Source organism: Anser brachyrhynchus (assembly GCF_964034855.1).
Source record: "Anser brachyrhynchus genome assembly, chromosome: 1".
NCBI lineage: Eukaryota > Metazoa > Chordata > Aves > Anseriformes > Anatidae > Anser > Anser brachyrhynchus.
The window spans coordinates 132,586,280-132,713,943 of NC_137694.1; the positions used below are offsets into that span (position 1 = coordinate 132,586,280).

A 127,664-nucleotide genomic window follows, 5' to 3' on the forward strand; every position below is an offset into this window, starting at 1 on the left:
TTGAAAACTAACAAGTTAAATGTGTTTTAAAGTTTTCTTTTTGTTCTTAATTATTCCCAAAACACTAATCACAGCAATATTTCAAATGTCCTTAAAAAGGGCTGTTTGACATGGCTGCTTGTTTTATGTTGACTTTCTGAATCTTAAAAGCTAATAGATAGAGAACTGGAGATGAAGGGTAACCCCGTTAATTGATTACATTTATCACTTTTACACATTTAAACTGCTTAATAAGCATATATTTACCAGTTTCTAGGTGTTTTCACTATATATATATTAGCTTGACTTCAATGTGAAACAATAAGAAGCACTGCAGTAAATGTGCATTTCCTTATTTGAATAATGTGGTCTCTGAATACTCTTGAGCAAAGATTCCTGAAATGTATCTAAATGCTTTGACAGTCAGTGCTTATCTGATGCTCAAAAACTATTTATGACATTCATTTCTGTAAGAAGCAAAGAGCTTCTAAGATGCCAGTGAAATGCATTTTTATGTGACATGAGTAATCTTTCATCTTTCTTTGGACTATAGAATTCCCACATAATGCCATAGTAAAAACATCTGCATCTCAGTGCAAAGCAAATGATCACAGTTTTTACAGCCTATGCATTTAGAGCCACTACCTCTTTCTTGTTAAGATTAAATTCCTTCATATGCCCACAAATAAAAAGTAATGCATATTTGGTTTGAAGTTATCTTTTCCTGAATTCAGGTTGCTGTTTTTCTTTCTCTCTCTTTTTCTCTCTGAAAAGAGAAAACAAGTATTTGAAAATACACCAGGGTTTCAGGCTGCTGTGATTCTGGTGGTTTAGATCTGCCTTCACTAATGAAAAAAATAATAATCCTCTTCCACATGTCCCACTTTTAAAACCATCATTTATTTTAAGCTTTTCAAGATGCTCATGGTTCTGTCAGTATCAGATACAATTCCTACAGCCATAAGTAAAATTTTGTGGAATGAATTAGAAGCTGAACAAAGCAAAACAAGAAAAGATTTATGATTGAGAAAGCACTACTTTCTGAAGAACAACGCTATTTTCATTTCCCTCAAAAAAGACAATGTTCAATACTTCCATAACAGTGCCTCTAGTGAACATGCTTTATTACTTATTGTAAAACTCAGAATTGAGTTATCACTGGTTCTTGCATTTTAGAGACAACCAGACAGCTTCTGAATACTGCAAACACACTTGTGCTAAAAGTTACATCTACAGTGTCCCTTAATGATGCTTATAGTCACTGTTGACATGAACTCCATTTTGAGCTACTTCAGGGCACTCACACAGTACTTCTTTGAGTCTGCATATCCAGTCTGTCCGGTCATTGTAACATCTGACATCTCTGTTAGACCTTTTTTTTTTTTTTAATCCAAGGATATTTAACTATATGTCCTTTCTGAAAAATCCAACCTAGCACCTCAACTTTTTACCTATCTGCATGCATTTTAGATCTGTCTCATGTACTTGTGCAGTGGTTATAGTAAAATTAATACTCACAGTTTTTCCAATGCGAATGGATTCTTTTAGTCTGCTGTTCACATCTCTGGCTGCCATTATTATAAAATCGTATCCAGGCAGGTTAGCCCTGGAAGATAAATCACATCAGTGCAAAGCTGGTTTGTGAGCTCTGATTTATTTGCTTTCTTAGGCCTGCAGGGCTTGTGAATCTCCACACATTGTAGTTTGCACTTTGAGACCAGCCTGCTCTGCTGTCTTGGATTCTTTTCCCCAATTAGAGCACAAGTAAGCTGTTACCAAAACATTTGTGACAACATGAGGTGAGTAATAAAAGACGAGAGGTCTGTCTCACAGGAACAATGCTACAATGAAGTTGCAATGGCATTATATGAGATGATTTGAGCTCAGGTAGCAGAAGTTTATACTTGGGGTCAGAGGGAATGCACCTTTCAGGGGGCTGGAGTGTCTTTGCTGCTGGTGTTTTGTAAATTTATTGCACTTCTGGTTTCAAAGCCGTGGAAAACCATTTTTGTTCACACAGTGTTCTTTCCTGTCACAGTGATTTTGCTAGTTTTTCCAGGTACCAATATTTTATTGATGAAATAATGACATCATAAAAAGCATTATTTAATTATTTAATTAGCAATTATATTATTATTATTTTGCATGCACTAGAATGTTTGCATTAGGAATAAGGGTTTATTGCACTTCATATAACACGAGAAAAGTATAATCCAAAAGCTGAAAATGTATGTTTATGGATAAGAAACCTACTCCTTGAATTCTGCTAGAAGTCCCCCATGACCATGTGAGTGGTGGCCAGCTTGTCAGATCCAAATAAACCCTCTCCAAAGCTTGAACATAGTTGAAAGTTATGCTTCCTTTCAAAACCAAATATCTTCTCAAACTTTGACCTTGCCCGCTACACCATTCTCTCACCCCACAGCGCTACTTCATGAAACCAATTCTGTCCCACCTGCCAAACCAGCCTCACAGTCTGCCTCCCAAGCTTGCTCTGCTCCTGCCTCCCTGCAAGTACATTGCATGCACCTTCAGGAGAAACTTTACCATACATCTGCCAGGCTTCTGGTGCTGTCATTCCTTGTGCTGTGCACCCACATTTGCTCAGCATGCAAAAACTCATGGCCAGGCCTTGCCAACCACAGCTCAAGGCTTAGCATATCTCAGATATTTCTTGGTTTACAGTCCCATGCAGGTGATGCAGCAGACTGAAATGACCTTGCTCCCCAGCAGTGCCAGTTCAGTGAGGCCCTGAGGTGCAAGAGGAGGAAAGTGCTACAACAAGGAGCAAGCAACAACTCAAATACCTGCAGGTGCCAGCACACCAAAATCCCTATTAGAAGATGCAATCCTGGTTCACCCTACACTTAGAATCCTTCCCTGCCATGTGGCCTGATTTAGTCTCTCTCCCAGATATCTCTAAGATAAAGCAGTTGGGAGACGGCTAGACATGTGCTTTTCATGACTGGGAGCAGCAGTTTGGAGACCCTGCTGCAGAGGAAAAATCACTTTGATCAGGTGAAGGTCTACCAGAATAGCCAGGGCTATTCTCTGCTTTCATGACTGCATTTGCTTGAGGCCAAGAACCAGCAGGTTATTCTCCCAACCAACTCTGGGTGCAAGTGTGCGTCCCTGAAGTCACAAGGAAGTATGCCACTGAATACAGTGGCTGCAGGAGTCTCCCTTTGGCTTTCTGCTCACATACACCATTTGCCAGGTATTCTTCTCTGTATGACTGAGTCCAAATCTTATTGCAGTTGGTTGAACTCTCTCCATTGCCTGGAGGGATGATTGAATGCAGGCCATAGCGAACACTGAATGTGTTTTGAGAGAAAGAGAAACAAAAGGTTACACAGGAAAGGAAAAAATTAGTTCACTGAGATTCCAATAAATACAACAAAAATCAATATGAATAGAAAAATGCACTGGATTTAATAGTGCAGCACAGTGAATTGTAAAGTGGGGTGATATTTTTCGCTGTGTTTATTCCTTTGAATTCAAGCAGGAAGGAAAGGATTTTTACAGCTCTGGAGCTGCGCCAGTCAGTTTGCCTTTCCTTAGCGCCCAGCTTTTGGGAATGGGAGCTGACTCCCAGCTCACTGCCTCTTCCCCCGCCTGCACACATGCAATCACGAGCTCCACTCTTCTGAAATGCTGCTGCCCCATTCCCTCCCCCAGACACAAACCCGGTGTTTTCTTCACCCATCGTTCATTGTCATGCAGAGCAATTTTCAGATAGACATCTCTGCTGCTGCTTTCACTGTACTGCACTCCCTCACAAAGAGTAAGCATTTTAAATAGCACATGGAGTACAGCAAAAGCCGCCTATTCTGGGTTGTCTGAGAAAACAGAGCATACATTTTTCCAAAGAAATGCTTAAAAAAGTTTGGACCCTGGACAGACCATCATCCAAGATAATTTACTGGACTCCAAAATCTCTCGTATTTTTAACTCCTCATTAGTAACTGAGATTTTATTTTTGCATTTGTAGTCCTTAAAAATGTCTATGCCTTGAGGTAGCCCTTTGAAGAAGTGTACATTTTGATTTCTGATAATTGCTAGAAAGTGACATTCCTGTTAATCCTTACTAGTACTATTCAAGGATTTAGGAACTGTTTTTAGATAGAAGTACAGCTCTGCAAATCCCCTAAGGAGGAGCCATGGGTAATGGGAATACAGAGGTCACTTGAGCCATGAATTGTGAACTCTGCATCCTGTCAGATGGTATTATGAAGGGGGGAGAAGGGAAGAAGATGGTTTTTCATTCTCTTGAAAAAACAGTGGGAGACTGGGAGACTGTACTGTTCCCTGAAAAGAAATAAAGGTTTTCCTGGTTTGGATGGATGACCTTTTTTAATTGGCAACCGTGTTGTGACCGGATGTGTTAAGAAATCCAAGCCAGGGTCATTTGGGATTAAACTGTGTTAATTCCTGAATGTAAAAAAAAAATCTGTCATTTAACAAGAAAAAATGGTAGCAGTGTTGTGAGTGTTGTGAGAGCAGTCAACAAACAGGCCATGGATGACTTCTGGTTACTCCATTGTTCACACAAAGAGTTTGAGACCTTGGAGCAGATCATCTAGTAGCCAAAATCTTGGCACTTGCCCCATGTAGCACTCCTACTTATTAGAGTCACACCAGTGGATCTACCTAAAGGGTGGGGTGTGTGTGTGTGCAGCCCTCCAATGTGTCCTGAAATAGGCTGGCTTGCACAAAGACACCATCAGGTCACTGAAGCCAAATTATACCACTTTTTTAGTCTGAGCGATACTCCTGGCTGAGTTTTTTGCTTCTTGATGCAGTCAGGTGAGTAACATATCTGCATGGTATTACCAAAAAAAGTAAAACTTTATTGTGGTGATGTCTCGGGTGGAGATGGCAGGGGATCCTCCTGGGATAAGGGTTGAAAGGCGTGAGGGGAGTTGGTGGCCACCGGGAAAAGGAGGCAAAGTAGGGGGGAAACAAAGCAAGGACAACAGCCAAGTGCAATACAAACAGTGATGGCTCTACCTCAGAAGTATGGCTGGGCTCAGACCATGACAGCAAGACTCTGATCCACATAACTTTGCTCTCAGGCACTGGCGCTGTGCAGAGCCACAGCCAGCTTGCCCCACGGGCTGCCCCATACATGCTCCGCCCCAGCCCAGGTGGCTGTACAGTAAGGTGAGACAGCAAGGACTGTGCTAAGAAACAGAATGTATGTTTTGTTTGTTTGGGTTATTTTTTATTTGCACCCAAAGTGAAAAAGATCACTGTCTAGTCAAAGATGCAGCCAGGAACAGATTAATGATACTTCAGCACACACTTCAAATACATATAAACTCATCCTGCTGCTTGTGCTGTACAGACTGAACAATAAATTCAATGTACAGGTCACTAAGCACACAAATATTGTTGTCCCCAGTGGGGTTGTGGGCCTCCACTGCTGTTTCTGTGGATATAAAGAATGAAAATGGCTGGATTTTCATTTTTTCCTGTTATGTCTCTATGAACATTTTGGCTATGGGTATAACACCTAGAACTTTTGTGAGTTCTTTATTAAAATGTTTTCTCTTCAACAGAGTGTAAAAGGGTTAATTTTTTCTTCCTGTGGAAACCAATAAAGTCTGCCACTTTGTCCAGCTAAGCAATTAACACTTCAAAGTTTCTACTGGTCAGAGCTAACTGATAACAACCTGAATATGCTGGTGCTTGGCTAGTTTATTATTCAAATTAAATATTTCAAAGGAATTCAGATTGGGACATCATGCCTTTGAAGCTATGGAAAGACCCCAGTTTAGGGTTACCATTTCAAAGAGATTTTTACAGCAACTTTTAGATGCAGTAATGTTGGTGGTGGCCAGAGAATTCATTTGCAAACTGGATAGACTGAAGGAACTGTCTGGCTCAGCTGAAACAACTCGAGATGTGTTCAGTGAACTGCACTGTAAGACACCTTTAGAAAGGTGGTTGTTAACTAGAAGGATGAGGCAGTATATCACTGGATTTTGAGATTCTGCATTTGTTCAGGCCATTTTGAAGCTGGTCCTGAGATCAGTTTGGGAAGATAGATGCATCAGGAAAACTTTTACAGACATGAAACCCCAAAGAAAAGCAGAATTGGTTCTTTTTATCTGAGTGTGATAAGAATGCACAGTTTGGTAGAGCTCTCACCTTGAATGGCCTCAGTCACTTAATGAACCTCAGCCTGATCATGGCAAAATGGGATTGCTAACCCTAAGCATTTAGAATTCAGAAACCAGACATCTAGAGTACGAAATCTGAATTTTAAGACCTCAAACATTAAAGATTAAATATCTCTGCATTAGATTTTGGTCTTTATTTATTTACAAACTTGAACCTCTGGGGTTTACATTTTAAAACTTTCCTCTTCCGTTACATAGGCTGTCAGTCCTTTTTAGTACTATCATAACAGCTGTAATCATAGAATAGGGTACCTTCTTAATGGTGCTGTATTAACACAAAACAAAATCAATGTCTCATTTCCAAAGGTTCTTAGAGCCACAAATCATAAATACATTGCATGGTCTGAGTGATTTTGACAACTGAATCCCATTTTCTCCATTTCTTAAACACTTCATCTCCTAGATCACATTGAAAGCTACTTAGTCTTGCAAAGCTAAATGGAAAAGGTTTAAGTAGCTTTAAAAATCCAAGTCTTGCAATCGGAGGTCACCTGAAATCAAAAATTGACATCTTGAGAAAAGAACTGAATAAGTCAAGGGTGGCAAATTAATTATAATAAATAAAACCAATAAATGATCTCTAGAGAGACTCCCAAAACTTCTTTTACTATCCACCAACACTGTCCAAGTGAAACTATAGGAGAATTTAAAACAGAAAGCATGAAATAATAAATTTCACCTGCCTCCCAGTATCTATCCCTTTGCTTCATAAGCCCTTTGACTGTCTTTGTTCAGTTCAGTTGTTCCATTCTTAGGGTGACAGGAATAAATCTTTAAGGGCATATTTTCTAACAATGTTATGCTTACTTTATTTTCTGCTAGAAAGCTGAAATTATCTTGCATTCCCTTGTGAAGCTACTGCAGGCTCATGTTTAAATATTTTATGACTTCATTTTAACATATTGTCAAATAATTTCATACGTGGGTCTGATCTTTAACCTGCTGAGTTGAATTATGTCAATTCATTTGATCATTTTATGAAAGATAGACTGCATTATAAAAAACAGGAAAAATTGTGATTGCAGGCTTGGTCTGCTGTTTATCCAACTCCAAACATGGGGGGCTGAACTGGTGTAGGTGAAGCATAATTCCCTTGAGTTAGGCCCTATTGAGAGAGCCCCATGGGAATGACTTACATGCACAAGGGATTTGGCCATAACATTATAAAATGCAGACTTACTCTCCTCATCAGGACACGAGGGTGCAGGTCAAAGAAGGACATGGAGGTTTGCTTCTGGTGTGATGGTGTGGCATGTTTCAGTAAGAGATCAAAGGAGAAGCACAGAAGACTAATGCAAAGTGGAAGCTGCAGCAGGCACCCTTTTACAGATGCTGGTGAAATTATAGTGACATGTGGCTTCATCAGTCAGAATGGAAATCCAAGTGTAGAGCGAAATGAAAGGTCAGCAGGCAACCTCCCTAATACTAATTGAACCCTCTGGGCAATGACTGACAGAGGCACAGCCAGCACAATGCTTTCTGGACCTAGGTATGCTGCTTGTAATGAAATAAATCATTTGATGGATGCAGCTTGTTTCTTGCCCCCTGTGTAGAGCTGCCCATGATGAAGATTTCAGTTCAAATGCATTTCAGAAGAAAGGGGCTACCTTCTCAAGGAATGTGAACCACTGCAAACCAAACAGGAGACTTCTAAAGACATGAACAGCTGCAAAGGCCATGTCAATCAACCCTTCTCTAACTTTGTGGAGAGTATGGTTTTCTTTCACTTATTTTTAAATAGAACAGGAAGTAACAGAAGACATTCTAAGCCTCTTCTGATATATCAGTACAAACAGAAAACCAACACAAGTATGACCTGACACCTATGTAAGGTTTTAGGCCCAGTTTCTGCATTGCTATAAACCAGTATAAATGCAGTTCTGGAGGAATACTGTTTTTTATGAGAAATTTTGACTTGCAGTGATACAACTCTGAAGACAGCTGCACATGCAATGGCAGGTGTTGCATCCTGGAAGCAGCTTCATTGATGCCCCCAGGACTTGGTACTTGGCCTCCAAATTGTTGCCAGTAGGCAGCAGCCCTTGGCCTTGTCCCGCTTGACTGCCATCCCAGCTGCTTCAGAGGCAGGAGAGGCCAGAGGGACCGTACCCATCTATTTTATCCGTTGCCATCATTGCAAGGGCAGCAGGATAATAGGAGGCTGTACAAAACACAGAACACTGTCAGTGCTGCAGATGTGTAAATGCACTTCCAGGGATGGTCTAATTCTCAGAGATATAATCATTTTTCACCAGAAATAACATGGCATGTGTGGTACCGGCCCAACAGGTGCTGCTATAGGCAAGCAATCACAGAATCACAGAATCATCTAGGTTGGAAGAGACCTCCAAGATCACTAAGTCCAACCTCAGACCTAACACTAACAAGTCCTCCACTAAACCATATCGCTAAGCTCTAAATCTAGACATCTTTTAAAGACCTCCAGGGATGGTCCACTTTGGTATTTGGGCTGTGCAAGAAACAAAATCAAATGGAGTCACACAAAGTTGCTCAAACTGTATAGGTCAATGCATTCTTTTTCATAGGTGAATGAGCTATGTCTGTATAACCAGATAACCTGATCCCCAATATGGGGTTGCACCATTAAAGTCTTTTACTAAAATTAGAGCGGCATACCATTTTGTGTCATATCAAAGCCCCAAAAGTCCTTTCATCAGGTCATAGAAGTTGGAGCTGGTTAGACTTTTTAATTCTTTTAAGCAAGAAAATTTCAATCACTGGTTATTTCCCATAAAGTGTTCCCTGTGACTAATCGTTCTAACACTTGCTGTTTGTTATTCATGGTAGGGGAGTGTCAGGCTCTCTACTCCAGGGACTTATTTTTCCCAAAGGGTTCATCTACATTGGCTTCCTTGGAAGTTAAAGCCAATGTAACAGCAGGGGAAATCTGCTCTCAGATTGTATGACTAGAATTTCTATAAATAGGTGTGACTGATGTAGTGCAATGAAAATAATTGATTTTTCAGTGTGGCAGCTGAACCAAAAAATTGAGGGGAAAAAATAATTTAGTCCATCTCAGCTCAATTTGTTGGTGGTTGTTTTGTGTGTGGGTGTGTGGGTGTGTGTGGGGGGGGTGCTGAGCAAAATATTTCATTCAGCTTCAGACATAACCATTCATTTCCCAACCTGGTTGTTTCTGATGAAAAGCTAGTTGTTGGAACAGACAGACCAGATTTAATAATCATCTACAGAGTGGATGGGGAAATGCAAATGTTCCTCCTACTGAAGTGCCTGCCGTGTAATGCACTCCTCTGGGGGTCCATGCTGCAGACCCTCTTCTGCTGGCAGGAACCCGTCTCTGCAGAGGCAGGTTCCTCATTCTCCATGTGCTGAAGAAAGAAGTGGGTGATGGACCCTCCAGAGAGGATACACAGGGGTGTAGCATCTGCTTCAATTCATCTTCAAACCTAATCAGTGAACGAGGCATGGAAGGGATTAACCCAGCTGCCCTGCCTGGCAGGGAGCGCTTCTTCCAGGGTGGCAGGCGGCTGCTGCCTTCTGTTTCACGGACTGGCCTAGGGTTAAGCCCAGGCTTCCCAGGAACGTGCCTTGGCATTTGATTTCAGCACAAATTATTCCCTGAATTTGACCCAAATGCAAGAACAACTTTGAGAAAGACAAAATAGCTTTTCTCACAAAGTGTCCATCAGTTCCATAATGAGCCATTTCCGAGCTGTTTCTCAAGTGTATTTGACAGCCCTTTGCTATCACAGGTACCTTTCCATGGATATTCTAGATATTCCTGTGAATGACCATGTATACATTTCTATAGATAAATAAATGAGAAGGGACAGAGATAGCATCAGATCAGTGTTTGTAAATGATTTCTCACAGGTTCTGAGAGTTTTTTGTTTTGTTTTAATTTGTTTTGTTTTTAGGATCTGATTGTAGGGGTTGTCATCTTTTCTGCTGGGATGATTTTGAGCTGGGTTAAACAGTGAAATGGTCCCTGAAGTGGATCAAGCAAGCACCTCTCTCTGTTCTTGGTTGGCAGGAAACGGGCTGGAGCTGCTCTGTGTTGGTGTGGCTGTGGCAGGACTCCGGTTTGCTTGCCAGACTTGGTCATTAGTTGCATTTTGTTATGTTGCATTAGTGCTTATCTTGTTGGTAGCAGAGTCCAGCTCTTAAACAATTGCTAAAGTTGCTGAGGTTCTTTCCAGACACTTCTGTGAAGCTAGATAAGCCTCCACAAGGGCAGTTTTCCATATTGCTCTGCCTGTGAATCATGCTGAGCTTAATGCGCAGTCATGCTCGTTTTGACAAAGCAGGAGATAATTCACTGCTAGATAGGTCTTCAAAATGAATGTGAGTAGTCTTATGATACTCTATATTATATATGATTATAGGCATGGCTGTACTTGTTCAGGAAAGGAATTTGTCCTGAAAGAGACAGATGCATAGGAAAATCTCTTTCTATTTTCCTGCCCTACATTTTGTTTAATAATAAGGGATGAATAGAGTTTAATAGATTCAATGGAAGCAGCTGTGTTGCAATTAGAAGGCTTAATTAGTATTTGCCCAGAAGTTTGAACATACGACTGTATGGGGTGTGGGGATGGCTCGAATGATCAAAAATGACTGGTTGTGTGGTTGATGCTTCAGAAATCTGTTTCCTCCTGTGCAGCTAATGTTCAGCTAGTACAGTACAGTGAAAATGTAATCCTTTGCAAATCACTTTCTGGATCTGAAAGTAATCAATTATCTGTGACTGATTACTGTCTTAGGGCCAGAAAAGTACCAGACACCTGCTATTTCCATTCAAGCCACTGAGAATCGTTGGTGCCCTTCTTACTGTCAGATCATGCTCTCAGCATATTCAAATTTGGTATTGTAATGTATTCTTAGTTAAAAAGAGGACAAGCACTGACTTCCCAGAAACAACTGTCCCTAACGATGTCCTTGTTTTAGGTCTGAGATAAGAGCAATTCAAATACTCTCCTGTTTGACTGCCACTTCTACACAGTTTCCTAATTTAGCTTGAGACCACAGGCTGTATAGCTTTATTTAGAATTGTGCTTTAAAATTATATCTCCAAAAGCTTTCCTGATTTAATTACTATTTTTGAGATAATGAATGTATGCCAAGAAAGGACAAAAAGATTAAAATGGCTAGCTGTGGAGCAAAGAGGTTTTCAGTTCAGATCTGAAAAGAGATGGAGAAATTTGAGATGGCTGTTGTTGCAAAAAACATCAGAGGGGAGCAGTCAATAGGGACACGGCTCTGTTACTGGGCTGCTAACAATGCCACGTTCTCGCTCTCCATAGCAATGTGTTTGCTTCCTGCTTCAGATAATCTCATGTGACTTTTGTTACTAAGCAAGGAGAATGTCAACATGCTAACTGTCAGCTGGAAAAATTAAGTAACCATTTTTGTAATCTGGTTAGTAAGGAAATTCTTAAAGAGTAGGCTAATTGGACAATAGAGTGTAAGTATTAAATAAAAGCATCACTATTGGTTTCTGGATAATATTAAATAATTGTCATAGCTATTAACAGTGCAATAACTGGAGAATTTCAAAATGGGGAAAATCTGGCCCACAGATGGATTTTCTTCTCTGTTCTGCCAAGCCTGGAAAAGCTGGCAGGATGGGCTGTGGACACAGACATAGAGTATTCCATTTAAGGCTATAAGAACACAGCATGTTTGAGCAGGAGTCAAACATGGGAAGGGAAGGCAGGTGAGCATACAGATGTGGAAATGATTAGAGAGCCCCAATGTCCAAAGTGGAATGGGCCCTCTTTGCTGCAAAACTCACTGTATTCATCTTATGATAACAACAAATAAAAGAGTTTCATTGCCTAAACTTCATTTGAAACTAAAATGCTTGAGCTTTCTTTCTGTAGCTCTGACACTGGTATACAGGTCGGTGAACAACTGCAGAAAGTCTGTGGAAAGATTAAGTGTGAGAGAAACCTGCAGTGAAGGTAAGGTCCCTGCTCTAAATCCAGGCAATGCTAGTACAGCATCCCTCGCTTGCCCAGAACACCTCCTGAAGCTCCAACAGCTTCCCAAAGCCACAAGAATACAGCTTCACATAAGCTATTTGCTACACACACACACAAAGCTATGAAAAAAAAATATATTTTCTTTTTCTATACCATAATCATTTTATAGGGTAGCAGTAAACACATTCACATGCATGGACTTTCCTTTTGGATGCTTCTTTCATTTGTACTTTATTTTGAGCTGGTTCTTTCCTTTCTAGGAAAAGTGAGTGAAATATCTTTTTTTTGCCAAAACTTTAGTACGACTAAGGAAAGCCATTTCCATCTCTTGAACTATTCACCAAACTGCTCAGATGACATGCTCCTCAGAAAAGTTCAACTGGAAAATCTTAGCTGTGTGGATCTGCTTCTGTTTCTTGTGTCTTCCTGTCCTTATCAAGTTTTCCCATTGCCTTCAACGTCAGAGGGATGCGAACAGTTATTTCCTTCTTCCCTTTCACCAAATACTCTTGGTGCAGGATAATAATGACAAAAAGGCTCCACAGACACAATGCAGGTAGCTTAATTTCCTTGGAGATCTGCTCTGATATTCATCCCCAAGTGGTCAAGCAACAGCTTTGAACCCTCTCCATCTCTACAGCTGTCAAGTGCAGAATACATTTTGTTCCCTATTATCGTATGAAGGGTAGGTATGAGTATATGTCTGCCTTACCTCTGATATAAACTACTGTAACCAAAGTTTCCGACAAATTGCACCTAAGGTGATAATTAGAAGGGTAGGAAATATTCTGTAGTACTGCCATCATGAAGAGACTGCCCTGCATGTAAGTAACAAATTTAAAAACCTAGTCTCTTATAAGGTCAATGTATGATCCCTGGAATACGTGGGCTTTATGCAGACTAGCACAACCCGAGCAAACTTCCACAGGCTGTCCAGAAAGTGCAGATGGGAGGTGGTACCTGCTAGGCTTTCAGCTCAGTGACCCCTGCACCTCCAGCACTCTCTCAGTGGGGTATGTAAAAAGCTACAGCAACCAGCTAAGCTGAAAAGGGAACACTGAAAGATCCACACCTGAAGATACAGTCATTTACAAAACCCTCTTTTACTTAATCAGGCTAGTCACTGAAGAGCCTCAATGTGCTTGTTTGTAACATGAGTTAGATGGTGGATATCCATCCAGAAGGTCCCCTCCAGCAACAGTAGATACTTGCAGTAGAGCAACTGAAATTTATGTGCTGCTGTGACAGTGGTGGAAGATGTAGGAGCATGCCATACCTCTTCAAAAAGAGATGTAAATTGGGTGCTGCTGTTTGAACTGGGAAGCAGTTACCAGAAAGTTAGCATGGACTGAGGATGAATGCTCCCAGTTTCATCACTGACATACTTGGCAACCTCACTTCTCTGCACACTAAAATGAATATAACATATGTCCTCAGTGGTATATTAGGTACTTCATTCTTTTAGTTCAGGGTAGAAAATAACTGCATCTCTCCAGCACAGAACAGTGCTGTGCATGAGTTACCCAGGTTACTAAAGCTGTATAGGGTGAGAACAAATGTACACCTGCAGGAATATTGACTGGTTTTTTGAAAAGGGGTAGTGATCTCTCAGTTCTTCAGTTTTACTCTGTTTAATCTAGAGTCTTCCAAGTTACATAAAATGTGGACTTTGGGGACTTCCGTATTCTTAAAATCATGACTTTTTAAAATTGAAGCACCAGAAATCACTAGACACTTGAAAGACTTCCACAGTCTCTTTACCACCAGTTTTCTGCTGCTTTATTATTTATCCCACACCAATGGTCAGTTCAGGAATTTCTGATGATAGCGGCATTTCAAACCTGGCATTTAACAATTTTTCCTGCAACAATTCATTTACTAATAAAAAGATATACCATGACTCTGCCATTAAAGCAATAGTATCAGATGGCCTAAAGGCTTAGCGGCAAGTCCCGCGAGGAAAGTTTAATGCTTTATTTTAGGCAAGCTCAAGCAGGGGGACCATGAAAGATTTGTGCACTCAGGTCAGGAATAGATGTAGCTATTTAGTCTGACTTCTTTTCCCTTCAAGTTGCACTGTGTGCCTTCCAAGTTCTGAGAGCTTCCACATTGCAGTAGTGCTCCGGTGTGTCTGGGTGGGCTGAGGAGCCCACCCGAGCACTGTGGGGTGGCCGCACTGTCTACACCTTCTCCATTCCCCCGCGCAGAGGCAGTGGGGTGTGCATCCCCTCACATGGGGGTAGACAGCCTTACAAGATCCATGTCATGCTGTATAACCTTGAATTTTCTGGAGGCCACATTTCTTACAAACTGATTGGCAAGATTTTTATTCAACATGTTTTTTATTATTTCAGTGCTAGCATCTGTTTTTAACTGCACATCTAGTGTCTGTATCTAACTCGGCTAGAGACCGTACTGTGTATAATTTCAACATGGGCCAAGTACATACATATACTGCACAGATTAGGGATTTACTTATTGTCTTCCCATGTCTGAGTTCCTTGATAACAATTTTTTCATATTGCAAAGACAATGATGACATTGGAATACTCTCCCAACCATCTCTGGTGAATCAGCAAGTAGGAGGCAGGAAAATAGAATAAAATAAATTTTGAATGATATTTCCTTTTCTTATCTTCTCCACCTAAATATGACTTGCTTGACAGATACCAAGTCCACTCTACCTAGTCTCCTTACTTGTTGATTAACAAAACAGTGGGTATGTAGGGTAAAACTGAGAGTATGACCTTGACTTCCACTGTGTCTGTTGCTCTGTAACACTTTCCGTGACAGCATTTCTGAGTGCAAATGAGTTTATCAAGACACAGAATTTTTCTCTCTCCTTTCCCAGTGATCATGCAAATATATTCTGAAACTAGCTAACTAACTAACTAAATAAAAATTGAGTGATGAAAAGCTGAGCCATATCATAGAAAGCATTTTCCTCCATCAGGAAACATGTGGCAAGCTCTGCTAACAGCTGCTTTGTTGTAATCTTCATAGAGGTGAAGAAATATGGATGCTGAAACTTACACAAGGAATTTTAAATAAGCTGAAACAAAGCAGTATTTATGGAGATGGTACTTCATCTTGCTTTCTCTTTAATTCTTGAGAGAAGAAAACTGCCTAGGATGACGTTATTTACAAGCAACGTTTATTCTCAATGGCCAGTGATTACATCTTCTATTCCTGAAGAGCTCCTCAAAACATTCAAATTTCCATTAAAACACAAAATAAAATTTAGTTGTATTGAATTGGCATATTTCAGGATAAAAAACAGCCCAACACGTTGACTCCTTTGACTCTTATAAACACCAGCAGATAAAAATATCTTGCACTGAACTCAGTTAGAGATTAAATGAATGGAAATGAATGGAAAGATTTGTAGCAAAATCAAGGGAGAAGTTTTGTCAGAGAGAAATACTTCAAAACCAGAACAGTTAGAATAAAATTGCTGGTAGAATGGAAACAAGTAATCAAGCAAGATCAAAAGTGTCAAAACCTAACAAGCTGCATGCTGTGAAAAAGCTGTTAGGAAATATCTGATAATTTCCAATTCAGCTTATTGCAAGATGGCGTAAACGTCTTGCTTTATGAAGAGAAATCCTTGCAGGGGTGCCTGAAGTGTGTGTTCTTGTTATATGCTGTGGCCACTCTTTCATAACAGGCTGCATGGCTCTTGCAGCACTCCTGTCCCTTGAGACCTGGGGAGGATCTCTTGTAAAGGACCAGCTTGCAGAGGGGACAGGAGAGGGGCTGAATGGGCTGAAGCTGGGGCACAGCATGGTAAAATTGCTGATGAGAGTGGATGAATCAGTGTCTTCTGCTCTCTACACTACCTTCCCTTGTGGTATTGGTGCAAATCTTTTGGGACAGGAGTTGACATATTCCCATGTGAAGTGCACATGGTGGTGCATTACTGGTTTAACCTGCAGGGTCTCTTGATGTTTCAGTGAAAAAGAAAAGCTCCCTGAAAGAAGGAGTGCTGGATATGGGTCATACTGGGTTTGGCAATGCCTTACACAGTGTAGTAATCCTATCAGATGATGCCCAGAGTGGAAGTTTTCCAGCTTCATGATCTGGAGTTTATAGGAATGTGTGTTTCTCTCAATGGTCAAAGCTTTTCCACTTTCACATCATCCATCCTAGCCTTTGCTATCACTTTCTTCTTCCTGAGTGTTTCTTCATTTTGATTCCTCTGAGTGCATTAACTGGCAAAGAGAGGCCTCCTCCTGCAGCCACTGTTGCTCCTGAGTCCTTGCTTTTCCCTCTGGTATCACCTCCACACACTCCTTGCCTTGCAAGGGCTGTGTATGAAGTGCCATTTGTCTTCATCTTCTCCACTCTTGAGACAAGGATCCTGCTCTGTGGTTGGGGTATCATCAAAAAGACTGTGTAGGAGTAGGGTGTCATTACACCTGCAGTGGCCTAGGGATACTCACAGCATGTAAGGCATGTAAGGAATGGCAATATATCTCCCTGAGCCAGCCAATGTAAATGGCAGAAATGGAGAAGTCCTTAAGTGCACAGGGCCTTCCCCCAAGGGATTATTTACAGTGACAGTAATTAGTTATTTGCACAGAGGACATCTCTCCCTTGCTACCTGCTGTGCTGTGTTACAGGACCCATTAGTAATCGCCTTGCTGACTTTGCACTTTCACATCACCTTTTGTTCATGGCTCCCAGGAATATTCATGTGCTCTCTGGACATCAAAACAAAGCTGTCTGGGCAGGTAAGGATTGGACATTTCACCCAATTAATAAACGCAGCCTTCTGTGCAGGGGAACACAAAATAGTACTATGGAAGCACCAGAGACTTAGCACTATTTAGATCAAGCTGAATAGACACAGCAAATTTTGGGAGCATAAACAAAATGCAAGAAGCATCATTAGAGTAGGTCAGAGATATCTGAGGTCTGCTGTCTCTGAGGCCTGGTTCCTTGGCAGAGGTACATTTCATACGACCTTAGGTAACCAGGGAGAGAAGTGCATCTCAAGGGTGTGATTAATCTCACCTATAGTCAGTATAAGAGTAGGTCAGACGAATCCTTTCCTAGAAGCATGTGTTCCTCTCCGTTTTCTGTAAAGAGGAGTTGAAGCTGTGATCTCAAGTTGCACCAGGGGAGGTTTAGATTGGACATAATAATTTCTTCATTGAGAGGGTGGTCAAGCATTGGAAGGAGCTGCCCAGGGCAGCCATAGAGTCCTCATCCCTGGAGGTATTTAAGAGGTGTGTGGACATGGCACTAAGGGAGATCGTTTACTGATGGGACTCAGCAGGTCAGGTTGTTGGCTGGATTTGATGATCTTGGAGGACTTTTCCAACCTAAATGATTCTATGAATCTGTGATTCTATACTGAGGCAGATACCAGTGCCTGCTCTGTAAACCTCTGCAGTTAGACAGAGCAATCCTGCCCTCTTTGCCCAGCTTGGTCCCTAGCCAAAGCACAGCTAAAATGCTGCCTGCACTTCAGAGTACTTTTGATGTTACTCTTGAATGTGTATCGTGGGTAAAGTGGTGTCACTGATTCTGGCAGGCAGAAAGGTGGGAAGAAGTGAGGATTTGTTTTATCCCTGTCCACAGGCAGAGTAAACATTTGAGAAGAAAAAGAAAAAAATCAGCACTGGACCAGTAATGATTGTATAAGTTTGGGAAGGTAAAATTGAAAGCACTTGTTTGGCTGGGGGCAGACTGAAAGAATTTTGGAAGCATCTTCTTTGTAAATAGATGCAGTTGCATTGAAGGATGTCTGACTTGCCCATCAAGTCTCCCTTCTCACAGAGGCAACCTTGGGGGGACCACCCAGATCACTCAACATGAGCAGCTGGCACACGTCTGCCTGCAGAGTGCACAATTTAAGCCCACAGAACTTCCTAGAGTCCCTATCATCAATCCCTGATTCGGCAGTCACATTGGCAATTTTTGTGTCAGCATCCCTCCAGATTAAAAATCTATCCCACTTACATTGTGTTTTCTCCTCCTTTCCAAAATAATAATAACTAAAAAAAAAAAAGACTGGTTTTTCCATGCAGTGGTTGTCCCTGGCTACCCCGCTGTCAAAACCCAGCAGTGCCAGGGTGCTGTAATATAACTGCAAGGTAAGGCAGACAAAAGGAACCAAAGGCAGAGCTTATGATAATGATTAACATGATGAACCTGATGTGAGGGGGCCAGTGGTGCCCTCTCAGGAGCTCTGAACAAAAGAACTAATTTGTGTTTGGTTTCATTACATGACAGAAAACACTTCAACTACTGAGAAGATCAAACCTTGGTGTAATTGAAGGCTGGGCTGCAGATGGATGACCTTGTCCTCATTTGGGGGCAAGCTATTTCCCTGGATGCTCATCCCTATTTACTGATACTCATCAACTATGCAGAGCAGGTAGATCTGGTGGCAGTGGGGCCTGTCCCCTGGCATAGGGGTCTTTGTGTTTGAGGCCCCCAGGACGGGACGTTGGTGGTGAGAAGCAGGGCTTGGCAAGCTCTACAGGGAGGATGGTGGCTCTGCCACGCTGGTGCCATGTAGGTGGCAGCAGCAACAGCGGGAGATCTTTCAGTGGCGGTTGAGCACTTGGTTTTCCTGTATGCTGAACACTATAACTCTCCTTTCAAATGTGACTTTTGAAGAGAAAGCCTCTTTCATTCTGTTTCTACAAATCTACTTCCAACTGTGAGGTAACACCACCCTCCCCTAGAGGATTAAAGAAGAAAACAGTATGCACCCTTGAAAGACAAAGTACACTAGTAAAAGCCACCTGTCCCTGCTGAACATGCTTGTTTTTCATCAAAAAACATGGGTAATTTTACAAGAAAAAAAAAAAGTGAATGAACCGATGAAGCTGTGGCAATTCTGCAGCCAACATGCTTTTCAAGTCAACAACAGATAAAGCACTGTCTTTTCCATCACAATGTCACTTTGCTAGAAATTAAGAGAACTGTACTTCAGTTTGCCTTGTTTTGAGCAAATCTCCAGATTGGGTTTCAGCCTTATCTGTTGGTAAGTGCAGCTTCATTCATGGGCCAGTCCCATCCATCCCAGAGGTGCAGATGTGTTTTGCCACCTGGGAGCAATTGCTGTTCTTCAGTTTCAGTTTTTCACATGAGTGATTGTGTCTTTCAAAAAGCATTTCTGTAGGGGAAAAAAAAATTAAAAAAAAAAATAAAAAAAAGGAAAACAAATAAAGAAAAAACAAACAAACAAACAAAAAAGCCCAAGGAAACACTTAGATCAACTGAGCACTGTGAGCTGTTTTTACCTGGCTTGTCATATAAATCCATTACTAATTTTCTGTAATTTCCCCACTTGGTTAAAAGAGTGCTATCCAAAAGCATACGTGTAAGGGCAGATGCTGGAATAAGAGACACAATGTGTATTAACTCCATATACATCTCTATGCTGTTTGAGTCCATTCAAGTCAAGGTGTCAAAAAAAAACAAAATGTAGCTTCATAAAATGAATGCAAAGATATTTTACTCTGCTCTACACGTGAGGAAAGTAGGAAAAGGCACCCTCCCATTTATTTGAGGTGTTAGGAATGATTTGCTCAATGAAAAGACACATCCATTTTGTTTATATTTGGGGTAAATGGAAAATGAGAGAGCGAGCATTCAGTCAGAAACCAGAACAGGAAGAAAGGTAGGAAAGAAAAGAGCAGACACAGAGGATGAACAGACTGATAGTCTGCTGTCTCCAATGCTCACATTTTTAGAATGAGTATTTGCAAATAGTTTTAGGAAAAGGAGAAGACATTGTCCAGTTTTCCTCCAGTATTGTCCTCCATCATTAGGAGAGAAAAAGAAAGGTACAGCATAATCTGTTAGAAAATATAAAGTAGGAAGTTATTTTCACAAAAGAGAAATGGAATTAGACTAGACTGCATGATATTTGCCTGGAAATATTTTTATGCATTGAATCAAATAATGGTGGGCCAGTGTTCTTCCTTTCAGCAGGAGAGATGCATCTTTCTTCTGGGATCTGTGCCTATTACATGCTACAAGCAGTACTCCAGCAGCTTTATTGATGTAATACATGAGGCACAGGAAAGATTAAGGGCTTTGAGCAAAAGTACCAGCCTGGGGACAACTGGCATTATCGCTAATTGTACTTTACTAATTCTGCCTACTCAAAAGGAAAGGAGGTAATCTGGAACAAAGTATGTGGTTACTGCAGGATGAAGAAATTCTGCTTGGAACTGTAGCTTGCAGTGAGTGACTCATATTGTACAAACAGCTGAGGTGTGGGTAGTGCTAGCAGACAATTGTCTGTAATGACTACCGCATGCAACATAATGAATGAAGCACTGAATAAAGAGCTCGCTGCAAAATGCTACCACGTGAATAGCAAGTCTCTGATTTTAAGTTAGAGTCCTGTATTACAAATATTAGGTTCAATATATTCATTTTAAAGATGTTTAAGAATATCTATGAATAACGTAGAGAACTGAGACAACAGATATCGCATGTGATTTCTGGAATTTCAATCTGCCTGTAGCATTTTGAGAGGCTCAAGACACTTATATAGGAACACTATATAATATGTATAGTATAATATAATATATAATATATGTCCTACTATAGGACACTATAAAGGAAAACAATCATTTCTGAAAGGGCTGTTCCGTTTCGGGTTAGATGCCATGCATAGAAAGGATGTGGCTATTATATGTTTTCTAGTTCAAGCTAGTATTTTCTAACACTCCACATATATCCTGTTGTTTGTAAATGTTCTTCCAAATGCAGTAGCACTGAACAGGTTGTGAATGAAAGGGTTATGTTCCCCTGGCACAAGTCAAAAATGCTATGATGGAGGACCAAGGGCCCCAGTTCCCAAAGTGTATCTGGCCTGTCCGCTGTCTGGGGTTGCCTGGCTTGTGCTGCAGTCAGTGAAAAGAAATGAATGGATACTTTATTCTGATCTCTATATAACCCTTAGCAATTCTGATTATATTTGACAGCTGAGCTGAACATCTACTAGATGTTATTTCGGATCCAAGAGCCAGGCTTTGCAAGACTGAATTTTCAAATAGTCCAAGCAATACTGATTTGTGAATTATTCCTAGTCTCCTGCTTAAAGAGGTATTTTAAATAGGGTAACAATTGTGTCTTGATAATCAAGTATATTTGTAAAGGCTCACGATGAGAACCTGTACTTACAAGGATGATAACAGATATAATGAATGTAGCACTGAAAAAGTGAAGACATCTCTGCAAGACATCTTTTATGTGAATGGGAATCTAGAGATTTGAAGTTAAGGCTTTACCTTTCATCTTGATCCTAAAGTGTCCTGAGTGCTGTACTGCAAGATACTTTTCACAGTGGGACCCTCCCTTTGTGCTGCCACCTTTGCTTAGTACCTAACATAGGTCAGATGCTGAAACTGCATTTACTGACTCCACAGTATGACCTATGGTCAAAACAGCAACCTGTGGATCCAAACAACAACAAAACCAGAATTATTAGCTTCCAGGAAAAGCATACTATGCAGCAACAGTTTTATTTAGCTGATTTCACTCTATTTTCCAGGTTCTGAGTATTTTGTTTCCAAACCAATTCTGGTCATGCTGAGTTTTAGCCCAATCTCAGTTGTTGCTCTTCTGCTATGCCCTGAACTCATTGTCAGTTCTCTGTGCCTGTGACAGGACCAAGCATCCTGTCCAAATAATGAATGTAGTTGATTGCCTTCCTCCCTCTTACTTAGCTGAGGCATAAAACTCTCAATCCTATGGAAACAAGCCAAGTCATAGATACAGTCACTTTTGCTATATACTCAAAGCAAAATCAGTTTAGGCTCCCTGATTTGTGTTTTTTTGTTCTGCAAGACTTGATAAAAAGATGCTGTAGTTTGGGTGAAGGTTTCACCAAGTCAGGTGGCCCTCCCAGGTATAGAAGAATATCTGTTATAGATAGATGCTTTTGTTGTTCCTGTGCCATTGCTGTTGATTTCTAACAGTCTTGTTTAAAGAAGCCCTTTCTTTTAGAGGGAAAGCTTATGCTTTCTCTGGCTTACTTGAGAGCTTTTCTTCTCTTAAGAGGCCTTCTGTTAGGATCCAAGATAATTCACTGACCTCTTCATTTGTTTTTACCATATGCGCAACCTTGCTGGTTTAACAATGTCTTCATTATATAATGAAGTTTGCACTACACCCAAGGAGAAAAATCCATTTCTGATATAATTCTTACTAGGGAATCAAAAAATGGAAGATCTTAAAGGAATCTAGGACACGTTCTCAGTGCAGGGTTAACTTAAGATCAATAGCGACAAACATATAGTCTTTAGACCTTGGGAAGCAATATTCAAAGCAGAAGTTTATACCATTTATAGCAAGGAAGATGTTATCATGTGGTTGAGAATCAGGGAAATGAGAAATTAAAAAAAACAACTACTTGCTCATCTTGTCTTTGGTCTAGGCAACACATTTTCTGGTGCCTTCTCCAAATTTCTTTTAAAGGTGACTAGAGATTTGTTGTTTGTTGCAGTCTTTGTCCATTCCTAGAGAATGGTTTTCACTCATAACTGAGAGGAGATCCTGAGCTCCCTTTGTCTTTTTAAGGTCATTTCTCCCATTTCCCTAGACAAAGACTGCTTGGCTCCTGGCATTAGTTGTACTGAAAGGATGGACAGCTTATCCCTCAGCAATGATGGTGCTACTTGATATAGTCAACATCACTATCAAGAAATATAAATGCCAAGGAATACTTGAATTAAAAATGCAAGAGTAAAATACTGATGGCTGGAGCCTGGTCATTGATGGGAAAGCTCAGAAAGAATAAGGAGTGGGCTGTCTGCTGTGCTGTTGCTTTGCCATGACTGTTTTCAGAGCTTGATTAAAAGGGGACAGAATAGAGAGGAAAAACAAGCCTATAAAAGCATCACCTTTTGAAAATCTCTCAATAAAAATGGTTAAGAGTCTAAAGGTAAGAAAATGAGTGGCTAAAAGAACAAAAGGTTTCAATGATGGTGTGTCCTATTTAAAACATTTCAGGGAACTTCACAGAGGTTTACTTATGTAGCTATTAGACTTCCTCCAGAACACATTTCCTCTATGTATCTGAAGTCCGGTTTCTCCATCCCAGACCATCTGCCTCCCATGAGACTGAAAGCACTCAAACTTCACTAGGGTATACAACTAGATCTCCCTCGTGTTTCAGGTCAAACTGTTTGTCTGTTTTCCTTAATCTAGAAGACAGTTTGCTTGACACAGAATCTCATTTGACCAGTTATAGTACCGATAACATAAGAATAAAATGAAAGAGGTAGAAATCATTTCTGTGAGAAGCTCGTCCAATATTTCATTTAAAAATGCTGTGAGTTGGAGAATGTCAAATGGATTTAGCTCTCTGTGGCTCCTCAGTGACCCCCACAGATGCTTCCTGCCTTGATTTGAGAGTGTTTGTAGTCTTTTGTAGGTTACTTGCATCCCACACAGACATCCCATTACCAACATCCTGTGAGCCTCTCGCTGTGTTTCCTTGCGAACACTCAGCTTCCTACAGCGACTGCTCTGTGTCGGGCTGCTATGCTGTAACCAAGCACATGGGGAGCCTGGCTTGCTTGTACAGTGATGCAAACTGCTAAACGAATGCTCTCTATTTGACCGAGGCAATTATATCTCCTGTAAATACAGTAACTTTTCTGTTTGATTTCTAATGTTGACTTTGCATTTCAAGGCAGTGAAGGCAAGTGGCTCAGGAGTGTAAAACCACAGCTAGGCTTGCTGTCCGCTGGAACCAGTCCACAAATAGTTTATGCAGACTTATTCCAGCCTTTATTCTGCTGGTGCATGACTTATCTCTGACAACACTGCTAACAGTGATTCACCGCTCAGGTGTGTGATTGGCCACCAGGCACCACCTGTTTTAGGATCAGTTCACTCCCAAGCCAAATACAAGCTTTCTGACTGGCAATGACACATTAACACACCTGGCACACTTCTCGCTAATAACTCCCCTGTAATTGTACAATATGAATCTTAGCATAAACTTTATAGGAAGTTTTCAGCCAAATGTATTTGCAAGCCTGAATTCTCCTCTCTTCTCTCCTCCTGAAATGTTCTTTAACTCCTCTGCTGGGAACAATGTTTGGCCGTTACACCTCCAGGTTCAGCCATTGAGGTGGAAATAGGCTTGGCACAAAGGGTTACCCAAAGCTTACACAAACCAGTTTTTCCAGGTTGGCGTGTGAGGATTGTGGCTTAAAAGAGTGGAAAGTTACTAGAAGCAGCACAAAGCCAGGCGTTAGTGGATAATCAAAAGGAAGGATCGCAGAAACAACTGGGAAGCTTTGGCCAGGAGGACGGGAGAGACAAGCTTGCCTTTAGAGGGAGTTGCAGCAGGGTTCCTGAATTCAGATAATTATTTAAAAATAAATAAATAAATAAAATTGTAAAGGTAAATCTGAGCCCATTGTAAGTCACATTGCCCTGAATAAGTGATGTCTGAATATAGGGAAGAAACTGAGGCAGAGAAACATATGCAGCATATATTATCTGTGTCATGAGCTGTTTATTTTTCATGCCACTACATAAGCGTGGGTTTTGGCTTTCTATGTACAGCACACGTATGCAATGCTATATGTATAGTTTGTGTATGTACATGCACTGTGTGCTTGCACACGTTGTATCTCATGCATGTGGTCTGCCACTGAAGGGTTAAGCATGAAAAGGAAAACTTTGCTTTCTGTGGTAACTTCTGCAAAGGGGGTTACTCAAAGCCTGAGGGAGAGGAGGCCAGCACTCCTGTGGGCTGGGAGGCAGACCGCCAGACAGCCTGCTAGATAAGGAATTTGCACCACAACAGTACAAATGAAAATTCATTAAGAGGTTACCCACTCTAATCTGGGAAACATACACTCTCTGTGACTTCTTACTTATACCAAATAGGCTTGTTTAGCTCCTTTTTTTTTTCTTTACCTTTGTACCATTAGTGCACCCCAGGAGCAGAGGCAGAGGCAGGGAAGCAAAGCAGTGCCTGCTGGCTTCCAAAATTTAGAGGATGCAAGGAGGGGAGTGAACGTGCAACACAGTGGTACCCTGAGTGGCCAGAGAGGGAGTCTGACCAAATCTGTCATTCTTAAGTCAGCCTCTCCCCTGCTTTCTGCTCCAGGGCAGTCCCAGTGCTGCCATTTAGCCCTGAAGTGGAGCTTTTACCTGGGAGGCCCCTTATTTTGCATCCTTCCCAGCCCAGGAGGACTGCAGCACTGCCACTGTGCGCAGGGCTGCCGGTGGCTGCAGGGGACATTTGGCAGAGGTGATACCACCAGGCTCTCCTTCCCATGCCTCAGAAGCCATTTAGAGTAACTCACTCAAGGGCGGTGGGGGATGAGGTGTGTCCTGCTGTATAGCTGGTAGCCAGTGCCCCACCGATGGCATTTACTGGTTTCCTGCTGGCTGTGAATCATGCCCAGCTCAGGCTTAGATGTCTGCATTGCAGACAGCCATGTTCAGTGAGGTGAATCCCTTCCTTTGGGAGCTGTCTTGTGATCTTTGCATAAAGGAGGCTAGAGCAGTGCAAGGTGTTACTAGTTGTGGTGACATATTTCTAGAGAAAAAAAAATCTGATAAGGAAGTTGTTGCAGGACTCGGTCACAAGACTGAGGAGATCTTGACTGTTTTGCAGATTCCTCCTACAGAGGACAGCCTTACCTCCCGCCTTCTTACCTGACTTCTCTTATCAGTTTGGATCACAAGTACTCTGAGGCAAGGTTACTGAGTGCCTGTGCAGCAGCAAAGGCAGCAGAATTTCTAGTTGTGGTCTTGCCATTAGGGCTAATGTAATGTGAATTGCATAAGGCAGAAGTCCGGTATAGATACCTCTGCCAGCCTTCCTCATTTGGAGCAGCCTCTTGCTCTCAGCAAGGCCCTTCTGTCATTATGCGACCTTTGCTTTTATATTGCAGATCATGGATCAGATTCTGACATGGCTAACCTGGTGTCTAATTCATGGAGTGAGCCATTACTTGATGTGAGGAAAGGATTACAATCTAGTTCATCAATGAATCGGCATTGTTAACCTTAATACTTGAGAGATTTTTTTGCATTCCCACCTTCCTGGTTCCTTCCTATCATGTGCTTTAACCACAACATTTAGTTGAGGACACTGAAACAAATACATGATTGTTTTGAATCACCTTCTACTGAGGCTTTGCAAGCAAAGGGAGATGGGAGGTCCATATAAATTTGGGACTTTATTTCCTTCCAAATCCCATGTGTTTTGTAAAATCACACACCAGTGAGAAGACACGAGGCAGCAGCTGCCTGGAGGTGCTGGCATTTTCCGCGCTGCCCCTCTGCAGTTACATGCCTCGTGTCTGAGCAAGTGATGCCCCCTGGGAGGGGTGCCCTGAGCCTGAAATGGCCACTGCTAAGGGGAACCAAACCCACAGGCGATGCCTGTGGCAGGGCCACCATCCATGCCACCAGCAGTGCACCGCAGTCCCCACCCTGGGGTGGCAGTGGCAGCAGCTTGGTGGGAGCGCAGCCACCCTTGGCCATCAAAACAGCATGACCCTGTCCCCGGGCACCAGGATGTGGAGCAATGGGGTCTGGAACTGGGGTGGTTGGCGGTGGGGGAAGGGGAACAAAAGGAAATTCATTGATGGCGAGCAGAGGAGTTTACGGTCTTGTTTATGTTTTTAACAACGGGCAGCTGTGAATTTTTATGCAGAGCTATTTTAGGTCTCGGGCCAGGCTGTTTCATGCTTCGCCGGTGTCTGAGTTTCCCTTCCAGCTATCTGAATCCAAGTGATATTATTTGCAATTACTTCGAGAAAGCAGAAGCTTAGCGGGAGTGTCCTCGGTGAATGGCTGTAATTTCTGTGCCGTGGCTGCCCAAAAGCTATTACGGCTCTGCTATCTCTGGCTGCCTGCCAGCAGGAAGGATTCCTTCCAGAATTAATTGCATCTCCCGCCTTCCCCCTTACAGGCACATCAGGGAGCAGGCTTGCAACAGGCACATCGCCTTGCAAGTCAATAGCAATGCCTTCTCATGCATGTTGCAGCAGAGCGGGGTGAACAAGAAGGCAGACATGTCTCTGATTTTCCTGTCTTTTCCAGTAACTGAAAATTAGCAGGGAGAGGTGGGGAATAGAAAATAATTGCAATGTTAGGCTCGTTCTTGTTTCCAGTATCAGGGAAGTGAGGGCTGCTTTCACAGAGCATTATTCACAGTGATGTGCAGAAGCTGTTCCCTCTTTGCTTTGCTGCATGAAGGGAAGATATGCAAGAAAAGTGCAAGCTCAGGATCTTTTGCTTCATTTTATTTAAATGCTATTTACACAGAGATACCCTGACTGCATCTGCATTGTACGGTGTGCGTGCACAGGTTTGAGCTTGCCCCTGGACAGCATTATATGGCCATGTTTGGATGCAGCTTTCCAGCAAGGCTTGAGGCGTGCTGCCTGAGCTCAGCCTGTCTTAGCACAGCCTGTAGCATGGGGCAGGACCACGGTGCTGCTCCCTACCTGGTCCAGCCCCATCTACCAGTCACGTGTGCTTCTGTGACACCAGCAGTAACTGGTAGGAGGGACAGCCTAGGCAGGGTGCCAGCACACACGTCACAAGAGCAGATGGGGATTTTTAAGCATTTGTAGCCCATCCTGCCCATGCAGCTCCACGGATGCACGATGCAGAGCTTGTAGCTCCTCTGGCGATCAGCATGGCCCAGGGTCAAGGAGCACAACAAGCCTCAGTACCTGGCCCACTACCAAAGATCTGGCAGAGCGTGGGTTTGGCAGAGCTGTAAGGTCTGTTTATGACCAACAGCCTGTAAAGCCCAGCAGTGTCTCGGCTGCCCTGTCCCTTATCACGCTGGCGAGGCTGGGAGCTGTGCTGGGAGCTGCGCGAGCAGCCGCTCCTTTCCCCTTCCCCCTCCACAGGAAGAGAAGGAGGCACCCGCCTGAGAAAGCTCCCTCCCTCCCTGCCTTCATCCCTGCCTCGCTTGTAATGAGCTTACAGGGTGAACTGCAATCTGGCCCTATATGTTTTGATTTGGTAACTTCGGTATTTTTAAGAGAGGCATGTTGAGACATTAGGTATCAGTAACATTTGCATTAGATGCATTCAGAAGACCTGAAGTGGTGGTTAGATAGCAAGAACCAGGAGAGGGGAAGATAATTAAACAAGGAAGCAAAGGAGAAAAAAAAAATGACAAAATCCCTTTTCTTTTTCTCTCTCTTTTAGCACGAGGATGCCACAGAGCCCAGAGCTGAGACCTTTTGTAAACTGCCACAAGAATGGTCATGTTAAAAAAACACTGATTTGTTAAAGTACTGGGGTCACTTTATGTGCCTTTTTTATCTGTCTTTTGATCCCTTCCTCTACAAGGAACAAAGAAAATTAGAAAATAATCTAGATGTTCATGTAACCTAAATGGAAAAAGCTTATACTGCATGGCTGTAGATAGCCAGCTGCTATTATTCTTTTGTTCATCTTTATTCTGGTTCTGCTGTGCCTTAATGATGAAGCATAATATTATTGATAATATTTGTATATGACAGCCTAGATGAATTAGTTTAGTGTTGTTTGAGAAAAGGCCACATTTCTCTTTCTTCACCTGTCAAGCAAAGCCTAATTCATTCAACACCCCTAATGAGTTTGGGTAGCTACTCATGGTACAGGGCCCATGCTGAAATCATACTCTGGAATCAGCATCTGAGCAGTGCCATGAATCATGGGCCAGATTCCCAGGGGGATTCAGAGGTTTTACATCCCCACATTGCTACTCTGCCGCACAAAACCACAGAGACAAGTCCTTCCTCTCAAGGTCCGTGTGTCTGTCCACGGAGTAATGAGCAACCACATTGTGACCACTGTACTTGAGTGCAAGAGGTGAAGACCTTGACTGCTTCACCTCTGGGACACAATCCAATGGGCAGTACAGAAACCTGACACCTTAGATCCAGCAGCAGTGGGGATGCACACACATGCAATGTGACCACTCTTTCCTTACAGAAGCAGAGACAGGACTGTTTAGACTTCCCACTCCCAAGGGGTGCTTTGGGAACTCATGGTGGGCACGCTATTGCAATCTCTCCTAGGTTTGGCATAAATAATTAAGTGCTGCTGGGTCACGCAAGGAGAAAGTGAAGTTAGTTTGGGAAAGCATTTTCTTGGGAGGCAGAACAGCCAGTCTCAAATCCATGTTTGGATATTTAATTATTTATGCCAAGCTGAACATATTTGCCAGAAGAGATTAAGAGCAACCTGCCCAATTTAGCAGTCTACTTATCATTAAGTTTAGCAATAGTCAGAACATCAGGATGACTACTAGTACATATATTTCTTTAACCAGAATCTGGTCTTTTGTTTGCTATTCTTAAGTTGATAAAAATGCACAATGCTTGCTTTGTGCACAGCCTCAACATCAGTAACGCAATCAGTATTGTTTTAATATGACATTAGTATTTTCCTAGTAAGAAATCATCTGACTTTCCAGTCATAGGCACTGAATTAGTAAAAAGTATGCAGATACCAAGGAATGATTGAGTGCTGCTGCAGAGAAGTGAAATTTTTAATCAATGTTGTTACATGTGAGATGCAGTGAAAGAGGCAGCTTAGAATTGAGATAGGTCGGTCATCCACAGAAAAAGAAAATCACAAATTTGATGATTTTGTTAGAGATGCTTTAAATATGAACTGCATAAACAATGAATGTTTATTTAGAATTTGGAATTTGCTTCCTTTAGCTTCTGTCAATGAAATGACCTTGGTGTTAAAATATTAGTGGAAAATTTGACTTAGCTGGTGAGTGCTGCAAGTGGAAATAACTGTTGTTGGCTGTTTGTATGAAAATGGAGAGCTGATGTGACAGCTGATCTGGTTGAACATGATATCGTTGTATTAACCCACAGCAGCCAAGTGTGATGAAGTCTGGTCACTGAAAAAGCATTGAGAACATGCAGGGCCTGGGGTCCTGTACATGCTTGGACAGCGTGAGCAGCATTTTTTGAGGATATTTCTGGAGCAGTACAGCTCACTCAAACCAATGATCTGCAATAGGCTTATATAAGATTCCCCGATATTTATCGATCTGCAGACTCCCACTGAGGTTAGTGGGCAGCCAAGAGGCATGGCTGGCCAGGGAGCATCCTGAGGCAGAAGTGTACAGCTGTGTCCTTCACATCTGCCCTGCACCTCTTACCTAAGGTTGCGTAGCCCCATGGTGCCCCACCGCTGATCTCACAGCCCAGCTGTCTGAAACCAGCACATTAGCATCACCATCACAGCCATACAGACTGCAGGCTCTCAGGCCTTTTTTTGCCTCCAGGGCCAAAAGGACTGCTCGCATTTCTCAGGTGTGACTAGAGCTTCATAGGGACTGTAATGAATAATTGCAGAGTGACTGCTCTTTTATGTCATGAACTGCACTGAAATGTTGCTAAAATACAAAGGAGTAGCGTTGGTGTTGTTAAGCAGAAGTTAAGCTGCCAAAGCCATGAAAGCCATTTATGTCAAGGTTTTCAAACTCCCAGATAATCTGGAAACTGCTTAAAGCAGACACTCACTCTGCTCATATAATTTATTTTGCCTATGAGGGGCTCTCTGATTTCACTCCTGTGCTATTAGCACTTCTCATCAACTATTTCCTTGTTAGAGCATCAGCTGGAGAGTTTTTATGTGGCTGTTATTGCTAAGAAAACTTTTTTGCCTACCTACCACATTTGATATCCCTTATCTCTGTTCTTCAGACAACATCTTGGCCGGAATATACCACAGGGCAGTATTAGTGTTCCCAATGTCTGATTAAGTCACTAGTCACATCGGTGTGCAAAACTACAACAGCAGGGTGCTGTATTTTATGCTTGTATTAGACAAACAAGCTGTTCAGGGTTTTCTTTTTCTCAGAGGACAAAAAGGCAAAGCTGAGGACAAGGGTCACTGTCCCAGTTTGGACTGCATTCACAGCATAAAGGGCCAGAAATTTGTAAAGGGATCCTAGCACTCCCTGATTTTAACAGCAGAAAGAATAAACATGAAAACCTTCTGAGAACTCTTCTTGTAAACAGGGATCCAGGTGAGTAAAATTGGCCCTAGGTTACAAAAACCTTAAGGACTCCCTTCAGATTCTGGTCTGCATCTCCTAAAGATGGGGTGCAGGATCACATGCATAGTATTTAGGTCTCCTTACATCTATCATTACTCTTTAAAGCTACTCACACCTTCTTACATCTACTAACTGGGTCTGATGAAAGGTGGGCATAGAGGAGAAAGCAGAAGGAAGTCTTCCTTCTAGGAGCTTCTGAGCTTTGCTGCAATTTTCTCTCCTGCTCCAATTGTCTCTCCTGCTCCCTCCTCAACATACAGGTTATATAAAGTTCTCTCAGTTTCATGGCAGTCTGAAAAAAAGGATTTAGCTTTCTCAGAGTGAAAATGGGGCTGATGTGATGCTCAGAAATGAGGGGACAATTGCAGTGTAAAATTGGCTTGCATGTGCGCAACAGACTGGATGGTGATGTGAAAGGAAGATTGTAAGGGCTGATTGTATTAAATGGCTGTGAAAGCTGTGTCTGAATGGGCATGTCTAGAATGAAAGGACATCTGGGAGGACCGCTTTCCAGCAGGGTGGGGCTCTTGGTGCTTGGCTCTGCAGATGCTGTCTACAGAAATGCTAGGATTTAAGAGTACAAACTTGGCCTAAAGTCTGAGAGAGGCCATATTTTCAAGTATATGCATGGATACATCAACGATTTCAAATATTTTTATCTTATTTTCTGAACAGAGGGGAAAATCTGTTTTTCTTTTCAGATGTAGAATGGTATTCTAGGAATTCTGTACAAGAGCTTTTCAGTATCATGTAGAATTTGCCTGCAACAGGGCCTCTTTTCTCTATCATACTATTATTTAATAAAATATTATCTGTATAATGAAGACAGTCCAGAATGGGAGAAATCCACGAAGTTTACAGGATCGTGTCAATGTGTTTCACATTTAGACATCATGGTGGGTTCCAACCCAAAGTGAGACTCTCAGGTGTGGTCAAACCAGCTATTATGTTTATCGTTGATTGCAAAAGGAGTTTTGGGTTGACATCTAGACAATAAAGAAGAAAATTTTGCTCTTCTATAATAGCTACGTAGTGAAACTCTATCTGCCAGTCACACATAGCAAGCTGTACATTTATACAAGATGTGCTCCAAAACCCTGCAGAAACAATCTGCTGACAGCAGCACTGTGCATTGGCAACTTGCCACCGGCAGGTGCCTATGGTTAAGATTTGACCCAAATTTTACATGTTGCTATAGATATTTAAAGAAGGGAAACTGAAGTGCACGCTTGCATGCTGATTCATAAAATGTTCTGGTCTTTCCTTTTTTTTTTTTTCCTTAATAATCTCTAATCAAGTTGAAATTGTTTTTCTAATGAGTTATTTGCTCCCCCAAACCCCAGTGCTTTATTCATGAACGCTGTTGAGGTGCCTAGGCAAAACAGTCATAAATCATTACTCACATAGCTGAAATTTTTGTCAACATCTTTCATTTCCAATTTGTATCAGGACAGGGCTTGCACTCACTTCAGCACACAGAGTGACAGGTTGAAACCCGAGCTGGGCTTAAAGTGATTTCCATGCACACTAGAGCTCCTCTCCTTTGGTGGGAAATACATGGAGAGATTCTTTTTGCATGTGACACTTTGCAAGTGTTCATAATATTTATTAAGAATAAAGTTGCCTTCATTAGATGAATTTGTATCAGAGGAGTTATTATTCATACTTGAGAGACATAAATAACAGAGCTGGAAGATCCCAGACTACTGCAGTCTCAAAGTCCCACGATACATAGGGATTTGAGTGGTGAGCATTAATATTATGCAAGTGATTTGTTAAAGAAAACTTGTAATTTAAGGAACACTTATTTCTAAGGATGGAGAAAAGGGTCTTTAAGTAGGGATCTTCTATCAAGTGCAAGTGGTGCAGACTGACTTTAAGGGTCTCTGATTTATACTTAATAAGAAAGCAGGAGGGCAAAGGGAAGCCTTTCAAAAGCTAGAAAGGCAACTCTGTCTCTCACCCAAGCCTCAGGAAACAGGGTCAGGCTCCAGGGGAAAGAAAAGGAATTTATGTAAATATACAGACTCCAGCCGGAGGCTTAGCTGAAATATTTGGTCCTTTAAAATCTGAAACAAAAACCTTCTGCAGCGCTGGCTGTCAAGGTTCTGGATTTTGGTAGAGTAATATTTTCCCTTTTATTTTTATTCATGTCAACATAATGGAAGCTGACTTGCTTTTTGAATAATATATACTTTATCTACATGGTGAGCGGAACTGAGATGAACATCATTTACTGCAGGTTTATTTAAAGGGTACTTCACACTAAACAGAGTGCCCTTTATAGCTGTAAGGGTGTTTCAACACAAGGAATGGAAAAACTAACGTAAAGTAAAATTTCACTGTAAGCAAAACACCTTTGAAAAACTCATGTCTCCTGTCTTGTAAACAGATAAAGGAGCCATCACACTGGCAAAGTATGTGTTAGCTTTGGGACATCACAAGGCCAAAGACCAGGGCCCAGGAATCTTGAGCCTTTTTATGACAAAATTTGTCTGTGTATACAGAGCACAACAGACTTCACTTTGGCATTTCCCTCAGCAAAGTCTTGATGCAAAAGGAACAAGATGTGGGGTATGCCTTGTCACACCACCCCTGCCACATAGATGCTGGAGGAGCTTCTAGCCCATTGGACACCTCTTTCAGCAAGGTGTGCAAGGGAGAGCCATCACCTGCCACTGGCAAACAATTTATCCCCATAACAAAAGACTATAAACTGTAGCTCATCTGGAGGACAACTGGGGAGAAACACTGGAGTGAATGGAATGAAACTGTAGAAATGTCCCTGGTAAACTCTTACTTGTCACATAAACTTTATTTTTCCTCTGTCACCTTGTTCTAAGATGGATTCAAATGATCTCAGCAACCACTGCTGCTACAAGTTTTAAATCTTGTACAGCGAAGCACCCAGCCCTCAGCTGGTCAGGGTAGTCAATACCTCCCTGGTTATACAAGTAGGTCCTGGCCTTGCAGTTCTGCTAAAATATCAGGAAGCCACAAAGCATTTAGAGGCACAGTTTGCTCTCTTCCTGTGTGTCCCAGTTAATGTAGCCCCTTCACAGTGTTCACAGTATTTTAGGATGAAGATGTAATTGCAATAGAAAGCCAGTGATCTAGCATTTACTTGCCTTTCCACACATGCCCTCAGCTTAGCAAAGCTCAGAAGCAAGGGACACCACAAGAAGTAGCAGTGTATTTTTCATGCCTCAACTATTGTAACTCCCTCTGCTACAGGCTGCTCATGTCCCAGCCCTCCAGACGAGTGCAGGTGCAGATTTCAGCTGTCCAATTTACTTTACCAGTGCAAGGAAGAATTAACCACATCTATACCACTACCAAGTGGTCACATCACCTTAACATTCCTATTTAGGTCCAGTGCAAGAACAGTCTTCCAGTGATTTTTTGTTTACTGTTATTAAAGTTGTTTCATTGAATAAGAAAAAAAAAAAAGTAAAATGACTATATATATATATTACTATAATAGTAAAACTTTCCAACAGCTTTTGCATTAGAAATAAGTCCTGGGTATGAGGAGGAATACTATGAAGTTTGGAGGTCTGAAGGGTGATATCCGTACACACTCTTCCCATTGTAATGGAAGAGCAGATTAAAACTCTTCTCTAGGCACTTGCATTTCTCCTGACTGATGGGAAACACAACCTTCAAATGTGAACAGTTCTATGAAATGAATAAGAAAAGGTGGGCCCACTTTGATGTATTATCATTATACTAGAACAAAACCCATTCCAGAAAAAAAATGAATGCCAGCAGCCTTATGAGCATGTAACTGGACCAAACATCTGTGTCTCAGGAATGCAGTGGGAAGTGGCCATATGTGCAAGGAATCCCAATTCCTTTGTTCAAAGCTGAAAACGAAACTATCACAGGAAGCCTTCCTGGTGATTGAAACCAGAGCCTCACCACAATATGTAAAAACCAAACAGGTATGAGGTATTAGATGTGGCTAGACACTGAATTAATGGAAGATCACTACATCTGAATTGGTTTTCTTGGAATTTCAAGGAGTTCTCTTTTTGAGAGTGTCTGTGCACAAGCTGGTGTGAAGCAATGGAGTTGAGAAACAAACTGAGGACAGAGAGGTTCAGTGCACCATAGGTATGTGTAAGAGTGGAGACAGCACACGTCCTCGTGGTTTCACAGGAGTCTGTGGGTATCAGGAATCCCTGTCACCTGCTGAGCTGTGATTTCGGTTGCAGGTATTTGTAGCCCAGAGCAATAATACAGTTTTTGTTATTGTTGTTGTTTGTTTGTTTGTTTGTTTACTGAGGAATGTGAGCCAGGAGCCCATTAATAATTAGCTGGAGCTCTAAAAGCAGAAATGCACAGCAATGATCAAATATGGACTTGCTTTTGCTAGCAAAAAAAAACTTCTTGCCAATACTTGCAAATAAAGCAGAGCAGGAAGTATTTTCTCGTATCTGTGGAGTTCTCTGCCAAGAAGGATCTGACTCTCTCAAGAACTGTAAATAGTCCCAATACCTAACTTAACTAATTGTGCAATAGGCCAGGTGTTACTCCATGATTAGTTTGTGCACAGGATTTTTAACCAGCACAGTAAAAAGAAACAGAGCCCCAGCAAGATGCAGAGTTCCCTTCATTCCCACTTGTGTGCCTGTAAGGAATCTGGGCAGGATCCAGTCCTCAGCGCTAACCACAAAAACACATGTATCTTTAAGGGAAAGGATTTATTTTACTTAATTCAAGTTGTTTGATATGTAGGTGTCCAGCCCAAGATAGCTGCACAGGTATTTTTCTTGTAGTTAGTGGAGAGATACAAGCATTTCCATGAGCATTTTGTCTCACTCATCTCAGTAACAACCAATCTGATGTGAAATTTCTGCAGCTCTCTTCCTATACTTGGTTGCACATCCAGACATTTCCCCTTGCACTCTCTCCTTGATGCTTGACAAAGTGCATGCTCAAGGATGCTGTTTCACCAAAAATGTTTTCTTCCTTCCTTCCTCCTTCCCTCCCTCCCTTCTTTCCTTCCTTTTTTTTTTTTTTTTTTTTTTTTTCCCTGGGTTAGCTTTTGGCTGCATAAATTCTCAGACAGGGTTCACAGTGTAGTTTTAGGATGGGAATCTAAACAACATAGCCTACATAGACTAAATGCAAAATTTTGAGAAGATGAGAGCTGTGGTTAACACCAAGTTCTCTGTCAAGGCTATGGCTGGGGTTCTGGGAAAAGAATAGGAAAGAGGAAGGGGAAACCATTTAAATTCACACAGTTGTTGCAGGAAGCTTCAGTCCTGAGAAGCAAGTGCATTTTGAGGTAGTCTATCCACCCCTTCTGCCTGGTGACCTCCGTCTCCCCTCTTAGACTCAGGGTTGTTTTCTGGAGCAATGTGACCCTGATAGCAGTGGAGGGAGTCAAGCACAATCTCTCTGACCCTGAATAGACTAGGAGGAGACAGGGAGTGGGGAAGGGCTGAAAGGCAGGCAATGTGAGAAGGGACAGTTGCAAAACTGTACAGGCAGGTCACACACATTGTGCTTGAAGTACTGAATGCACCTTTTGTCTGACTGGTGCCCCAGTGTCTCAACAATAACTCAAGAAAAGCAATGTTCTTGCTACAAAAAGCAAATAATTGCTATGAAGGAATTTCCTTAATATTGGAACTATTTGTTAGTTTTTATCTTCGTGTCTTAAATCTATTTATGTTTCACTCTGATTAGTGGGTTGCAGTCCTTAATTCAGGCACTTAACTGTTTAATCTATACCTAAAACCAGATGGATTTTAGAGATAATTTAATTTTGACCCTGTTACTAAAAACAAAAAACAAACAAACAAACAAACAAAAATGAACACAGAAAGAAAACCTTAATGTTCCACCCATTCCCTGAGCAAAAGCAGCATTCACTGAGACAATTCTTCCTCTTAAATTCCTGCCGCCAGACTTTGACTACCATCAATCATTATTTAACATCTCCCTCCATTTCAGTGGGACCAAGCATGGGTAAAGGTGTGCCTCAGTGAGAATAAGTGATGGGGGGGAAGGGGTGTTGAAAGAAATTACTCTTTTGGTAACTCAGCTCAGACTCTTCTCTCATTAGTTTTATTACCACTTGAGCCCCTCAAAGGTGTTACTGTGCCCAATAAGCTTATTAAACAGGATGCTACTCTCATGCACATTGGTGGGATTCTAGTTCTGCTGAAGCTTCTGTCACTGCTTTATTCACTCGAATAGGTGATTTTTATTCACATGAACACATCTAGAACACATTACTCACATGAATAGCTCCAGTTTTTTCTTCTAGGCTGGTGCATCAGCACCAGATTCAGAGACCTGCATTTAGGGGATTACAGCACAGGTGCTGTGCGCCTACTCTTCAAGCTCCTGCCGTAGGCAATAGAGAGCTAGGGATTAATTACTTGTCTCTGCATCAATATCTAGCAGGGCCAAAGGCATCTCCATCTGATTACCCTTGACTGCCTAATGGCACTGAATGGTTAAATTTAGGCAACAGATGCAAGCCAGTAGAGCCTAGAGAGGGATAGAACTGGCTGATGACTGCCTGAAAATGCTAAGTATGCTTTTTCTAGGAATAAGGTACCTTTTGCCTCTTTCCCTTTCAGAAACTCTACTTGACTATTGTTATTTAAATAAGTTGTGTTTTCCATGTAACCCAATGTAAGTATGAACCATTTATTTTCCTTAGCATTCAGTCATTTGGATGGGCTCAGTCCGTTTAACAGCAGTTTGTGGAATGGTGTTCATTACCGTTGCTTGTTTTTCCTAGCGTGCTCTTTTCGTCTGTGAGGTTTGATACTTTGGAGCCTTATTTGATCTGCAATGAATCCTTGAAGAACTCAAACCAACCTCTAAAAAAAAAAAACATCTACCACCTAATGTCCCAATGAACACCTAAGTTTCTTGAAAGTAATGGGACTTTCAGTTCTAAATTCTTTCTTCAGAGAATACAAGTGCTGAATTTCCTATTTTGTCTCAAAAAAGAACAAAGAAATCCACAAAAAGAAATACTCTGAAACATTTTGATTCCAAAATATCCACATATGTCATTCTGGTCTGTTTAATTGACTTGAGCTCCATTCTAGGTCACATCAGGGTTTCTCTGTTGGGATCCGCTGCCCTGTGATGTTGTGGTTTTGGAGTCTGATGTGCTTATTTTTTCCCTGGAAAACAGTTTGACCAGACTGCACTTTGCTGAATAATAAGACCTTCTAATAGATGTTGTTTGGAAAGTGTTGGCCTTCAGGAAGTCCAGCCCAAACCAAAATATAAATGCTTGTTCCCATGAATCCAAGTAACACAGTAAGAAACTTTAAAATTAGTCAGATTTGAAATTAAATCTATTAAGCACAGTCTTCTGAATTAAGCTTATTTTTTTTTTCCTAAAAAACACAATTGAAAAATAAATAAAATCTTCTCCTGACCATCTCTCACTAAAATTTACTGCTGTAACTGTTGTAAGTTGTAGCACAACAGGTGACTAGATCTAAGTCATACACAAAGCATGGAGCCACATTTATCATTGAGGATATAAAGGTTCATTTCCAACCCCTTATAAATGTCACTAAACCATTTATATGTTCTAACAAGCAATGTCAAGCTACATTTTAATCAAAGCATAAATATCCTTGATGGCACTACAGTAAGTAGCTCATATGATGTTTTTGAAACCCAAGGTACTTGTAGACTTGAGGTCTTCAAATCAGTTTGATAAACTTTAACATATTTTATGCTGTTTTTCCTTATTAAAAAAAAAAAAAACTTAAAGCTACACTTTCATTGAGTGATTAGATGAATCAGTTCAGAAGTGTGCAGTTTTTGAAGTATCGAGAATATTACATTAATACGACAGTATAAGGAAATATTGCTGCTTGTCCAGACAGAGTGGTACCTCGTATTTGTCACGCACAGTTTTTTATCCTGAGCAACAAGCATCCAATTTAGCTCTCCCCGTGCACTGAGAAGACATATTCATGGTAATTATCACTTTGGAAATTGTCACTCATAGCTGTCTTTTTAAAAGATAGTATAATTACAGAATCATATTACAGATAATGTTGCTTATTGGATACTCTTTCCGTGACATTTGTCTGTGAATAGCTCTTCTTTAGGCTTTTTCTCTGTGGATACATCTCATAAATATCTCTTCATAAAATACTGTACATCAGATCTGATTTTCTACCTCCAGATTTTAGTGGTCTTCTGACTCTGACCACTTCATTATTCCATTCTGTTGGGAGGATGGTTAGAAATAAAGGTGGGTTTCAGGAAACCTTTGAAAATCTCATTGTCATAAAAAGAAGCTTAAGCAAAAAAAAAAAAAAAAAAAAGTTACCATATTTCTTAAAATCTGATACTTCATTCTAGACTCTGAAATAATATTCTAGATTTTCTCTTGATCTAAGGAAGCTGCTCAGTTGAAAAAGTGTCACAAAAGTGCGTATGTTAGCCTACAATTTTCCCATATGAGAAAGGAATAAGCTTCTGTTCTGTAGATCATGCTTTGTGTTTCCGAATTCTCATTTGCACTGGATTATATTAAATCTGTAAAAAATAATCCTCCTAACCAGCATAGTGATTTGGGCATTCAAGCTGTATAGACGCAGCTATATATATATTAATTTGTTAGAGAGCAGAGAAAATAGATGATACTGCTCATACTGCATCAGTTTCTTTTCTCAGGTGCCAAGTGATAGGATGCAAGGCAATGGACTCATGTTGCACCAGGGGAAGTTTAGGTTGGATATCAAAAGAATTTCTTTGCTAAAAGGGTGGTTAAGCATTGGAACAGGCTGCCCAGGGAAGTGGTTAAGTTGCCATCCCTGGAGGTTTTTAAGAGAGCTGTGGATGTAGTGTTTAGGGACATGGTTTAGCAGTGGGAATCTTATAGACCACTGTCTAGGGCAGACTGGCTCCACAAAGGACAAATATCCTCAGGAAAAATGTTTTTAACTCTAGTAGAAAGACAACCTGCTCCTTTCCTCCCCTGCTCTCCCATCCTGATCCAGAGGGTATTTTGTCTGTTGAAATCAGGGCATTAACCTGACAAACTACTTTGCACACAAAGGAATGTAGTTTGGGGTCTGGAAGATGTCTTGTACCTGAGGAGCATGAAGACTGGAACGAGTGCAGTCGTGTCTGCCACTGCTTGCATAGGCAGAAGCATCTGTTCTTTGCTTCATATCTCTCCCACAGAAGTTTTCTGCTCCCAAAACATCCAAAGAAAAGCTGTTATTGCATGTTATGAGGACCTTAGATACCAAAACTCTGTCTGTGAGGCACTGGAACAGGCTGCCCAGGGAAGTAGAGTCACTGTCCCTGGAGGTCTGCAAAAAACATGTAGAGGTAGAGCTGAGGGATGTGGTTTAGTGGTAGACTTGGCAGTGTTTGTTAATGGTTGGACTTGATGATCTTAGAGGTCTTTTCCAACCTAAATGATTCTACGTACTGGGGAGCTACAAGGATGCTGGAGCACCTTCCCTTTAGCCTCAGGCACTGTGACTATTCCTGGTTGCTTGATGTGGCTACATATCTTCCCCGCTTGGCTTCTGCCAGCCTGCCCCTGTGAGATGGGTATCTACACCAAGATAAAGAGTATTATATTGGATATGAAGCAGGTATGGAGGAGCTACAAAGAAGAAGGTCACAGATATTGAGTCCTCTCTGGCTTCACTGTACTGCAGAGTTACTAGTTACCAGTGCTTTGAGCCTCAAAGCACTTCTGGCCAGAGTGTATCTTTGCTTAGTTTGAAGGCCAAAGTGAGAATCCACCTTTCTCCTTTTACATTTGTTCCAGTGGCTAATCTCCTTCTCTGTAAAAGCTGTTTTTCCTACATCAGAATAACCCCTGCCTTGGGAAAAGAAAAAAAAATAAAATAAAATAAGAAAGTATTAGTTGGAAACAGTTAAATATGATCTAAGTAAAATTCAAAAATGAATGAACTGTCCCTGCTCCAAGACCATGTTGTTGCCCAGAACTTATCAAGTATTACTGCTTCTGGCGTTGTCTGTCCCTGAAATAAAAGGACCTCAATTTAAAGAACCACTTAGTTTCTCATATAAACAATAATGAGATATTAAAACATATATGAGAACTGAAGGCTCCATCTGTCTTGTAAAAATAAGTCCCACACAGCCACATGTTACTGCAAAGACTTCCTGGTGGGAAAGCCCATGTTCAGCTGGGCAGGATCACTTGTCATTGCTAGAGAGGGGAAAGAGACAGTCTGTCCTGCTGCCTTTCCGAATCTGCCTGCATTGCTGAACAGAACAGCTTTATGGTGATAGGGGTCACAGCTATCAAAATTTGCAGAGGAATTGAGATTACATCATTGAACTGCTGGCCTTGGGGCAGAGAACAACAACATGCACAAGGCTACAATTACTTTGAGTCTTTGAAGCACAGGTAATGTCATTAAGAAGAATGGGTGCTGAGTGAGGAGCATGCGATCTCTCACTAACTTGTCCTTCTGTGTGTTCTCTGTCCTTCCCCCCCCTCTTGGGAGCTATTCCCCACTGTATTTGTTCAGCACATAGTGGAACAAGGCTTGCCCGTGCTATACAAATAATTGCACATTGTAAAATATAGTCTTTATCTTCTGTTACACCATTGCCCACTGGAAAGAGCACGTCACTGTCTTGAAACTGTGATACGGCATTGGAAGGACTAAATAGTTAAATTCTCATGGAAGTTGGACATTTTGCTCAAACACTTCTCTTTTCCTTTGTTTATAACCTTGCCTTCCTGTTGTATGTTATCCTGTCCCCTCCATCCCCGACTGCTGGCTGCCAAGATGATGCTAGCATATGTGTGGAAGTGCAGCTGCTTGCCTACAGGAACAACCCTGCTCTCCGTAGCAAGGTTTGAGGATGCTGAGGTTCATGTGCTCCTCCTAGGAAGGAGGACAGTGTGTAGGTTCAACATCCTTGGCCTGTAATCCGAAAATCTGTACCTGTACCTCCTGCTGCTGGGTTCTTCCACAGTCACAGTGAGGAGCCAGCTACAACCCTCTGCTCATGCAGCAGGCGCGGTAGTGGGTGCATGCTTCCAGCCCAAGTGCCTGCATGCAACATGTTAGACCAGATACATCAGGACAGCGTTTATTGAACTTGGCCAGCTGCAAACAGTAGAGAGAGCAAATTGCTGTTAGCAGGCAGTCTTTCCATCCAGGCAGTTATAACGCCAAAATAAAAAGGGGGATGCAGAGACATGCCAGAAATGTGGGAATCATCCAAAATGTTGGTGGAGGCAGCAGTGAGAGCGGAGCCCAAGCTGGAAGCATATTTCAGAATGGCTTGGCAGGAGAGGACGGCAGGTGGTGCCGGACCTGCTGCCACCCAGGGCACGGAGGGAGAGCAGGGACCCTTTCCAGGGAGGAGGAGCTCGCGGAACTGTTCCAAAAATGAAATGAGAACTGAAAAAGAGCAGGCTCCCTGATTGGGAAGCCAAGTAATAAAGCACAGGGGTAGCTTAAGCAATAAATGGCTATTGCTCATTAGTTTCCTGTTCATTATTTGTTGGCTAAAAACAAATGGAGGTTATGGGAAGAAAAGTGGATTTTCTTGAAAGCTCTGTGAAATAGGTGGATGCAGAAAGGGGGACGGAGTACAGGGGAAGGTTCAGATGCCCAGCAGCTGCTTTCCCGAAGAAGTCAGCTGCAGGCATGTATGCTGGGCTGTGGCAGTCTCCTAGCAGGCTGGCTCCATTGCCTAGGGGCAAATGACTTGTATGACACCAAAGAGGTGGAGTGAAGGATTGGACTCCTCAACTTGGGTGCAGAAAACTTTAGTGGCGTGTTTCTTAGCTCAACATCAGGAAACTGGCTGAGGAAAAAAGCTGCCTAAGTCCTATGGCTTCTTGACCTGTTTCATCAACTCCCCTTGGAATACAATGAGTGTCACCTTTCATAGCAGATCTGTTTAAAAAGTTGCCTGGGGGAGCTCAGTGTCACAACAAAACCTCAAGCTCAGTAACCGGCACCAACATACTGTGCAATAGGTCTTTTTTTCTTTACTCCTGTGACTATATTCGGGGCACATTGTAAATTTCAAGATTGCCTTGAAATAGCAAGGCAATACAGCATTTCCAGCCAGATAAATCTGACTGGGGAAAAAAATCTGCCCATATTTGGCAGCAGAGTTAATTCATTCCCCAAACTTAGTATCAACCTGACTAATCAACTTGCACATTCTTGACTACAGGCTCTCACTTGCTTTTAAGGACAGCCTTATCTCTGCAAATTGGGAGATTCTTTGAGGTTCTGTATCTAAAAAGAAGAAAATGAACAAGAAAAGATTTACTCCCCTCTTTATTTACTTGCTAGATATGAGAAACAAATAATCATTTCTCTTTCTTTCTGGCAGCTTCTTCCTTTCTTCCAAATAATTGACATTATTACACGGACATATCTGTCTATGTAAATATAGACAGAGAGCTTGCAGGACAATGGCTCAACAATGCTGATAAAGAGAAACAGTGACAACAGAGCCAAGGCCTTGGTTTTATGACTTTCCTGTCAATTCTCTTTAGCAATGTATATGCAGGTAGTTACTTGTCAGTTACATTGCCTGTTTTCATAGCTGAGACTTATTTTAATGTAATATAATTTCTGCAAAGTAAAAATGAAAGCATTTCTTTTCACATCTAGGATGAAGAATGTTTATTTAGGAAGATGAGGAATTAGGCAAAGGAATGAATCAGACAAAAAGTTGAAATTCCCAGCTGGGTCCCCCTGTCTCTTCTCAAATATGGGAATCAGCAGAGATGATGATATTTCCTTTAATGAAAGAAAAAGAGTTAATGTTCAGATCAAAAGTATGCCTGTGGTTAGTCAGCGTGATTTAAGGTTTCTGGAATGAGGCAAGTTTGTTGCCAAATATGGGGAATTTCTTCCTAAATTGCATCACAGTTTCTCAGAGAGGTTATTTTCAGTTAGAATGAAAGGGTTAGGTGTTGACTCCAGTTTCTTAAACTGTGAAGGCTGAGCTGTGTCAGCGTTAGCCAGTGAGATTTGATGTTTTGCTGTCTTTTAGGTGAAGCCTGGTAGTCCAGGCAGGAAGATGTGTATGTGCCAACTGGCGCGCAGCTCCACGTGCTGACGGAGGTGCAGAGCAGTGTGGGTGATACATGGGACACGTTCCCTCACCCTGCACAGTTACCCAGGTTAGACTTTTCCCTCTTTCTCTTGGGACCCAGCTTCTCAGTAATTATCCAGAGGAAGAAGTGCCATCTGTGGGAAGTAACAGAAGCGTTCAGTGGTACTGATAGAGAAGCATCGCTTGAAAAGAGAACTCGGGGAACAAGAGCAAGGCTTGAGTGTGCCAGTGCAATGTGAAAGCATGCATCAAAGACGTGCCATCGTGTTCTTGCATGTATTTAAAAGTTGGATTGAGCAATATTGTCTCACTTAAGAGTTTGCTCCTCTACTTTCCTGTTGCTGGAGGTGGACTCATACACCGGGAATTGTTTCTTGCAGAAGCAGGAAGGCAATTGCAGGGGGGCAAGGGAGGAGGCACCTCCTGGGGGAGCTCTGCCAGGTGGAGAACTTGCTGCTGTTAAGGTGTGGAGAAAAAGAGGGTCTTTCCACCTAACAGAAAAAGCCATTTTAAACCAAACTCTGTTTTTGTAATGAAGATGATCAGAGCACTGTGGACAGGTGGAAGCCATGCCAAACAAATGGTAGGTCACCATCCTTGGGAGTAGACATGAATGACATACAAACCTGGAGAGCCCAACAGGATTTTGATTGGAAATCAAAAGCAGTAGTCATCTGGCAACCTTTTATGGGAGTGGTTTGACAACCTTCTGCACCCTGTTCTGTCATCCCTGTGCTTAGGTATCTTGTACAGACATGAATGGGAATTTTATGAACGTGGTTGACAGACAATGAAGTCAGAGGAAATTCTTTCCATCGACTTTATTGGGCTTTAAATCAGGCACCATTACAGCCAGGATTTGCCAAAGTGATTAGTGACTTTGGATTGCCCTTAGCATTTGGGAAATCTCTTTGTGTCAGGGCTCATGTCAAGCACAGTTAAGTTTGAACTACAAGTAAACAAAACACAAATGCACAAAGTGTTTCTTGCAGAGTTAAAAAGCCCATTTACATGCACCAGAGATGAATCCACTCTTAGCAGAGGAAATTCTGCTGCAGTACAAACTATATCCTAATCATTAAAATGGCATTTGGAAAAACAAAACAAAACCAAAACAAAAACACTACACTTGACTACAGGGAGTAGAACAGTGCAGCCAAGAAATGAGGTACGTGGACCGAGTACGTTTGCTTTCCTCTGTATCTCTGCATTCCACTGGGTTTAACAGGGACATGTCAGAGTGCAGGCCACCCCAGAACAGGATCTATTTTTTGTCCCAGATTTTCTTATGGGTGCAGTATTTTTCTGCTTTCTCCACTTTAACTGCATAGGCCTATGTCTCCAGATTTCTTGAGCCAGATTATGCAGCCTGGTGGAAGGGTTTGGTCCCTGCTCTGTAAGAGGACAAACACCTCTGTGTCAAGAGAAACCCAAGCTGACCACTCTCCTCTGCAGAGCACAGTGTAGAAATCAGGCCAAGGAAGGGTACATCGATCTCTCTGCAGATCCCACCCTCTACCTACAGAGAAATGTCTGCTGCTGTAGTGATTTGAGTGCCCGTGAGACATTAGCTCCATCAAGACCTCTTGAAAGGAGCTCACATGGGAGCCTTGGAGCCTGGAGGGTTATGGTAGGAGATCACTGAGTAAATATCCCTGGCTGTTTAAAATGTGCCTGCCTTACTGGCAAAGAATACTTTCCCATAACAGTCTTGGCAGAAGGAAAGGTGTACCTGAGGCTCAGCTGCTGCCTTTCCTTACCTGGGCCCCTGAGGCTGTGGGTTTGCATTACACATCAGCTCATAGGAGGCCCTTCCAAATGATTTTCTTTCCAAAGACTTCTTGGCTTTTCTCTCTGCCTTGAATTGGTAATTGTCTGGCTAGAGGATGAGAGGATGCAGTGGCTGATCTAATGATATTTTTTCTTTTTTTCCTATGTTTTGCAGGGTTGTTTTTTGCCAGCTCCTCCAGCTGAACTGACTCACCCTATGGCAGTTGCAGGTGGGACAAGGGAGGAGTGGGATAGCTGCTTTCCACGGTAGTGCTCTCTTTTATCAGGCTAGGTGCAACCTGAAACCAAAAACTTACTTCAAAGAGACTTTTATCAACCATCTAAACTACTACATCCTGGGTGAGATGCTTCATTTTACAAAAGTTTAACGCCCAGCGCACCTTGGGTCAGGCTTAATTTGCTGAGATCCCCTGAGGCCTGTCCAGCTGACAGCTGCACGCTTTGCCAGGGGGTTCTCAAAGTGATCACAGAGCAGGACATTGGTCAGGTGAAGTGCTCTCAGTCCTGCTGCCTGCTCCCTGTGCTTGCTGCCAGGCTGCAGCCTCAGCCCAGGAGCAGGATGTGATATGGGCCCATGCTGTGTCCCATACACAAGTATCCTGCATCTGACTCGATAGCAGCAGTACCTGCAAATTGGAGTGTGGTGCTGCCCCATCCCCCATGTATTTTAAATAATTGGTGGTTTGGCTACTTGTGTGTTGTATAAGGCAGACAGACTCGGTTCTGTTCCTTTGCTTTCCCTCTGTGGCCACGTGTCTTCTGCATTTCAGTCACTGCAGGGATCTTGCTTCATCAGTAGGAGCTAGGACTAGTCCCATCCTGACTAACCTGTGGTCTGGAAAATGTGGGTGGGTAACCCTTCAGGCTACGGAGCAACCTGGAAATGAGGAAAGGCTGCCATGAATGTCTCAGTGTGCTCACAAGGTGCAGAGCAGGGTGAGCTGCCAATGTGTGTCAGATGGCAGATATCCCTTACAGTCCTCTGCATGTCTTTAATGGAAGGACTTACCGTGTGTGCACAGACACTTGAGGCAGACATGCCCAAATTGTCATCAAGAGTAAAGAAATCTAAGATAAAAACAGAACCGTCTGAAAATACATCAGGATGAGCTGAAAGGGAAATGTTTTGGACAAGTAAGCAGAAATTAGCCCAGAGTGTGGGGAAAGCACATAAGGTTATTACAAAAGGAAGCTGTAGCTGCTGTGTAAGTGCTTTAAATGAATGAAGCAACTGAACTCTGTGAAGATCCTGCTGGTGAGTATTAAGCATATTCAAGGTAAATCTACCCAGCCTGGCTTTCTCAGGGGAGGAAATAGGAGGAACACATTGGCTTTAACTATAAAATGGGCTTAAAGATGAGGGAGTATCCTGTTGCCTGGTCTGATCAGGACTAGAATACTTCTGGACAGAAAGGGAACTGTGAGAATTTCATAAAGCAAAGTGTCTATGAAATTTAACAGCCACTAAGCTAGGGGGCAGCTGAGCAAGAGTTTCTGCACTTTGTTTTAAGATTTAAAAGAAAGAGCTGGTGAAGTGTATATACACTTTCAGGTGAAATTCAGTGGTGAAAGTCCAATGCAAACACTAGGTCTTACTTGAGGATTTCATGCCACGGAGGTTAAAGTAACCAACAGACCCGCTGCTTAACGCTTCTGCATAGTGGTGTCTTAGTGAATGTGTTTGCCCTCCACCCAAGCAGGGATGAGCATTTCCTAGTTCCATGATCAATGCTGTCTTGAGCTGATAATGGGTCCAAATGAAGCTTACTCTCAGCTTCAGTTCAAGGGCTTCAGTATCAGGGCTAGAAAAACTAGATGTAAGTGTGGTTCCCCTGTGAGATGAGCTAAATAATGCTTCACACAGCAGCTCATGCTAACTTCCTTTTCACCAGCAGTCTGGGGGTTGTTCAAGCATCAGCCTTTGGAAACTGACTTTTTTTTTTTTTTTGTCAGGTGCGGTACTGCCGTTCTGTCACATGGTGGAAAAAAGCAGAGAAGCTTGTGGTGAGACAAGTTTGAGTGATCCAGTCCCAGACTTGTTTGTTGCTTTCTGCCTGGGAGAGGTGCTGGGGGTGTTGCAGCCTTACCGAGGGACAGCAGCCGTCTCCTTCAGCGCCTCTGCACACAGCTTCTTAGAAGCAGCACCAGTTCCTGCCTTCCTTTTAAGAAGGATGCCTGGTCTGTCAGCTGAAGGGAGATGCTGAAACTGTGTACACCAGCACAAGTCCCTCGCATTTCTCTGTGCCCTACCTGAAGCTCTGCCAAGCACAAACCTCAAAGCCGTGTCAGCAGCATCCCCAGTGGGACCTGGTACGAGAGGAGATGAGGTGATTTTTATCTCCAAGTCGGTTCGCATCACTGCAACACCCTTGTCTTCAGCTCAGGCTATGAGCTTACGTAGCTGCATCACTAGAGCAAGCTGAGGTTCAGCTCTCGGCACATGCTGTGCTTGTGCAGGGTCCCCAGAGCGTGCACACTGCTCCTCTGCTCTCCCCAGCCCACGCTGTCTCTGCGTTGCCAAAGCTGCTCCTCCTCGCCGGCACTGGGAGCGTGCTCCAGGGCTGCTCAGATACATCTACGCACACGGCAGCAGGGCGACCGCTGCAGTACCGTGCACACTGACTCACTGCTTCTCTCGCATTGCTCAAGCCCCTCTTGTTTTCAGGGGGAACGAGCTGGAAAGAAGCCACCAGAAGAGGATAGTGCAGGAGATGCAATCCGCCGTGGTGGATAGATTACTGTGCTGAAAGGTCATTCTCTTTTTTTCCCCAGATCTTTTTTTTTTTTTTTTTCCTTAAAACAGATTGAGTTTACAAGCGTGAGCAATATTTTCCCCCTGGTTCTTGACACAGCCTCAGAAATCTCCACTGCTGCTGCAGCAGCGGCTAGCAGCCAGCCTTTGCTCTGAGCTGAAGTACAGCCATGTTCATTGTTTCACTGAGGTTACAAACCAGCCTGTGGTTCTCCCCACTAAGAGAAACTCATGTCTTGTGCTTTTTCTCTTCTAGGAGGTGGGACCATGCTTTGAACCAAACCCGCCCACAGTTTTGCGCTTTTCAGCTTCTGGTGGCACAGCCATTTGTGCCAAATGACTTTAATTACTTTGAAAACTTATAAGCTGCTTGAAATTGAGTTAATTGTAGATCTTTCACTCTAGCCCATTAGAAAACAACTGCTCTAAAGAACAGAGCCCATGCTGTGTGCAACCTTTATCTTGAACCATAAGAAACAGGAAACCTTTGTGGGTTTTCTTGCAACAACCTGATATTTATAGTTGCCTTCGGAGCAACAGCTAGTGAGATTATGCAGCTATGAACCCCATGCACTACGGCTCTCAAAGGGGGGAATTTTTTCAGAAGTGCTCCTGTCTGCTTCTGTATGCATTTGAAAGAGAGCCAACTCAATTTGCAAATGGCCTTTTGTTTACCTGCTTTTCTTCCCAGTGGTTTGTCTGTTTTCATCTCCACCAGGGTGCAAGGCAAACCGGGATCAACCCTGCAGTCTTGAAATTCAGATTCAGCTCCAGGGAGCAGCAGGAAACTTCTCAAGGTGTGCCAGGGACATGCTCTTCCCAGTCCGCACATTCATGACTTGCCAGTTCTCCCCTCACTGTTATCCAGTAGGATTCCAAAGAAACAAAATCCACCTTTCCTCCTACTCAATGCAGGCCAAAGAAAGGACTGAGAATTACGAATCCTGCCTCTTGCCTCTCCTTCTCCACTGCCAGCCAACATCCGTACCATAATTCCCGTAAACCTTCTAAAATCGGGAAGCTCTGGCTGGGACAGGTGGTTTCAGAGGAGGCTTTCTTAACATATTACATTCTGATTGTCTTGCTTGGCAGCTTGCTGAGGGCTAAAAATGACTCGATAGCTGGGAGGACAGTGGCCATGAGGTGATGGTTTGGGGTGTCTAAAATTTTTCTATCTTTGTGATTTCTATTTAAGAGGTGAGAACTGCAATTATTAGGGGAAGAAGAGCAACAAAATAGATCTGAACAGCATATAACATTTTCAAAGTGTTGTTGTATATGCTTTTAGCAAAGGCATATATTTATTGTTACCAAACTTTTACTTAAAAAGCAATAAAGGTTTTTGATGAAGAATGATTTGGACTTTGGGGATTTCTGACATATATAAGAAAATTATGAAAAGCTGCAGTTCCTCCTGGAAAACACCATTTTGGTGAAAAAAAAGAAACAACATATTTTGTTGAAAAGGGACTTTCAAATGTTTTCCACATTAGTATTTGAAACTCTTTCTCTGTTAAAGTTTTGTTTCATTTTGTTTTCTGTATTGTGGCCAGCCCCATCACTGTGGACAGACTCACAAATAGGCTCACCTTCATTACTACACCAGAAGCAATTGTCCATGAATGCAATGTTGCTCAAGGCACTGGGGATTTGGTACTTTTTGACAGCTGGCTACAGCCACTCCACTTGAAAATGCAGACAGAACACTTGAAAATCTAGCCACTTATGTCAATGGCTTGTGGCTTTTCAAAAGTAGTTTTACATCTAAACTTCAGGTCCTTCCATTTCTAAACAGTGAACCTGTGAGCTAAACAGCCATTAAACTGAGCATGGACTCATTCATCTGCCACTTGGTTGTATTTACTGTGGACCACATCATGTCCCTCTCACCCAAAGTTAGTGATTCATGAACCTTTACATGTTGCAAAGATATCTTTGCTTCCACCATGACAGACAGTGAAGCTGAAAAATGATGAACCCAAAATGGGAAAAATAAATAAATAAATGTCTCAATTGTTCATCTTTTTCTTTTGTCTTAGAAATCTTAGAAGTACCGAGGGACAGAAGGCCTCATACAGGGAGACCTCCAAGTCTGAAACCAAGACAGAACATACCAGGCCCAGCTTTCCAGGAGCAGCCGTCAGACTGTCTAAATGTTTAATTGTTGGAACAATGCAGAACCCTGTGCAGGCAGAAGGTCTAACAGGTGCCCCAGATGTGGCTGGCAGGAGCTGAGGGTCACTAAGGGCCTCGCCAGTTCCAGATCTGCACAGGAAGTACACAACGCTCTTCTAATTTCTAAATGACTTGTGCAACCTCTATGCGTAACAGCCTGTGGCATGACCACGGAGAGAGACTTCCTGCTTGGTTGCAAGGATGATTTGGACACTGAAGCTCCTTCTGTAGTCTCTGCTTTTTTTCTTTTTTCTTGTTTTTTTTAACTTTCTTTAATTTTGACCACAGTAAAGTCAAGCCACAAAGCCCATACAGTAGAGGCAGACAAGCAGCTTTGTCAAACGTAATACAATTCTAAATGTTTTCAGAGAAGATAAACTGTAGTTCTAAAAGCATAATGAATAGCAAATGGAGGTGTAAAATGGACAGATAAAAGAAGGAAAAAAGTATGAAAAAGCTAAAAAGCCAATTAATTGTTGTCAGCATACACAAAGAGAAAGTAACCATTGGAACAGAAAGCTGTATGTTGTTCTTCAAAGCCAGGGTGAGGTGGAGATACCAGAGCACTGGCTGGTGTTCACAATGGCTGATATCTCCCCTGTAGAGCTACATGGAAACTTCAGCGCCTGGCTGTACTTGCCAGTAATAGTATTGCCTCCCAACTGCCTTCTGGGATGCACAGCCTTCCCTCCTTATCTGCTAGTGCCCAGGAGAAACCAGGTGACAGGGAACACCAGCGTTTTTCAGCAAGACCCCCCTCCGACTGCTCGGGGAGCCAGGACTAAGAGGCTCAGTGCTGAGCACAGGTGTGGATACAGCCTGGGAGAGCACCCACCTACCACATAAGGGCATCACTGCCCCTTTCCCAGCCAGATTTGGTCTGGATCAGGTCAACCCAAGCTGCCCCTCTTTTTTAACGCTGTAGATGCTCTCAATACACTTGCCAGCTCTTGCTAGTAGACAACTGCCACCAGACTTTGAGCAGAGTACAATGAATAACCATCAGAGCAGCTGAGCTTTGTATGCATTGGTGCATACACAGAATAAATTAGTTCCTAATTCAGCTAAGCAGGATCTTAAAACTTTGAGCATGCTTAATGTCACTGGATGTGTCAGGCTCTTCCTCAGGCTGCAAGACCCTGCCACCATGCTACCAGGCTGTGGTTGGAGGGCAGAAAGCAAAATGGCTTTTCAGTCAGCAGTGTCTTGACGAGGAGGAGGCCACAGGACCCACAAATGCCGATGGTAATATTTTCCCATGCCTCCTCAGTCTTGTCTTCAGTGTTCTCTAAGATATGTTGAGACTGTTGAATTTTAGATGTAGATGTTTTGACTGTCAAGTCAGTTTACATTATGAATAATAACTCATTGACATTTCACCAGAAAAAAAAAAAATTAATTAAAATAGATTCCAAAAAAATGATTTACATATTTTGCAATACCACAAGAATGTGGTGGTTTATTATGTCAGGTTTGTCAGGATAGGATTATTCCTGTACATGTCAGATCCCAGGTTCCTGCACTCTGCTCATGGCAAACTTACTACAAGAAGAAATTTGTCCACTGTTTAAAACTGAGCTAATTATGTGGAAAAGTTCATTTTACAGTTCTTGAGTACGTACTTTTGTTTTAGCCCTAGCTAGTACTTCTTCCCCTTCAGGAACGATTTCAAAAGTAGTAAAAGCTTTAGCAGCCCTGAAAACAGAAATGAAAAATCATGTGGTGGCCAGTCTCAGTTCCCTGTGTGTTCTGAGGACTTGATTGAAAACCTACCCAAGCAAGGCATCAGCCCTGTGCAGGGGGAAGGTGCGGCTGGTCGACGTGGAGCCAGGGCACCAAATCTTTGCTCCCAGCACTTCAGGTAATTAGTGCAGTATTGGGACTCTTTGGAAAACTGTGGCCTGTGAGATTAGTGGCTTATCCTGAGGCTATCTGTGAGACAGTTTTTTTTTTTTGGTGGTTTTGTTTTTGTCTTTTCCTTTTTAATGCTTTTAAAAGAGGGAAAGCCTCAGAGCCTAAATTTCTAATTCACAGGGGTGCTTTTGAAACGATCACTTTGCCTTGGTCACCCCAAAAGAAACAAAGAGCAGGAGCTGCCAAGCGAACAGAATTGTAACAGGTGTTTGACTTGTTCATAAAGTTGCAGTTATTTCAATTCTTAATACAAACATGGTTTAAATGAAGCCCTCCGCTCCTTTCTTTCTACAGTGGGAATAAGTAGTTCTGATTATAAGAAATAAGCAATGTATAAGTAGCAGTATAATTAACAGCAGAATAATTAAAATAGGGACTGGTGGTTCTATGTTGCCTTCTATTAAATTAATGAGGAAAATTCAGGTGAATTCACTGGAAATTAAGTCTTTATGAGATATACGATGCATGTTTTATCTGTTTTTGTTGTTGTTTTGTTTGCTCATTTTTTAAATAAAAACAACCACACATATTCTCATATAGTCAAATACACACATATAACAAACATGGAACTTATCAGGTTTTTTTTTGTTTTTGTTTTGTTTTGTTTCCTCCCAATTGCAAATGCTTTCATCAGAAAAAAACATTGTGTTAGCACAGAAACTGACATTCACTCTGACAATAATTTGAGCAATTTGTCAAGCCCAGAGGTTCCTTGTCCAATGAGAGGGATTGGGAAGTATCCACCTGAGACAGTCAACAGCACACAGTCAAAATGCTGGAGACACAGCATGCCTCCAGAGCTTGCTCTCTCTGGCTGAAACCCAAGTGAGAGCCGTATACATAACCACACCCCGACTGAGGTAAGATTTCAAATCCTAAGACTGGAGAATCATTTCTTCTTTCTTGATATGCAAATTTTTACTCACAAGAGAACATCTCCAGAAGGAGAAATTGAGAAAGCTGCATGCATTAGTTTCAGACAGAGCACTTTGGGATGTGGCAGATTTCGGTTCAACCCCCCTGTGTGAACCAAAGAGGGTACAGGGATTTGAACCTTGGTTATCTGTACCCTACAGCAGTGTCTTGTTTACTCCAGTATGCAACATACTCCCCAAATCAGCTCACATTCAGCTTCAGGAATTCGTCTCCCTGTGGATCCTCTATGGATTGGTTTCCATGAGGTTCATTTCTCCAGCTGGATCCCAGGCTTCTGGTGGCTCTCAGGCTGTCGGTCTGTAAGTCTTCTTCCAGAACCAGTACCAGCGTCTTTCCTATTTTTACAGCCTGCCTAAAGCAGGGAGAAAAATAGACAATTTGTGGAATTCAGATCACACCAGTCTTTGACTTGTCCTTTTCTGACTGGGGAGTCATACCCAACTGCAAAACTAAGTTTCTCTGAGACTTGGGTTGGAATAAGTGGCAGCTTCCTACTGTTTTGCCAACCACCTGAAGGATGGTTGAAGGAAGGATTTCTGCACCGCCATGTAGAGTAGTCTGTACTGAAATATTTCTGATACTGCATTGCCAATAGCATTTGTACAATGTTAGGACTTAGAAGCCAAGATTTCCAGAGATGTTTCTTAAGGCTCGATCAGTTATTGACACACAAAGTAAGGCCAGAACATTGAGTTCTTCAATCTTCTGGGTGAATCAGATTATACTTAAAAGACATTTTTCAAGTTGCATGACTTTTTTTCTTTTTCTTTTTCTTTTTTTTTTTTTTTTTGAGGGAGAGAGAGAATATCATTAAAGTTTTGCTTGGTACAAATAAAATATTTGAGTTGACCTAAAAAGAAATGCTAAATTTTATTTTCAGGACTTAAGCCCTTTTATTGTTAACTCTTGTTCCAAATGTTGTTTTGAGAAGCAACAAAAATGATAACATACCTTTTCTTTTTCTTAATATCTATCTTCTAGCTGAAGAAATCACATGTTCTGTTAAATTCTAGGAATAATTTCTGCCTTGCCATAAACCATAATTTTGATGAACAATACATCTTTCACCAAAATACCTGAATGGTACCTGGTTTACAGAAAAAAGACGAGTGCTTTTTGTCTGCAAAGCTGCTACTTCGTGATTTAATCAAAAAGGCCACCTGAAAAGTGAGAAGTCTGGACACTATTCAAGACAAAAGCCTTGCGAGCTGGCTATGGTGTTATGATAGGTACACAGTTCTCTTGTTACTAAATGCAGAATAATGGAGCATCAGATAAAAATGTTCCATGGGGGACAAAGAGAGATTGTTGAATAACAGATTTATGATTCAGAAAACATTCCATGGTATCAACCAAAAACATCAACAAAAAGAAAGGAAAATATAAAGATAAGGAACATCAACCAAATATAGCACTGAGAGCACACAGTTGAGTGCTGACTGGAAAAAACACACCAGTAGGATCACTTGGAAAGTTGACATGAGTTTGGCTTTGTGGTGCTGGGGTGCACAGGTGATTAGTGCCCAGTAGGAGCTTTGGTGGCATTCACACATGGCTGGTGACAGATGTTGGCACATGAGTGGCTCTGGGAGGCAACAGATGGCCCCGGTGGTGTGGAATGTGGAGCCTCCAGCCAGGATGCTCAGAGCAGCAACCTCCATGCCAGGCAGAAGGGTCAATGCCATTCTGGGGTGCAGGACCTTAGAGAAAGGGGCAAAGCCTAGGTTTGCCTGGTGCACAGCTGGAGCTCCCTCTCATCCAGAAATTACAGGGACAGTAGAAAGGGCACAGCCCAGTGTGGCAGCCAGGCATGGGCTTGCTCATCCTTAGTGGCCAACATGCTGCTGTGCTCAGTCTGCAGGCCAGGCTCGGAGCGTGGGATTCCCCTTGGTGCTAACCTGAGCTCCAAGCCTCCCTCTGCAAAGACCATCCTTCTTCATCAGATCCACAGGGGGCCTCAGGTGATCATGCTCCTAATTGTAGCACTTCCGTTAAAGTTTGCTTGGGACGGCTCTGGAAAAAAACATTAAATTAATAAGGTCTATTGGTCTGATAACTCCCCACCTCTAGTAGGTCTCCTGTTTCTGTGCATAGACCATTTCACCTACAAGCTTCTTAAAGTAGCATCTGTCTTTCATTACATGATTGTATGGTATCTGGGACTGCAGAGCAGTTAGGCAAAAAATGAGAATGAGAAATGTAGTTAATTTATTTAACTTAAATATAACTTCATCGTGCTGAATGATACCAGGGAGGTATGACCTCAAAATAAATAGCCTACTATTCAATTTTTATTCATGCCCGGTGTACTGTGGTAGTTCCTCTTTGAAGCAAAAGCATATAATTGCCATATGAAAATCCCAATGACCTGAAAAGAGGAATATGCCGATTGCTGTGTTCCTGTGCTATACAGTCTCCCCCAAAGTCTTGCAGGAACCTTTCTTTTCAGCTGGGACAACATTTCACATTTTTCTGCGTGAATTGTTAAAAAAAGAAAGGTGTATTCTCACTCTCAGGCTGTGAAGCTGGCATACATTTTCTCTGAAAAAAACATCAGGTCTATCTGAATACAAGCTACTTTAAAATCGCCTTGCTAGTTTGTTAAGCTCCATAGGAAAATGAACAATGGATTTGTTACTAAAAGTGCTGTAAATTATATTTTATTTTGCTTAGCACCTAGAGAGCAATTAAAAAGATATTTAAATGGGAAATAAATTATGTGGAAAACAAATTAAATTTTCATGCAACAAGAAGGTTCAATAATATAATCATACTTAAAGTTCATGGTAGAGAGCTTTGCTTTGTTTCTTTATGGGACTTCTGAGGTAAATTTTCCCCAAAGCTCTAATGAAGTGTATATGAATATATACACTTTCCCATTAAAAAAAACTATTTAATGTTCTGTCAGATATGGCTACACTTGTGCCTGTATGCTCTGCTTATATAAATGTCTTTCTGGTGCTGTTGCTAAAAAAACTGAACACAGCTGCAGTCAAGATCAACACTGAAGGTAGCTATGTAAATTAAGCCAGAGACTGTGCCTTCTCTTTTTGGTAGGAGTTATATTTCTCATTATCCTTGGTTTTTCAGTCCTCTGATCAGCTACAGAAAAACAGTGGTGGTTATTCACAGCAGGACCAGCAGGTCCCTCCCACACACAACAGGCTGAGGCAGGTAATACCACATTCTGCACAAAATGTAGATAGTATTATCACTAATAAGCAAGTTTGTCTCACTTAGCTGTTTAACTAACAGAAGAAAAGTATGGCTTGAAAAAAAAAATACACACAGAGACTGAGATTACAGTCTCTTTCACCTGGAGGTTAGCTTGGAACTGGGCTCTAAGCAAATCCTTCCACACCAGAAAATTAGGAGGTTTTGCAGTGAATCAAAAACTTGTGGTCCATCTACCCAAGACATGCCTTCAGGGGAGGTGGAGTGGATGGAGGATTTCCACTTGGGCCAGTCAAGTCCCCTCCTTTTCCTCACCTGTTGATCTGTTGCAGTGGCTCTGATACCCATGAAGAGCTGTGGCTGAAAGGCTCTCATCAGGAGAGTGTGAAGCTGTGCCACAGACAGTAGCTCTCACGTGAAATGTGTCTGAAGACAGAGAGCTGGGGAAAAATGTTGGTGAGTGGATGAAAGCAGGAGAGTTGAGATGGTGAACTGGAGGGGCTTAGATGGCCCCTAGTAGGAGACCAGATGGACTCCATGGGCTGCACCACAACATGGAGCCTCCTGGAAGAACTCTGGTTTGCTCCCGAGCAGACAGCAAGAGCAAAGGATGCTACTAGCTCCCCTGGTAACCCTGCAGAGGATGGAGAGGGTGCTCACCCTGCACACTGGACGGAGAGAGCAAAACACCACAAGCAAAGGGACATAAATCAGGAAAGGCTGAGGATCCCAAACTTGTAGTCCTCCCAGAAAAGTTGAATATGCTGTGGGAGACATTGGCCAAGTCCAGCACTTGGGAAAAGCTGCAGAAAGTGAATTTTCTGATAAAGGTTTGCGAGCACTTAATGGTACCCACAGAACATGTATATTGTGGGGGAAAGGACAGCGATGCCACCACTGCTCAGACCAATGGATTACATTGCAGCAGCAGATGCCTGGGTTATCAGTGCAAAAACAATTGAAATATTTCCTCCTTTTAAACTGAATGTTGGTCCATGATAATGTCACCCCTGTGACAGTGACACTGAAGGAAAAGCCACAGTCAGTAGGGTGTAAACAAGTGAAACTCAGGACACACAGTGTTGCTCTTTATCCTCACTGGGGCATTGTGTGAACTCAGCATTACTGAAGCAGCAACAGTAAGTAGGGGAGAAGGAAGCAGCAGCTGTTGTACTTGGAATACATCTGTCTCCTGATCTTTTTAGGAGTTTGCATTCATCTGGTAGATCTAGGGCCAAAAGAGAAGAGGAAGCATTTGAAGTGCCTGAGTGCAAGGGCTGTGGTAAAACAAGATGTACCCCTCACACAGGGGCTAAGAGAGGAGCTGGGCATCTCACTGCCTCCATGTCTGTGGCAGAAGAGCCAGGACTGGCCACTCGAGGAAGAAAAAACAGGTCCTCTCACTGCATAGACCCTGCAGGATAACGAAAGTTAAAAAGCAAATGTTTTGCACCAATGAAAATAGGAGCCTTTTCTGCAGAGATGGCTGGTGCTAAATATATCCTAGTGCTCGATGCATCAGCAGGGCTCTGGCAGGGGCCCTTAGATAAACATTGCAGATCGTTGTGGCCATTCAGCCCTTCTCTGGGAACCCTTTTGGGTTCTTTCACAAACAAAAGTTTTTCAAAGGAAAATATGAGTTTGGAGGGAGTTATGCTCTATAGTGGAGCATGGCCCCAGGTCCCCAGCATCTTTAGAATCAGCAGTGGCAGCTTGTGCACCACTGCTCTAGCAAAGCCTAGGCATTGATCAACAATGCCAGAGGGGGCAGCTTTGGCCTTGGTCCCTCACATATAAAATGTTTTATCTTTCCTTATGAACAGCCACTGTTAAATGAACCTGCCCATAAATCATTTCTTGCCTCCGGTGAATACAGGGGTGATTTTCAGTTTGAGAGTATGAATTTCTAATCAAAAAGAAGGCTAGTGGGAAAATGCTCTGCTTCCAGGACATTCTCTGCAGGTTTTGATGAAAACACTAGGGAGTAAAATGCAGTGTTGGACATGTGACTTAAAACAAAGAAACAAAAAAACTACCAAAGTCACAGAAAACCAGAGCAAAAAGAGATCCTGCAAAAAATAATTTAGATGGCTAGCACAAGGTGCCTGACACAGCGTGTTCCCAAGCTTTTTCCTATACTGGAGGGAATGCTTTTGGTAGTCTGCTAACAAATACCTAATTGGCTAATTCTCAGATATTACCGAATATATACAATTAAAGTATGTAGGGCTTAGGGATGGAAATATTTAAGAGAACTAGGGGTGTTTTTATTAGCTTCATATGAATGCTCATGTCAAAGAAGTTCATCTGGCAAAAATGTAACACAATCAAGTAAAAGAACTGTTGCTTATAGAACTGGAAAAATGCTTTTTATTTTATTTATTTATTCATTTATTTTTAGGAAATGGTATACATAAGTAGATTAAACTCATTTGGGATAAAGGGAAGTAATCCCCAATATAGAATTATTGACTCTTACTAGTCAGAATAAATGTGAAATAGTAATGCTTGACTTCACAGTTTGGTTGGCAGGGATTTAGCAAGTGACATACTACTACTGTGGATATATCAACACTCATCCTATCTTTCCTCTGTGACTGTGAAGTGAAGAAGATATCAAAATAATAATATGTCTCATAAAAATAGCATGGAGTCTGTCTCTGATCTACATTTATCACTGTTACTGAACAAAGCTTTGCTAGTAAAGCATGGATTATCACCTACTGATATTTGGTCCCTACATACACTCATGGCTCTTTTTCTAAATGACAGTTTTGTACAATGTCTCTGCTAGCAAAAATGGGGCAGTATTAGCTGTACAGCTAATACAGCACATATGCCATTATAAGTGGTGTCCTCACATGATGAGTTTTGAAGATACAGGGTGCCAAGGTATCTGCAGCTGCAGAGGTGAATTGGATTTGGTCTAAATGCTCTAAAAAGCCTGGCTAAGCTCTGGGAGTCTGAAACAGGGGAATGTGGTTGACAGCTGGAAGTAAAGCCAAAGAGATGCAGTGATGCCCCTCCTCCAGGTAGGTGAGGACAAGAGTGGCTCTGGTGGGCTCCAAAGCAGAGTGCCTTCATTGTGTGGTTTTGCCAAGTGTTGGATGGGGTCATATGCCAACATCTTATGGTTGTAGGGGAGACTTGCCCTGCACAGAGGTCCCTGGAAGCGCAAGGGAAGTGAAAGAAGAGAGACTGTATGTGAGTAGAGGAGAGAAGGAGAGAGCTCAGAACATTGGAAGGCCCCCAAAATAGAGCTGAATTATTAATCTCATCTCTGTATCTAGTCTTATTTTGTTTGTAGGCCTCTGGCGAGTTGAACATATGAAACAATATTTGTTTCCTTCATAGCCATTGGGCTTGAGTTGTTTGATTTTCCATTACACCAACATCATGCTGAATGCATTTTATTCAGATTGGACACAGAGGATTCAAATATCCAAGGAGTAATAATAGGCAGGCTTGTAAAATGCACTTTGAGACAATTTCTTCTTTTGTCTGCTTTCCAAAGGAAATAAGACTTGTGCAACCACATTGTCTGCATGTATCTCTCTGTCTGCCTGTCTCTCCTCCCGTTTAAGTAAGATCTGAACTCAGGCTACAACAAAGTTTGAGAGGGACAAACGCAAAAACGAAGTACGTTTCATGTAAGTCTGTGTCTAGGAGGAGAAGACTACATCAGTGGAGAAAGGCTTTAATCACAGTGTAACAGAGGGAAGGGCTTCAGTCTGAGCTTGCGGAGTCAGAAGTTACCACACCAGAGTGAATTTAGAGGAGAGGAAGCTGTGAAAACCCCAGTCAAAGCCAATGGTTTAATCAGATCTTGAACCTCACTAGACACAAATCAGCTAGAGGACAAAAGTCTGTAGGAAAGAAAATTTTCTTAGTTCCAATATTCATGAAATTACCTGAATAACACAAGGCTAGTATATATTGGGTCACCCAGGCATTGGCTCTGGCTTGTGTTATATTCAGTTCAAGATTTTATCCAAGCTGTGAGGTAGCAAAGAGGTTAGGCATTAGCCTAACCCATGACAAGTTGTGTTAGTTTAGGTTATGTAAGAATAAGAGTGAGATCTTGATTACAGTAGCTGTTAGTGCCTTTTTTTCTACTGTGTTTATAGCAAGAGGAACCAAGTCCCATGGACCTAGTCTGACCTCACAAAACTGAAAGTGAATTTGGACCAAAGTTCTAGTTTCCAGCACTGGAGGAACTCAGCAAGATTCTCTGCTGGATTTTATAGCGAAGAGACTAAAAATGATGTTTTCATACTGTTAAAATGAGAGACAAAAGAGATAAAAATTATGTTTCCACCTGAGGAGCTAGGGGAAAACTGAAGACTCAGTCCACCACTCTCATGCCTCCTTTAAGCAACAGTCAGTTTTATGTACATACGGCATGCAGGACGGAGAAGGACATGGGACAGGGCTGAAGATTAGCACATGCATGGTTGAAAAGAAAGAAGCTGTGAATGAAATGCAGTACTCTGAGTCATTCAGACCATTGGTGTCAAGGGATATCAGCAGGTATGTTTGCCCTGGATTCCTCTACACTTTAATCCAGTCAAAAGTTTGAATTCATTGCTAGAGAGGAAGCTAGACATTGCTACACTCAGCTCCCATTTCTGCTTTTATCCCTGCCATCAAGCCAGGAGAGAACACTGTGGATAACCTCAGTGTAGTTCCACAGTTGAAATTGTACATGATGCTTTTCTTTAAGTAAGGCTTGCCCATCAGATGTTTAAAGGTATTTGTGCCTGGTCATGACTTAATGAGCTGGTAGTAAGTCAGATAACCATGTCGTATTTTGCATCTCTTTTTCTAAGGCTTATTTTCACTTTTTTTAGGAGTTTTCATATGTTGTATTTTGTCCATTCGTTATACCATGCTTCAAATCACACACTGCTGTGCAGTCCTGGGCTGTAAGTTAAGCATTTCCTTCTTCTTTGTCCCACTCCCAAATATTTTGTTAGCAGTCACTACAAAGTTAAGCTTTTTGACAATACCCAGTCACACTATGTTAATGAGAAAAATTTAGTTTGGGCTTGAAAGTTATACCACCCACAGACATGATACCACCCACAGGCGTGTTGCTATAACCTTGTCTTCTTCCCTTTATTTTATCCTCCCTCTTTCTCTCAGTACGTATCAAGACTGCAAGCCCACTGTGAGAGGGGCTTCCTGGTAGTTTTTGTTCCCTGCAGTCCTACTCTTTTGCTTGTCCCCACTGGGAGAGCTACAGGAAAGCAATTTGCTCCTGCACATCTGACACACCTGGAAAGCAAGGTACACGGGGCATAAATGGGACCAAAATCATGGTTATCTGGGTCCCAGCCTAAAATTTGGTCAGAACCTGCCAGATGTGTTCATCTCTACCTTCCAACTGGGAAGCACACCTGGGGTTTACTGTTTCAACATAGCCAAAAAGCTGTCAAAAACATATTTTAAGACACTGTGCAATGAATTTAATGTTGAATTGAAACACTTAACTGTCGCCCTGTTCTCACAATTCAAATAGCAAATGATATGAGAGGTAACGTGTCCTTGCTCACAGCTTTAAATTCTTCTCTGTGGAAAATATTCAGACAAAGCAGTGGAAATTCTGAAAAAAAGAAAATCCAAGAAGCATAGTGAAAGGCATGTGTAGAAAGCTTTACAGCACAAAATATGTGCAGCTGGTTAAATATTGACCAAGGAGAACTCTGGTAATTGTGACTACTTGAGAGTGTAAACAGGCAAGGCAAAGAGAGAACTTATTTAGCCTGGCAGTCAACAGTGATTTGGGATTGCAGTGCCACAAAAAAAAAAAAAAAGGGGGCTGCCAGAGCCCCAGCAGCATCTACACGCTCAGTCACGCAGAAATCACCTCTCTGGGTCAACTGCTCAGAGGGAAGATCTCCTGTGGTGCAGCTACAGCTGCTGTGCCAGCATCAGGGAGATGCAGGACCATGGCTATGAAGCCTCTGGATCATGTTTTTGCCTGTTGCCAATCATGTGAGATGGGGAAAGGGCAGGCCATCGTTCCCTTGTCTTTAGACGTTGCTTTACTTGCTCGCCTCGTTTCCATAATGCTCCCTGGCCTCCCAATAGCCCAAATTAGTTTGATGAATACAATTTTGTGTGGTTTAGTATTCATTATTCCCCACATCCCACCCCCTCAGTTTTGCACGAGGTAATCTTGGTCTCTGTGCAGAAAGGTCCTGCTGGAGCCTTAATTAAAAACAATGGGTGTGAAATAAAAAGAGTTTTCTTTGCACCTCTGTGTGCCAGCCACAGATTGCTGTCTGCTTTTCTGTTTCATCTGGAAATAAGCAAGAGGAAAGAAGATATCACCACCTGCAGATCTGAAGCAACAGTATGACTTGCTGTGTAAGGGAGAATAGGGGAGGAGGCTCCTTCACATCTAGAAAACCTGGACCTACGAAAAATAAGAATTCGGAGTAGAGAGACTGAGAGTGAATGGATTCTTCCTTCTCCACTCTCCTTATCATCAGGCATGTCTATATTTATCCGCTTTCTCATTGCAGCCGAAACAGTTGACACAAAACTATAATCATACTTCTCTTTGGCAGATCCTTGGTGTTTGTGCTGGGTGGCGACCTAAGTGTTTTTCAAAGGTTTCACTTTGTTTCTTGGTATTCCAAGGAAGAGTCAGGAGCCTCATAGACAAGCCACAAAATAATTTATAACTTCTTCTGGGAATTTTTTCTTCATGTTGTACTTGAGGTGCTGCATATCCATATGAGGTAACCTTGATCTTTGGATGTCACATCAAAGCTTTAGAATCATAAAAAATGTTACAGTTAGAGAATATCACCAAATATTTGGTGGCATTCACCATTTTATTGCCACTACAGGCCAATTCTTGCCAACAGACCTAGTGGTTTTGTGTAATGTAAGCACCCTAAAGATGGGAATTCCTCTTCACTTGGATCCTCTTCATAGTTTGTGCCTTTAGGAAATATTTTCCTGTCATTAAACTTCTGGATGTTTTTCTCTTTCCTACCATCTTATCCCCAAACTGCTATCAGGCTAATCATTCCTTTATCTCTTTTCAAACCTGACACCACTAACGTCATTCACCCTTACTGGTGTGGTGATCCAGAAGACACCTTGTCCACCTCAGTGATGCCTTGTGGTGGGTAAAACCTTTGTTTGGTTGTATATCAGACTTAAGACCTCACAGTCTCCCATACAAATATCTTCAGGTACTCCTTTCATAGTCAGCAAGAATGATATATTTAGTTCCTTCTAATAAGTCACTTGCTATAGCTCATTAATCACTGTTATTACCCTCTCAATGAGCTTGGTGAATGTAGCAATATGGTATTTGAGTACTTCTGGAAATAAGACACCTCATTAAATGAAGCGGTCTAAAACCATTTTTATTTTGCTATTCATTAATGACTCCACAAGCAGGTTTTACTTCAAAATAGTCTGCAGAATTCATCAGCACTGTGAATATTTGCATAAATAAATATTTATATTCAGAATAACATTCTGAATAGGAGGTTCTATTTGCTCAACAGATCTCTTTGACCATTATGCACTTTTGTGGCTATTCTATCTATTCAAGGAATACATTAAAGATTCTCTAAGGTTATTTATTAGTCTTGCTGCTTAAACACAAGCTCTATGTAAGGACTAGTTTTCTAAGCAAGTAAGGTAAAATTTTTATATCCAAATAATTATTGCAATAATTCAAAGTGATGTATAAAACACTTGAAAATCATAATTCAAAAATGGAAAGAAGGCCACAAGATCTTTAGATATAAATGTCATATTTCAAATTGCATTAATTTCCTTTTCACTTTTTCCATGTAAAACTGAGTTTAGTCCCAGTCACTTTTCATCTGGACAGACACAGATGAAATTCTGTCCCTTCCCTACTCCATCATGTTTTGTTTCAGTAGGTGACAGCAAATACGCAGTGTTAATTTTGTACTGCAGCTCCATGTTGAAATTTGTCCCCGCTGTTACCGTAAGCATTTTGACACTTCTGCCTCCACATACCCTTCTTTACATGTACAGCATGACCTTGACACTGTTTGTGTAAACCATCCTTGTGCAGACCATGGATATCACCCACAGTTTCACTTTTCCTTGTCTCCCATGTGTTACTTTCAATCCTGATGGATCAGAGGTGGGTTTATGAGGCAGTGTGAGTGGATGCTTGTAGACCCTGTCCTTTTTGCCATGTTGAAATGTTAGCACGTTGCGTTTTAGTGCAGTGTCAAAATACTGGAGACAGGGAATAAGAGAGAACAAAGTAGGGGTAAAGAGGGCCTCCTCTAATGCACGGTTGTGGTGATCCACAACAGCCCCACGGCTTTTAGGCTTTCAACACTAAACCTCACACCACACTCAGTGTGAGACCTCAGTGGTGCCCCGCTTGGCCTTTTGGGGAACATTTCAATGACCCGTGTCCAAACAGCTCTACACCGCTCCTGGCTGTATCAGAGAGCTTAGATGCTCAGCACAGTCTCATATTTGTAAACCTGACCTGTCATGTTGAATCTCTTCCCCTCACTCTGATTGTGTCTGCAACTGCTTTTGATGCATTGTATGATAACGGTGACTGGTTGATTGAAGCAGGATAACTTCAGTGAAGAAGGTATTCATTTGACCTCAGGATGGTAGTACATCTTTGTACTCTTTGTACTTTTGTCTTTCATTCACAAGTGTTCCTCTAGTCACCCTGCCATTGCTATCTAGGAAATGGTCTGTGGCATAAACCTCTGCTCCTCTGTGCACATTGATATTGGTACATCACCACTGCTACTCAGATAAAATGAGTGCAGAAAGAAACAGAAGAGAAATGAGATTATGGTTAGTGAAGCTCAGCAAATGACACAAAAGCTGCATGCTTACCTTAGGCTCGAAGATCTGAAATGACTGTTTCAGCAGTGGCAGCATCTTCTTTTGGAAGTTTGGTGCACAGTGTTCAAAGCTCTGCTGTCCTGCACATCTATAATAAATAGATGTACCTCTGTATCAAAGATTACATGATACTTAAAATGACTATTGATAGAAAATAAACACTGGTCTACAACTAAGAGATGCTTTCTGTTCAGTCCATGGTAGTGTGGGTGCAGCTAAAGTAAATGCAGTACCTTGACTTCAGCAGGAAGAGTTTCTTTGTAAAGACAAAATGTTACGAAAGCCAAACACATTTTGGGGAAAAAATCAATACATGCCATTTCCTCCTCCTGTATCACTGGAACCAGGCTTCTGCAATGGTAAAAGGGGAAAAATTGCAAGTGAGCACTTCCGTGTAGGAAAGTGCACGTGTAGGTAAAATGGATGTGTGGATGGTAGCTCCCCTGTGTACCCACTAAGCCTCCTCCCTGTCTACATGCTCACGCAGACAAGAGATGACACTGTGCTACACATCTTGCAGAAGCAGCCTGCACAGCCCCGGTAATATTGACTAATCCCAGTTTATGATGCACAGGAAGGAGAGCGGCCATATAGATATTCCCTGGCCAGACTGAGCAGGATGTGCCAACGGCAGATAGCAAAGCAAAGTTAAAATACCTTTAGCAGTAGACTCTACAGTGGAAACAATGTCCTTCCCTTTTCAAGGAGAGGTAACATTTTTGAAATTAGGGATGGAAGACTTACTTTACTTGTCCTAAATATTTTTATGATAGCAAGTATGCTGAGTGACCTCTTAAAAAGTCTTGTGCAGACCATTTAAATTCACTCTTAACTTGCACTCACATTTCATTAAGGAAGTTTCTATTTACCAGATGTTATTCCACAGTTACCATAGATATCTTACATGCTCCTTACAGGGAGGAAGTTTTCTCTTAGATACAACGGCGTAATTATTAGCAAATGTTCACTGGCAAAAGGTAATTAGCAGGTAATTATTAGGAAATAGAAGCAATCAGGCCCTGCAAAAATTCCTCCACTGGGATCACAGACTGGAGAGAAGAGACACAGAAAAATACCTCATCAGAAGCTTAAAAATTAAGAGTTAATTAATGTAGAAAAATGGTTCAGCACAGCAAACTGAGGCTGTGGACACCTTTGAGGAATGCTGCAGTCCCTGCTCCAACTTCCATCCCTTGTAAGGCTGGCTGCATTCAGGAAAAGCTATGAGCAGCAGGTTTGCACTGTGTGCCTGAAGAACAGCAGTCATCTGACAGCAAAGAAAGCCAGCAGAAGCACATATGAGTAATTGTGGCTGTTTCCATACAATTGTAACTGTAATGCAGTGAGGGTCACCAGAGCTGGCATGTACTACTCACTGACACTGGAGGGAGGGGGCAAGAATGCAATCACAAAATTGATGGTGCTTTTTAAAAGGCCATGGCAACATTAACTCTTCAAGTCCAGAAGGCTGGACATTTAATGTGAAGGTATTTTGCTGAGTATATATTCATTCATCCTCGGGGCAGCACAAACAAGGAACTCCTGTTTCCGAAACAGCCCCCTGTCACATGCAGAGCAGCTGATCGAATAAAGAGCCACATTTGTACATGCTCAGTGACACCAATGAATACACATTACTGATGGAGACTGGTGCTGCCGAAGAGGTATTGCTCCCAGACCACAGAAATAATCCTCGCACCGTGCTCTGTGGTGCATCCAGCCTCAAGGTTAATATTTTTGGTTCAGAAGAGTATGCTACGCAAGGATGTGAATTGAAAGGAAATATATTGCATGTGAAGTTGACTGACTGCTTCATGCTTTACTCAACATTAGAAGGTTGGTTGCTTTTTTCAGCTATGAAAGTGCAAGATCTCTTACTTTCCCACTATTCTACTTTCACCTGCATCAGACATCATTTCTGATGCCCAATTACGCCATCCCCCCTTGGGATACCAGCAAGTCTCAGGGCTGGTTTTCTCTTTATGAACCAAGGAAGGTAACTCTGCATTGGGACAGCTGGGACATAGCTGTCAGTTCCTTTTCATTATCAGCAGCACCCAGCTGGATGTCTGGAATTCACAGACACTGGGGGAGAATCATGTTTGCTTGAATTTTAAAAACAGGTTGCTTGCTGGGAATGAATACCCTGCAACAGTTGCTCAACTTTGCCGCTCTGAAAGCAAAACTAATCCCATAGGCTGCTAAAAGCAAAAGAGAAATCAATCTGCGCCTTGCTCATCAGTTCAGAATCTGATTAGTTCTGGAGAGTTTTGCTTTTGCTGCAAAATAATCTGCACATGAGATATTTTAAAAAGACAAATATCCATAACAAAATCAAAGCTAAGGAGAAAACACAAATTGTCATTGCTTGAAGACCAGTGCCCATTGCCGCTAATTCCTTGTGAAGTAAATAATTGTGCAGCATTAGCAGCTTTGGGATTTGCATGAACTTTGAATGAGAATCTATTGCTGGGCACAGTAAAAGATGTTCTGTTTGCCATATGTCAAACAAGCAACCTTCGCTTAATCCAGAACAGAAAATCTGTTAATTCACAGTCCAAAGACTAGGATTTGTACACTGGCAATGCTGCTTGGAACAAGACAATTTGCTGAATTTCTCCTTTGGGGGGGTGAGGGTGGGGAAAATGGGCTTGCAGCTGGTGTCTATGACAAGTATTTCCCTCCTTAACCCACATTAGCAAATGACTTGGAGGAGTCTTTTACTTACTGGCCTCTCAAGTATACTTCCCATTGCTAAACTAAGCTTGTCATCTGTGACAGATGAAGGCAGATCCCTTTTGGGACTTTAGACTCTTCTCAGCCCTGGGCTTCAGTTGCCTTCATTTTGACTTCAATTTTAAATAAGCCTGGTTTCCATATTGCCCACAAAGAAATTGTTTGTCAGGAGTCCTGATGGAGACCTCCTCAAACATCTTTCCTCCCTCTTTATTTTGCCTTGAGGCTTGCTATTAAAAAATCCCAGTCATTTTATTTTGCTTAGACCACCAGAAATAGCTGGGTGAGCTAGGTGGTCATTTGACACCCATTTAGAAGTCTGAGTTATTTTCCACCTAGCTAAATTTTGACCATCCCCTGCTTGATAAATCTAGGCTACACTTTATAGATAACACACTCTTCATAACGTCTGAGAAACCTCTCTGCCTGTTCTCTACTGAATCTGTAATGAGTTTTAATAATTTGCTGAACTAGCCATCAATCAAAAGTACAACCAAACCACGAGCTTAAATAGCTAGCTCTAAATTCTTGAAAAACAAACCAGCATCTTTTGTGAAAGGTCCCTTACATGTAAGCCAAACTAACCAAAAAAGCCACAAAACTACTTTTATGTGTAAAAGTAAATAAAGGTCTCATGATAAAATACCCAAAGAACATGAAAAGGGGGACAGAGTGAATGGTAATGGGCTGCTGTTCTTCTCACATCTCAGAGCTTGCATGCAACCTGTAGGCTCCTTCAGGCTAATGTGTTAAATATGATTTATACCAAAGATGTGCAACTGCCTTCAGTATAACTGTTTTAAATCACAGCAGAAAATTTCTCCTGCTGCTCGTATGTTCTTCACACTTGCCCTAGGTCTGCTGGGATAGAGCTATGACTGGTCCCCTTGATTCTGCCCAATACTAGTGAACCAGCATTCAGGTCACAAATAGGCAGCAATTACAGATTTTGCTGGTGGTTTCAAAGCACTAACCAGTGGAAACATGGTCTTAGTGAGCTGAGACACATGATCAGAAGTACACTGGCATTGCTACTGATCAGGATCTTTTGGGTAGGAGAGAAGAAAATCCCAGAGTTTAAAGAGTGTTAGCCCCAAGCTGCAGTGCACACTCTACCACTATGATATTGTGTTTTTTTTGTTTGTTTGTTTGTTTTTCATTTTTTCTGAAGAGTTTTTATTACACAGTCAAAATATTTCCCTTCAGCTGCAATAAATAAGACTATTAAGAAATCTCACTCCACCTTCCCCCCTAAGGCCTTCCAGGATTTGTGAAGCAAAATAGTTCTGTTCCCACCCCAAACTGTCTAAATTCCAGGTATGTATTTAGAGGTGTGCCTGGCCTGCAGAAAAAGTTTTTTTTTCTATTTTTTTCTTTTTTTTTTTCTTTTTTTTTCCTTTTTTTTCCTTTTTTTTTTTCTTTCTTTTTTTTTCTAAACCAGGATCTTGGTTTATTAAAAACTTAGCCAGACTGATTGCTATGTGAGTGTCTTTTGGTTTTGTTCTCTTTCCAGTGAGGTTTGGCCTCATGGTATGTACACATGCATCTGTTCATGGCTACAATTTCAGAGCAGATTATTTTAGAATAATCTTGTGGTTTGAAAGTCCCAGCCATCAGCCCATCTCCACAGAACATGGCTATAGTGTATGGAAGTCCAGTGGCTAGAAAGTCAAGTGGCAACAATAGCAGGACTGTAAGCTTTCACCAAATTTATCAATAAGCACTGCAGAAAACCCATTTTACTGGCTCATACCTGAAAAACAAAGGTATTTTTTAAGAATAGAAAGGTTAGCTACTTTGTTTTAGGAGCTTGGCTAGCCTAGTAGGAAAAAAAAATACAGCTCTCATTTGACTCTTGAATGTGATTTTGTGATGACTGATATCAGAATTACACACTGGTGATCAAGTGTGATTTGGATAAAGACTGAGCATAAAATGACATTTCTGTTGATAAGGCAGAGTTCCCAGCAAGACATTTATCTCATTCCTTCATTTTTATGTTCATGCCATGCCAATCATCAGAACAGAAATTCTCTGCACAGTATTGGAGTAGCATAGACTTGCATACACCAGACGAGGCGTAAAGTTTTCTGGGACAAAGTTAATCCTTCAGAAAATTTCACAAACCTTTGAATTATAACATGGTTGAGGTTGAAAGGAGCACCTTGAGGTCCTCCAGCCCTCCTGCAGTTCTTCTGGTCCAAATCAACTGAATGTATTTCTATCACGTCAGTTCTTTGCATTGTGGACCAGCTGGATTTTTTTATATGGTACTCAACAACACAGAAGAGCTCCCTGTATGACTGAACTACAGTCTTACTGTTCATTTTAGGTGTTCTGAATACAACTGTTCTTTTCTTTTTGTTTTAAATATGCATAGGTTACAAGAGAGGGGGAGAATCTGGCAAGACGGTCAAGATAGGTGTCTATTATTGCATAAAAGATGGCCAGAAACTCATCTCCCACCACCACGCCAAGTATCATGGTCCCCTTCAGAGCAGATTTCTCTTGTTCAGGTGGCCAAAACCAGGGTTAGGCAGTGAGCTAGCAATGGGGTGGAGAAGGTGATCAGAGTCTAGTCTTGTGTGGCCTCCCTCTCATCTCTTACCTGTCAAGGCACATTCATAAAAGTTGCTGAATTCCTTCATTCTTGTGGACTACATGTGGGATATCAACAGACAAAGGTTGCTTTGAACTGCTTTGATAGTTCCTACAGTCCTTAGGATGTTTGGCCACAGGTCCAAACCCCAGCATAAAACACAGTATTTTGAGATGATCCAATTCATAATCCCTGAATTGTTCCAATAGCTACAGATGCTCTGACCATGCTCTTTCCGCCTCACTTGTCCTCGATCTTGGCTGCAGATGAGAGGACAGCAACTCCAAAATGCTCCCAGTGTGAAAACGAACATTTCTTGACAATATCAGGCATTTTAAAAATGGTACCAGTGGGGCAAGAACTTCAAGAATAACCCTTATTCTGTTCTCAAAATATGAATCAGTGGTAACTCCACAGTTCGGAGATAAACTGCAGTGATACAAAACCAGAAAGAAGTTCAGGCATACTACAGTGGGTTTGCAAAGTTTTAGCATGAAAATATGCAAGCCTATATTTGGAATAGGTTCTAAATGAATAAAAAATCATCAGAAGTTGATCTGAGTTCTATCAGTTTAAAGGTATTTTTCAAAACCAAATATGAAAATGGCCTCTTGGGATTTGTTTGTATTTTTTTTCTTGAATTTCCTTAAATCCATTCCCATACTTCTCCTAGCAAGTGGTCTGAAAAGTGTACCTAGCTCCAAGTCTGAACTTCTAAACTGACTTTTCAGAAGACAAGCCAGGACCCAAAGTCACGCACCACCAAACCTAGGGGAGATCTTGAAAGAAAATGAATCAGAGTTTTACTGCTAAAATTTATCACCTCATAAATTTCATTTCATAAGTAATCCCTTTTCTGAAACATAAAATCTGTGCAATTTACCTTCTTTTTACCTCCTCTGTATGAAATTACCTGCTTGTACAACAAATACCCTGAAAAAAATGAGATTCAAGGTGACTCTGAATTTAACTTAAGCCTCTAAGAATAGAGGTCTAGGAGGAACCTAAAAAAGAACTGTACATATCTCCTTCTATAGCACTGTTAAAACCAAGAGGAAGGATCACTAAATCCTCTATAGTACCTGGCATATAAAATCCTACCTCCCTCGAGATCCACAGAGATTTTTCATGAAGTTTGCCCGTAGAGCTTGAGAAATGATTAAACCAAGCAGGCTGACTCAGTGTTCTCTAGTTACCTGAATGCTACTTCATTACTCTCCTCGGCAGTGGCTCAACAGAGAAGCAAAGCTTTGTTCATCGAGTAGCTCACACACACACAGGCAGGATCCTTTTTGCATCCCAGCATTTTAATGCCCATTTCAAGACATTGCATTGAAATTCTGCATGTTTCTGCTATGATTTGTTTGTCCCAGTAAAGGCCTTGCCATTCAGCAGCAACACATCAGCTTGTGTTATGGATCTGTTTCTGCAGAGTTATGGCCCTGCAAGGGTGTGTGATCTCCTTAATGGTGCTGATGGTACTTCAGGTGTTCAACTCAACTGGAGTCCGAAGGATACAAATAGGAGATGCTCTCCATATGGGGAAATATTAACTGGAGAAACACTTCTATGTGGCTGCTGAGGAACATGTCCCATGGTGGATACCTCCTTTTGAAACAAGGTGATTTTACCACTATAGTTATTCTCATTAATATGAGCAGTTATTCTGCTTTGGTCAGAACCAGGGCAGAGTGGATTAAAAACAGTGGTATTACAAAAACGTGTGTCTACTTACTTTTATGGCTATCCTTCAAATTTAAACATGCAGTGCTGATGCAGTGAGGACAAGCCTGGGGTTTGCAGGACAGCCAGATGTGGGAAGGGCCACATTTCTGGTGCTCCTCAGTGTGCTGAAGCAAACCAGATGTTTGCCATGGGGATGGTTCATGGTGAGGCAGAAAGGCAGCCCCCTATGTGATGGCTCACACTCCCTTCTGATCTGGAGTAAAGTGCAATTGTTTTTGGGCTGGATAAACAGGAAATCACACAGGGCTTCATATCCTCCTGCCTTGCTCCTCAGCATGGCAAAGGTGAGCCCTGGTGGCAAGGAGGCGATTCAGACCTCAGTGGTCCACCAGCTCAAAATGACTTGCAGCCAACTAGGAATGAGCATGAAATCTGTCATCTGTATCACAAAAGCACATGATATTGGTGAAAAATGAATGGTGAATATTTATGTCAGGGCACAGAAAACGTCGTGCCTTCAGTTGGTTGCCATTTAAGAAGAAAAAATAAGTGAGATTTCACTTTATGTCCCTAACATAAGCATACAGCCTGCTCTCCTATATATCTTCCTATAGTAAGTAGTACCAAAGACAGACAACTCCTATGCTAAACTGTCTGCCTGAGTCTGCGGGTTATTTTGGTGCAACACAAAAGATATATTGGATGTGTTGCTGTTTTTTGTTTTGTTTTGTTTTGTTTTGTTGTTTTGTTTTTGTTTTTCCCCTGAAATTAACAGCTGTCTTTTGTTTTAATCATTGTGTATATCAAGAAAATAAAGTCATAAGACATCAAGCACGTCTAGCTCTTAAGGGCACTCGGCGTTGCCAAGGAGAAAGCCTAAAGTTTGCATAACAGCAAAAACTAGAGCAGCCCTAATTTTGCAAGCACGTAGTAATTTCAGTGTAGCTGAAAACTCCAGAAGGAAGACTCTTTTCATTTCCAGCACAAATCACTTGTTTGTGTGACTTTTTGGCACACAAGCGCAGGGTGAAATAGTAAGGTACTTTTCAGCTAGCAGGCATCCTTTTCCTTCTCTGAGGCAGCAATAATCATTGTTGAAATACATCGTTAAAAACAGGAAGCTTTATCATTATGATTTTCTAGCAACCTCGCCCTTTCTTGTGAACCCAGCCCTGGCTACGAATCATCTGCTTTGATTCAAATACAACTATTATAGGACTGAAGTGCAGGTATTTCCTATTTTGCTTTAAAGCGCATTCGGTGTGCGCTTAGAAACAGCCCCTCTCTGGGTGATTCACGCAGCCCTGAGCAGGAGCACTGCTTGTTAGGGCTTTACACAGGAGACCTGTGTGTTTAGATCATGCTTTTGTTTATGTTTTAGTTCTGCAGAACAGAGGGAACTGGGAGAGAGCTCTTGCACTGAGAAAATATTTTCTGAGAGGAAAGCAGCAGGAAAATGCTGAGGATGAATTTGCAGGAACCGTAGCACAGGAACGGTGATGTTTTTCAATGCATAAGCAACAAGTAAGCATTTCTCCTGGTGGCACTTGGCAAAAGGACCTCCACGTAGGACCATAGCAGGCTCACTACTGCAGCAATAATTTCAGATGCATTCAAATGGCTCCTTTTCAAATGGCTCCTTGACAACACATGCAGGGTTGGGCATGTATGCACTCAGTGGTACCAGCTGCTCACTCCCCAGGAGCTGCGATGCCAGCCAAGACCACTGCCCACCCAGCACTGCAGCCTGTGCTCGCTGGGGACAGCCACCGACCCCTGGCCAGACCCACTCCATGTTTCTTCAGCAGGAACATCCTCTGAGATGCCCCAGGCATGGGACCACCCTCTGGGAGAAAACCCCACCACTCCCCTCTCCACGGAAGAGACGGTGCCCAGCTGCCAAGCCCCTGGGCAAGGGGGCTGTCATCGCTTTTGTCTCAGGCTTTTGGTTTTTGCTGGCTGTGAAGTAGTGTCGGGGTGATGATGGTAGAGGAAGGGACACTGGCTCAGATGCAAAGCACTGCTAAGGCTGCTTTATCCCCAGGAAGGCTGCTGAACCCAGGGAATGGGCATTTAAATGGCTAACAAGAAAAGCCAACAAGAAATACTTCAGAAGGGATGGTAAACCACGTCATTGCAGGCTTACAGTAATTTCCAGTTACAAACCCAGCCTTGAGAACAGCCTATCTGAGGCTACGTTGTGTAGAGTTTTTGGTGCTTTCCTCAAGCAGATTGGAGACATGTAAATGGAAACTGATCCGGTACAGTTTCCTTGAAACCTTTGGATAACTTTGAAGTTCTTATCCTGGATCTTTCCTCTCCATGTATCTCACCCTCAATGCAGAGGCAGCCCAGAGGAGCATCATGCAGGGGTGCAAGGGTCCAACTGCATCAACTCCATGCAGTCTGCATGCATCATTTGAGCTACACTGATGCTAATGCACCTAAAGAGAAAGAACTTTGATTTCACATCCCAGCACTGGTGGCATCCTCTTTATGGCACATTGTGTCTTTATGCCATGTCTACTTACACAGCACAAAAATTTTATCTTGATTACTTAATAATTGGTCTTCAACTTGGTTAAAAGCTGCTGTTAAAATCACAGCCCACTCTTGACACAGCTGATGGGACCTGGGCTGGGCAGGCACTCTCAGCCACTGCCTGTGGCTACCAGGCCCCTGCCCTTTGCTAACAACCCAGGGAGGTGCCCCCAGCATCTCCAGCAAAGATGCTGGGTGCCAACCAGCCTGGTGCCTTTCTGACCACCTCCACCAAGCCCTGTACCATTTGGGCTCACTCAGGTCCCCTGCATGCCTAGGGGGGGCATGCCCAGAAATGCCTGGGGAGCTGCTGAGGAAGTGACAAACCCTGGCTACAAATATAGGTTGTGTCCTGGCTGTGAACTTGGCAGTCTGCAACTGCAAAAGGCTTCTGTGGTCTAAAGCAGAGTTCTCAGGGCTTTTTATTCTCTGGGGTTTGTTTTTGTTTGGACACGCTGGAGATCACTGGTAACGGAAGAGGAAAGTGGAGAGGAGGATTTCTTGTTTGCAAACACAACACTCTGCATCCTAAAGTGGAGTGTTCTGCAAATTTCCTGCAAGCAGGGGCGCAGCAGCTCACCACAGAAAATGCATTGGGCCTTACACCCACCAAATCTGCATGAGGGTGCCCAGCTGGCTGACAGGAACATGTTCTTTCAAGCTTTGTCTCTGCTTGCTATCAAGTTTTGTTTCTTGCTTGCTTCCCAGGGGAAGAAGGGAGTAACCACACAGCACAGAGAAGAAAGCTTTGCAGAGGGGAGAGGAAGAAAAGGACTCTACAAGCTGGGAACAAGAATGCTGGGCTGGCAGTTTGAAATAGTTCCCTTGAGTTCCTTCCCAATCTCTTACCTCTCTCTATCCTCATTATTTGATTATCACAAGAGAAACCTAAAGAGTGCATTCACAGATTCCTGAATAAATGCTGACACATGGTATGGCCATGCTTGGATAATGCCCTTACACTTGTACTAGTGCATCTGGGGCACTCTGCTACTGTAGGCTGAGACAACTGTGAAGAATTAGAAGAGCTGAGACAATATTTATTGCAACCCATTGATCAAGACAGACCAAGTCAAATGTTGCTTGATGCTGGTTTTTATATCTCTGCTTATTATATTTTTAATGGATGTAGTGCCCAGCAACCTCATCTGTGGTTTCTGTTATGCATGACTCCAACCAGTGAGCTTACTGAAGGCTTTTTCCAGTCCCATTAAGGAGAAACTGTGCAGAAGATGGATGTGGATGATCAGATAAGAAAGCAAATGAGGCAACATTGATCACTACAGCAAGCCAAAGGTATCACTTCCCTGTTGTGTTTAGTTTTTTTTGTAGGCAAAACAGCAAAGGAAATTTTTAAGGGGGCATTCAAAGAGCTGTAGAGTTATTACTGTTATTAGAGAGCAGTGAGAGCAGTGGGCTATGTAGTGACTGCACCCGGCTCTGAGAGGAGCTGTGGGGGATCGATGGGCCCAGGATAGACCAGAGAGCAGCAGAGATGTGCAGCACTTTCTTATACAGTTCCACCAAGATGCAAATGGTGGGACATAGCCAAAATGTAGTGCCAGGAAAAAGGCAGCCCATGGTAAAGCTGGATGAGTGAGAAGGAAGAAGGGGCTGCAGGGTCTGTTCCCCTAAAGCAGAAGAGTGGGCAGCTGGTGACAGCTTGGGAGGGAGAAGCAACAAGGGACAGCTTCTTTTCTCCCCAGCATGCAGTATTCAGTGATGATTGAGCGCTGAGCTGATTTATACTGACTGCAGCTACTGCTGTCTCACTTATCCTGGTTCTTCACTGTGCAAACCCCTTTGCACATCCTAGCCATCACCCTGCTCTTATTGATCATAATTTTGCATCAGGAACAGGGTGACTTTCCTTCCCACCCACCCACACTTGTCAGGCTTCTTGTGTACAATAGTGATTCTTAAATCCCTGGGCACTGAATTTCTTTCTCTGAAATCTTCCAAACCATGCCAGACAATATTATTCAATCTTTCTAGCCCACAAAGCTCTCTGGAAAGTCATATGTAAAGCTAGCTTTATTGTAGCTCGTGCAAAAATTCAAGCTTTGCATGTGGTATACATCTTATGTCTCAGCAAAGTTTTCCATTTCCTCATGCCACAGGGATTTAGTGTGCAAATCCTGGTTTTGCACATCAGATGTTGTACATGTGTCAGTCAGAGACATGCAGAACTGCAGTTATGTCTGAGAAACAGTATCCAAGCAAACAGTGTTGGTGGCAAACCCCTGCATTGCTGTTCTCCCACACATATCCTTGGCTGTTTGAGTCACTGGGAATTGTGCTGCTCCTAATACCACATGTACCTTTGAGGCTGAGACTTGGGCTACACAATGCAGGAAACCCAAGAAGGGTGTGATTTTTTTATTTTTTTTAAATCAGTGCAAGAGGTATTTTATATGTAATTAAATCCTTATCACAGTTTTCGAGCCAGGTTAGGGAGTTGCATAAAAGGGAATAGGCATGAAAGAGGTAGAAAAGGTACTGTTCTCTTAGTTATATCAGCAGTTTTCTGAACAAGCCTAGAACTCTGTTCCAAGCTTCTTAACCAAACTGAGCAATTACTGACTTTATGAGGATACCTGAAACTGAGTAATGCTTACAAAATCCACCTGTAACACAGTCCCTATGGACCCAAGAAGAGAGGCTACTTGTGATGAGATGGCCTTTTCTGAGATGGGTAGCGTTTAGCATCCTGACTGACCTGCTCCACAAGTGCCACTGCTGAAAGGAGTGCTATCCACACCTCCTCCCCCATGGCCAGCTCTGTGTGCCTTGTTTCCTCAAGGAGCAAAGAAGGTAGAAAATTCACCCTGCCAAAGGAAGGGTTGAGCTCAGCACCCTGCAGTAAAAGTGCCACCACTGGCACAAGGGAGGGGAGAAAAGCGGGAAGAGTGAATCCACCTTTCAGCACCAACTAGCTGTAACATGGATTTGCACCCTGCCGTCTTGCCCACGCCTGTCTCTTTGTTTGCTTCAGACTGTACAATCCATTTAAACCGATTAACTAATGGGATATAAATTCACAATGTGCCCATGCAACAATCAAGCCAATGTCAAAGAAAAGCATTTTAAACCCCTTCTGTCAACAGCTTTGGCAAAGTGAGCCTGAGTCCAGCCCAGCCTGGTGCCCTGGCCCCTTGTGCCATGCATCCCCACTGCTGTGGCAGCTTTATGCACTCCCACCCTACCTCGCCAGCTCTCCCCTTCCCTAGGCACAGTCCTCATGGGTTGCCGTTGCAGATCCCATGACCCCAACCTCAGCTTGACATGTTCTCCTTGTTCTCTCTTCATCTTGTGGCCACCAAAATGAAAGAGGTCCCAAAGTGAACGGGAGAAAAAATGGAAACAAAGCCAAAATAGATTTTCCCTGGTCCGTCTCTGTCACCATCCTCAAATATATTCTATATCTCACATCCCCTCAGCACTTTGGCTAGGCTTTTGGGCTTGATTAAAAATAACTATGACATAGAAGAAATTATGATAGCTACTAGACTTTTTTTTTCTTGTAAGAAATCAAAATAGATGAAAGGAAGAGTTAATGTCAGGAATTTTCTCAGATGATTTTTCTTTTGATGTCCTGGTGCAGTCTGTGTTTATTAATGATGTTTAATGCATGCTCTCAGTTTAGTGATTTCTTTTAATTTGTACAAGCATGAGGAGGGGATATTAGTATTAGAATTGCATTTCACTTGTCTGAAATGTTACCCTAAAATGTTTCCAGAAGGCTGGATAGAAAGGAAAAAGAAGGTTTAGAGACATCAGGGCATGGGTTGCTTATACCAACACATAACCTATCAGCTTGCTATAGGCAAAGATGCACTTCTGAGTTCCTCAACTTTAGAAGGAAAAACATTTGTTGTTTTGAATGGTAAGTGAATACATAAGTGCACCTTCTTTCTTTCAGAAAAGCTTTTACTCTATCAACAGGAGAGATGGAACCTAAGCAGACTCATGTTTATGTACTGAGGAAATGGTCAAGTTTCAAAGTACTGGCACCTTATTAAAAACAAAACAAAACAAAACAAAACAACCAAAATTTGTTTGATATTGTTTGCCCCCCAAACACTTTTTAGCATTCAGATTTGCTTTAGGTGTTTTCCCCCATCAATTATGTAAAGAAAGCAGCCCAGTACTATTCATTTGTCTTTATCTTGCTTCATGCTATGCCTGGTGGCAGAGTGTTGTTCTTCAGTTTCCTATACTTTTTCATGAAAAAAGACAGCACTGAATTCTTTGCTGGACAATGCAGCTCTACATTTGTGTTTGTTTTTGCAGATTAAAATCCTGGCTTAGCACAGTGTTAGCTTTGGACCTATCAGCTAATATTAGCATGGTGTAGGTTGGGCATTTCTTCAGGTAAAGCACAGCTGGCAAGCCTTAGGCCTTCATGCCCCAAATGACCTTTTCTGTAGCACAAAAACCAGAAAAAAAGCTCAGGGATTAAATTTGTCCACCAGGTTTGTTGTAGTGGTTGAACCCATAGTCCTGCTCAATGTTCAAGAAGGGTGAAGTTCCGTGAGTGCTGGTGGTGGAGAGCAACAGCAGCACTTTCTGAAGCATACAGAAGGGAGACACACACTGAGTGAGAAGAAAACAGTTGGATGCAAGATATGAGGGAGAGCAAAGAAAAGGAGAAGCAGACAGAGCAAGACAGAGAAACAAGTAAGATGCACAGCATGCTGGAGCTGTGAAAGCAGAAATGGAAGTGAAAGAGGGTTTGGAAGGATACCTAACACCAGCCCAGCCGCAGCAGGTCAGCGCTGCTCCGCTGTGCTGCACTCAGGCCATGGTGTGATTCCCCAGCACAAGCCCAGCTGCTGCTTAGAGACACCACTGCACGAACCAGCCACCAAAGCTGCCCCAGCCTGCTCTCCTGGGTCAGGCAGAGCAGTAGTGAATGGGGACCTCTGGAAAGGGAGATTACTAGGAAATAAGATGGGAAATCCGTCCTGGTTAAAGGGGAATAGCCAGGAGTTAAAGCATGCAAAATCTCAAAGCTTCCCCATCACAGCTGGTATTCATATCACATTTTACCCATTTTTATATTGAAGTAGCTTCATGTATAGGTGCCCCATTTAGCTGAAGTTAAGAAGAGAAACAAGAGAAACAAAAAGAAAAGCAAAAACAAAGGCTAGCACTTCCCCACTGTCACAAGCCTCACAGTAAGGAAACAGCTTACTGAGAAATCCTCATGAAGTCATGATAATTCATCATTTTGATTCTGCCGCTTCAGCATTTCCAATGGCTGTCAGTTGCCGGAAACTAGCTCCTGAAACAAGACCTGAAGCCTGAGCTCACCTTACCAAAACCCTAAAGACTCATTCCCATATCTTCCCTATTCATTCACTAGACAAGAAAAGTTCTCCTTGGTTTGCCAAAGTCACAGAAATTTTCAGTCCTTGGGCTGTAATTTTGGGGGGATTTTTTTATTTTTTAGTTCATTTTCGGTGAATGGTTTGACTTGTTCTCTTTATTTTGTTCACCTTTCTCTCTGTGTGGTTATGAAGTGTGGCAGAGCAGAGTGGACAAGAATGCCCTCCCCTGTCTCATGCACATTTTCACATTAGGCGGAGGTGACTTTGAACAGTGACCTCTCTTCTGGAGCCCAGGCCACATGCTCTAATGCTCAGTCACTCTCACAGCTGTGGGAGCTGTTAGTGAAATCAGTGCCGCATTTCTGAAGTGTGTGTCAAGTTGTGCTGTGTGAATCCAAGGGAACAGCTAGTCTTGGTTTCTCAAGAAATGGTTATCTCTGAGCAGATTTGGCTCATTTCTTTAATTCCTGCTTTGGCTTTGAGACGCCCAATCTCCATGCCACCAGACCACTGGGACAGCCACACTTAGAGCAGAGCTTCCCTTTGAAAAATGTTGATGATTCACACACTTCAACCATGACGCTCTGCAGCCCTCTGAGCAACCGCTTCACTTGCAGAACAAAATTCAAACCAGAAATAGGAAGTTCATAGCCAGGTTGCTGGTGTTGTAGAACTAAAGTTCTTAATTAATAAATTAAAGTTCTTCATTAATAAATTTATCATGCAGTCAACTTGCATGCTCTCATTTTGTCATCGTCAGGGGTTTGTAATCGTGCTTATGTTTGGCTATTCAATATTCTTTCACCGCTGTGCAGGTCGGATAGCTTAATCTGTAAGTGAATGCACAGGGCAGGATAAAGCATCAAAGACAAACAGTAAACTTCTAATTCAATAGTTCATTTAATGAAAATAGTTCCCAAAGCTTGAAAGAACCATGTTGTGGCTGAATCACAGCGTTGACTCTTACAGTCACAGACTTTAACTAGCCTGCTAGTTTCTTCACCGCCTATTCATTTGTGTTCATTGTAGGCTATATTTTTATAACTTATGTCAGACGAGCGTGTAAGCCTCCCACAAACATTCACTCCAGCCCCTCCTTTTGCGGTGACCTTCCCATGCGAATGCTCCGCGGCGAAGCTGGTCAGGGACGAGCCAGGAAATGAAACTCTGCGAATCTCAAGCCTGTCTTGGAAGGCAGCCAGGCCGGGCTCCTGCATGCGCTCAGAGCGCCGGCAGCGGGGCTGCTGCCTCGAATGTAGGTCACGGCTGGCTCGTGGAAATTCACTACTGACAGCACCGTGTGAGGAGCGCCACAGTGCAGCGCTTCAGGGAGTGGAGGTGAACGGGCAGTGCTTTCTGCGCGGTAATTACAGCGGTGCCAGGGGGAAAGGCTCTCAATTCCTTTGGCTCGCTCGCCTCCATTTTCGAAACCTCTGTGTGAGTGAGGCGTGCGAACGTCTGAGATCACTAGGGAGATTCCTTGAGGGCACGTTTCACTTGGAAATGTAGTTTAAACACAAAATTTCTTGACATAAATGAGACATCTGTCTTTTGTCTTTTTAAATAGCTTATTCTCAAGAAGTTGTTGCAGGCTGAGTGCTATTGTCAGAGTGAGGAGCTGCCCCCGAGGTGATCTCCCCATTGCCTGCAGATCCCTGCCCACAAGCCTGCCCACAGCAATTAATGGGGATTTTTCCTTGCTGGTGGAATACAGATGCACAGAAACACATGCACACACACAGACACATGTTGTGGAGATCGGACTTCTGATGGCTTCTGAACTCGACTGAAACCAAAGGCAGAGCATGCTTACTGTTCACATGTAACCACACATTTGAATATGCTGGGTATTGTGCTCTGAAAGCAAGGAAGAGAAAACTAGTTTGGTTAAAATAAGAGCTGACAAACCTTTCTTTGGTTTTTATTTCACTGAGTCGTCATACTCATCAGAAGAACATCCTTTCTTGCGTCTCATTTAACCCCAGAACAATAATGCCCAGTTTTCTGCCACTTCTCCATCCCTTGGTTTTGAGCTCCATCACCTGCCGTTAACACCCTGCTCTAATTGCCACTGTCATCGCACTGTGCTGTCATCCTGCACCTTCAACGTATCTTAACACATCTGAGATATGATGATGCAACAAGAATGTAGCTATTCAAAACGAGGCCACAAGAAAGCTCACGCTGAAAATCTTGTGTTGGTCCTTCAGTCTCACGTATGAAGCAACCAAGATCTTTCACACTGGTGGTCTATTCTGAAAAAAACAGGACCTCTTCTGGTTAATAATCCTGTTCCCATCTTCCCATCCTCCACACCGTATATACTGTCCCTGTGCATTTATATTGTGTGGTTTCCTTAGGCTCTGCATGCATTTCCCTCTATTACACTACTGCTGATGGTAAAAATCATAGAGTGGTTTGGGCTGGAAGGGACCCTTAGAGATCATCCAGTCCATTGTACCAATAAGCGCTGCAGTTTTAAGGAACCTGCTCCTGACAGGTAATGTAGTTTGGATGTATTACACATGCTGGCACTCAGATTAGCTCTTCGCTGTGCTTTGGGCCTGAATCAGAAGTTGACCCGTGTCTGCAACAGTTACTGGGAAAAGAGAGCATCCATCCACCAGCAGACAAGGGGCTGTAAAAGAAAAGGATGCTGCTCTGAGGACAAAAGTAGGGCATCAGGCCCCAGCCTCCTGTTGTTTCAGTCCTGGCTTGATGTCATGATTATTTCATCTTGCTGGGAAATACTGTGGTTAGGGAGATGATGCATCTCAGTTCAGTCACTCTGAGCTGAGAGGAGAAACGCATCCAAGTGAGTTTAGTATCCCAAATCTGATACATATTTCATACAACTTTTACACAGCTGTCAGGACAAAATGCATTATCAGCCAGTGACCAGTTCTGAAGAAGTAGCTCTAGGATTTAGGGACTTTAGCTCTAGGATTTAGGGACAACACCACTAGAACAAGCAAACAAACAAGCCACCGGCCCTTACTTTTAGAGAATTATTTCCTTAAAAACCTCTGTTTTAAATTCCTCCACCCCTAGAGATGTATCTCTGAGCATGCCTAGAATTGCCTTGCTCCTACCATGGCTGAACGTTTGCTATCTGAGCTTGATCAGGATTCAGGAACTGGAATAAAAATTCGCCATTCTCTGTGTTCACAGCCAGACAAATTTCCCAATTCCTCCTTGGTTTCATACAGCTAGTCACAGTGTTTCTGGAAATGGCCAAATTTTCATTGCAGGAACAAGACTCAGCCACAGCTCTTTCTGGAAGCTAATAAATACCGAATCACAGCTCTGCTTCTGGATGGCAGTGTCACCTGTGCTCCAAAAAACCACCTCGCTCTAGCCAGGCTCTGGGCTGCAGTGCTTGGCTCTGCAGTGACATGGCAAATACCTTAACCTCCCCGCTCCCTGGGTAGCTGAGCTGTGGGACAGGTATGCTACATACTCATGGGATGCTGAGCAACTTTGTTGAGGGTTTGTGTAATGACACATGCAATGAATTGTCAGTGGGATATGTGTAGGAAACCTCCAGCTCCCAGGTACAAGCCTCCACATATTTAGTACAGAAGTAACTCCATTAGCTGATAATATCAGGAAGTGATTATGCTTTATTCAGGCACCTGTAGGAGAAGGGCATGATAATATGTGGTTATTGTGCTAAATTAATTAAATGCCCTAAGACCCTTAGTGGAAAGAGTTGGTAGAACTTGAGTTCTGATAGGGTAAATCATTTATGAGCTATCCATCTGAATTATTTACCCTCCTTTAATTTCTATGCCCTAGAGGCAGATTTCTATAATGTAGCCCTAGTCATCCAAAATTTGGTTATCTAGTCAAAGCTGGATGTCTAAGGTCACTCGATAATGGGAATACGAGCAACGCCAGTGGAAGACTCACCCCTCCTACCTTAGGCACCTCCCTCAGAGGGACTGGAGAAGAAGCTGAGATGTTTAGCTCAGACTAGACAGCTACCTTCAAATGCTAAATATGCCCACTCAGGGTACGTGGTTAGCTCCTGGTGTGGGTGCACTGGTGAACTTGTTGCTGTCCTGTGCTCCCCACCAGTGCTGGGCCAGGGCTTGTCACAGGCAGGACTCCTGCCTGCTGCTGCTCCCGCTGCCAGGCTTGCTCCAGAGCCACTGGCACCTGGCCGAGGCAGCACATAGTGGCAAGAGACCTGGGAAAGAGGACAAAGTTGAGGTGAAGGAAAAAAATGAGTTGGAGAATGAAGAAAAAAAATTCAAGATGGAACTCATCTTGAGATCCAAGAAAGGAAAGGTTGTCTGAGGGTAGCAAAAAACCCCTGTACATCATGTACAGGGCATCATGTAATGTTGGAAGGTTGGTGGCTGGCACTCCAAGCAGAAGGATGGATGGGTGCACGACCAGAGCCATACCCAGAGCGGGGCAGGCACTCACCTCTCCTCTGCCCAGTGCTGCCTGGTTTTCCTGCTCCAAGATGCCCTTTTAATGAATCCCATTGACAGCCAGGGCTGTAGATCATGTCCCACCACACAGCTCTCACACGGCCGTCTCTGTACACACTTATTCATTACCGTGGCTAAGCATGCCAAAAACACTGCTGTCAGAGGGGAGCTGCTGGAGGAAGGAGGCATCGCTGCTGCCCCATCCGCAGCCCTGCACATACCTCTCACCAGCCCTGCGAGAACAGCTTCGGCAAGGCACTTACGGGAAGGGCAGGGAGAGAACCGGCACCCAGATGGCCTGAACATGCAGATTTATATTTGGAGGCTGTTACAAATAAAAATTATTTTAAGGCAATCACATTAATCAGGGTCTTTTTATGCATTTGCTGCAATGAGACACAAATGAAGAGTCACGAGTGCATGCTGAATGTAAAGGTTAATCAAAGGCAGCTTCCTTTGGCAGCTACATCCTTCTGCTGGTCTTTGCCAAGAAATATTCACTTTACTCTTGTGCTGTCTTTTTTTTCCTTTTTTTCCATTTTTTTCTTTTTTTTTCCTTTTTTTTTTTTTTTTTTTTTTTAAATCAGAATTATATCACGCCCATTTAAAAATACCTGGAGAAGAAAATGGTGAACCTGTAACACTTCAAAGCTACTTTGAAAAATGGCTTTTCAGCTCCAGTAATTTTGTCTGAGACTTTTCTATACCTATTGTAAAAGGTGCTGACTGATTCTTTGTTGCAGGCATTGAATGTAATCCCTTTAAGAAAACCACCTGAGCTAGCAGAAAACCGCAGAGCAGTCCCAGCACATCCAGAAGCTGTACAGGCCTGTTCATATGTCTGTTCTGGGGACGTTATCTCATACACACTGCCCAGATGGGAAGCATTTGGAAAAAATTTATGGACCAAGTCAGCATTAAATGGTGGGTTGAATGCAGACTGCAGTGCAGGATTGTAGCACCTAAACCAGCTTTAGACAACTCCATGCCAACTTAAGAGGCCATTTACCTGGCAACACTCGTTTTGGGGAAAAAAAAAAATAAAGATATTGTCTACACTCTAGTTCACTCAAGCAGATCACCTCACACCCAAGGTTTTGCAAAAGAACTGTAAAATTGTTGCACTACTGTTCAGCTGGGCTACATCCCTCTGTCTACTCCCACTGGAGGTGGAGTGGATTTGTCTGTGGGGGGCAAGGTTTGCAGGGCTTCCCAGACACTTCTGCTGCTGCCAGCCAGTCCTGGGACTCATCCAGGTGGTGATGCTTGATCCTTTGGTACAGAAGCAGTTCTGACCTTGGCTTTACTCTCTGCCATAAGCAGCACACTTCCCGTAAGTCATTAATTTGTAACTTTCTTCAGGCTGTGCCAGGAGCTGAATTGCTGTAAAGTAACTTGTACTGAATTTCAAAAAGAGGCTGAGATATACCAGGAAACCACCTTTCTGCATTGACAGGATTTTACTCTCCAAGACCAAGTAGGTACAGTAAGACTGTTTTCACATCCCACCAATGCTGAATTTCTGTGCTTCCTTTCTAGCTCCACATTTTATTATTATTATTATTTTTTAATCATTGCAGAAAAAAATTGAAATATATATATATATTCCTTTTATTATCCCATTTCCAAATTTAGCTCTCTGATTTTTCATCTTGTTGAAATTTCTGTGCTCTGGGATGTGGGAGGGTGGGGTACCTCTTTCCACTACTGGGAAGGTATAAGGTGTAAATGAGGTTAATGAGAGTTCAACCCTACGACATAGTAGTACTCTCCCAGTCAGGCCCTGGTTCTCAGCTTCAAAATTCTTTCATTAAAGCTTCCCCTTCAAATAGATGCAGTTAACATATCCAAAATTTTGCTAACAAAAGGGAAAATTCTGAGTCTCTTCTAGCCTGTTAAGGTAAAAACCTGCTTTTGGCTCTACTTGAGACACATCAAATGATCATGCCTGTAGATGTCTGCTTTTAAATCTTCACCTGAAATGAAATTGAGTTTCCATCTTAGTTTCTCATCAAGACCACTTCATTACTGTCCATTGCTCTCATGCAGCAGGGCTCTGTCTTTCTGATTAGCTGTGGTCCATCCAGAGTCTCCAAGATGGGATAAAATATTACTTCAGCCAAAGGATGGAAAGATTTCCTGCTGCACCAAAACCCATAGTCCCCCAACCCCCTGGTAGGGGCTAGCAGTTTTCTGGAAGTCTTGATAACAGTTTGTCCATCCAGGTCAGGAAAAGGTAGATGGGTTGAATAGCCCTGGGAAGTCTGTGTAACACATATTGTTAATAACCTACTCAGTAAATGCTTGTCATCTTCAAGGCAGCTTGATAATGACTTTTCACAGAACTTAGGCTAGAGAAGGTCAGGATTCCTTCTGATGAAGTGAGATTGGCAGCCTGTGGAGAAATGCAGTTTCCCTGCAAATTGAACAATTTCTGAAGAAAAGCAGTTTTAGTGTAACTTTGATCAGGAAAGATTTCTTAGATACAGAAAGGGGCATCTTATCTGAGGATGTTTCTGTTTCAGTGATAGAATGCAATACAAATTTCTTAATACAGAGAAAAATGTGGAAAGGGAAGAAGGGGGAATGAAGGGAAAGGCAAAAATCTGATAAACATTGGAGACCACTGCTGATTACATAGGAAATTACTATGCTGTGAAAATGAAAGCTTGCTCTATTCTGCGTAGGAATTTTGAATCATAAGACAAACAGCATTGTTCTGTTCAAATACAGCTTTTCATTGGAGCAGATATGTTGGTAAACATCACAAGCTGTGCTCTAAACCCTTTTATTCTCCCAAATTCCTCTCAATTTCTTTGGACATCTCCTATTATCTCCTTAATGGACACTAGCTAACAAATCTGCTATGTAAACTCTTTGTCTCAGTAGTGTTGTAGGATAAAGTACAGCCAAACAAGATGCCTCTCTGCTAATATCATGATTCAGAACTACTTCTGTAACTTATGTGTTACCTGTCCCCACAGGTATTTTATTGTGCTCCAAGGCTGCATTTCCAGGTTTTAACTTATTGCCACTTACCATGGTATTTGTTGTGTGGGTGTATTGCTAGTGAACAAACCTTAATTAGATTTACTTTGAAAATGCTGTAAACTTAAACTGCAGTAACCGCTGTGGAAGTTATTATGCCTTATCAATATACAAATACTATGTTCCCACCCCCATTCCTTTTACAGAGCTGCAGGGCTGTGGACGGGCTCTGGCAGCACTTTAGGCTGTAGCACTTCCTCTTGCTAGCTAGTACAAAGGCATAAGTGGAGAATTAGACATCCATATAGGTTTCAGAAGCTGAATCGAAAGGTTCAAAAGGCATTTAAGCAATATTCTGAGCCTGGGCTTGTGTGCATGCATGCACGTGCATAACCACCATGTATAGCAGCACAGAGGTTCTTTATCAAAAAATTCACTCTTTCTCTTTTCCGGCCCTCCCCCACCTCCACTGGCCATGGCCTGAAGGTATAGCAAGGGTCAGAGTAACAGATTAAAGAAGTAGGAGAGAGGGCTACAGCACATTGGAGTCCACTTGCCTTGCTGTGGCAGAGCAGACCCTGAGGAGCTGGCATGAGATGGCACCAGTCCTGGGGATGGTTCAGAGCCACCTCACCGTCTGCAGCCTCCCATCCTGTCCTTGCTTTTCTCTTCGAACAGTGAGTGCACCTGAGAGCCTTGCTGTGCAGAAAACTTTTCACAAAGGCCTTTGAAAAATAATGTGGTCATTTCTATCCAGGAACTGCATGAGATTGGCTCTGCGAATATGAAGATCATAATTTTTCTTCAGCTAGTGGGGAATTTTGCCCCCCATATTTTTTTCCATTCAGTTCCTATTACAATTTCTGTCAGCACTGGATAAAAGAGACCTTTAACTCTGTCAGATAGAGTGGAGGAACTAGGAATCCTTGTTCCTCATTACAGCAGTAGACTTAGCAGTAGCCAAGCTGTTATGAAACACTGTAGAGGGTTCACAACAGGAAGTACAACCATCAGCAGCAAGGCAAATAAAGGCTTTCCTTCCTATTTTAAGATTTCAGAACTTCCTTATCCTCCAGCTCAAAATCCTCTTAGAGGTCTTGCATTTCTTTAAGGGAATTTTTCTCTTTTTCTTTTTACTGCCTCGGCCGCATTACAGATGCACCACCTGCTCACTCTTACGGCATGCTCAATTTGCATGAAAAACAGGCAGAAGGAAAACAAAAGATGCAGCTTAATCAATCCTCAGAGGAGACCCTGAAACCTCTGGTCAAAGGTCTGCAGACTGCATTAGGTACCCACTCCCCTGGCTCCATCTGAGCTCCTGCCACAGCTCTGTGTCTCGTTACTCCAGCCTCATTTCTCTTTCTCTAATTAGACATGGTGCTGTCACTCAGGATGGCAAATAATCTCACAGCCTATTCAATATGTACCTGTTGACTCCTGCACAACAATTTAATCAGAATTTGATAGGGTTTGGAGGCAATCCATCTGTTTAGGGGCCGAACAAATAAAAGCTGTCTGAGAAACTGCTCTCAAAACCCAGAAGAGGGATTATTTCCTACTAGGTGCAAAGCCTGGATCAGATCCTATTCATTTTATTTATATGAGCAGTCACACTGTGAATGGAATGACACAACTGAGCTAGGTAAGCAGGAGCCAAACTATTATTTTCAGTTCCCTGAATACCCACAGTCCTCATTCACTGAGAGTCCCAAGGACCTTTTGACCACAGCCAAACAACACAAGCAGCAAGTTTAAGCATGGGATTATCTGAGCAGTTAAAGTTAGGCACATGCTCAAACTTGCTGAGTTAAAGTTCAGAGTAGTTCTTGGGGTTTGGTCTTTCTCCTCTCATTTGTGGACACCGAGACATCTTTGTGAAGATGTGGTTGCTTCTGGCTTTCACACAGCTTCATATGGTACAGTCCATATTTTATTTTTTTTTTGTCAGCTGGGGAGATTACCGTGTGTGGGAACTTCTCACACTGCACAAACAGAACAAAAAGCAATAACCCCCATCAGCTGGACTTCTTCCCTCTCCTTTAAGGGTGTCTGTCTACATGGGTGGGGATATTAAAGGGCCGTTGCATAAATCCCAGGAGGATGGGTGAGAAAATGGGTTCCCAAGTGCTGGTGGCACTAAGAGTAATGGCTGCAGCTGCCAGCTGGGGCTGTGGGCAGGAGAGGGACACTGGTAGTTCAGGCAGCAGCTGTGCATGGCACCAGAGCAGTATGCCCATCTTCACTAGTACATCATATGCTCAGCACCCCATTTTAACAGCCAGACATAGCATTGCTTGATCACCTCACCCATAGGCAGACACAGTACTGTGCTCACTTGGAGAAAAAAGGCTGAAGCAGATGCCCTTTTCATTTTATCCTCAGCACTCTGAGGAAATGAATAACTGAGTCCACTCCTTGGACAGCTGGGAGGTTGCAGGCCACCTCCCTGTCCCCCTCATCTACTCAGCTTTTGTTTCAGGATCCTGAAGCTGCTCCAGCTGGAAGAGCCCTCAGGGCCTCCCCTTGCAAAGCAACCTCTCTAGCTCCTGGATTATCTGGCTGTCAGGGCCCAGGGCCTGTTGATTATCACTGTATCGGGCTCCTCTGCATGCAGGATGCAAAACGAAGCAAGGGGGAGGGGAGCGGGATATAGGGTAAGCTATACCACAGCCTCTCAAGGTTGCCCTGCAGCTATTATTAGGACTGAGCTGTTGATCCAGGGGCCCTCTCTTTGTCTCCTTACACCAGGTAAAGGCTGCAGACAAGCTCTCTAGAGACTGAAAGGCGACTGACAGCCTCACTGCTCCCCTTGCCAGGGCAATGGGAAAAAGGCAGCCTCCTTCCACATCCATCCTTCACAGGCAAATAGGCAGCAGTGCATGCCTACTAGGAGGTGCTCACTATGGGAAGGTAGCAATAGAAATTTTATATTGTGTTTTCTACAATTCCCAGTAAAATGATGCCTAAGGACTCAATGGACAAAGTCAAACCCATAACACTGTCAACGTTCCCCCCCTAATTTATCCCATTGTCTCAGATTTCGTAGCCTTTAGATTACACGTTGCAGAACTCAGCATGCACACGTTAATCTAAGAACAGATGCTCACCTTGCAAACAGCTGCTCTGATTGAAAATGGCACTGCCCTGGTTCTCCTTCCCTGCCCCCTGAAGAGAAGCTCATTCCCTGCATTCCATGGCATACATAGAAGGAGGGTTGAGGTGAGCTCCTCATCCTCTTCAGAAAAAAAAAACACACTGGTTTAGTTCATCCCACCCAGGAAGATGCTCATTTATTTACAGGACATGTAATGCAGTGAAAATTAGGCTTTTCCAAACTGTAGTACAGTGGGCATTGAGAATTTTCAGACACTGTTACGAAAATTTGCTCTTTGAAATTTATCAGTGAGGAGTTCTGTGTACTACTACTAATGGTTCAGAACATCTTATTAAAATATCACTGAGAAGTAAAACAGTGCTGTGCGCAGACACCCATTTCTTTAAATCCACTCTCAAATTTGGTAGCGGTTTTGCACAGGACCACTGCTTCTGTCTACAGTTCATGAAAGTTAGTGAGATTTATCTCCCCCACCAAATCTGAAGGAACAATACCTGACGTGAAGAGTCCAGAGACTAAATTTAAGTACAGCACCGAAACACATCAGGTCATTGTGATTCTTACAGTTTTCTAGTTAATGTGCAGCTTCTTTGAATGCACTACATAAAACAAGGATAGCAAGTCTCACAGAAAATTGTAGAGTTGCACAATGCAGCTGGATTAAAAAAAAATAATGTCTTTCCTGTGATAAGCACTTGCCTGCAAGATTTCAGCTGAACAGTAATCTTTGAGGATAACTAATTTTTAGCAGGTACAAACATCTGAAATAAGAGAACTTTAAACAATAACAGGCAGAATGTGCACATCCGGAAGATGTATACACTTATCCGCAGAAATTCAGACACTGCTTGCAGCAAATAACTCCAAAACACTCTTCCATTCACAGTTGTCTTTTTTTCTTCTTCTTCTTTTGGCACTCATGAATATCCTTTAATATTCTTATGAGTTTTTCTGCTTTTGATTCTGATGAAAAATATAATCTTTTCAATCTAAGTTAAAATAGAATAAATTAGGCCCAAGCCCCCTTGATTTTAGCATGTAAATGATGCTCATGGAGTCAGTGCCGTGTTTATTGTAAATGATTGTTTCATATACAGTGCAATATTTTGCAGGTTCAAAAAAGACTGCATTTTTATTGCAAACTACGATTTTCTCAGTATTCTTTTTAAACAGGCATGTATTGTACTGTACTGTTGACTATGTTCTTTAAAAATATTTATGAAGAATATTTTCTTTCTTTCTTTTTTTTTTTTTTTTTTGGTAATGTCTCCATACAAGGGCACATTTTAAAGGAAAGTCTGCAATTGCTCATCACCAGCAATTACTCCTAATAATATCTTTCTGCCACCTAACTATTCACCTAGACATATGTAGATAGGACACACCTCACCAAGGAATGAGCTATATTTTGAGGTCTTTTTTCCTTTATGCAATCTCCTGGCTAAAATCACACTGAACTGATCTTGAACTCCCAGAAAAAGAGGGAGGCAAAGAGGGAGCAAACAGCATGGTGACTGATCTGGTTAGCAGGGCAATACAGAACAACAGTTCAGGTCTCAGCTTCTAATGTATGTGGATTAACAGTTAATTTCTAAAATCAATAGCTCCTCAAGTTGGTGATGACTCACACCATACTTCTGTGTTTACACAGAAAAAAAAAAAAAGTAGCTCTTTCTCAGTCTGTTAATAGAGATTATCGAACCTCTGTCAGTCCAAACTGTAGATGCCCTAAAAAGGGCTCAGTGCATCTCTTTCTGTTGTGCTTCATTGCACATATGTTGGCAATCACCATGTGTGAGCTCATCTTATCTAACAAGCTATGCAGGATGGGGCCAGTTCAGTTCTTGTGTGAAATCCTTGAGAAAACTCAAAGAGCCCTAGAAACCATAAGCCATCGTTTGTTATGGGACTGCCCTCTATTTGAATAATTTACTTGCAGACAAGCAGGCAGGCTGGATCACTGAGGCTACTACATCCAGCCTAGCACACTCAGATGCAGCTCATTCAGGGGCAAAACCCAGGCTCCCCAGCTGCTGCTTCCACAGGAGGCAAAATCCAAGCATCAAGGCACCCCAGATACTGTATCCCTTCTGGAGGACCTGGCAACCAGGGCTCAGTGTTGTCTGAAACTGTGTCCACCCCAGCCCACATGTAATTCAGTCCAATCCACAGGTCACTGCCTTCCTCATAAGCCACAAAAAGTCCTTTCAGCATTCTAATTCAAGTATAAGGGAGTTCTACAAAAGTCCACTCTCCAGATTGATAGAGAAATCAAATGTAAGCCGTCCTGACCATCCTAGGTGCCTCTGTGTTAGCAGCAAGTTTATGAAGTGCCAATAGAGATTTCGCCCCTCCGTTTGTATAAAAAAAAAAAAAAAAAGCATTTTCCCTCCCCCAGAAGTCCCTTCTAATCCAGTCAGGGAAATCTGCTTATGGCCCTAAATCAGGTAATTAATTTAACCTTGAGCAAATCAGCAAGGCATGCCAAAGAAGCAGTCAGCAGTGCCTGTCTAACTTGCCATCTCTAACTGTGGCCAACCTCTCAAGCCAAAGGCAAAGGTAGAAATCCCCACACATATCTTCCCAAAACTGGTTACTCAGTTAAGGAGGAAGGTGGCAGGTGATGTTTCACAAGTTAACTTCTAAATCCAGAACCACCTGTATCACTAACATTATCCTCTATTTTCATACATGCTTCTTCCTCTTTAGTATTCACTCTCAGTCTAATGTATTTAGAAGTAATCCTATTTTTCCCAACTTTCTTTTTGCTAGGCTAAATAAGCCAGGATCCAGTAATCTCATTAGTTACTCTCAATTCCCTGATATATTACCTTGGTAGCTTTTCTCTTCTCCTGTTTCAGTGCTTTGTTTGTTTGTTTTTTTGGTTTTGTTTGTTTAATATAAAGTAACTCTAATATTCTCTAGGTATTCATACATATTCCCTGTATTGTACTAAAACTTCCTCTTTTCTGCTGAAATGCTTTGATTGATGCAATGTAGAAGCACAGCCATATCGGGCTGGTAAAGGACTACCTGGGACTACAACAAACCATCCAGTTCTGCTCCTCCCTGTACCTTCAGATTGAATCCCGGTTGTATCACACTGGTGATCTTGATCTTCAGCTTCTGGTTTGCACTTCATTTTCCCTGCTGCCTCTGAGATGGCAACCCTGCTTCTTATGAGTCCATGTACATGGCTTTGCACTTTATGCTGCTATAATTCACCCTGTTCTTGTTGCTCCAATTCACAGGGTCCTCCAGTATTCTGAGGATGATGATTCCATCCTTTTCAGCATTAGCAACTCTGTGCGACTTTGTATTACTAACAAATGTCTTAAGCTTATATCAAGTTCTTGTGCCAAGGTCAATAACGAGAAAATTGGATACTGTTGGTTTCCAAGCCTGTCCCTGAAGCATGCTGCTAACCTCACTCATCCTGATCCCCCCTGACCTTCTCACCTGGTCTCTGCTCTAAGTCCTGTGTGAAACCCACTCAACCTCATTACGTAAATGTTTGTAATTAAAACTTCAGCAATGTTCAAGGCCTGTGAACTGCTTATTCACAGAAATCATAGAAAATAAGCATTTAGTAAAATATTCCAGGGTTTAAAAAAAATAGTTTTTCCCTTTTAATAGGAGTACTAATAAAGGCAGTAATAACTAGTGAAAGGCTGGTATGGAAAGTTGTTTCTTTTTATTAATGTAAAAGTCAAAAGAGTGAAATGAGAATTTACAAGGTACAAATATAACTTTTTCTTGTTTTCTGATGAATTTCAAAAAAAGCTGCAATGAAGCTATCTCTACTAAATATAAATAATATTAAGAATAATTTTTTCTCAAGTGCATTAATGAGAATAATAAATAATAAGTAAATAGTGACAATACAAAGCTATAGAAAAAGTATTGAATGGAGTAAACTTTTTTAAAAGTTCAGATTTGCTAAAACAATTGCTCTGCAATTTTGTAGCAACTGAACATGACTTAAAAGGAAAGTCATGTACTTTAATAATTCCCCGTGAATTGTCATGTCGCAAATATTTATTGAATTTCTTCATCCTCTTGTATTTCTCACTCGTCTTAAAAAACATGGAAATAATTTGTTTTTGTGAACTGCTAAGTGTAAGAACTATGAAACAGCTAATCTTCACATGATATTATAGTAATAAATTACTTTTAAAAAAACTCAGGACAGGACTCTAGTGTACAAATCAATACATTATTCAGTTATATGGAATTACTTCCAGAAGCTGTTATTAATGGGAAAATCCTCAAAGAGCATTAGTCAGTGAGTTTTTCTGATATTGCATTATAAATATTCAAAAAACAAATTTTCTGAGATGTATTTCTAGGTAAAAAAGACAGTACGATATCTGGCTCCTGCCAGCCACGATAGGAAAAGAGATACATTTTGTACGCTGCACTATTGTATCTGTGAAAATTGCTGCCAAATTGCCACTGAAAACATCAAGTCATCCTTTTATTCGTTTTCTATTTAATTGCTAAACCACTTGTGAAGGTCTACAATCAACTGCCTCTTCTTCAATTATCTAAAAATAAATACCATTCAGTGAAATTCTCAGATCAATTCATATTAAAACACAAAAACACAGTTTTATGGTTAGAAAGCAACAGATTCACAGATGTATATGAAGTTCAGCAGCTCTGCATAGGGGACAGAAATATGGAGCACACTTCTGTGGGTATTCCTTCAGTTGTCCCTAAAGCTGTCGCTCCCTATCTTTCAGAAACATTGCTTCATGCTCCTTCCTGAGAGGCCAGGAGGCTCCGCGTGGAGCCCAGCTGAAATGCATGGCCCAAATCAGCAGGCCTCAGCCTTCCTCCTGTCAAGGGACCACGGTCTTCTGCCAGTCTCCCTCTTTAAGCTCTTCATTACTTACTTGAACATTACGTTACTTCAGACAGTGGTTTGTTGATACAAACAAAGGCTATTGCTTCTAATATTTTCTGTCCTGCCCCGCTTTACAGACATATCCTCTCTTATTGATAAGCGATCACACCTTTTGTGACTTGGTGCAGTGAGGACTTTATGCCCACATACGCGTATAGCCAAGAAAACCTTCTGGACCAGAGCTGAAGCTCTACCTTCTCCCCTTCAGAGGCAGCTATAATTCATTTAATGAGTCAAGGTTTTAATGTTGATTCCAGCCTGGGTGTGTCTTCCTTGCAGAAGAAAACACTCATCTGCAACCACTTCAGGGCAGGCTGGTCTCCAGAGTCACCTCAGAGGCACTGTCACCATACCAGGGTCACAAAGCCATTAGCCAGCTTCAGCACCTCCTTGCACAACCTGTGCTGGGTTGCAGGAAGGCTCCATGGTCGCTGTCAGAAGGTAGAAGTGGCTTTTGGCGGCCTCTTGGCATGCTTGCACACACCCTGAGAGCGGGGCTGATCCCCACTGCTTTGACTGTGAACCGCTGAGGTGGAAAAACACGGTGCAGGGTACAGGCTTTCACCAGAAATCGAGCAAGCACAATGAAAACGAGCGAATGCGAACATTTTCACACCACACAGTAAAAATATACACCATTCATTTATTCCACAAAGTGTGGAAGGTTCAGTTCACAGATTAACACACTGAATTTTAGCAACACCAGTGGCCACGTGGAAGCATCTCCTGGGTACGTGCTCCCTCACCTCTTGGGCCTGCAGTGACCGGCTTTCCACTAATGACCACAGGACGTTAGGCATTTCTTGTGCAGGCAGACAATGATTCATGAGCCAGATCCCATCCCAAATGTCCAATTTGGCTAATTCCAGTTTTACTTCTCCACTAAATCGTTGCTTGCTGTGACCAGCTTGCTTCATTTCTGTGTCACCAAACCGGCAAGCACCCAGCTGTGGGGCTGAGAAGCAGGTAGGTGCCCCTCAGATGTGAGAGCTGTGGGGCTGAGCGTGGGCAGGGCAGCAGGGAGCACCCAGCAGGGCAGTGAGGGCAGAGGAAGGAGGAGGGGAAAAGCCCCGGCCATGAAGCAGGGCTGCTTCCTCCTACAATTACAGGCTGACAACAACCCTCCTCCTCCCCGCACCACCACCTGACCCCCACGCTGAAGACCTGAGCACAAATGCAAGTGAAAAAGTGCTCTGAAATGCTGTTTTGGATAAACAGTGTAGCCCTAGGGTAAATGACCAGAACAGCAGCCGAGCCTGGGGCGGGAAGCGGGGACAGGGGCAGCTCCATGCAAGTTGAAGTGTCACAGTCCTGTCACCAGGAGCTGGAGGAGGGAGGCCCTGGAAGACAGCGAGGGGCTGCCACCAGCTGCAGGCACTGGGGCGGTCTGGCAGGGGCTCTTATGTTGTTCTGGGCTCCTTTTTATGGAAATCCTGAGCTCGAGCACATTTTTATCTTCATATTCAGGGTAACCTAAGAACAGTCCACTGTTCAGGATGAATCTTTGGAACGAGCTGTTTTTAATCACTTCCTCCTTTGTTTGATACAATTAGGATGTCTCTGCAGACTGCTGGCTCTTTTTAAAGCTAAGCTAGCAGCCGTAAAGAAGAGCAGACCTTTCTCACTTCCTCTAGCTGTTGAAAAGAGCTACTTGGAAGTGTGTGCTGTGGGGAACAGAGTCACTTCCTTACCATGTTTGGCCAGAGAAAGAGATTGTACTGAACCCGGAAGAGCCGATCATTGTGCAGTTTATGAAAATATTTTAAACATCTCTTATGCCTTCCTGCTCCTTTTTTTTTTCTTTTTTAATAGTATTTTTTGGAAAGTGAATATGCATACACTTGCATATTACGTTGAAAACAACAGGCTGAGCCTCAGACTTGTCTCACCAATTTTATTTGACAAATTAGAATTCTGCAGTTGAGTCAAAACTAGTTAAAACACAGCACGAGCTTCTGCAAATGCACCCAGTGCACGTATTGAGTAAAGTGGTGAAAGGACCAAAGCACCTAATGTGTGCTGCCTAAGTGAGGTTATGTTGTAGTGGATACAAAACCAATTAGGAGACAAAAGAAATTCAGCATTGAGCATGAAAGCAGTAAACACTCTGTGAAGAGCTGTTTTTTAAAAAATGTAGTTTTAGCACTCTCTACATGAAAATGAAATTAAAATGCAGTTGTTTTCCATGTTCATGCATAGCTCTGCTGGGAAGCATATTGCAAGCTGAACATCAGTTTTAAATGCTATATCTAAGCTGTGATTTACAGCATTTTTTTTTCTGTCTCATAAAGGTCAGTGTCTCAACGATTTCAAATTAGACTCACACCTCAGGAGCAGGGTGCCTATTACTACCCATTTTGTGCCAGCAGTGCTCATGGATGTGCACAAACACCCCAGGGCCTGAGGGCCAGCACAGGCTGCTGGGTGCCCATGTAGCATAGGACGCTGGTGCGAGCACTTCAGCTGTGTCCATTTGGGCTTCCTGGTGCAACAGGGCTCAGCAAGGGCTGGGTGAGGGTGACCAGAGGGAGAGACCTGGCACCAGGTGCAGCCATGCAAGTCCATGAGGTGTGAGTGGTTTGATCCATCCCCCCATGCCGAGCTGTTCCTGCAATCCCTACGCAGTGCAGCAGGAAGTCTGCAGTAAGAGGAAATCCATCCTTTTCCCAAGGACAACCACATGTGTTTTGGGGCAGTGTTTTTTTATTATTAGTATTATTATTTTCTCCCACAGGGCTGAGGCTTGTGAAGTCATGTCTGCTGCATTTCTCATTTCAAAATTCTGGACTAAATAAGTCCTCATCTATAAGGCAAGGCTGCACTCTTGTCCACCGACAGTGGAGCTCCCTGCCTGCCACCCCTGAGCAGAAGTTCTGCTCTGCTGCTGAGAGCAGTGCCCGGCAGCAGGGTGTCTGGAGAGCCTGTTCCCCTCAGCCTGCCACAGTGCACGAGCCTAGAAATATCCTCCTCTCTGGGGAAGCAGCTCATCCAGCTCCTACTGGGGGAACATTTCAAAGGCAATTGTCAGGGAGAAAGCACGATTCATTATTAAAAGTGTTAATAGTAATAACGGCAGCAGCAGCAACAGAGGTGGATTGCATTCAGGATGCTCTGCGTTAAAAAGCTTTTAGTGTTGTCTGCCTTAGTTTTCTCATGAATGGCTTCTGGGAAGTTAAAGCCTATTGATTTCCCTGGGATTCGCCCTGCTCTACACCGGGGTTAGGAGGATAGCCCTGTAAGCACAGCCACTTCACAGGGCAGGGTTGATGATGCGGGGAAAATGTTGAATTCTCCAAGAATACTTTCCAAGTACCGGTCTACAGAGGAGTGTCACTCACGTAGCCAAGATAAGAGTTTCCAGTCTATTCTGGAGCTGGCTCTTGTCTCCATCATTTAGATGGCTGCTCTTCTGCTCAGAAACCTCAAACATTTTCACAGGATGAAAATAAAGATTCCCAATCTGATCTCCTCACAAACCTTAGCAGCACCCTCATGCCTGAGATAAGTGCACTGCCAGTAACAGGGACAGGATAGCCTGGCTGCTGCCTGTATTTGCTCTCTCCACTTCATCTGAGGTGACATGCCCACTTCCCTCTTCCACCCTGAGGCTCAGTCTGGCCTTTACTCCGTCTAGCGCAGCCCTGGCCTCTTAAATTCACCCAGTTTCCCCTCCTTTTCCTGTTTTTGCACACATTTTCTCCTCACTTCCTGTTACGCTTCAGCACTCCCCATGCCAAACCCTTGATAAACTTCAGTGGTGGTTACTACCATGAGAGCAAGACAGCTGAGGTTAACCATCAACCCTTGTTATCACCCCATAAGCACTGAAGAGGGGAGTGACCTTTTAAAGGACAAAAGGTTAGCACCCAAGGCTCTGCAGGGCCAGTGGCAGCACCTCCCAGTCCAACAACCACCCCTTTCAAGTGGGCACAGCGGGGTGGACCAGAACCTGATTCTGACCATGGACACCTGTGGATATTTTCTTGTGGATTTACAAGGGAAGGAGATCCCGGGGGGTGCAGCCATGTGCTATTTATGCTGCCTTTTGCCTTCAGTTTATCAGGCATTACTCAGTTTATTGCCTAGCAGATTCGAAGTGTGTCAGCCTGTCTGGCTGGTGGTGACTCAACAGGAGTGCCCTGCCCCAGAACAGTGCTGTTGCAGCTCCCACCACCCACCACAGCCTTCCCTGTGAGCAGGCTCAGGGGCTAGATCACCTGGGAGGGCACTGCCAGGGACAGCCAATATGCACAGCCACTATGCACCTTCCTTCTAGCCTCTTGAGTCATCCTGAAAGCAACCCTGGTGGCCTCTACCTTGTGCTCATGTGGCCGTTTACCCTCTAAGAAGTCTCCACCCTCTGCACTAACTGGCCAAACCCACCTTCCTAAGCTCTTGCAACAAACAGTGTGAAACAGAGGTGCCTCCAGCAGAGGTGCCCCACACCCTGACTCGTGTCACTAAATACAGCCCCAGGGTGTGTTTTTTCCTCCTCTGTTTGTCTTCCATCCAGCAGAAGAGCTCTTGAACCAGTTGGCAAGGAGCAGCAGCAGTTAAGGTGTTACTCACTCAGGTACCTGATGCAATTGGCAGAAACCAGTAGAGGGTTCCTTAAATTATCCATGATTCATCCCTTTGCGAAGTCATACCCCTTTTGAGTTTATCTTTTTTTATTATTATTATTTTTATACTGACTGATACTGTATCAGTTCTTGTATTTTATTAGACTTCTAGGTACAAGGTTTTCAACTGCAGAAGAAAAATATATATGCCAGTTTGACAGCACAAAATTTGGTTTCCAGTATGGATTTCAATATTCCCTGTATCACATGTCATTCTCCAGGTGTCTGAGTGCTTACTGAGTCAATGAAGATTTCCTGTGTTTATAATGAACAGATTACATGTGTTCTTTTCCAAGCACGTCCAAAGTTCCTCTTCATGGACCCCGACTCCATCATTTCATTGCCTTCCTGTATGTGAACCCTTCAGCATTAGCCTGGCTGAGCTAGTATTTTTGGTTTATATTTAATACTGTGGAAGTCTGGAAAAAAAGGCTGGAAGGAGCTCTGAGAGATCGTGGGGTAGACAGAGTCAACTCCAGCTCTTAGATTAAGAACAAATGTTAAGAGAGTTTGCATCCGGGGCAAGGATCTCTGCCAAAGGAACATAGGTCAAGGACACTGCCTGGTATGGGTGCTGGCTTGAGTATGTGAGGTCTTTGAGGGATATTCACCATTTCAAATGTCAGAGTCAGATAGGTGTCCCTGCCGCTGGAGGGGATCCAATGGTGGCTGTGTGATAACAGATAACGAGATATTAATGCATTAGGTGAGAATGTTGAAACACAAATAATACATTTGTTTGCCTTAATATACCCTTTACATTCTGGAAGTCAAGGAACTGCCCTGTTGACTTTGAGGCTGGTGTACCCATCGTCTTTTCAGGAGGCTAGCACTGAAGTTATTGAGTGACTGGGTATTACCTGTCTGTTGTAAACGACACCAGAGGAGTCACCACAGTGTCAACGTTCACCTCACGCCTTGGAGAAAAGGAATGACTGCAGGCCATAGCCAAGCAACACATTACAAGAAACACTGCAGCACTGATCTGATGTGGTCGCTGTAGTCCAGTAATACATCTGGTGACGGAGGAAGGAAATACTTCCATGATGAATAAATTATATAAATTTTATATGGCCTCTGTTGCCCAGTGCTCATGCTTGTACCCCCAAGCAGCTGCTGGTTTCCTGCCTTCATGCCCCGTGCTAAACTGTTGTGGAATCATAGAATAATTTAGTTTACAAAAGAGCTCTGGAGGTTGTCTGCTCTAATACCCCACTCAAGGGAGTGCAAATTCTGCAGTTACATCAGGATGCTCAGGGCCTTTGGAGTTTTGAATATCTCCAGAGATGGAGGTTCCTCAGCCTCGCTGTTTCCAGTGTTTGACCTCCCTGATTGTCACATGTTTGATTCTAATATCAAGTTGCTCCATCTTCTTTGTAACATCCCATTAAGCAGTGCTCCGCTCCTCCAGGCTGAGCAAACCCAGCTGCTCTCTCAGCCTTTCCTCTTACATCATGTGCTCTGCCTCTAGTCATTTTAGTTGATCTCTGCTGGACTTGCTCCAGTATGTCAATGACTTTATTGTACTTAGGAGCCCCCCAAAACATTTTTCCAGCTGTAGTTTCCAACTCTCCATTGTTTTCAATCTTGCAAAAAGATCAAGAATAGTTAATCTATTTATTTAAAGGAAATAAAAGAAAAAGTCATGTAAGGGCATGATCCCTGGGCTGTCTCTGCATTTAGCGTTAGACAGATGGCTCAAATTCCACCTGTGTCTCTAGAGGCAGATGCAGCCCAGATCTAAATGGGTTGCTGCTCAGCTGTGGCCATGTCAAATGCTGAGCATATGTCACAACTGCTGGTGTGAAGGGAAAGAGGGGAAAATAGAGGTTTATAATCCTGTCCAAATGTCCTGGAAATCAGCACCAGAGCTTCTTCATAGTGTTTCCTATTTGCTCTAGATCTTAAATGATAGAAAAAAAAATCTGCACTTGTCTGTCAGGTAAATAAGTTCCAGCAAAGAATAAGAGTCACCACAATGCTTAGGATCTCCTAATGGCTAGTTCTAGAATTAAATTACATTCATGAGGAAGTGCAGAAGCAGAGATGTGGCACTGGCCATTTGTGGGATGTTGAAGTTCATGAGGAGGTAGGATGGCAGCAGTAGCCCACACAGAGGTGAGTGCAGTAGGATGAGAGGAAGGGCAGTGGTTTTACACCTGCCTAGAACAATGGAAAACTTTAGACTAGGCCCTGCCATTTAGATGGAAATATGATGTCTCACCGTTGGCTGTATGGAGACCCTCAGCACTGCACCATTTAAGAATTAGATGCCTGAGCTCAGCTAAATGAAGTGCTGAGATCTCACCCTTAGCCCTTCCAAATGGGTATCTTAGGATGAGTCCCCAGGGCCCATTTCTAATACCACTACACAGCCAATACATATTGACACAATCAACACACAACAGCAATGCACAATCATCATCACAGAGTACCCACTTAGTCCTTGAATAATACACCAAGAAATGTAAATGTTTGCAGAGTTCAATTGCTGGCAGTAATTTCTATGAAATATACCCAAGGTTCTGGAGAAAATATACTGAAAAAACAAAACAAAAACAAAAACAAAAAAATGTATTTGGAGTGTCACACTGACTCTCTCTTTGACAGAGAAGTTTTTTGATGCTTAACTGAATTCAGGGTCCTCTAATGTATCTCAGGTGGGGCACTCAAACACAATCATGCTGTCTTGTTAGACACTCTCAGAAAATTGGACGTTGAACTGTAAAAAACATCTAAAAATAGAAAGTAATGCATCTGAACACAGTGCTACATACTGCTGCAACAAGTAGTTGCCAGCGGTTGTACCACAGATGCGGTTGTTATATCAGTGATGTCTTGGTGGTGATCCAAAAATAATTGTACCATTGCTATGCATGACTCAAGAAAGAATAACTACTTGTGTAGCTGGAAAGAACCAAAGGGCGCCATATCCATCTGCTTGCCTTATGGCGGGCTCAGCTTGCTATTTATCGTGAGCGGTGTTTTGAATTCTACCTTCTGTAGCCTGCACCTCTCATTTTGCCCCTTGGCAGGGAGCTGACAGCTCTGAGTCAGCCGCACCCTGTGGTCCGCACTCGAGCAGCCATATATTACGTGTCAGCAAGTCTTGCTGAGCACCTGGGAGTGGGAGTTGAGGAGAATCAGCTTCTTGCAGGGTGCAAATTACATGCTTAGTGGGGCAGAGGGGGTGCAAAACACAACCAGTTGTGTGGGGCTGGAGTCAGCTGAGCTCCTTCCTGAAGGCTGCCACCTCTCCTCGCCCTGGTGCGGAGTCACACGTTGTGATAAGAAAGGGAAATGGTAAAGCCGCAAAGGAACAGGCGAAAGGACAGGGAACAGATAGCTGCCAGAACTGGAAGTAGTGTCTTGGTGGGAGGTTCAGAGTAAATCTGTCGTACTTAGCCTCTCTTCCAGCTATTTCAGAGAAGGAATTTAGATCTGACTTTAGATATGCCAAAGTGGCAGCAACAGCCTTCTCTGTCCATATAAGTATACCTATATAAATATATTTGTCATTCATCACAGACTGGGGTCCCCAGATGTTTTAGCACTGCAGTAGCCAAAATGACAGAATTTGCTGGCTGTTTAGCACCTTCAGAGAACAAAATAAGGAGGAAAGTGGAAACTCCCATTCAACTGATGTGGAAAGCTGCAATATCTCTGCAGGCACGTTGGCTTCAATGAGTTTTCATCCCAGGTTATTGCTGGAGAGCCCCAGTCCTTCTCCCCCTGCTTTCCTTCTGCACGTCACCATTGAGCTAGCACAAGCCTTCACGCAACTGTGAGGAGAGCTTGGGTAGGGAAATGCCCTAGCCAGGAAAGAACATTTTTCTTTGTTTTTCACCCTGATCAGGGTCACTATCTGTCATACCAACTGCTCTGCCAGGTCAGTGAAGGAAATGATGCTAGTGGAGGTGTAATTCAGCAGGGTTTGGTGGTGAGAGGGAGACGTGGGAGTACTTAAACCATGTAACAGCTGGTTGCTAAATGTGTAAACACAGTCTAAAACCCGTGACACCTGTCTGCCAGGCTGCTCCCTGGGACCAGAGCTGCATTGGTATGAAGAAGGCAGAGACTTTTTAATCCTTTTCAAACTGCACAGCTCTAAAGGTTTCTAGTGGAGCTACAGAACCCAAGTAGCAGATTTTGGTGCTTGATTTTCTAAGGTACCCCTTTCACCTTTATTCCATGTGGAAAATGACAAGTCTAAGATGCCAAGCACAAAAATAAGTCCCTGTTCAAGAGAGCTTTCTTTGTTTGAAGGCCTTGGACTGCATTTCCTCTTTTGTTTCATTAAATTTATGTACAAATAGTTCTCAGAATGCTAACTCTTAAGCATTATGAAAGTCTGATGGCTAATGATTCATAAAAATGAGCTTCTCTTTTTGCTTTATCAAGCAAAGGGCAAAATGTCCAACACAACTACCCAATCAAACAGAAGCAATCCCTAACTACCTTGGATATACCTATCCATAGGATCAGCTAATGAGAACAAAACCAACAGGAAGTTTTCAGATAAACGTCAAAAAATGGGACTACAGAACCTAATTTTTATCAGAAGTGACACAATAATGTCATAGAATATGGGGGAGTTTTGGTAACTGTGAACAAAGGGACAAAGAGGAAGGAATCTAAGAATTCCTAGTAACACAGAAATGAGATAAGTTGTCTATATGAATAAAAAAAAAAATTGACCTAGGTACAGACTGAATGAAGCCTGCATTGAATTACCTACTGGAGGAGGTGAGGTAATGCTTATTCCCCAAGCCACCACAATACCTACAGATCCCACTGCACTGGATAGACTCCATAGGACCCACTTTTTCAAATTTGACCTGAACCCAGTTTGTAAAAACCCTGTAAGGACGGCTTTACAGAATAGCCGGAACTACTTTAAGCCAGGGTTTCAAAGAATATATGTGTCCGAATGAACTGGATACCTTTGCAAATCTGTCCCTGGCTGTGCAAGTCAACTGATTTCTGAGAGCCTACGTGAACATAATGTAAATAATGGTCCAGACATCCAGGGCAGTTTGCAGCCTAAACTAGAGAAATGGCAGTATAATTTACAATTTTCCATTTATTTATTTATTTATTTTGTTATTTTGTTGTTCATTTATTTTGATATTTCTTTTATATATATTTTTACATATATAAATAAGTGCCAGTTGTTGACATTGTTAGCACTCTGAGCACAATTTTCATTTACAAGATATTCACTGTGGTCCCTCTCAGCTGGTTTTCATGGACACTCTGAGATCCTTCATTTTCTCAAGAGTGCAAGGGTCTGTCCTTACAGAGTAGCACAAAGGAGCAGAGCATATAACACTGTAAATCAGGAAACATATGGGAATAAACTCAAGAACTGAAAGGCAAAGAGGGAGGAAATCCATATTAATAAAAGTAGTAGGACTAGGAAAATGGTAAATAGGGTATATAGGTGTACATATTGCACTATACATGCTTCACACAACTATAAAAAGTCTGTACTTAGAATTTCTTAATTTTGTGCTCTGTGGAGCTTAAATATATGTGCTGCTAAATGCAGCATTCAGCCAACATACAGACCTATATGAAAAAACTCTACTAAAATAATTGCACAGAATTTTGGAAAAAAAGCTAATAATGGCTTGCACACCATCAGTTAGATTTTTTCCATGGGAGATCAGCCATGCACATGTTTTAATGCTCTTTTAAGTTACTGGGAGAAAATTAAGACAGCACGAAGTTAATGAAGGTAACAACCCTTGATATTTGGTTCATTTCATAAGTGATTTATGAGTTATATCTTTCATAATGTTTTCACTGAGTTTGCTTTGCCTAAAGTGGACTAAGTTTTTATGTTTTCAGCACAAAGTCAAAAGTTGCAATCAACCAAATAACATCGATATATTTCAGTATTAATAACAGAAAAAAATAAAGTATTCCCCTGTTCCAAATTTTATCTTCTAGATGTTTGAAATTCTAATATTGGTACCTGCTGAAATTATATTGAGAATATAAATCATGGGTGCACACTGCATAACAAAGGTGTACATTTGTATCACGAGTTCCACAGTTGCTGTAAAATGACTGGATGTTTGCCATTAAGGTAAACTATCCAGAAGACCTAGTAAAGGATAAGTGATGAAAGCCAGGTGAAATTAGAGGCACTTAAGATACCATGAAGCAGTTATTCATTTCCAGTCAAAGGCTGTTGTTTGTTTCCAGTCCTATTGTTTTGCTGCTGGGATGTAACTTTCTACTGTGAAACAAAATCACTGGTCACAACTGAGAAAAGTATAGAAAAGATGAGAATAATAAAACTGCTGCCTCTTCGAAACTTCTTTTAGTCCTCATATATTCATGCCTGTTTTCTGGAGGTGGTAAAGTATGTATATTCTTGTCAATTAAACTACTGACTGAGTTAAAAGTGTGGGTTTTTTCAAAAATCATCATTGCCTTAAGGGATAATGACTGAATGTCTGAAAAGCAAAGAACGAACACCGTGAGATCTAGAGGGAATAAAAGGGGCTGCCTTATGTGTCTGAGTTCACAGCTTTTGTCTATCTCCAGACAAACCCTGAGGTAGGAATGAAACATTTTGCTGAGCACTGATAATGAAGCCTCAGGTTCATTGGTGAGCATGTTGCTAGTTGCTGAGGGGTGAGAAAAGGAAGGACTGTTCATGGGGGACCAGCCTCCTCACCTGTGAGATGTGGGGATGTCAATGGAGAGCAGGGAGCCATTATTCCCACAGAAGGAACATCCCTTCCCTTCTGTTTGTTAAAAAAGCTGTCCATGTCTTCTCTTTTCCTTACCAAGGCTAGCAAAGCCAGGCAGTAAAAGCCCAGGGTGGATACCAATCTCCACAGTTTTACTGAGCTCCACCCATGGAGCCATTCACCCCTTGTTAGTCCAGATGAGTATTTAAAACATATCTCGCAAAACGAAGAACGCAATAACAGTTTCTTGTTATAAGGGTCTCCGCTCCATCTATTTTAGGCTGGTTCAGTGATCTAACTTCTGTACAATTCAAAAGACCAAAATTAGCAAACAAATTCCCTTTATAGTCAAAAGAGATGTCTACGGTAGCTAGCTGAACACCCCCCTGCTTGTTAAGATAATACTAAAGCATAGTTTAACATTGGGAACTTTTGTCAGGTTGGTTAAATACGCAGTAATTCTTAAAATATTCACAAGAATGGTATATGCAAATTAACCGTTTTCATCTCCTGTGTATATCATTTGCCTTAAGCTGCACAGTATAAACACTGATAGATCAGATACTGCAAAATTATGCTGGAGATATTTCTTCATTTATCAAACACTGTAATGTTTGTATGTTCATAAAGGATCGAATATGTTTGTCTGCCTCACTGGAAATACTGTTTTGCACATGAGGAAGAAACATCTGCCTGTGATATGTCGTTCTATGTAAGCAATAAACTGTGCACATATTGTGCTGAATTTGTAATCATTACCACCAAAGAGGCAGAATTGTGGCTGAAGGTACAACAACAGTGGCTGAAGGCAGTGGACAGTCCATTGCCAGAGCAAAAATCTACATTCTGCATCTGTGGAAGAAGTGATCTATAAGGGCTCTCTAATATGAAAACCTTTCCCAGGTAGAGGCTCAGACTTCATTAAATCTGTTGAAATAAGTCAGTGTATATGGCTGAAATTCAGCGTGGTGTTATAAATAATTCACATTTGCAAAGAACAAAGCACAGGCCTTGATCAGATAATAAATTGATTTATTCGTACAGAGAAGAACTGGGTGCTTAATCCTGCCAAATCCTTGTTCATCAATGTGGTGATCGCTCATGTGATTAGTCCCTCTAGTTACTGCCCGCTTTACTCAGCCTGCAGCATGTCTGTTCCTGAAACAGCCCACCACAGAGGAATGGTAAAGGGTGTAAACTGCTTGGGTGAATTTCTCATAACCGTGAGCTTTTATTAGTGTTTTGTCTCTAGTGGCCCATTTTCTTTTAACACTGATAACATTTTAGAATGATCCCATGCCTGAAGACATGTGATTAAGACAGCCATAATACAGCTGTAATGTAAGCTGTATTACTTCTGTATAAAAATCAATAAAAGGGAATTTTAAAACAGGTGTTAAGTACTCAATGCTAGTCCAGTTTTCTATCTGTCTTTAAAAGCTAGGTGCGTCTTCGGATACAAGCCTATTTGAAGGGTGATGTGCGAGATGCTTCATCCCAGAAGAATCCATGCTGTAGGCAGTGCCCCCCTTGCTGTCCCTGTCCCAGCAGGAAATAACAAAGAAGACCATCGACTCTAGGTCCCTGGCCAGAGCTGGGCACGAATGGATGGCCCTTTCCCCCTGCCCTCCTTTGTGGGGCTGTAGAGAAGAAAGACACCAAAGACAAGACCCTATCTGGAGCTTGCTGCTTGCTGCTTCCCTTTCCTAGTTGAAGCTGTTGTGGCCCTTTCGTCTCCTTCAGCTCTGTTTTGTTGCCTGGACTGAGGTGGGCTCCCATGAAGTCCTGCAGAAATACCAGTTGTCTTAGCCACCGAACCAGGCAGTGGTCAAGGTCAATGAAATAGAATGGGCCTATATGGAAATTCAATCTTTTTTAGTGGGTGTTATAAAAAAGGGGTCAAATCCTGACCATCAGAAAAGTTGTCTCCTCTCCCTGCTGACTCTAATGAGAAGGAACAACTCTTCCCTGGCCTCCACATTGAGCTTTCATACATGTTTGCTTTAGCATACGTGCCAGTCCTGCTGCATACAGTCTGCTAGCTTATGGCACTACTGACAAGGAAGACATACAGCACCTCTATGTCTCTGCTACACAAGATAAGCATACAGTACTGATAGAAAATATAATTGATTTCACTGGCACGGCCTGACTGGCTGTTCACAGGCAAGATACTAAAATAATTTAAAGAAATCAATAATCTGCTATTAGATGGCAACTATTAATATGTGATATTGCTCTTTCAAAACCCCTGGTGAACAATTTGTAATGGCTTCCTTTCTTTCTCTATAACTTCAGCCTCCTCCTTTCTTTCTCCTTCCATATATATCCTTCATATATACTTGTCTGAGCACTCCTGGAGGATGACACGTAGGAAAAAAGATATACTGAGACATAATTACACTGGTATATCTAACAGAAAAGGCCTAGATGTTTCAAATGTCAGTAGATCTGAAGATGTGTGGGCAGGATTTACAACACTAGTATGTTGCCACTGGTAACTGACTGCATTTTTAACCTCCCCGCTGCTGGCTAGCAGCATGAAAGAAGGTAAGTCTATGGACTTATCACGAGAAATAAACAAGCTCATTTAAAATAAAATAAAATAAAATAAAATGTTGCTGTGAAGCGGGTATAAACAAGGAGAAGGACTGCATAAAGGTAAGATAAGAGCTCTTTCTTCCTGATGGTCAGCCCTCACAGCTCCTGATCCTTCCAGTTTGCTGGCATGCTGCTGCTTCCTCTGCTAGGTCAGCTCTTAGGAACCAGTTTTGTCCATTCAAGAGAGAGGGGAAAGGAAAGAGTGAAGCTTTACACAGAGTATTTTACAGGCACAGACATCCCAGGCAGAAGATACATGATGGAGTCCCCTGTCAAAAACTTGGCAGCAGACTCTTGTTGAGAGCAAGAGATTTGAAGACACCAAGCAGTCTGGCAGACGATTAGACTGGATAAAAGTGTCAGAAATATAATCTGAAGCAGGGAGTAGATGCTGGCAGGGGTGATACACGCACAGCTTGCGTATGAGTGAGGGCTACAGAGAAGACCAAGCATCCTGGGCATGTAACAGTGGCATGTAACCAGGGCACCCCTCCAGAGGGAGGGGAAGAAATTTAGAGAAGGAGCCAGGATTCGGGTTTGAAGGGGAAAGAAAATGTGAAAAGACATGGTGAGGGGATACTCCCATTCCTTCTGAGAAGTGCTTGTGGTGACAGAGTCTTATCTGAGAGATCCTGTAGAAGCTAATATCATAAACCAGGAGGGAGCTACAGGGGACAAAAACTACATTACTACTCTAAATAAGGCACTCAGATAAAAAATGGCCTGACTTGCACATGCCCTAAACACCTAGAAAAATCACTGAAAAGAAGGCAAGCACAGGCACTCAGCTCCTTGACAGGTCATAGGGCCTTTTAGCTTCTGCAAGGGGGGAATATTTCCTGGGACACTGTGAGCATCCAATTGCTCAGTTTGTGTTATTCCTAAATATGCAATTAGGATTCATTCAGGCTACCAAGGTGAATTCTGCAGGAAATCATTCCTGATCTCAGAACAATATCTGCTGTTTTTTGTTGACCTGAGAGACAAAACTGTGGACAGATAGCCACATTGTGGCCTTTACCAAAAAAATAAATAAATAAATAAATAAATTTGTCCCGATCAGCTCACAAAGTCCAGCTGAAAAGGTCAGAGAAGAGTCCATTCTCATGCTAAAATACATGTGATTAAACAACTCTGTTCCTTTTAGAGACCTTTCACAGAATGCCAGATTGTTCTGGTTTTAACCTTTAAAATGCACCAAGGACTTTGAGAGCTACTTTGGCATTTCTCAGTGTAACCCACACCTCCCACATATAGCAGAGATGACTTTAACAAACAGAGTACCAGGGAAGCATCTGTACATGGGTATGTACGGTCCATGAACCTGAGTAAAAGGCTGCGTCTCTCAGAGAAAGGTGATGATACTGAGAGAAGATCATGAGAAGTAATGTCATCCATGATAGCTTTACTCATTCTCAGAGCTTCCCCTTTCCCCCTTCATTTAATTCTGGCAAGCCAACTACCAAGAGCAAAGCAGGCAGCAGACCCCCATGTATCTCACAGAGTGGTAAGTAAAGATGCTTAAAAATAAAAAATAAAAAAAATGAAAGAAATGTTAAGCTCTTCCTGGGAGTGCTGTTCTCTGCATCATACAAGCATGCATCAGCTGCATGTAGTCATGAGCTCTGCAAATGAGACTGTTTGGGATCCATCTATAGTTCCCTAACATGTCAGAGCAGTGGGGTATATTACAGTCTGCTATGAGACTTCTTATTCCTAATTAACACTGAAACAATATAATGGGACTAAAATCATTGATGCCTTCATCAGCTAACTTCATTTTGTTTTGCTTTGTTTGTTAATGCTATAGAGTAGGTATGCTTGTGTTATGTTCATCATGCATTTCTCATGGAATTCATTTAATAGGCCTTCAGTGATCATTTTTCATATGACCTTCTAGACTTTGATCTAATCTAAGCATCATATTTTGTAGACCTAGGCATTAGGCTCCCTATCAAGAAAGGCTTCATACACAGTGTAGTAACCGTAATCTAGTAATTACATTCTGTAAGTCATTAATTTTTATACGAGCTGGTTTTCTACCTTCCAAGGGCTCAAAGCAGCCCTAAATCCAGCACTGAGCCTGGATTGGTAAAGTTATGGCTGGTCTTTATTCCTACGTAGTACTGGTAAGGCTTAACCATTTTACATTTTACAAGTTGGCTCAAAATTTATAGCCAGGAGCTTCACTGTCTAATATCTCCCTCTAAAAATAAAACAAAACAGAACAGAACAAAACAAAACAAAATATGTTGCTACTGCACATAATATGTAATATATTTGTCTAGGAGGTTCCTTGAAATCTATTTTTCAAAAGACGATCCAAGACTGAGCACCCACAGTCACCCACTGACCTCTAGGCTAGTCAGCAAAAGCACGGGATGGCTTGACATCTGGGCATCCTCAAAGAGCACACAGAGGCAAAGGACACACAGAGGGACAGAGCTCTGGAGCTTGCCTGACAGGCATACAGGAGTCCATGGCACCCAAAACCAACAGTTCACAGCCAGCACCAGCCTTGAGATGGGCTGGAGTTGGCTGGTTTTGAACAACAGCTTGCAGACCATCTTGCCATGAAATGAGGTGACAGGAAAGCTGAACAGCAATATTAAAACAATAGAAGGCTCAGCTGCCCTGGGCAGTGTCCTGGGAATGCCCCTCAGGAGCCTGCACAGTGATATTGCTACCAGTGCAATATTGCTATCAGGATCAGACACCTGGAGAAAAGGGAAGGCTGGAGGTGGCAGGTTCAAGGCAGAACATAGCCCTGGGAGCAAGGTGTAGCCTTTGCTGCAAAGTGCTGCAGCCTCAGCACTGCTTCATGTATGACCCAGCTGTACTCACTATGGGCAGCTCCCATTCAGGCTTTTGATTTCACTAGATCTGTGCTCATGAGTCAGCTCCGTTAGCACAGGTACAGGTTCTTCACTATTCATGTCTTCATATCCCTGGTTTTATGACAGGCACCAAGGTGCTACCAAAATACCCTGAAAAAAATAATAGTGAAAAAGTCCAAAAAGGTATTCTTGTCTCCAACTTTGCCGGACACCATGGCCTAAACTAATATCTTCTATTTACTATCTGAGTTTCACATGGCCACATCCTTTCTACATGATGAATCACACACGGGACATCCTGGTAAAGACTTAGAAAAGGTTTCTTTCTACTTTTCCACCTGGTTTACGCCTTTGCTTTGATATTTCTAGCTCTATAGTCTGAGGGAGAACCATTAAAGCCTCTAAAGCTGACCTAAAATTATTTTTCATCCATAGTGTTATCCAGTACCGTAGTGTTATCCAATCCAATTAGGACTCTTCAGATTGGTAAGCAAGTACTATGAGCCGTTTGCCAAAAGGTTGCTATTTCCATCCTTAAGGATGAATATTCTGCCCTGTCAGACCTCATCGCATATATAATACTGACTGCTATTCCCACTGCACAGGGGGTCAGTCTCATTTCTGAAAGGCAATGCCAAGTTTGGGGAATGGAGAGAGAATATCCCTCTGTTGGCTCAATTTTCTTACAGAAGCCAGATGATATAGTGCAGGTGAGGTGAACCAAGATGCATGAAAAAGTAATCCAGCAAGCGATTCTTCAGTCTATTATATGGCTCCAAAATTGTCTACATCATCTTGCATCAAGATCTAGCTGTGCAGAGGTCCTTAAAAGCAATTACAAAGCTGCAAGTGATGGTTTGAAGAAATATTTCTCCATTTCAAAATATCTTATAGTATAACCCTAAGTAAAATATGCCATATTATCTATGATTATATGTCATATGGAAATGAAGCACCATTATAGGAAGTCAAACATAAACTAATACTTATGAAAATTTATAAAAGACCTTAGGTAAGATTTGAACCATCTGGGAGCCTAGATTTCATCCTTTCGGTCTAGAGATAAGTAGATTTCAGCTAGCGCATCTCTCATTGTAGAGAACTGAATGTTGTTGCTGTAGCTTCAAACCACAAGAAGATATTAGGGATAACTAAATTATCTATGACAAATATTATGGAACATGTAAATGCATTCCTCTTCTTATTTTTTTTCCCCAGCACATCTCTGGCCAATTTGTAAGTGTACTCAATATTCACACGTATTATGCAAACAAAGGGCACTGCAAATGTCTGTTCATGAAATATGCTATGTCTACAAAGTCACAAGAGATTGTTTTCAGGCCCAAATTTCAAGCCTTGGACCCCATGCCAAAGATAAAATGATTACAATGACAATACCAGGAAAAGTTCCTTTGTCACCAAGAAGCCTTTGGTCAATGAAGTGATGATTATTTTTTTTTTCAAAATAATATTTTGATCGAAAATGTTGTGAACATTTGAGGACTATTCAAATGTTGGAAACATGTTTTAAGTTAGAACAAATATGTCAATTCATTTGCAAAATACTGGTGAATGAAAAGTTGATGTTAGGTAAAGAATAAATCCAGAGCCATCAGAAAATCTGAGGCCATAGGACAACAAACAAACAAAAAAAATAATTTTCTACAGCTTTAGCCTACCATTCTTTGCACAAAATGGCCTGAAACTAATGCTATAGATTTTACTCTGTCCTGCCATCAGCATCCTCTTATTGTGAGGGAGCAGTGGTTGGAGGCTCTCCCAGTTGCCAATTCTCCTTACATTGCATGAATCTCATCATGCCTGACAGTTTTCATAAAGCCAGGCTCCAGGCGACTGAAGAATCTCCTGAGAACCTCAGCTTTTGATCACAGGGAAAAAAGGAATATTTTAGTCCTCGTGATTGCAGAAACAAGATAAAAAATGTATCTTCAATGTTCTCCCAGTATGCTGAAAGCTCATTAACCCAAAGGGAAAATAAGCATCTTTCAGAACCCACTATGTTTGAAATATATATATATATATATATTTTTTTTTTCTAAGCAGGAAGAAAATCAGAGAGGAGACTGACATAATTTTTAAAACCTAGTAAAACTGATACTGAAATTCAGGTCATTAACCTCAGCTGAAAACAGAGAGAAAAATGAGCCCTTTCTTGTCGTAAGTCACAGAATTTTGAAAGAGGTGCCACGGTAAAGAGCAGAGCTTTTTAAGATATCATATCACAGGGACAATAGCAAATTAATCTGTCAGACAGTGTACAAATAATAGAGAGATGTTGTCTGGAATTGCCTTTCTATAAATTAACAAAATAGCCCCCTTTTTTTTATTTACAATTCAGTTGCCTTGCCTGTTGAATTGAAAATGCACAAAGCTAGCACATCAGATGATCTCACGGCAGACGGCTCTTCCAAGCCTGTCATAGGTTGCTTTGCATAGTCATACTACTGCAGATGAACGAATAAGCAGCTGCTCCATTTTTTGTTTCTTCACACCCCTTTTAGTATCAGCCCCGTGGAATCGTTGAACTGCATGCCGTATTATGTGCTCAGAGTATTTTATATGCTGCTTGGATTAGAGCATACCTCCTTGTTAATGAAAGTATTTCCTTCAGCAGCTGTATGTGGCAGCCATGTATGATTACAATACACAGTAGGAACTGCTCATTTCTAAACTGTTTCTGGGGAAGTAAAGGGTTACTAGGGGAAGTGGTGTTTTATCACACATTCAGCATTGCACAAAAATAGACCAAAATGCTTGCCTTAAGGTCTCAACATTTTTTAAATTAATTTTAATACCACAACAACCTATTTTGGATACTGTTAGCATATGCTGCCTGTACAATATATACACAGTTGATGGTATCTTGGGAGGTGCAGGAAAGAGAGAGAAAATTGCTCCTTAGCCATGAAGGGAGGAAGAGCCACGCGGTGCAGCCTGGATGGAGCTGCCTGGCTGCTGGGGGCGGGGAGCACATCAGCCAGCAGGGTACAGCCTGCCTCTCGCAGGGCTGGGATAACAGCTTGGGAGATCAAAAACCGTATGTGCCTTTCTGGTTCTGATGACCCTTTTTCATGACCATTTTTTTTTTTTTCTTCTAGACAATTTGTTGCTGGTGAAAGTTTCTAGACTGACAGCCAGAGATTGGACACATCTATCAGCCACAGTGAAAAACCAGCGTAGACACAGCCCCAAGTATTACTATCAATCCATCCAAGCCCTTGTTCTTCATTTAATGAATTGCACTGGTGTAAAGTGGTTGTCATATGTGACCACTTCAATATTGCCAATGCAAGACATGGAGAGTATCTGCCATCATTTCCTCTGAATCTACTAAAAGCGCTGAACAAGGAGCAAAGCAGGGCATGATAAGCTCCAGCAATTCCTGAACTTGACGTGGAATGTTTACCTTCCTGGTAATTTTGTATTTCAGTCCTTGACTCCATAAATAGAGCGGCTAATAGCAGCAGTAGCTTATTGCCCTGCCCCCTGAAAACAGATATGAGCCTCATCACCTCCTACCACACACGCAGCAGAAAGTGGTACCCCTCAGCCAGCTCTGTCCTCTGATCCAGTTGGACTTGCACAAGCCTTGTATCTTCTTCCTGGTTTACTGAGCTGTGCTGTCTGACAGCAACACACATTCATTGACTTACAAAGAGCTATGTATGTCTAATGCTCTGCTTCCTCCAGAGATGCATTGCTTTGGTTTCCTTCACATAAGTGAATCCACCGTAAGCAAGCGCTCACCTCTACTCACTTGCGCACGTACAGTTCAGACCGTAATGCTTCTGAATTTAGTCATGTTACATCCTGTGTTTCCTGATTAAGATCAGTGGCTGCAAGCTGATCTTTTAATTGTCTTTTCAGAAACTCAGCTTAGTTTGCTGTGCTTTTCCCACTGTATATGGGGATAAAATGAAATTTTAATACAACCACAAGAAAAGGTTCATTTCAGTCTTCAGCTCATTGGCTTAAGCTACTGCAAGGCCCTTCTGCAATCAGGACATCCAAAATCTTCCCATGGACTGCTTCAAAACATCTCAAGCAGGAATCCTAGCTTATCATCCATCAAACACTCAGTTCTGCAAGTTTTCCATTGCTGGGGGGCCAGGGGCTGTGCCGCAAGCACACAGCACCCCAGGGCTGCCTCCTCCTCCAGCTACATGGACATCCACCAAGCCTCCAAGCGGGGCAGCTCCACCACCCTCATTGATGTCCTCACTCAAGGACAAAGTTTGCTGCTAGTCAGATCCCCGAATCTACGTGACCTCCTCAAAGCAGCCCCAGCAAAACTCAGACTTGCCCAGAGGGACTGGTTTTGCTTTATAGGCACAGGCTGAAATGACTAGAGGCTCAACCCCTGAAGATACAACCAGGGCTCTGAAGAACCACACTCACCACCCTGCTATAGGCCTATCTGATAGCTTTTCCCATAACATTAAGTATTTTTCACTACAAAATCACAAGAAAAAAAAATAAATCATGACTACTAAAGTCAACTCCTACTGACCTTTCTGGTTGATTTTACCCAGTTATTTGAGCATGAAAAATGACCAAAAAGTGTCCCAGGCCTGAATGAACTGCCATAGTAGCGCACAGTGTTGCTATTTGCATGTAGGATTTATCATAATCCTAATTTTGCAAATTACTGTGAAGCTTTTGCCCCCAAATGGTTAGTTTTGAATTAGAAGGGAAACTGTAGCTTTATATTCCTTGATACCAATTCTTAAGATCAAATAGCCTTTAAGAGATCATAAATGTGCTCCAAACATGACCAACGCTTTAGTAAAATGATTTTAATATGCATGGAGCACCATCCACTAAAATTACTTTAGAATATTAAAAAGCTGATGTTCAATCATGGAATGAAAATTCAAGTTACTTCTTCCTTTAAATACTGTATCAGCAGAACCAGCCTTAATTATTAATTAAACAAACTATGGATTTATACAACCAGCGTTGAATCTGTTCAGCAAAACAGAAAGCTTCTTACTAAGAGAGCTATGCTATGGGTGGGGCAAAGCAAGAAAAATAGCCAAATTTTTGCCTTTATCAATCTCTACATTAATTATTAAAGAAGAAATATTTAAAGTGATATACTCACATGACAACAAATTTTAAGACACGCAATTTTTTAACAAATTTTCTAAACGCTAGCTTCAAGGCACGCAAATTTATCTACTGGTGAGAGCGTATATCAAAAAAATTGAGAATGGTGATTGAGGTTTGAATCCTCTCCAAAGGCTTTCTAGCATCCCGTGTCTCAGTACCGGCTTTTAAGCTTCATATCCTTTGGTACGGTTCTCCAAACAGAGGACATAAATACCATCCAGGTTTTAAAACATTTTATTTGCATATTAAAAAAATTGTGCATTCCAATAATTAAAATCATTTGAACAAAAAAAAAAAATGGCACTCGATTAACTGCATTTTACAGCTCGCAGGACCTTGGTACAGCTTTGCATTTATTCGTGTGTTACTCTAGTTTACTGTAGTCCCACCCAAGTTCTTCTTTCATCAACATGCAAGCTCTTTCATGCCACCAGGACCAAAGCCAGACAGGCAGAGGGAAAGGCAGCGCCTTCATTCAGTGTCAGTAGTTCTCTCTATTCTTTTGATGTGAAAGGGGCAGTACAGTCATTTTAAACTTTATCCAACCTCTTTGCATCTTACAAAGTTAAACAGCTAAAAGAAGTAAAATAAGAAGGCAATGCTTGTGGAATGTACAGTGCATAATTTGGAAGGGCAGATTTCATTACGATTCACCCGCTTGCTTCTCCTGTTCAATTGCTAAAAAGGGGGAAAAGAAAAAACAGAAAAGGAGCAATAAAGATCGTGAACCTGAAAAACGCACCCGCCGGACAGTTTCTATGGCTCGTGAAGGGGGATTTATCAAAATGGAAACCCAGATGGATCCTCACGAAGCGCTACCCGGTGCCGAGGGGGGGGTTCGGGCTGGGCAGAGCCGCGCATCCCCCCCCGCCCCGCCCGGCCCCGCGCCCGCCGCCCCTCTTTGTCTCCTCCCCGCCTCGCCCCCCCCCCCTTCCCAACCCCCCCCGCTCCCCGCCCCCCCTCCACTCACTTTCTTTTGAAGGCAGGGGGTTTTTCTCTTGCGTCTCTGTCTTCTTCAATTTGGACTTGTCAAATTTCTCGATCTCGGCCATGTCTGGTTTGTCGGACATGTTGGCAGGTGACTCTGCGCGCACAAGGGAAGAGCCCGTTACCCCCGGACGGGGCTCCCGGACCCACCCGGACCCCCCCAGGGCCCCCCCGACCCTAGCGGGGCCGCGCCCCGAAGGCGGCCAGCGGCATCCACCGGGGGGGCGCCGCCGCTGGAACCGAAAGCTCAACGCACGCCGAAATTCAGGCGCTTAATCCCCGGCGTGCAATAAATAAAAATAAATAGTAGTAAGAAAAAAAAAATCAGTCCAGCATCCAAGCTGCTTGCAGCTCGCCGCCAGCCCCGGCCGGTGGCAGCTCCCAGGATCTGCAGGCTGTGGAGCACAATAGAAGGGCAGCGCCCGGCGCCCGCCGGGTTTTTAACTCGATAAGGAAATAAAAAATGAAAAATAATAATAATTTAAAACTAAAGCCGCCGGGCTGCAACTAAGGCGGCTGGCGGGTCGCACGCCACCGCCCTGCAGCGGCTCGCCTGCGAGACAATAGCCGCCTCCAGACAATAGCCCCCCCCCCGGACAATAGCCCCCGCGCCCTGCCCTGCCCTGCCCGCGGTCCCCCCCCGGGGGGGGGGCACCGTCCAGGGCCCCTGGGTGGCCTCGCCGGGGCCGGGGGGGCGGCGGGACCCACCGGTGTCGCCGCGCGGTGATGCTCAGCCCCGCCGCTCGCTGCCGCCGCCGCTCCGCACGCCAGTATAAAGGGCGCTCGCTGGCGGGGCGGTTTTATCCCCGCGCCTATGCAAATCGCGGTGATGTCATCCGCTAACCATTTTGCCGCTTTCCGCCTTTTTCTCTCTCTCTCTCTTTTTTTTTTTTTCCTTCTCCCCCCCCCCCCCCCCGCCTTTGCTTCCTTCCCCTCCCTGCCCCAGCGCCCAGCCCTCCCTCCCCCAGCACACACACACACACACACACACACACATACACACACACACACACACACACACATATACACACACTCTGACACACACACACACGCACACACACATACAGACAGACAGACAGACAGACACACGTCCCCCACGACCGCCTCGGCCCCCGGGGGGGCACCCCGGAGGGGGGTGGCAGCCGCTGCCCACAGCTCCCCGGCCCCCGCCATGCCCCGATGCTGGAACCGGGACCGGGACCGGGGCTGGGGCAGGGACCGGGAACGGGGCAGGGACCGGGAATGGGGCAGGGCCGGGGCCGGGGCCGGGGCCGGGTGGGAGCTTTGGGGAGCTTTTCCCTCAGCCCCCGGCGTGCCCCTCTCCCGCGGGTTGGGCAATATCTGCCGGCTGCTCGTGTTACTCGGATTTCCTCATTTCGGAGGCAAACGCGAACCTCTCAGTCCTTTACGAGCTCCGGGAGCCTCCCCTCCCTCCCCCAACCTCCGGCTGCAGGGAGAGAAAAACCCCATCGCTGTCCTTGCAAGCCTGCTGCAAAGGAGAGCAAGCGAGCGCGGCCGTGCCGTGCCGAGCCGTGCCGGGCCAGCAGACAATAGCCGGGCCAGGTGCCGCCCCACCCGGCATCTCCTGCCGAGCCCCGTGGGTCGCAGCCGGGGCGCATGGTCCCGGCCAGCCCGGCCGTCCCCCCTCTCCGCAGCACCAAATGTCCCCAGCGTGCCGCAGGGGGACCCGAGGCGGCGAGCTGCGAGCCGCCAGCCGCCCTAAAAGCGGCGTAAGGCGGCTGGCTGGGGGCGCACGGGTGGCTGTGGTTTGCGCGTTTGCAGTGCTGGGTAATAAACTGAATTATCCGGGCGGGGGGTGCGTGGCAGGGTGGCAACAAGTTGGGGACATCCCCGCGTCTTTGTCTGGCAGCGGCTCGGCGGGGGGAGGTGCGAGGTGGGGAAGGCTCGTGGGAGCCCGTGGGAGTGAATTGCGGCTGCTTTGGGGACATCTGTGTGGCACCCGTGTGGCCCTTCGCTCCCTGCGCCCTGCCCTCCAGCACTGTGTCTGATGCGAGCGTGGCTGGTGGCGAAGCAGAAGCCATGGCTCACGGACCATATTAATGTATGCCAGGAGAGCTGTAAATGCATTGCAGTCAACTCCTCGGGGATGCTGCTGCTTCCTCTGCTTCACGGCTGTCCTCTCCCCCTTGGCCAGCCATTTTTCCTAACGTTTCCAGATGTACGGTCAGGGGGGTAAAATCCTGTCCCCATGGCAATTCCAGTAATACTTTACTGTAGCGAACGAAGATTTCCAGTCCACCCGGAGTCCTCTTACAGCCGAGCTCCTTCACTTTTGGTGGTGCAGCGTATAAAGTCTGTTTTATTCCCCCGGTCCATGAGCACCTCCAAAACTGGATGAACAGAGTCTATTGCTGAGAGAGAAGGTAACTCCTATGAGCTAGGAATGGTTCAAGACTGATGGCCAAAGGAACCGCTGAGGAAAGAAATAGCAAGGAACATATATAGCTTGAGAATATTTACAGGTTTTCATAATAACAGCATTAAAAACATGGCAGAGTGATCTTCTGTGTTGGAAATGGGCTAAATTTGCTAGCTAGCTTTTGAGCAAGTTCCTCAAAATAATTTTATGGCCTTTTGCTTTGACACTTTGAGCACTGAACCATGTGACTGGGAATTGTGAAATCAGTCTAATTATCGGCATCACCCATGATGTTACAGCTTCAGACTTTTCGCTTTTGCTGAAGATTTTTTGGCCTCTTAAGTGATGGCAAATCAATATAAACATTCTTTGGAGTTTTTCTCCTCTGTGGCTACTGCAATCACTCATGCACGTGTCTGAGCACATCGGTATTGCCCTGACCCGAGTGCGGTAAATGCTCTCCTGACGTTGCAGAATGGTGGGTGTCTATGGGACTGGGGTCTGATTTTCCAGAAGCAGCCTGTCCAGTGGTAGCACTACTCACTTTGGGACAGAGCCATAGATCTCTTAAATGAGTGTAATCCACACACTTAAATGGAGCGTTGCTGATTTGTGTGAACCAGGCCTCTTTGCTGAGTTTAGATTCAATTACAGTCCTGCGAGACAGAGACAAATAAAAGGTTTACGCTTCTGCTGCTTCTCCGCCTTCCTGTATTTCCCTTTCTGTGGATTATCACTGAGATAGGCACAGCATCTTGGAAATGCTGTGTGTACCTTACTGCATGTATGAGGGCTGTATTGTTCCGCTGGAGCAAAATGAAGGCATTGCATTTTGCTGGCAGGACATAGGCTAATTTCTGCAAAAGTAAATACTCACTATAGCATTTTGCGTTAGTGCTGTAATTACAGAAATTGCATTATCTGTGTATATGTCCCTTTGTGCCTGTTTCTTTTTGTTGCTGTATGGAGAATGTGAGGGAGGTCCATGGTCATTCAAGACTGCCCCATCCCAAATGGCACCTGGGGATAACAAACTCCTTAGCACATTTCCTAGGCCACATTATGTAAAGGATACCTAGCTTAGGACTTCTTATTTTGGATATTGATGAGCTTCTACATTTGTTACTTTTTTTGTGTGTCACCAGTTTCTTATTGTGACTATTTAAAAAAATTACGGTCAACAAATATTTGGTGATGTACAGTACCCTTCTAGGCATGCGCACTCTTAGCCATCTGCATGTTAAAGGAGGGCACTTTTCAGCAGATTGGTGATCTCATTTGCAAGAAGGAATTTGGACTCTTGCTAACAGTTTTCAGCTGAAAACGTTGAGGGGCTGTACTATGTCAAGGCAGCAAGTTCCTTCTTGTGTTATAGGAAAGTCATAGAGTGGGAAACAGCACGTGGTAAACCATAGTTCTTACGTCTCATTTGTATGGCCGTGTTTGAAGCCTTGTAAAAAGATCAACACTCCTTTTCCAGGTAAGTATAAACTATTCCCATTTGTCAGACTGTGAGACTGAGATAATAAAAGACTTGCTTGAGGGCATGCAACAGAGGGGCTTAATCAGATATTAATTGATGTCAGTAAAAGTGTTTGTATCTAAAATTGACTTCGGCTTTTGCTTGAGCTCTGACTGAAGAATGTTTTGAAACATGATCAGGAGCACAAATCTAACCTTGTGCTAGTTCTTCCATGCAGGCTTTGCATTTGTTTAAAAAAAAAAAAAAAAAAGTAATTGAGGGGACACAAAATGGCTGTGTGATAAAGCACCCAAAATTAATTCCCGTATCAGCTTATTATTCATAATGGGATCCCCGGCACATCAGATAACTCTTAGCATAAAAATAAACTGTATGCAAATTTCTCTATCATATGGAAAATAAATTAGAGGAAGAGAAGCCAAGTGATTGTTTTCCAGGCCTCAGTTTCACATGTGAAATCTTATTTTCACAGGCTTGACTCTCTGAGAGAGAATGCTTTCTCTCACTCCATATACCGTTAGAGGAAACTCGAGCTGGCAGAAATCCCGAGAGTGCAAGTGAGGAGGAGACAATCACTTTTTGTAGTTTCTGGCTGCACTACCTTGCTGCCAGCAGCAGAAGTGGTTTTATGGTAACATTGGGGTTTGGGTGTTCAGTTGGTCCAATGTCAGAGCACAACATTTGTTTTGTGTCACTTTCCACCAAATGCTATTGACAAAAAATAAAAAAATCAATTCATGGAGCAGAACGTGTAAAGGGAGAGCCTTCCCATCCCCCCAGAGCTTTCAGAAGAGGAATTGCAAAATGTCTGTTCTAACAGGACAGATACTGGCACTTCTCGGCTTTACAAATTGTGGCATTTCCTTTTTCTACTGTGCTTGACAAAGGGAATTTTGCAACAGGTCAGGACTTTAAGCAAGTGGTGCTTGTGAGAGAGGAGAAGCCAGCCTGGGAAGCTCAGATTGCTGCACAGGAAGCTAAATACCCCAGAGCAGCAGATGCTCCTCTCCCACACCAATCTGCCTGGATCTGGTTCCCCTGCCTTCCCTACACTCATGAACAATAAAAGAAGAGCACTGAGTCTTGCTTTTAACACATGCAGAAGCTGTAGCAAAGCTACAGTTCGGGGGCTAGGCTATTTGAAACTGAGCGAAGGCTGCCTGCCAGTAACAAAGCCAACAAGATGAGGAAGCCTTCAGCTGTGGTTTCCAGCTTTGGGGGGATGCTAAAAAGTTACTCTCATTGTATTCGGAAATTTTTAATAAATTGAGAGGAAGTTATTATGTTTCCAGCCCTCAGAAAGATTTCTTTAAATCTTCAGGGAACCGCCAAGCTTTTGGTTATTTGTCTTACGCATTTCACTGGGACTACTTTGCACAGGTCTCTGGACTAAAAGTGTCCAAACCACCTCCTTTGTCTGGAGTTCTTTTCTACCAGATCCATGTGTAAAAGCTAAGGTTGAAAGCTATCTCTAGAAAAAATGGCTGTTTACTAATTATCTGAGAGAACTGGAAACAATAGCATATCTCCTGCCTGAAGAAGGCATCTCTGTGCCAAATTTTCACAAGTGCTAGTCATCATTCCCTGAATGTTGCAGCAACTTTTCTTTCCTCTAATTTAGATGAGTGAAAATAATAATTTTGCAAGTGCATAAATAACAGCATCAGCATAACACACCACAAAAGCAAAATGCATCATTTCTCCCAGTGCAACTCAGCCCTATCCAGCAACCCCTTGATCCTCCAGTGCTAAGCTTCTCTTAAGTTAAACTGCTAATTACGAGTCATGCGCATGGCTGTCAACAGAGAGTACAAATAGAAATCTCAGGCAAAAGGGGAGACTGGATTGTTATGTTACCATTGAATATGAGTTTCTTTCAATGCGAAGATAAAGCTAGATATACATGCAAAATACTGTGCTCTCTTTATTCAACACACAAGCGAGCACATGTATACAAAAGACAAGAAGGCTATTCTTATCAGGATCCCATTGAAAAGGGGATGACCAAAACAAACAGGCTGAATGAAGCAATGGCTAGCAGCAGCCAACTGTGGGCTAAACCCAGTGGGGACTGCTGTTTCTCTAGCTTGTAGGAGAGAGCACAGAGATAGGGGAACACCACCCAGGAAACCTCCCCAGGATGCCTGTACTGCATCTGCCCATACTGCGAGCTGCAGTTACAGCATGTGCCTGACGTCATGAACTGGGCGAATTGTGTTGTGCCAAGACTGGGGTTCCCACCCTCCAAAGCTGACGTTCCCGTCTCAACGTGATAGTAGCAGAAGTCAGTGTACATCAGCATCCAGCAGGATCAACTTATTTATCTTGGAAAACAGCACTGCCCTGGAGAACACACCTGTGCTACACGGGCCTTGTATAGCTATCTCGGAGCTAACTCTAAACAAACAGCAGCCTGGAAGTCACACTGGGTTTATTGCGTTGTGTTGATTTTTTCGGGCGGGTTTACTTGCCTGTGCTGAATGCTGCTAGCCCTATCCGAGACATTCATTTTGAAACCATCTTAAGTGTATTCAGCTATCAGCTCCTTTGTGTTTTCATCTCCCCAAGCCCATTCAAGTGCAACGATCTTTTTTCTCTTGTCTCTCCTAAGACTGTAGCAGGCAAGATTTTCCACAGTTTGTGTGGGTTTACTTATCTGATCTATCTATTTGTTTTTCTCCACTAATCCCTTTTTCAATTAATTTATTTCCAGCAAACAAACAGACATCAACAAGAAAAAAGCCATAAGCTTGCTGCAGGACCAGATGTAGAAATGTCTATGAGATCCACTCAAAACCTGACTCACGTCCTTATCTGAGCTTTTGCCGGGCTAGGGTGTAAAGGATGGAGCTGTTGGGGTAAAGCACATCCTGTCGTTTAAACCTTACTGACAGGATGCTTTCTTCACTGTACCAGTTTGTGAAAAGCAAGGGAGAAGTGTTCTGACTGCCATAGCCAGACATTTCAACTGCCTCTGGCATGCTCCACAAGTGGTAGGGACTCGGGATGTGTGTGGGGTTTCCTTCTTGAGAACAAAAGACACAGCTCTCGCAGCATGAAGGTTTCATCACCCCACCAACGTGCCTGAAACAAAAGCTCATCCTGGCATCCACACGGCTCCCAAGGCTTCCTGTTCTTTGCCTTCATGCTTCCTTTCAAGGCAGCGGGAGTTTTGAAGCCTGAGCACTGTCAGGTGGGAATGGGAGGGATGGCCATAAGAAGTGAGCTCACGATGGGTGGGTGGGCTGAACAGCACCCTGTGCATGGCTGGCATTTAGGGCTTTCCCAGGCTTGTCTGTGTCTCAGTTTTTCAAACAATCTCACCGTCACTGTTGGGAGAACTAAGGCAGGAAGGCAGGGGGCTTGGGAAAGCACCACTTTTGAAATTTCTTGGGAGTTTTCAGGTTATTCTACACAGAACAGTACGGACCAGAGCTAGAAGTTAAAGGTTGATAACACTTGTGATTTCTCCGTTCAAAGTGTCGGGCTTAGAGAAATGCACACAAGGACACAGTCACTGGCAGGAAAGAAGTGGTGGCAGATGGAGCAGAGTCCATTTTCCTTACAGGAAGAGGAGCCCTCAGAGCTGCTCACAGTGTCTGGTGGCAGCAGGGTCCACTGCTTTTGCTCGCTCAAGTGTCACCTCTGCTGCTCGTTATCACTGGGCACAAGTTTGTTTATAATTAACTGAAACAAAAGCATTTCCTGGCATGGTTTAGGGCTGGTAGGAAGTTACTGCACACATGCACAGGAAAAACAACAACAGTAACACTAATACGTATTGACGTAGTGGGGTGACTGCTAAAACATGTCACTGCAGGCAGGCAGGCGGAGAGCTCCTTTCTGTAGGGAGGTGTATAGCTACTTTCCACCTGAATGCAAACTATCGCACAGGAGCAGAAAAAGCAAAAATATGCAGGTTCCATTTTTTTTGTTCCATGTGTTTTGCTACTGATATTAATAAGCATGGGATTGAGCCCAACTTCCATTTATTTCATTTATTCAATGTTCCTTAAAGAGAATGCATGTGAAACCAGGGATCATATCAAAGCTCCCAAAGGGAATAGGTCTTAACTTATTTGTGTTGCCTCTTCATCTTCTGCTGATTTGTCTCCTACACCTGTAAAGTAAGTTTTATTTCACAGCTACAATCTTGATAAAATCAGAACTGTGGGATGAGGAAGAGGAGCAACCAGGTAGATTGAATTAGATGTGAAAGTTCATTGTCCCTCCCCCATAAATCATGCATGTATGTAGAGCCCACGTTGTTCAAGCAGAGTTTTGTCCACTAGTAACGAACTGCTGCCACCAGTGGGCTGCGGTTTGTATTGACACACAATTTTAATATTACACATCTAGGATACTGGTAATATTAGCCAAAATATTCCAGGACTCCAGGTCTAAAATGAAACCATGAATGCACAGGCCAGATATAGAGAGTTGTGTCCAAGACAAAAAGTGCCATGGCTGCCTCTGCAATACACAGCAAATGTAGAAGTTACTCTGTTGGTTTAGACACACTCACAAATTCTCTTAGGGGTCATTTTCTCCTGATAAACTTCATAGCACATCTGGGAATGTTAGTTCTCCCACACTGGAATGCTTGGCAAAGATATGTTTTGTAGGAATTAAATTTTTCCTGGTAATTACCATGGTTTTGCACAGATTTGACATTG

At 42.8% G+C, this 127,664-nt stretch overlaps 1 protein-coding gene and 2 long non-coding RNA genes across 4 annotated transcripts; 2 read left to right on the top strand and 1 right to left on the bottom strand.

Annotated features, from left to right (window-relative positions):
- Positions 1–9,854: 9,854 nt before the first annotated feature.
- On the top strand, positions 9,855–50,804 carry LOC308199400. Of its 2 annotated transcripts, none has more exons than XR_013954609.1 (3): positions 9,855–28,085; positions 46,207–47,307; positions 48,006–50,804. It is a non-coding gene; the product is annotated as an uncharacterized lncRNA (long non-coding RNA). The 2 variants fall into 2 exon arrangements; XR_013954610.1 differs by having other exon boundaries at positions 9,857–28,085; positions 46,207–46,391.
- Positions 50,805–67,621: 16,817 nt separating this feature from the next.
- On the top strand, positions 67,622–118,816 carry LOC308199406. The gene is made up of 2 exons (XR_013954619.1): positions 67,622–67,722; positions 116,125–118,816. It is a non-coding gene; the product is annotated as an uncharacterized lncRNA (long non-coding RNA).
- TMSB4X (thymosin beta 4 X-linked) lies at positions 118,357–119,991 on the bottom strand. The gene is made up of 3 exons (XM_080603518.1): positions 119,834–119,991; positions 119,109–119,222; positions 118,357–118,816 (listed from the first exon to the last, which is right to left on the bottom strand). Exons 2-3 carry the CDS (start codon positions 119,206–119,208, stop codon positions 118,782–118,784), a joined length of 135 nt encoding a protein of 44 aa, XP_080459644.1. The 5' UTR covers positions 119,209–119,222; positions 119,834–119,991; the 3' UTR covers positions 118,357–118,781.
- Between the last annotated feature and the right edge of the window lie 7,673 nt (positions 119,992–127,664).

What these genes read in the sequence shown, in the direction of transcription:
- TMSB4X (XM_080603518.1), bottom strand. Translation starts at nt 119,208, where the DNA reads ATGTCCGACAAACCAGACATGGCCGAGATCGAGAAATTTGACAAGTCC. An exon ending in CCCCCTGCCTTCAAAAGAAA is followed by an intron (nt 118,817 to 119,108) that starts GTGAGTGGAGGG and finishes CCCCCTTTTTAG; the next exon opens with CAATTGAACAGGAGAAGCAA.